Source organism: Pongo pygmaeus, chromosome 7 (genome assembly GCF_028885625.2).
Source record: "Pongo pygmaeus isolate AG05252 chromosome 7, NHGRI_mPonPyg2-v2.0_pri, whole genome shotgun sequence".
Classification (NCBI taxonomy): Eukaryota; Metazoa; Chordata; class Mammalia; order Primates; family Hominidae; genus Pongo; species Pongo pygmaeus.
In genome coordinates, this window is record NC_072380.2 from 26,868,867 (window position 1) to 27,013,045 (window position 144,179).

Below are 144,179 nucleotides of genomic sequence, written 5' to 3' on the forward strand. Positions count from 1 at the left end.
CAGGCTCAGCTCTAAGACACCTTTTGTCCTTTTGGGATGAGCTGCCTCCAGGGAGCAGCAATTTCTTTTAGTTTTTCCAGGCTGTGTCACCCTTGGGCAGACTCCTCCACACCCCACCTGGTATGGGTACCCTGGTTTTGCACTGCCTATAGGGCAACCCCTCACAAAGCTCATTTGTCCACAGTTATCAGCTGTGTCCTTCAACTTGACTCTTTACTGGGAATAAAACTGAGAGTCTAGTGTCTAGGGGGGGCATATTGTTTAAGAAATTGGTCTCTGGAGTTAAAGTACCTTGGTTCAAATCCAAGCTCTGCCACTCACTTGGAGTGAAAATTTTTTTGTGTGTGAAAATTTTGCAAACCCCTAAACCCCATTGACCCTCAGTTTTCCTTCTGTAAAAGGAGGGAAACAATAGAAACTACTTCATAGTTCTGTTGGGAGCATTACACGAGTAGTATACGTACAATATTTGGAACAATGCCTGCCCCTGGCAACTATAACTGAGTGTTGGCTAACTGTACATATCAGTGTATTCAGGGCTTGCCCAGGGAAGGTGGAGAAGAGCACCACTTAGGCACTTCAGAGACCCATTCCCAGGTCCTGTTCCTCTACTGGTACCCTCAAGGGTGGCTTCAGAGCCAGGGCCCTCCTGACCACACCCCAGCACCTGCCTTTGTCATGCTTCCCATGTAAGTCCACTTAATCCATGTGGGTTACTTCCCTAGGTTTCAAGTCGATTATTATCTCTGCTGGAGGAGTAGGGAGCAAAATGAAAATGGAGCATTTGTGTCCTCCTCTGTCATCAGTTACCATCACCCCATTCCCCCAGACCATGGGCTACCTCCTACTCATTCATGTTGTGAATTCAAAGAGTGCTAGGATGCCCCATCTGTTTTTTTCCCCAGCCTTCAAAAACTTCTGTTTGCTCTGGATTTCAACCTTTAGGAAATCATTCTTGCAGATACGAACCACTGTTTGGTAATGATCTTTGGTAGATCAAGACCAATGGGTCTTCCATTGCTCTTTAGTTGGTTCCTTTAAATGCTGAGCTCTTTTGAGAGCCCCTCACCTTCTACCCCTTCAACAGCGATTTACTACTTGATCCCCTTTCTCATTTGGAAAACCTTTATTAACCAATGGCTATGGGCTGGGTGTCTATGGGAAGGTAAGATAACTGCCACAGAAGAATGTGTAGTCCAGTGGTGCTTGAACTGTGCTCCATGGTGTCCTATGTGCCCTCTAGAGGCCCCTCACCAGTCACTGTGGAGAGAATGTGTGTGTGTGTTGGGGGGTGGTTCTGAGTGGTTGGGGTCTTACCCCACTCCCAACATCCGTCCAGCACTGCTATTTTTCTTTCTTTTGCATATTGATCTTCTGAGCAAGATTTCATCCACAGAAAGGATTGCGCTGTTAAAAAAGATTAAAAAAAAAAAAAAAGTTGGGCCGGGCATGGTGGCTCATGCCTGTAATCCCAGCACTTTGGGAGGCTGAGGCAGGTGGATCACGAGGTCGAGAGATCGAGATCATCTTGGCCAACATGGTGAAATGCCATCTCTACTAAAGATACAAAAATTAGCTGGGCCTGGTGGCGTTGGCCTGATGGTGCGTCCCTGTAGTCCCAGCTGCTTGGGAGGCTGAGGCAGGAGAATCTCTTGAACCTGGGAGGCGGAGGTTGCAGTGAGCCAAGATCGCACCACTGCACTCCAGCCTGGTGACAGAGGGAGACTCCATCTAAAAAAAAAAAAAAAAGTTGAAAAAGCATTGACCTAATTTTTTCCACTGAATTTATTCAGCATGGCTTTTTATAGTGGTTTCACCCTCCCAGCTTGCATTTGGCCAACAGGATGACCTGGCCAATGTCTTGGCACCAGTCACCTATGGACTCAACCAGAGAGGACCTCTGAAGCTGTCCCCTCAGCAGGTGAGGCTCACCTTTTGTATTGGAGAAAGATGTTTTGTGGTCAAGGTTAGTATTATTTGCAATAATAAGTAAATAAGGAATTTGTTGGGGGAGGTACCACACATAAATTGACTCTGAAGGCAATCTCAAAACAGTTTCAAAAATGTTTTAGGCAGTGATAACACTATTGAAATACACTCATGGCCCCTAAAAATACTAGAAGCTCTAAAATAAGCTCTCAAAGTTGTTTTGTAGGACTCATAATATCAAACTATAACTTTCCAAAGGACAGGAGACTGGACTTTTTTTAACTTTCTGGTGTGTTTGTTATGGCAACAAACACAGGGATCTAAGATAATCAGGGGCTGATGGCTCAATCACTGATCTATAGAGATGCATCTAATATAACCAATCAATATCTGGCTCATTCTGTTTTTATAAAGATATTTATGCAATCCACATATTTGCATGTTCATAGAGCATTTCTGGAAGATGTTCTAGCCTGTTAGCTTCATAGAGTAAGCCTTATGTTTTTCTGTTTTGTTCACTAATGTGGTCAAAGATGATGCCTGGCTTGTAATAAATTTTTAATAGCTGTGCATTGAATGAGTAAACTCACAATAAAATGGTAAGGGTGGTTACCTCTAGGGATTAGGACTAGAGATTGGTGAAACTATTACTTTTCAATTTATATCCACATATGACATTTATATGAAGAGGGCAGGAAGACTGTCTGCTTTTCTCTTTGTATTTGCTCTTTTACCCATAGAGAGGAAGAAATTTCTGCCTTTGCTTTCACTGCTGTCTTTTGGCCTTATGGCTCCTCCATGGCCAGCCCAAACCAAAAAGGAATACACAATCTGGCTGGTTGTTCTTGGACCATGTATTCTTAGCGGGCAAGATTCCACTCTTCCTCACTCATTTCCTATCTCCATTGCTTTATGATCAGGACCTCCCTTCCAGAAGAAGTCCTGGTCATGATTCTACTCTCAATTTCAGCTTTTCCATTAGTGTTTGGTTCATTGGGCTAGAGGCACATGAGCATTGAAATTTGTCTTGTCTTAGTTCATTTGGGCTGCTGTAACAAAATAAATATGTGGCTTATACACAACAAAAATTTATTTCTCTCAGCTCTGGAGGCTGGGAAGTTCAAAAGCAAGGCATTGGCAGATTTGGTATCTGGTAAAGGCTTGTTTTCTGGTTCATAGGTTGCCATCTCCTCACTGGAACCTCAGATAGCAGAAGGGACAAGGAAGCTATCTGGGCTGGGGTCTCTTCTTTTTCTTTTTTTTTGAGACAGAATCTTGCTCTGTTGCCTAGGCTGGAGTGCAGTGGCATGATCTCGGCTCACTGCAACCTCTGCTTCCTGGGTTCAAGTGATTCCCCTGCCTCAGTCTCCCAAGTAGCTGGGACTACAGACGTGTGCCACCATGCCCAACTAATTTTTGTATTTTTAGTAGAGACAGGGTTTCACCATGTTGCCCAGGCTGGTCTCGAACTCCTGAGCTCAAGTGATCCACTGGCCTTGGCCTCTGAATGTGCTGGGATTACAGGCATGAGCCACCACACCCAGCTGGGTCTCTTCCTGTAAGGACAAAAATCTCATTCATGAAGGCTTTGCCCTCATGACCTAATTACTTCCCAAAGGCCCCACCTCCAAATAGTTTTACAATAGGAAAGATATTTTAACATATGGATTTTGGAGGAGCACAAACATTCCTTCTGTGGCATTCCTCAAACCTGGACATTTTAGATGCAAGCAAGTTGGGTATAGGAAACCCTGAGTGAGACAGAGCAGCTCAGCAGAGATGCTTTAATTTTGGGAACACAGCTCTCCTGGTGATTCATAAAAATTCTAAGTTGTAGGCTGGGCGCAGTGGCTCACGCCTGTAGCCCCAGCACTTTGGTAGGCCAAGGTGGGCAGATCACCTGAGGTCGGGAGTTCGAGACCAGCCTGACCAACATGGAGAAACCCCGTCTTTACTAAAAATACAAAACTAGCCAGGTGTGGTGGTGCATGCCTGTAATCCCAGCTACTCAGGAGGATGAGACAGGAGAATCACTTGAACCTATGAGGTGGAGGTTGTGGAGAGCCGAGATTGCGCTATTGCACTCCAGCCTGGGCAACAAGAGCAGAACTCTGTCTCAAAAAAAAAAAAAAAAAAAAAAAAATTGTAAGTTGTTTCCCATTTGGCTCTTGTCCTTCTAGGTACAGTTTCTGCAAATGAGGCCTGCAGTGTGGTACGTGATAGGATTCAGAAACCCAGAGCCCGTCCCAACCTCATGATACTGCAGTGCTTTTACTTGTTTAGTTTACCACGTGCAGATATAATTTTGAAATGAGTATATGGATCAGAACATAATAACATGTGAGGAGTGAGTACGAACAAAGTATTTTTTCCTCCACCTACACAACAGAATAAAAGAGTTGTTTTTCATAAATTCTGTTGAAGGCAGTTTGTATTTATAAACAGGAGAATTAATAATAATAATAGGCTGGCAGGATGATTTGGCATTAAGAGGCCTTTTGTCTAAGAAAACTAGTTCATACAATCATTAAATACTTTGCTTAAAATTGAAAAGTAAAGGAACAGAGTTAACACCAAAACTTTGGAGTCTGAAGCAGAGACTTAACAAATTCAGTATGGGTGAGTGTAAGGAGTAAGTGCTATGTAATGACCAAAAAAAGGATTGTAATACTGCCACACATATCTCAGAAAAGTTGATCTACTAGGGAATATGAGTGGATGGACACTTTTGCTGTTCTGAGATGTCTGTGATCTATGCCAGTAGGCATCGTATTGTGTTAACAATAACAGCAATTGCAACAACAACAGCTAAGACTCATTGAATGTTTATTATGAACTACACAGACATTCTTTACGTGTATCGGTCCAATAAGGAAGCTTCTACTATTATCTCATTTTACAGATATGGAAATAAACACTCAGGTAGGCTTAGGTCACATGCTACTAAGGGGCATGGGTGGGATCAATGGAGTGTTGAAGTTGGCTTGTACAGGCTCTTGAGAGCTGACTGTGCACACCTCTTCCCAATAGTGTGTTCAACAACATCATGTCGCTACCTTGAATTTGACCATTGTGGGATAATTTACACCACAAAAATTGACAAAATGCCACACATCATGCGGCAATTTTGTTTTTTTTTTATAGAGAGCTCACTGGAAAACATTCTAACAAATCGCTAGATAGGATTCAAACCCAGGCGGTTTGACTGGAGAGCATTTTGGCAAAGATGCATGTTTTCAGGTCAAAGTATTGATAATGGTATTAACAATTTTCTTATTGCGTGAGCCACTTTTATTTGGTTGGTTTCATAGATGAGCTTGAGGAGGCAGTGTCTCATTTACATGGGGCATAGTGGATTCGTTGGACCAGGTGTGCCATTTACATAGTGCCAGAGGAGGCTGGCCATCCCACCCTCATTTTTTATTATGCAAATGAGGTCTTTACCTGGCCTGTGCCATGTTACCTGCACATGTAGCAACAAAGGAAAGGGAAGGGAAAACCTCCATTTTGAATATAACTGGCTTCCAGGTATCCCTTTTTTATTGGTACAGCTGCCGGCATTTACCTATGCAAGCTTCAAGCTTGCTTATCTATGCCTGCAGCTTGATTTTTCAGGCTGCTTTTTGTTAGAAAAGAAATTATTTTGGGGCTGCTTTTTATTAAAAGGAAATTCCACTGAGAGTTCTTTTACCCTAACTGCCTAAATAATTTCTTTTTAGCTCCTGTATTACTATCATTTGACTTAGATGCCAAGAACTTTGGGTAGAAAATAATGATCCCTCTTCACCGGGAAGTAGATGCTCACCTTTGTGGATAGTCAAAATGACAGCCACAAAAACCCCCTAGCAAGATCACTGAGAAAAAGAACAACCTGTAATTGCTGAGTGCTAACTATATGTCAGGCATTTCCTTAAATCTTTACCTTCATGGTTTTATTTCATTAGCCGAGAAGCCCTCTAATGATGCACAGTAGTCATTGTTCTCATTTTTGAGAAGAGGAAATGAAGATTTGGAGATGTTGAAATATTGGCTTGAGATCTTCTAAGTGGTGAGTGGTTGAGGGAATTTGGAGCCTGTAGCAGCTGCCAGACAATCTGGAATTTGGAGCCTGTAGCAGCTGCCAGACAATCTGCCTCCAGAGTTCATGTCCCCAAGGAGGAAGACACACTGCTGAGGAGTCCCACTGAGGGAGTGGGGCTGAAAGGGTAGCCCTGAGGCTTCCAGGTTCTGAGCCCATGGCCAGAGAAGAACCTCCATCAAAGAACTCCATCAAAACACAGCTGTGTTGTCTGTGATCTTGTCTGACCTCAGCCCTCGTAACCTATTGCCTTGGCTATGGGTAACTTAATATGTCCTGTCTTGAACACATCCAACATTACCATGTGCCTGACTTCTAATACCACCTTCTCCTGCTACCTGCGCCTAAACCTGATGATCCAGGTGTATTCTGGTCCTTGCCCATATCTTGAATGCGGCCCCTTTACACCCTATGCCCAATCTACCCTATTTATTGTTATTTTTTTTTTGCAGTATACTTTCTATTTTATTTTTTTTAAGTGAGGATATAAAAATGAGATTCTTGAAGAAAAATAATAAAGTGTTATCTTTGGAAGGTAAACTTTAAGGCACCTTATATTTTGCTCTTCCTATACTTATTTACTTATTTCCTACATTTTCTATAATGAATGAGTTATTTCTATAACAAAAAAATGCTACTTACAAACGGATACATGAAGACAAATCTTAAAATAAATCTTAATACCTATTCATCCAAAAAGCAAAAGACACTTTGCAAACTATTACAATCTACCTTATTTAGCTGGCTGAAGACACCAACTTTCTTTGTCTGCACCACCCACTCCATTTCTCAAGAGACATTCACAACACACCATGATTGAAAAACTAGGGTGTTATGTGTTTAAAGAAAGAGGTTTAAAATATTTTATTAGAGAACACATATCAATATTGAACAACACTTAAATAGATGGCATTCATATTAATAAGGACAATATAAATTCTTATAATTTGAACAGTCAGTTTTTTCAACAAATAAATTCATTTTTATCAGTGGGCATGATCCATGAAGTATATTTTTTCAATAATTTATTCATCTGCTTAGTACTATATACATTCATTTTCTTTGAAAAGAAACATAAAATCAACGTGATTGTTTATCACATCACATCATAAACAGATGGACCTATAAAAATGGCATGTAGAAAATTCAGAAACACTTTAACAGCACATTCCAAGGATACTGAGTCCATTTAAGAGAAATTAAACTCTTTGAAGCCATTGTAGTCAGCCTGGGTGTCATATATATGCATCGATACAAAATGTTGCCACAAATTCAAGTATAATGATTCACACACATAAATACATTATTCTGACACAGGAGAGAATGCTCCCTTGAATAGTATAGCGTGCATACCAAACTCTCAGCATGATTCAGATTAACTTGTTTTTTTTTTTAAATGGAAGGAAAGGCAATGACATCGTCAACTTAGTCGACCAAATACCAAACCTGGAGAAGGTGGATGTGGTTCACAAACACTGCACAGTTAGAAATTGCACCTTACATGGAATCTTATTTGTCACAACAATTGTTAAAGGTTACAGAAAAACCATAGCAGCTAAAACCAGCCAGTCAGCCCACATTTGCTTCTCTGGCAATGTGGAAATACTGTGTTTGTATTTTGAACAAATGTAACAAGGAGACAAGCAGAAACGCTGCAGCAAGCCAGGAAATGTCACGGGGTTCATAGTTAAATGGCGTCAGCTTTATTTACTAAAGTATAATTTTAATTTCACAGGCAAAATGAACCTCCAGATTTGTTTTCCTTAGCCCCAGCAAGTCAAGTCCTTCCTAACTGTTAGTTGATTGCAAAAGTGCAGCTTCAAGTCTGTCCCTTTTGCTTTCATTTCCCCCCTGCCGCACCTCTGCTCCATCAGGTTTGTAACACAAGCAGACACTCTTTCATACGCTTCAATGTAGTGTGAGATGTGACCCTTGGATGGTGTGAAAGCCAGCCTTTAGGGATATTATAGTGATTCAGTTATTTTCTGTTTTTTTTTTTATTGTTGTTGTTGGAAAAACTTGTTTTTTAAAAACATGCTGCATAACATCTTGCTAAAAACAATTTCTCAAATAGTAGGAACACTGAATTGCTTTGTATATGATTTGCTTGTTAAGACATCCAAAGCATTTGGTTATTCTTAAGAATTAGGCACTTCCATTCTTGAGCAAATATTTATTTGTATGAAGAGAAAGAGATAGACCTCCTTTTTTTTTCTTTTCTGTTTAGCCATCCCACTGTAATGCTGCATTAAGCCTTGAGAATAAAGAGAATCAGACAACTGGGAAACCAAGGATTTGTGATTTTCAGCCAAGCCAGACATGGTCACTCTGTCAGGAAAGCCTTGGACTCATCCCTGACTGGCTGTTTCAGTGAGTCCTTTCTTGGCTTAAAAAAAAGAGTGAGAAGGAGAGCAGTTGTGTGGTTTGCCTGTGGGGACTTGGGCAACGGGGGTTTATAGAGCCAAGTGGCCACCATGATAAGCGAGACTGACTTCCCTGTGCCCTGACATTTGGGAGGAGGCAGCACCCCCAGCACATGCCCGAGGTTTAGCAGCCCCTGGGCCTTGGCACAGATTCCTCCCTTCTTTGCCTGGAACAACTGTTTCTGTTCCCCACCCCATTGTGTCCTCCAGGATTCAGCGTAGAGATCACCACTTTTGAGAAGCCTAACTCTGCAGCCGGCTGAAGCCCTTCACCAAGCTCCCATGGCACTGTATTACCATCACGGGTGCTTGGAGGGCAAGGACTATGTCTCTGCCATTGTTATTCTCCACCCCCTGGACTTGGCGCTGGAGCACAGTCAGCCTACACTGAATATTATAGAGTGAATAAAGAAATGAGAGAGCAGAGAGTGTAACAGCAGGTCTCTTTGAACGAAGGGGATTTTGTTTTGCAGCATGATTTTCATGTCTATGAATGTTCTAGAATTTGAGGGACACTAATTTTACAAGTTAAATGTGCCTTTTTTCTTTTAAAATATTTTATTCTGAAAAATTTCAAACATGCACAAACATGGAAGAATGGCGTGTGGCCTTGCCTGCCATTCTTATTTCATCTATCACACTTGCTTCCCCACTTTTGGCAATGAAACTTTAAAGCAAATTGTAAACATACTTCGATATGAACTTACCAGTTAAGGACAATGCCGTTATCACATCCAAGAAAATTTAAAGTAACGATCTAATTATCTGACGTCTAATAGGACCCAGCCTATGCTTAATTTTCTCCAATTACTTCAAAAATGTCTTTTTACACTTTGTTTCAATAAAGATCTAAATGAACAAGGCTTGTACAGTATACTTGATGAATACATCTCTTAAGAATATTTTAACCCATAGAAGTTCCCCTTTTTAAAATGCCATTTACTTATTGAAGAAAATGAGGTGCCTTATGGAATTCCTCACACCCTACACGTGGCTGATGATTCTCAATGAACTTTTAAGAATGAAATGGGGGAGGGAGGTTGTACGAAACTGATTTACAAAAAATCGAGCTATTTGTCCCTGAAGGCTCTTTTCCTCTTTCCCTTTGCATTCATGATCATTCCCCTGCATCAGTAACAGTAATATGTTGGATTTGTGCCTTAGTCAGATGGATGCTTGATAAAGAAGTAAATCCATGTGTCAGGCAAGGCTCCTGGGCTCCTGGGGCGGATTCCAAAGACAGTGGGTCGCAGGACCAGTGGTGGGTTTCATGCTCCCCTTCCTTGGTCAGTAAGGACAACAGTCGTGGATGGGAAGCTGGCTTCATGTCATGGGTGTGTGTCCCTTTAAAACACAAGGTAGACTAACATTTAATTAATCATGCATTTTTAATATCCTAGGCATCATGCATCAATGTGATCACAATCTTATCCTTTTGTAGAGTAAGAGTTCTTACTCCAAACCCAGTGTGTCCATTTTTCCAAGTTCAGACTTCAGTAGAGCGGGTTCTCAAATTGAGGATCCCTCTAATTTCCTCATTAGCCAGGCTGGTCACATTCTGCTCCCTGTGAGATGATGCTTTTGGTCTTCTTTCTCCAAACACTGAAAGAACTGAACACTCTTCTTTTCAATTTGGGCCAACACCAATCCGTTCATCCTTGCAGCTGCTTCTCAAAATCCAGAAGACTGAAATAGCCATAGACTGTGTTTATATAAAGCAGAGTTGGGCCAAGAACCTCATCCCCGAAAGTGACTTTTTTCCTCTCTTTAAAACAAGTTTGAGATTCTGAGTCATGAGAGACCATTTGACAGGGAGATGGCAGCAAGTCCCTGCCAAATTCAGCCTCTGAGCATGGCTGACTACCCCGTCAGCCTGAGTTGCGGTGAGCTGAGCTTGCAGTGTGGACTTCCCTGTGAAGCCACCTGCCTAGAAGGCTGCTGGAGACCACTTAAAGGGTGCCCCAGAAATGTCTAGACTTGACTGGCAGAACTTGAAATAGGAACTAAGATTGTGACCTGGAGCTTCCATGAGAGTCTGGAAGTACAGCGTCAAGTCTGTCCCTTTTGCTTCCATTTCCCCCACCCCCCACCTCTGCTCCATCAGGTTTGTAACACAAGCAGACACTCTTTCATATACTTCAATGTAGCATGAGATGTGACCCTTGGATGATGTGAAAGCCAACCTTTGGGGGTATTATAGTGATCTTCAATTTGCAGTGAAGTCAAAACAACCTCTGTTCATGATTGGGAATTTGTGGTTTTGGCTTGTAAACATTTACTTCCAATAGCTGCCCAAGCCAAGAGGTGTTCATCCCGTATTTCCTTAGATGATGTTATGTCTTAGTTTTGCATCAAATGCTGTACTGTCTTCCAGTGGTCAAAACTGCTTCTCTTTCCCATAACATCATTTATATAAGCACACGCATGCACACACACACAGGCAGACACTCACACCTTTTCTGTAATGACTGCATTTTATGTAGCATCTTTCATAGGACAACTATGATAACTTAAAATACTTTCTATTGCTAAGCAAGTAGCCAATGTGAGGAAGATGACAAACACCAGCCTTGGATACTGTTGTTCTGGGCTGTCTACAATTCAGAGAGCTTGGTGGAAATCTTCAAAGTAATGTAGTTTGCCTGATTTTTAAAAGCTAAGACAAATTTTCCAGGTGGGCATATTTCCAACCCAAAGAAAATAGCGTGGTGTGGGGAATAACTGAGAGTTGGGATTTGGTGCCTAGCACCTTGAATGTAGGAATGACAGGACCCGAGCCGTGGTGCAGCAGGTGCTTTGTGACCTGCTTTCTAATTACAGAGAAATGAATGTCTTCAGGTGGGGATGACCAGCTCCTGGAAATGTAAACCTGAAGTGAGATAAAGAGCAAAGGAAAGTGAAGGACTTATTTTCTCTCTTCCCGCACATGGCACTTTCAGTGCTTGAAGATACTTTAAAGGTGATCTAATTTATAGTTGCATCTTATTTAGATAGCATTTGAGAGGGGAAATGAAGATGGGAAAAGAGTGCTGGCATTTATAGGGGGCCTACTATGATTTTATAGCTTTATCAGTTCATAAGGCATTTCATGTACACAATTGTGTTTGCTAATCCCATTTCACAGGTGAGGAAAATGGCTCAAGAGAGGTCACGTGATTTGTTTAGGGCCACTTAAATAGGTACAGAGATGGGAACTGCAATGAAGCCCAGGCCTGTGGCTGCCAGTCCACCATCGGTCTTCTCTCAACACCATTTTCCAGGTCCTTCCAGTGCCTTTCCTAGCATGGGCCTTGGGGTGGAGTTGGGAAGGTCACGTTTAGCAAGCTAAGAGGTGAGCACAGGAGAACACCAGGAGAACATACAAGAGAGCACAGCTCTTTCCAGTATTTCTCTTTTTCAAAACTCCCTGCAGACTTGACTTACTTTCCTCTTCTCATACCCATAATGTTGTATTTATTCTCTGGGAAATTTTTTTTTGTAATGTGACTATGAAATCTCGTACCTTACCATATCATGTGCAAAAAGCTTGGCATGTAGTGGATACTCTGAAAATGCAATTTTTACTATTTAAACTTTATCTTTGTATAAATCATCATGGATGCATTATAGGCAGCAAAATGATTTTGTTGTCAGGAATATTGGGTTAAGTTTCTGTGTTAATACTGGAGAGGGAATTGCTTGTGACTTGTTATACCCAGAGATAAAAATAGTTTGTTTTCCCTCACATCTGATGAAGAAAGCATGTGTTTTTGATTCAGCTTTAAATACTGAGGCAGAATTTCTGTTGCACAAACGTCAGCTCTCACTTGTTGAAGTTTTGGTATCAGGGTTGCATATGGTATTCAGAAGAGGAAGATGGGGCCAGACAAGCTGCTGGGAATGGAGATGAGAGCAAGCAAGGGACCTCAGTTTTTATTCAATTACTTCCCAATAAAAGTATGACTCTTTTTTTTTTAAAGTATGTAGAAAACTAGCAATGGATTGTTATTTAAATATTTGTAATGCTTGCTTTGATCTTCAAAATACTTCACAGAAGTACTTTTTAATAGCCTTCCTACTTGTCGGATTGAATTTGGGCATCCTTATTTGCAGACTCAAGCTGTCATTCAGCACCGCATTCATCAAGGTCTCCTCCTTCTCTGCTCTTTACAACCACTATCACCTCTGTTATGACTCCAGGACTGACTCGAGGAGGCACTGTGGGGCACAAAGTACTCTGCCCGATGCTCAGCTTTTGGTAAATGGGCCACAGCCCTCCCATCCCTTGAGACTTCAATTAGCCGAACTCTTTTCATTAAGAAAGATAAGGCTGCATTTAGCAACAGGAATGAAGACAAGGGGGGGAAGAAATGCAATTTTTATAGATAAATCAATAAGCCATTGCTACACTTATTCGAACTTGGTTTTGGATGGCTTTTGGGCTTGAATAGACCGAATACTTTTGTAGGCTTTGCCTTTTGATGTGATTTTCCCCCTGTCATTTCTAGATTGGACTGAAGCTGGTGCATCACGTGACTCTAGACAGCAAGGGTGTTCTGATGTGATTGGTATTGTGGAACCAGATATACTTGCAACCTGACAGTCCCCAGGGAGGAAGGAGGAGGATAGGAGGCCACAGCGGCATGGTGTCTTGCCCAGAAAACACAACAGTAGGTGCTATGCAGTTAGGACAGTCCTGATTCTTCCAAATGAGGAAAAATGCTCCTCGCTTCTCAGCAGGAACCAGGACAGAAGAGAATATATCACTCTGTGTCTGTCAGGGAACACTGTGAGGCAATACAAGGGTCTTGGGTTGGGTGATTAAGTGGAAATGGCATGGGATTTTTCAAGAGGCACAAGGTGTGCAGGCCAGGATGCCCTGAGACCAGGCAGAGTGGGCAGCAGGGCAGCAGGACGGTCTCATTGCGCTCATGAAGGCTTAGGCTTTAAGAGTGGGAGGTGGTCTTCAGAAGGTCGAAATTAAGGAGCTTTTAGCAGGGCCTGGCTGTCTACATCCTCATATCAAATCCAAACAGTGCAGCTTCCTTTCCTCTTTTCTGTCTTTCTTAGGCTATGAGAAGGTAGAGGAAAACTACATGAGGCTCCTTGGCACCCATTTTTCAAGCCAGTCATGATACAGGGCAGACAGCACTGACATACCCTGAACCCACCTATCACAGGCACGGGCACCCCAGGGTGATCACAGGGCTCTCATGTGGTCCTCAATGCCCCAGTTCCCAAGATTTGGCTCTGCTGTTCGTTCTTATCCCACCTTGTTTTGCCTCACCCTCCTCTCGGAGTCTAGGGTCTGTCCTATTTAATGATGGGGTTCTGCTTCCTCAGGTGCAGATGTCGCTGGGTAAGCATATGCCCACCTGACTCGAGATGGCTGTGATTCCCCACTACTGACCTGGGGTTCTCCACTGCTGTGCTCTGCACCCCTAACTGGGATTTTACTGTCCCTTAGAATCCCAGGGTCATCAACTTGAGCCTTTCTGGGTGGATCTTCTGATGTTTCCAGGTCCCTGGGGACTGGCCTCCCAGCTGCTATCTGTAACTAGTGGTTGGGTCTTATTACTTGTTCTGCTGTGCACCTCTCTCTCCATGCCTGCTTAGGGGCTGGAGTACTGTCATGGGCATGCTAAGTGACAGACCATTGCTGCCATCCAGGAGTTCTCCTCTAGTTGAGAAGACAGAACTTATATAAGTACAGTATATACAAGGTACCCTTTAAAATACTTTAAATAGATATAGACTTAAAAACAACAGAAAGATTACAATAGAGTACAGAATTAATTGCCAAATACATTCTACAGACAATTGCTGTAAGAACTTGGAGAGAAATTGGGATGATCAGAAAGGGCCGAATTTAAACTTCTGATCTGGGAAAAGAATTGTGGATAACATTTTGTATGGGCAGAAATGAGAGAGTGAGGAGGGAGTCCTTGTGGGCTCAAATGAGTCTCCAATAGATTCCTATGTTGAAGTCCCCAGGACCTCAGAATGTGACTGTATTCGGTGATAGTGCCTTTTAAGGCATGGTGTGGTTAAATAAGGTGATGAGGGTGGACCCTAATCCAATAAAACAGGTGTCCTTATAAGAAGAAGAAATTGGGACAGAGAAATGCACAGAGGAAAGACCATGTGAAGACACAGGGAGAAGATATCTATCTACAAGTCAAGGAGAGATGCCTCACAGGAAACAACCAGCCAACGCCTTAATCTCGGACTTTCCAACCTCCAGAATGGTGAGGCAATGCATTTCTGTTGTTGAAGCCACCCCATTTGTTATGATTGGCTAGGACACTAATATTGTGGGGCTACAAATGCATGGAGCTGTGCTGTATCTGCAAATGCAGGAGCATACTGGTTGGTAGAAGATCCTTTACTTAAAGCAGAAAAGTTCCTGGAACAAGAATATGATAAGTTGGCAGAAGGACTCTGTGAACAAGTTCCAGTAGCAGATGGGCTGCTGGGGACAGGGACAAAGAGCAGAGCACCAGAAGAGAAAGAACACCCTTTGCTTGGTTGACAGTTTTGCTTAGGGTATACATTCCGATGGGTTAAGCATTGCTCAATGCTAACATAAAGCCAGTTTTACTTTATGGGATTAATCAAGGCCTTGAAGGCCCTCAGGCACTCCTAAGGGGGAAAGTCAACAAGAAAGGAACAATAAAGGAAAGAGACAGAAGATGCAGAAGAAGAGAAAGAGAAGGTTACTTCGCTGGGCTCAGTAGAGACTTTTGAACCATCAGAGAGTGGTAAGAGGTGCACACCAGGGAGGCTCATAGAAATACTGCAGCCACCCACTCTGATCACCAAGCTCTTTTCTAAAATGTGGGTGTACGTTGTTTGTACCTTTCACTTGGAAGTAATTGTGTAAGAACAGGAAGGCAGCACTGCAAGCAGAGGGTAAGTGTCCTTGGGGGCCTTCAGAATGTCCTCATCCTCCTGGCACTGTCTCCTTCCCTGGGCTGTCTGGAAGCTATGGGTCTGGAGCTCACAGAATCAGGCTGACCTGGGAAGAGGATGGAGTTGCTGAGGGAAGCCCCATCTCGTCACCCAGAGCCATGCATGGAGCATGGATTCCATGGGAAATGGCACCCTCTGGAGAAAGGGCACCCACCCCAGCTTCTTTCACTGCTTGTAAGTTTAGCAAGAAGGGGAGAGTGGAATAATGGAGAGGATGGGATCAGGAAAGGAGATGGGAAAGATGAAAGGCACAGGACCAAGACCAAACAGGGGACGAAGAAGGGAAGGGAGGGAAAGCTGCCACGAAGCATCAGCCAAAGGTGGCAGATTACTTAGTGGCCTCAGTATTTCCAGGTTCTTCCATATCAGTTCTGCACCCACCACCATCCATGCCCCATCTCAGAGCTCTGCTGTGGAGCCTCCTCTCTCAACACTGTGAACACTGTGCCCTCAGCTGCAGGAACTGCACCTTATTTCTGATCGGGAGAGTCTTTCTCTTCCTCGTTGCCCATCAGGACTGGAGAGAGGAAGGAACAAGAGGTCCCTCCAACAAGTATGTCAGCTCAGGGAAACATGAATCTAGTATTCCCAGGGGAGGGCTAAATATGCTTCCCTGTAGTAATATCATTTCTATTCCAGTTAGTCAAAGGAAAAGGAAAAATAAGAAAAGAAGGAAGAAGTAGAGGAGGAGAAGAAGGAGGAAGAGGAGGAAGAGAAAAAGGAGGAGAGAAATTCTGCATCCTATCTGTCGTTTGGAAATGCTCCTCATACCCAGCATGTTTTCTGAACCCCATGGCTCTTCTTGGTGAGCTCCAGGCCGGCCCTTAAATGCCCTGGTGTGCGGTGCCATGTCCAGGAGGCCTTCCCAAGGAGCCAAGTGTGGCCCTGAAATTCTCTAGGGGTCCTCTGGGGACTTCCACTTGGGCAGGTCCCAAGGGTCTGGGAGAAATTTCAGGTTGGCCTTGGTCAGGAGGTGTGTATTTATTGTTGCTACTCTTAGGGTCAGCCAGATTGTGCTGTGGGGGTTTCCCTGATGAGGTGAGGAGCTGAATGATGTTGAGGCTTCCTGGGCCCCAGTGGACCTTTCTGCTCTACAGACGACAGCAGTTGGGGTGGCAGACGATCACCTCTTATCCTGATACCTGCTTGGAAGGTCACAACAATTCATGGAGTGGGGCCACTCTGAATATGGACTTGTCACTTTATCCAACGACTCATGCAGGTTGAGAACATGAATTTAGCCAAGTGGAGTTGTGTCAATGGCATATGAAAAAATATTTGTATGTTGAACACCGAAACCCATTGTTTAGCATTATCTGTGCTACACTGTTAGCTAGTAACGGCATAGATCATGATGACAAATTACGGCCCATGAGCTCACTCCGGCCTGCAGCCTGTTTTTTTTGTTTGTTTTGTTTTGTTTGAGAGAAGAAGGGTTTTTACATTTTAGGGGGTTGTCCCCCTTCCTGCAAAAAGTCAAAACAAATAAGAATGTGTGATAGGGACTGTATAACCCCACAATGCCTAAAATATTTACTATCTAGTCACATGCAGAAAAGGTTTGCAAACTCCTAATGTACATTAAATAGATTTTTATTTTTTGGTTAATCTGGGAACATCCTCCCCCTCCCCCATTTATAACAACGCCTCTTGGAAAAATGCATTCTTGACTTTGAAACCGATGAACCTGAACTCCATCCAGCTTGTAAGCTGGGGACTCTCTGTGCCTCTCTGTGTTTTTCATGCCAAGTGCAGGGCGGGGTGCAGGAGAGGTTGTTTGCTGCTGCTGATGACCAGTGGGTATGCAATGACCGGGAAAAGAATTATTCCTCAAACTCCCTTTGGGACCTCTACGTTCCTGAGGACATTAAGGTGACAATCACTGCCTTACATGTCACCCTGTGGAGCAAACCAAGAGCCTCCTGCCCTGCCTATTTCCTTGGCTCTGCTGCTGCCATCTAGGGAGAAAGAACAGAATCACATGTGCTTGTCTGTCAGTCAATGACAGAAGCATAGACAAATATGCCCTCGGCCCCTAGAACAGTGGCATGCTGCCCAGCCATGGCAGAGATAAGGCGGGAGAGAAAGTGCCAATAGAGCTGGAATTATAGGTCGGGGCAAATGAGTGAGACATGAACGTCAGAGTGTCGAGAAACACAGTGGACCTGGGAAACATTGAGGTGTCATGGAAAAAGGAGTTGGAGGCTAGATTTGGGGATATTCAAAGAAACCCTTAAATCTCCCACCTCCTCTTTTCTTTATATGCTAAAGTGCAGGTAATAATCTCTTCCTTCTCCTTCTACTGCACAGGCATGACTTAAGATAGGCACAATTACTTTGACAAATATAAAGTGCTATATAAACGGACAGAAATATTAAACTCAAGTTGGGATTTTCTGTCTTAGCTTTCTCTCCACTGCATTTGAATGCACCTACAGGATCCAGGCTTTTGAAGGAGCCAATGCCGTTATTTTTTTCTCAAAATACAGTGTACATTTGCTCTTAGATTTTCTGCCTAATTAAGTCTGTAGTTTTTATAGTTTAGTAATAATCATTTCCAGCTTATAACGTGGCTCCACTGAATATGAAACAGAGAAAAAGTAAAGTAATAACTCTCGAGCCACACGAAAAGGAAAGGCAATTATTTTGTCTTTTGAAATGAATAAGCCATAATCTTTAGGGCAGTTCCTTGCTTATCAGTTGCAGCAAGGCATGACTCAACCATCCTGCTTTGAGTGATGTCTATGGTAAATCTTCCTGCTCCTAAACCCCTCCAACCCCAAACCCCACAACCTTCCTTTTAGGTGGGAGAACCAGTAATTCAACTTGCAGCAGCAAAGCAGAATGACAATTTCCTGCATAGAGCAGATAAGGCCCATTATCAACCTCTCCTCCACATTTGGGTCTGGGGAGCATGAATGAGCTAATGCTGATGGGAGCAGGGCTGGTGTCCTCCACTGAAATCCTAACTTGCTTTTGTCAGCCCAGCCCCACAATGATCATCTCCACTCATTCTGCTCCCAGGGGTTCTGGAGGGCCAGGAGGCCACAGCTGCCATTGCTTTCTGAAGATGGTTGGCACCACAGCAGCCTGGCTCAGCCCAGCTCCCCAGCACAGTCTGCAGATACGGAGCAGGTGCAAACAGTGTTCCAACTGGGCTCCACTGGAGCTGTGCGCAGGTGGTTTCATGGTTAAAAGTCCTAGTAGTGTAAAAAAAATCAGAGTAACTGGTAAGCATACCTCTGATGTCTCCATATTTGCCTCCTCTGCTTTCTTTTCACTTGGTTTTTCCTTGGAGAGTTTACCTCCCTTCTGCTTCAGTGCCCTTTGCTGATGAGCAGAGCTCTTTCTTTAAGTCAACAAGTATTCATACACAGAGGCAGCATCTTTTTTGGCCAAAGGACCTGAGCAGACCAGCCCCAGAAGCAATTAAGAAAGTTTGTCAAGCTCTGATTAAGTAGCTGTGATCAGAGTGAACAATTACCTGCCCAAGCAAATAGTTCCTAAAATGTTCTCACTCCCAGGTCTTAACCATGAAACCTACTGGGCCAGAAGGTCGGGATATCCAGTTTTCACTTGTGAAAAGAAATTTGGAACAAGCGATGTCACATAATACATAGCCATAGCTTCCAGCTGACTCCTCATTTGCAGACTGCCTAGGTCTCCAGTTACCTGGAGATCAGCATTCTGAACCCTTTCTCCACGGTGGCATCATAAAATTCACATGCTTGATATGCTCTCTGCAATTCTTGGTGAACTATCTACAATCCATTCCCCTCTGTCCAACCAAAAAAAAGTTGGAATGCAGGTGAGTGAGAGTGAGTTATGTTGTATTTGTTTTCATTTATTTTTAAAAGGGATGTACTTCCAAAAAGTATTTCTATGAACTGTGGTTGGTCATCAATAACTTCAATACAACACCCAATATGTGTCCTGTCTGCAACTGCATTTTACTGTTCTTGGCCGATGTGGCCCCTTCTGCATTCTCTTGTATGCCCATCTTCCCCCAGCGTGCCATAGTATGTCCTCCTTGCAAGGCCTTAATCGCATTCCAGGCCATTAACTCCGAAAAAGGTGATGCAGTCTGATAGTTAGAAGTGCAGACACCAAACCCTTCCACAGATGCCCTGCTCTTGGGTTTGACTGGGCTGGAGATTTGGCAGCATGTTTGCCATGGTTAATTTGGAGGCAAATCCCAAGGAAACAGAACATTAAAAAGTTTGGATATGGCTTGGCATCCTCAGCACACCCAATCCAAATGGGAAAACGTTTACCCCCATTCTCTTGAGCAAGGGGGGCTATGGAAAATATGCAGGTTGAGAATAGGGAGACCCAGGTTTAAATCATGGTTCCCCCTTGGCCTTGGGCAAGTCCTTAACCTCTTACAATGATCAGATTTTTATCTGTAAAATAGGGGTAGCAGAGTTTCCAGGGAGTTTAGAGGCAATGGGTGCAAAATTCCCTCCAGATGCCTGGCACACAGTAGGACCTAACAAAAATCTTAAAAGAATATTTGTTTACTCAAACACTACTGTCTACCATGGAATATTTATTTTTGAATATTTTGGAGAGTGTTAGATATGCTATGTGACTACAAGCAGAAACCCTCTTGGATAAGACATGAGAGAGGCAAAGGAAAGAAAACTGACGAGTTAAATGCTTTTCTGAAGTCCTTGACATAGTCTGGAGAAATTTTTGAATAATGAGATTCAAGGTCTCTCTTAATGCATGCAGTTTGAGTTGCAGACTAAACTCAAATTTTCCCTATCCCATAATGTCACGTTGATTTTTGTGATGTTTAGACAATCCCAAAGCAACTACTTTTTATAACACGTTAGAGAAGACATCGTTACTCTGGGTAAATTCCTCAAACTCCAAATAGAAGCAGTAAACATGTGAGTATAAATATGACAATCATTTGCTAAACTGCGATAATTTTAGATATTTTTTGGCATGCTTAAAGGTACAGAGATTTAGGGGGAATGAGCGAAAAGTAATTCAACTCATATATTGTTTACCCCACTTTGACTAAGTTTTGGGTGACGTTATCAATTTCTTGTAAATTTGGTGTATCATGCTATGGGAAAGGAAAAAAATGTTAAAAGTTTACCTCCCCGGAGAGAGGGGGCTGGAGAAGAGTGTAGCAGACAATTATTTACGGATAGTTTTACATGGATACAATTGTCATGGTTTTAATCTGTTGACTGAAAGATTCTCTAGTTGTTTATTTTGATTAGATGTGGCATTAGTGCCAGATTTCCTGTGTTTCTAAGCTTTCCCGTATCTAAAATTTAAATGTGTCTGTAAAGGTGTTTAAAGGATCATCTCAAACATGGAACCATAATTTGTTGAAGAAAAACGATAATCATTCTTCCTGTTGGGACGCCCTTCCTGTAAGGGGGAGTGGGGCAAGTGATTTTCTTATTCAGATCCTGGACCAAGCTCTTGTCAACAATGAAACTGATCTTTCCTATCAAGGCCAAAGAGAAGCGAGGGTTTGCATATTTAAGTTCTTCCTAGATGCCTGCCTCTATAATAGGACATCCACATCTGGCAGAGCTCTTATGGGACACAGAGAAAGAACAGAAGAGTCTAAAAATCCGGCCAACATCTCAGTGCCAGAATCCAAGTTCTGAACACAAGGCTGAATATGTATCTGGCCAGTAAGAAGACACTCTTCAGAAAAAGGCTGAAAAAACAGTCACACTCCAGGTCTAAATACAACCTATAACAAAACCCAAATCCACATGCAAACATACCCTCCGTTGCAATGTGGAAAGAGCTTTGGTTTTAAGAAGGATTTAAGGAAATTATCATTTTGCTTCAAGAGAAGAAGAAAAAGATGTTGAGGCCACTACTCTTGCTGTGAAGGTTACAGCTGCTTTGAATTTTTTAGGGGAAATTACCCTAATAGAGGGAAGAGGCCAGGCAAATGGTCTTTAGTTTTAGACCACTGATTGTTGTCGAGAATTATTCCAAAAACTTAGATTCTATTTTAAATCCTTATTGTGAAAGGACAGCCATATTTTAATTTTTACATATAGTTACCATCTTCATCCTTAGTAATCTATAGCTTGAGCAGCCCTAATCCGAAAATCTGAAATCCAAAATGCTCTAAGATCCAAGATTGTTTGAGCACCGACATGACGCCACAGGTGGGGAATTCCACACCTGACCTCATGTCTATGGGTTGTAGTCAAAAACAGTCAATTAAAAATATTGTATAAAATTACCCTCAGGCTATGCATATGAGGTGTATATGAAACATAAATGAATTTTGTGTTTAGACTTGGGTCCCATCCCAGAGATATTTGATTGTGTATATGCAAGTATTTCAAAATTTGAAAAAATCTGTAATCTGAAACACTTCTGGTTCCAGGCATTTCAGAAAAGAGATATGCAAGTTCTGTACTGAGTTATTATGGTTTACCAAAATTTGGTATACATAAAGCAAAATATAGCATGTTCCCCAAGTTCTTGCAGAAAAGTAGGAATAGATGAAGTTGAGTTGACTACTGGATCTTTTTCCAGAACAAATGGGCATCTATCAAAAAATGTTTGCAAACTCCTGCTTTAGACAGTTCTTTGGTGATCCATCAGTATTGTCTGAAGCTAAGCATTAGTATTTTTCAAAGTTCGGGAATAATGTACTTGGATCATAAGGCTCATTCCAACATGCCACAGGTGAAACTCATTCATTATGCAATAGTGAAGCAGATAAGAAGTAATGGGAGACAATCTTTTGCCTTTCAAAATATTATAAGCTCTGGATTTTCATAACAGAGTTCTGGAACAGGTAAGTGATTTGTCAAGAAAAGCTTTTGTAAGCCATATTGAAATGGCTGTGCAGTAAGTGAACAGCCTCTATCTTTGCAAGAAATTAACAGCCACACCAACCTCTTGATCTTTAAAGATATTAGAGAGAAAGCCTATCATCATCTGATCTTGGAACTGTTTAATGGATTTTCTCTCTAGTAGTTAAATTGAAAGAATGATGCTCAGGTCTACTGTCTTCTCTTGGGAAAAGCCATACCGCCCTGGTTGGTTCTTTCAACCATCTCCTGACCCAAGGATAGAGAACACTACATTCCGAGACATCATGAGTGCCCCTCAGTCTCATCTTTGGGAAATGAGGAGCAGCATCCATTCAAAGTGCAGTCAAAGGTAAACCTCACTGTCAAGTTTCCCTCAAGCTGAGAAATTGGATGTATCAGAAAGGGTGGAGTTTCAGAACTTGCTCTAAAAATAATGTGTCTGGATCTCGGCCACCATCTTAATGCTCTTCCTCTCTAGGCCCTCTCCCCATAAATGTCAAATGTGGCTGTCAGTATGTTGAGCCTGAAAATAAAATCTCCTCACTTCCATCAAGAAATAGCTCCAAACTTAGAGCGTGTGCTCAAAATATTCATGATGAAATCATAATCCTATATTTATAGTCTTTTGGATTGTGCATGAAATTCTGTTTCCCATGGTGGTTTTCGTTGAAGCAGGCACAGAGTGACCAAGAAAGCATTAGCTGCAGGGAAATGCTGTTCCGTATCGTTCTGAATTGGTTGGTTGTGAGACAACCTCCCTCTTCCCTGTGCCCTACCCGCTGCCTGATGAGTTGGGTCTACCCCCCACCCCATTCCCAGCAGGCCCCCTCTTTGATTGGTCCTGTCTTGTCCTCCAAGAAGAGCTGGCCTTCCGAGAAGGAAGTGGGGTGGGTACCTAAGATTATTCCCCTTTCCTCTGCATCTTTCCTGTCCTAGACTTCCTCCCCGTTTTCACTGAGGGAGATGGTGTGGACCTTAATGGTTGGAACTTGATGGTTCTTGTCAAGGCTGGGGGTTGAGGGCCCTACACAGCAGCAGACCTGCAAAAAGCTTTTACTTCTCACCCGGGCTGTGGTACAGGAGGACTGGTCTTTGGACACTGTAATCCTGGCAGATCCACGGGGCACAGAAGAGAAAAATTTCCATTCACAAACGCCATCCGTCTTGGAGATCCTGTAGAAGGTCTCTCTTGATCCCACAGGGATGCGCACCATGTCCTTGTGCTGCCCTTCCACGGCCTGGCTGGGCGGGTGCAGAGTGTAGCCCAGGGCATGTTTGGAAGACTGCTTTCTGCGGAGACACTGGATTCTCAAGACATTCTGAAAGGCCTTTTTGAACTCTTGGCTGGAGCATGGGTATATGATGGGGTTGATGCAGCTGTTTAGATATCCGAGCCAAAATACTATTTTAAAAACTGTTTCAGAGGGCTTGAAATCAGGGAAGAAAGACCCTGGAAGAAAACACACAGATTTATACATATTATTTGCAAGCCAGCAAGCCAATTGGCTAGGAAAACAATCAAACAAACATCTTTCTGTATTTTTAAAATGGTTAAAATGATCCCAAACACATATGAGCTTCTCATATTTGACTGACTAGCTCCTATGACTGTCACCCTTTTGCAATATCTTCAAAGACCATTCCTACTTGGTCCATGTGTGTCATTAATTACAGGAGCAGGCCCAGTGGATAGGGTTGCCCTGGCTCTCAGTGACCAACAGCTGCTGTGAAGTTTTACCAAATGAAAACGTGAAATTCAGACTGAGTCCACATATGTAAATTGTTTTTCCTAAATTGAAAAGTAAGTTGGAATGAATGCAAATAATCCATATTAAAATTCAGTTATCTGAACATGCCCTTTATTCTCTGATGCAGTGTTATGCAACAGACACAGCCTCAGTGTTTATGAATTCCTCCCCTCCCGAATGTTAGAATTATGGATTTTGATGAGAATCTCAACTTTACACAATATTGGCCTTGCCAACGCTGGGCCAGTGATTCTCAATCACTCTTCCTAGAGGATGTCTTTTGGTGTCACCGTGAGCTCCCTTTGTCAATATCCCTCGATATCTCCCAAATATGTGTCTTTGCTTCACATTTGGAGTCCTCCACAGCCCCTGGTCTAACCAGCTTTCTAATATGATTGGTTGTTATTTTTTCTCTAGCCAGACTCACTAAACTTTTTCTCCAGGTCATTGATCATTATTTTTTGTCCTCCCAAGTTGGGCCAATGTGTCCTTGATGGCCTTTTCCACTTTCTCTAACTACCCAAACCCTACCCGTTGATGTGCACGGCAGGAACCAGGCCTCAGGACCCATCACATCCTGCACAGAGACTGCCACAGGGCATTTAGCAGCAGAAGAACAAAACTGTGAAGTCTTAAAACGGAACAACCTTAAGGATTCTCTCCTCCAATTACTCAATTTACAAATTTAAAAAATGCTTATTTAGCCTTTTCCCAGCTGCCGCCAAGATGCTCTGCCCTTCTAAGCTGAGGCCGCGTTGGGGTCAGGCCCTCACTGCATCCAGCACTAGCACTACTCCCGGCAGCCCAGCCTTGCACTTGTCCACACCACGGACTCCATCTCAGAGCTCGCCTGCACCGACTCAGCCCTCGTTCTGCATAACGCTGAGGGGATCATCACATAGGATAAGGTCAATGTCCTTTCTAAAGCAGCTAGGGTAAATGATGACGGCTTTTGGCCTGGCTTGTCTGCCAAGGCCCTGGCCATTGTCAACTTCGGGAGCCTCCTCTGCAGTGGAGGGGCAGGGTGGGACGACCTGCTCCAGCAGCTGGTGGTGTACCTGCAGGAGGTCCTGCCCCTCTGTCACTGTGGCCCAGGCCGAGGAGAAGAAGGTGGAAGCAAAGAAATAAGAATCTGGAGTCTGATGATAATATGGGCTTTTTTTTTTTTTTTCAGTAAACCTATTTTATAACATGTTCAATAAAAAGCTGAACTCTTAAAAATGTTTATTAAAGAGGTTGTCACAAACCTCATAGCTACAATACTGTTTAGAGTGATGGATAAAAGGTATGGGACTCCCAGTCCAATGTTCTTTATTCTCTGATTCTCAGACTTCCACAGGCTTTTACTAACGGAGCTTTATGAATTATGAAATCCCAAACATCCCTCTTCGCTCCTTTCAGAGAAATTGCAAAGTAACATTTTGACTTTCCTTCCACCTCCTTTCTTTTCTTTCTTCGCTCCCAAGCTCCTTTTCCTTCTCCATGGGCTTTTAGTCACAGCTTTGTGTACAGTTGGTAGAATGGCTTTGGGAAACTCCTATGATCCCTTTGGGCGTCCAGTTTTCTTATCTGAAAAAGGAGTATGTTGAATGGATGATTCCTAATGGCCCTGAACAATTTTTTTGTTGCTGTTGTTTCAAACCTAAGCTGAAGTTGATTTTAAGACATAAGTTGATTTTATGTCTTTCTTTTCCTCTCTGCTCTGTGGACCTATCAGAGCCATGACAAATTGCTGGTGCTCTTAAAATCTACTCTGGCAAACAGTGCTCTGAAATTAAGTCAAAAAGCTCATCAATATAAACAAAGAGTAAACTTAAATACTGAAGAACCCAAAGAAGACACAATAGTGTGGTTGTTGATGGGAGCATTTATTACCTCTGAAGCACACTCCCTGCTAAGTTCCATGTGTCTCAAATTCACACACACAATGTGTGTTTATTTGGAAAATATGTAAAGTGAGAAAGTTTTATTCTTTAGCTCTAAAGCTTTTCATGTTGTCCTATAATTATAATAAAGTTTACAGTCTTTGAATGCCTGATTTGAAACAGGCAAGGCACTGTGCTGAACACTTTCCATATGATTTAATCATCATTAGTAACGTGAAGAGTTATGTGGCTCTTCCCTATTTTACAAATGAAGAAACTGTGGCTTAATGAGTTTGAGTAGCTCAACCGAGGTCACTCACATAGTTACTGGTAGGTTTGAAATTAGACAGTGTGATTTCAGGCCCCATGCTCCTTTATGGAATCTCCAAATATATTGGAATAATACATCTCTTAGGAGGATGGCTGATGGGGAGTGATAAAGTGTGCAGCTGGGGGAAGCTGAATTGGAAAAATGCTTTTTCGAACCTCATCTGTGATGGAAAAAATGGCTAATGCCAACATGACTGATGGTTTTGTGCAAATGCGGTCAGTTCCAGAAAAAAATTTGTCTTACATTATGATACCTATATATTGTCCAATATTTCCTCCTAATAGTGACAGTGATGTGATTAAGGAAACCCATTTCACAAAGACGTGCCTGGGCCTGTGCCTAATGACTACAAGAATGTCTGAGCTGAGCACACTGAAATCCACCTTGTCTGGGAATGTCACTACTCTGTAAATCAGCGAGGGAGGGGAGGGTCTTTTCCTTATTTGAAGAATTTCAATTTTTAAAAAAGAAAAAAAAATATGCACTATGAATGTGAATGCTAATAAATATGATTTGAGAGTCTTGGAACTTCCCATAATTCCTTCAATTACACTCATTCTGCTTACAGATCCCAGTTTTGCACTCATAAATCTCAACATTTCCTTTTAGTCACTTCCTTTCCATCCCTTCTTTCCTTGCGTGGCCCTGCTCTTAATTCCAGGTATGGCTGACCCAGAGCCAAGCTCTTGGGCCCTCTCTCTAGTCTCTTGCTGTGTTCCATTCTTCACAGGTGAATCCTGGCCTCACCCTCTCTGTACCCCACTCAAAACACTCATTTCTTCAACATGGCTTAGGTATAGGTATAGGGGGAGAAAGAGAGTTGATTAAAACTAATTTACACTAAGATCTGAATGTCAGATAATCTCTAGACCTAACCCCAGGAATATTTTCTTTTTAATCCAAGCAAATCTCTAGATTTTGGCTTATGCTTCCAGGCCAGAAACCTTCCTATAAACGACAACGTTTGGTTTATCCCATTAAGTGTGTGACAGCAGCCAGATGTGTGTAAGCCTAGCACGGATTTGCATGCTCCCAAACTGATAGTTCCACCAGGGGCAGGTTGCAGGATCCATTCTCATGCTTGGAGTATTCTTCCCTTGTGATGGGGAGCAGGTGCTGGGAGCCACGTGATTTTCTTTGAGCAGCTGCTGTCTGGCTGGGGTTAGATGAGAGACTCATAGCTGTGCTTCCTTCAGGAACTTTCCAAAGAGTGAGAAAAGACAGCAAAAGGGCTAGGCATGGTGGCTCATGCCTGTAATCCCTGCACTTTGGGAGGCCGAGGTGGGCAGATCACTTGAGAGCAGGAGTTTGAGACCAGCCCGGGCAACATGGTTAAACCCCATCTCTACTAAAAATACAGAAATTAGCTGGGTATTGTGGCATGTGCCTGTAGTTCCAGTTACTCAGGAGGCTGAGGCAGGAGGATTGCTTGAGCCCGGGAGGTAGAGGTTGTAGTGAGCCAATGCGCACCACTGCAGTCCAGCCTGGGCAACGGGAGTGAACCCCTGTCTTAAAAAAAAAAAAAAAAAAAGGACAGCAAAAGGGCTGCTCCTCTCCTTATTGACATTATTCCCATCTACGTATCTCTTCCTTCATTTTTCCTCTCCTAGAAAGGAGAGATGGGGCTGGAATTGTGCTTGGAAAGCAGCTGCTTGGTCCCAACCAGGGTTCCCTCCTCCTGCTCTCTCGTTCTCTGCCCAAACCTTCCCCATCAGGTGCCATTTTCTCTGAACTCTGCATTAGTTCTATCCCCAGCCTCCATTCTTCCCAAATCTCTTTCTTCCTGAGGACTGGCAATGTTTTTAGGGTGGGAAGACGGCTGGAGAATGGTTGTTCCTGGCCTCCACCCATCAGGACCTAGAGGTTCAGGGCTGAACCAGCCTGGTTCAGGGGTGGGTGCCTCTGACCCAGTCACTGTGTGGGAAAGTCCATTCGAGCAGCCATCCGGCCAGCTTTGCTCACTCACGGAGCTCCAGAATCCAGTATAATGCTAGAGTCTTGAAGGCATTCTCCGTGTTTTTGCTGCATGAATGGCCGACCTTCTGACAGACGGATGGACTGACTGACTGAATGAATGAATGGCTGTGTCTCTGTGTTCTTGCCATGGTTCTTCTTCACAGTGTGGCTTGGTTTTCTTCTCTGCTTGATGGCTGTAGCCTCATATTATCTCCCAACCCTGCCTTCCTTCCGCTGTCTCATTCTCCTTTTTTTTGCCTACCATTTCTGTTCAGTCATTTGGTTTTTTTGTAATGTTATTTTACTACCATTTTTTCCTTGGTCTATCATCTGGCATCAGACCCTCTAGTTTTTCTCATTATGCTTCATAGGAAGAGCCAGACTTCCAAATCACCCACATGAGAATAGGGGCTCCTATTTCTTTGGTCACCGTAGCTATGGTTTTCTCCTCAACAATCTCTGCTTCAAGAAGAGCCAGCAGCTCCTGACTTAATCCCCTGAACACCTTGCCCTGCAGCTCAAGCCATCCTTTGCATGTGAATTTGCCTGGTTTAATTCTTGGGCTTCGGAAAATCCCCACACCCTAAGGATTCTTCCTTTTACTGAGTTTCTTTCCACCATTTGGTCTGCTGCAGAATTTCTGCCTCTTTCCTGACCCTCCAGACACCCTGACCAACTTATACAGGTCAGACTGAGGGGGATAGAACAGGTGTTTATGGCCAAACACCATCAACATTCTCATTCATGGAGATTCAGAATCCTCACTTCCACTGTAAAGGACTCTAGATGCCAAGAAGAAATTGAAACTAGTAGTTTAAAACGTTGCCTCTATGTCTTTCCACTGAATGCTATATCCATTGGGAACATCTGACTTCATTTTTGAACTGGGGCTCATCTAATAGGCTTATGAGGGGGCACTAGGAGTCATCCAAGAAAGGCTTGGCCACTAGAGTCACCTTTTATAGTTATAAAATTACAGCAATGTTTGCCTCAGTGGCTCTAATACAAGATAAAACCATTTTTTCCTGCCCATGCTGGTCTCCTCCATGAATTTGATACACCAGTGAGTGCTATGGTTAGCTTCAAAAGTTGGTGAGAGTAGGAACTGAGTTCGCGAATTCCCATTCAGCACTGGTCATTAGGGGGTTCCTCCTTAGTTCAACTGTTTCTCTCAGAATGAGGGTGACTTGATATGGAAGCTGAAAGCTGTGAGTCGGTCTTCTTGGTTCCAGCCTCCAGCTTCTGTGCTTCATTTTACCCACTGGAAAACTTGACATCTTAATGACAACTTTGAGAAACACTGGGCTATGGTAAACCCTACTTAGCTGGAGTTGCATAAGGCTAAAATGTGAAGACTGGCAGGCACTTAGAGGTCAGCGCTGTGAACCTGTCCTTTACATGTGAAGACAGCAAGGCTGAAGATGGGAGTAGTTCCCCAAAATCACACAGCTGGACCCAAACACAGCTCCACCTCACCCATTTCCACTCCTGATCTTTGTGTGCCATTTAGCAATCCTACGATGACATGGAAGTGTTAATGGCAGTATGTCCAGCTTTCACTGAATGACAACAGGTTTTGCAGAGATAAGGAGAAAGAAGAGAGGGGAGTAGTATCCTCAATAATTGCATTATTTTAAAAGTCAGAGTGTGCTGTTCAGAAGGGTTTGTCGGCAGGGCATTACATTCTGAGAAATGGAGTTTGAATGATCTCAATTTAAAAAAATTTGGACTCCAAAGAAGAAGCTAATGTTACATGACCATGGGAGAAAATTATCCTTAATTGTTTCTCCTTGTCCAGCGAGTTGTCTCTCCGATGTGCCTGGTACACATCCAATGAGCAGAGGAGAGAGACAGGCTGCCACATCAACAGGCCAAGGAGCTCCAGTGCCAGTAACATTCAGGCCAGACCCAATGGCGCCTTCTTACCAGGAAGAAAACTGCCCTATCAAATTAAACCCCAGAGACAAGCTGTAGAGTCAAAGTTTAAGAGCAGACCAGAGTCTACCAGATGCCTTTGTGCTGAACTACTTTGGCCTGAGCCCTCCTGGGGTTTATGTGGGGCCACTTGGGCAGCTCTCAGTCAGCAAGAAGTTTTTAGATTATCTAACTTAGATGGTGACCAGGGCTCTCCAAGAAGGTGGTCAGAATAACCATGGACTGTAACCTTAGGCTTGCAACCTCAGGTTCACAAACAGACTTCCCATGACTGACATTAAATGTGTATGTCCAGAGATACATTTTCCTGGGAAGACCCCTTAGCTTGTATTAGCTTCTCGCAGTGGTCTCTGGTGATGGTAAAGATAGTTCAGCCTGGATCCCAGGTAGAGAGGACAAGCTGTACCCTGGCTGGGGAACCTCACTTAGCCCATATGTCCTAATGATAGACTTAAGCTTACCAACAGAGCAAGCAGATGTGATTTCGGTGCCTCTTTGGAAGGACTTTGCTAGTCTTTTTTTCGCCTATTTAACTGGGGCCTGAAATTTTACAGTTCTCCATTCATGTGTCTGAGTAAAGTCATGTGCATGCTCACTTGAGAGTGTTGGCATGTGGAGTCTTTTCTGAACTTTCTGGCAGAAAGCTTGAGTGGTTGGTAAAGTGAGGAAGGTGGCACTGAGCAGAAATGGTATCAGCTCTCCTCCTGCATGGAGCAAAGCATGGGAGGGTGCAGTGAGTAAGGGGAACAGGGCACAGTGTGCTGGGCACACAGCCCCAAAGGAGACAGGCTCGGGGCACCCTGGGGGCCTGCCCAGCGTGGGATGGAAGTGCTACCCACTTTTCCAGGGACTGAGGCACGTTGGTCTATGGTTACTGTGAAAAACCATTGCTCCTTCCAATCCAGGCAAGGAAAGAGGTCACCTGGGGAGATGTCCTCTCATCCCTCAAACCTCTGCAAGTGGCAGCTAAAGCTCTCTCGACAGGATCTGTCTGGCTGGCCAAGGAGAGCTCTGCAGAATCAGGAATTTCATCCTGGATGAATCTGAGCTGCTCGAATTAAAACTTGTCAAATGGTTCGTCTCACCAGTTAACAAAGCCTAAGCAGCATTTCTCCTTTTAGGAAAAAGGAGCAGGTCCACCCGAATGCATGATTTGGACTCCAATGCCCGTAAGAATGCTGGAAAGAGTAATAGGGGACCCCGCATGTGAGCATTTCTCCCTAGAAGACCTCCTTGTGTCAAATAAATAATTTGATTGGAAACACTCTCAAAAGATAGCAAGATTCTCTACCCCACCCCCTTTATTTAAAAGATTATTTGTTCAGGAAAAAGCTAGCAATAAGGAAGTTGTCATGTGCTTTTATGGGCTGCTTCCTTAAAAGTAGATCTCCTTTCATAAGCCAGTGTATTTTCCAAGCGTTGTCAATTTTACTAAGGTCACCATTGTTTCACGAGTCTTCCATTTAAAACATTTTTATAATATAATAACCAACCCAAATGTCCAACAATGATAGACTGGGTTAAGAAAATGTGGCACATATACACCATGGAATACTATGCAGCTATAAAAAAGGATGAGTTCCATGTCCTTTGTAGGGACATGGATGAAGCTGGAAACCATCATTCTCAGCAAACTGTTGCAGGGACAAAAAACCAAACACCGCATGTTCTCACTCATAGGTGGGAATTGAACAATGAGTACACTTGGACACAGGAAGGGGAACATCACACACTGGGGCCTGTTGTGGGGTGGAGGGAGGGGGGAAAGATAGCATTAGGAGATATACCTAATGTAAATGACGAGTTAATGGGTGCAGCACACCAACATGGCACATGTATACATATGTAACAAACCTGCATGTTCTGCACATGTACCCTAGAACTTAAAGTATAATAAAAAAAATATATATATATATATAAATTTTTAATTGTCTCTGCACAAAAGCTCTCCCTGGGACCACCCAGTCTGAAGAAGAGTAATCTTCAAACTCACACCTGCTGAATGGCTTATTTATTTCACAGTACATATCACAGTTTTTAAATTTTCTTATTTACTTGTTTTCTTTGATTGTCTCATCCTCCAGAGCACAGATGATATGCTTTCCAATGATAGGAGACCAGGTTATCTCTCTCACTGTAGTGCAAGGTGGGGGCAGGAACCCAATTAACAGTTCCTGCCAGAAGAATATGTATCCAGTTCCTTCTCCCCTTTTTTTGCCTCTTACATTCCAACTGGTCACCAAACCCCACTGGTGTCTTTCCTTGAAACACTTTCCAAATTTTCCTTCTCCATCATCTCCATCCCCAGCACTGCTGCATGGTGAACTGGTTGTTTAAAGCTGGGTGAGTCATTTTTCCCTCTTGGGCCTCAGTTTCCTCATCTGTAAAATTAAAGACTTAGAACAGTAATTGATACTACCCCTTCCTATCTGTAAGAGCAGATGCTTCTAGGCAAATGGAAACAGTCAAAAAGGGAAAACAGGCCCATGACAAGCAGGATGATGAAGGAACGTGGTGGAGAGACAGCCAGAAGGGAAGAGGGCAGGCTTTGGAAGGCAGAGGGGAATCTGAGGTTTTGGGGAAGGCTTTGGGAGGACACCCTGATGTCTATCCTAGAGGTTTACTTTGAGATCACGGAAAGGAGGGGTGGGAGGAGAATCCAAAGGCTGCTGTCATGCAGTGCACCTGCATAGGGGCCCAGGCAACTCTGATTGCACGAAGCGGGAATGGAATTAGCTCTATTCCTGCTTGGAGCACAGCACGGTTTGGGCTGCTGGTTGCGTCAGAACTTGTGTGCTCCTTAATAATACACGGGCCACACACCTCCACATCTGAGGCCTGGGAGGCTAAGGCTGTGCTCATCTGGTCCTTTCCAAGGAGATGGGATGGAAAGAGAAGAAACCATGGGGGAAAATTCCCCAAAATAACTAAAGGGAGAGGAGGCTTATCAAGGGGCTCAGTATTATAGCTAAGGGAAGCTCATAATGGGGTATCTGCCAAGATATGTGTTATGCATTATCTTTTTGTTGCTGATAAGATCAAGTTCAAGCTCCTCACTCTGTCATTCAAGGCCCTTCATCATTTGGTTCCACCAGCCCTACACAACCTTCTCCATTCCTCATTCACTTAACACATAATTTACTTAGCACCTGCTCAGGCCAGGCACTTCCATAGATACTGGAGGTAGAATGGTCAGGAATATGCAAAGGTGTTTACCTTCTATGAGTATCTCCAACAAATGCCTATGTTGGGGCATTTGTTGCTCCAACAGATGAATTATGAGTTTCCAACACCAAGGCTTTCTTCCTGCCGCAGTAGAGTTTTCACTCTAACTTTGTTAGTTCGCGAGGGGATTGTGACCTCAGCTCCTGTGGTTGTTCTCTGCTGCACTCTTCTGCTCTTCACTCAGTGACCTGTCTCTCTCCCCGTATCTACTCAAACTTGAATTTCTCCAGTTCTCTCTGTCTTCAAGGCTGTGTTCAAAATCCCACTCATCCATGAGCCCTTCTTTGTTACAGTATAACTTGCTTTCTTGCCATTTCCCCTATGGATTTAGCACCAGTTTCTTTTCTCTACAGCAGGGGAACCCCCCGGGCCACAGACTAGTACCAGTCTGTGGCCTGTTAGAAACCAGGCTGTATGGCAGGAGGTGTGTGGTGGGCCAGCAAAGCTTCATCTGTATTTACAATTTACAGCCTCTCCCCATTGCTCACATTACCTGTCAGATCAGCAGTGATATTAGATTCTAATAGGAGCACCAACCCTCTCGTGAACTGCCCATGCCAGGGATCTAGGTTCTGTGCTCCTTATGAGAATCTAATGCCTGATGATCTGTTGCTGTCTCCATCACCCCCAGATGGGACTGCCTAGTTGCAGGAAAACAAGCTCAGGGCTCCCCCTGATTCTACATTATGGTGAGTTGTATAATTATCTCATTATATATTACAATGTAATAAGAATAGAAATAAAGTGCACAATAAATGTAATGCGCTTGAATCATCCTGAAACCATCCTCCCATCTCCAGATCCATGAAAAAGTTGTCTGCCATGAAACCAGTCCCTTGTGCCAAAAAGATTGGGGACCACTGTTCTATAGCCCTTGTCACCATTTTCTGTGCTTTACTTATTTATATTTTTGGTTGCTTTTCTTGACTATAAACTCCCTTGAAGGAAGAGCTTCCTGTCTTTTTAATTTACTGCTGTAACCTCAACACCCATAATGGTGTACAGCATTTAGTAGGCTCCCAACAATATCGCTGAATGAGTGACACATTCAATCCTCATAGTTTTAGTCTCCTTAAAGATGCACCCTCCTTCTTATCCTTCATTCGTGTCTAAGTGATCAACATGATTCTCAATGAATGCTTATTGAGCCAATAGATGACATTGGTTGATGGAAGAAAATAACATTTTGAATACAGCTCCTGCTTCAATTACTCACAGCTGGAGATAGATTCTCAAATGCAGAAACAGAGCCTGTCTTAACTCACATTCCAAGGAGATCTTTCAGATCTTCAAGACACTCACATTTACGTGAAAACAAGACCATTCTCCAAGTAATTTTATACAGCTAAGTTGCAGGCACTTCATAAAATGATTACTTCCAGTACTTATAAAAACATTTTATAGGGTCCTGGAGGAAGGGTTGAAGCCTATAATTCAGATGTGATAGTCATCATCTCCTCTCATTTTTGTGGGATTCAAGTCCAAGGCCAAACACCACACATCTGAAGCAGTGACACAAACAACCAAAACTGATCTCCCAAGGAGGAAGTGTGAGGCTTTTTCAGGACTGTGTCCCTTCATATTCAGCTTAAAGGCTAAAGCAGGTTCGGGTCCTGATCCTTGCCAGAAAGGACACAGGTGAGTTGGCTGATGCTTGAATAGTCACAGGTGAACAGGGGAGCAGAAAAATGGGTTTTTGGTTCCGGACTGCTGCAAAGTTGCTTAATCTGAGTGCTCTGGACAGTTCCAGGTCCCCTCCCAGGCCACTGGCTCACCCAGAGGCATGGCCCTTGCATCTTCCAACAGCATCTTCTAGCTTTGTGCAAAGCAGGAATATGAATAAACCCTTGCTCTTCACTCCCAGCTCCTGCGCAGCTCCCTCCCTTGCCTGGATTAAGCTAGGGATGAAGATTGGCTATAGTTCTCTGCTCTTTCTCCCCAGCCACTTGGGTAAACAGTCCTAGGCTCCATCTGGACTAGAACACCTGACCAGGGCCTGACCTCTATCAATCATGGGTCCTGTATTCAAACAGACATAATACATATATATATAGGAATTTTAATAGCTCATTTAAAACATGGAAGATGTCTTTTTGGAAGCTATAATATGGCTTCTAAGTATAGCTGGGCAGACCAATTTTAACATGCAGAAAGGGATTGGGGCAATTTCCTCTTTAATTTTAAAAGGCAATAGAGTATGGTACTGTTTTGATTATAGACATTTTTGAAAATAGGAATTGGCCATGCCTTCCTCTTTCATATAAATGCCACATTTAGAAAGCTCAGCTTTGCTTGCAAGAGACATCCTTGCTCTTTTCAAACTTAATGAAGCCTTCTGCATTCTCATCTGAGAACTGGCTGGTACTTTCAGGGGGAAGATCAAGGTCAGGGCAGCTTATTCATTTCATACCTTTAGTTTCTTTCTTTTCCCTATGACTTGCAAATCTCTATGCCTAGACCATCTCTGCCACCTGAGCTCCGTCCTGCACACACAACTATTACCAGACATCCCTCCTGATGTTTCCAAACTATCTCATCCTTAACATCATCAAACTGAATTCACCATCTCCCACAAAATCGACTCTTGCTCCTCTGCTTCACTTTGGGCAGCCTTCCTCTCACTTGTCCAAGCCAGAAACCCACTGTCATCCTCAACCTTCCACTCTCCAACCTCTTCCACAACATCCAATCACCCAACCCTGACTACGAAACCTGTATTCACTTGTTATTGTCCATTCCAGTTCTGGCCACCACCACATCTAGCTAGAACCTCATATCAGTTTTCTAACTGGGCTTCCTGCTTCTGGTCTTATCTGCTTCCAATCCATTTCTCACACTCTTGCCAGAGAGATTCTGAGAAAGCAAACATGACACTATCCCTCCCTTGAGTAAGTCATTTCAATGATTCTTCACTGAATTAAAGATTAAGTATGAGTTCTATATGAAAATTTATTAGGCCTGGGAGACTGAAAATTCACTTGGCTAGATAAGTAGGTAGTAGAGCACGGTAATCCAAGTGCCCACCCAGAAACTCTAGTCCGTGTCATAGAAGAGCAGAGAATTACATCTGCCAGGATGTGATCATTTGCGTGACTGTTAACTCAGCTGAGCGATGTGGCATCTTTTGTTCACTAGGATGTAGTTTATAGTGGTTGAAATATCAGAATTTAATTTTAAGAAATAAATATACATCTTCTATAAGGCAGTGTGTCCACTAAAAAACTCTTTCCAAGGCCAAAGAATATTCAGAATGAATTTCCAACTGTTCCAGAGATAGTGGTGACAATGATTCAGAAAGTTTTGTAAAACCTGGAAGACCCAAGACAGGCATAAAAATACCTGAAGGATCAACATGGGAAGTGGTAAAAATACCATTTGACATAGCAATCCCATTACTGGGTGTATATCCAAAGGAATATAAATCATTCTATTTTAAAGATACATGCATGTGTATGTTCATTGCAGCACTATTCACAATGTCAAAGACATGGAATCAACCCAAATGCCTATCAATGATAGACTGGATAAAGAAAATGTGGTAAATATATACCATGGAATACTATGCAGCCATAAAAAGGAATGAGATCATGTCCTTTGCAGGGACATGGATGGATTTGGAACCTGTTATCATCAGCAAACTAACGCAGGAACAGAAAACCAGACACCACATGTTCTCACTTATAAGTGGGAGCTGAATGAACACATGGACACATGGGGGAAACAACATACACTGGGCCCTGTATGGGGGGTGTGGTGAATGAGAGCATCAAGAAGAATAGCTAATGGATGCTGGGCTCAATACTTAAGTGATGGGTTGATCTGTGCAGCAAACCACCATGGCACAAGTTTACCTATGTAACAAATCTGCACATCCTGCAACATGTACCCTGGAACTTAAAATAAAAGTTGAAGAAAAATAATCAAACACAGAAATAAGTGCATTTGAGGCTGTCTCAGAAGGACTAATCCCTGGTACCCGTTGTGATTTTCTGTGACCCCAAACCAGCCATGTTTCTAAGAAAAGGTCGTTTCCCACTGTCGGGATTCCCCTCTGAAATGCTCACCCAATATCTGCTCCAATTAGGTGATTAATTCAGAACATTATCAGATCACCACCAATAATAGTTTCTGGATGTGCTGTTAGAGAACAATAGTGTTGGTCAGCAATCTCAGCACAGATGTACTAATTCCCCAGGTGGGTGTGGAAGCAGTAAAACTTTTACCCAACTGTAGTTATCAATTTCTCTCTCTCTCACTCACAGAAAAATGTTCATGAGAAGAAAAGAAAGCTGGCATAGTTCATCAAAATGAAAATAATGAGACTCACTATTGTTGATTCAGATTTGATTTTGGAGAGTTAGGAGAGTTTCTATCTCAAGATAGGAATTGGTGTTAGCAAGTGACTACCTTCAGAATGTGTTAGAACCTGGGGATCTGGCATAATTCTATTTTCCTAAGTTTTTCATAAGGCTTATACTATCTAAGAATAAAGAAGAAGACCGCTAGGGAGACCAACCAGGAGGCTAGCACATTGGTTTGGGGTCAGAGCTCTAACCAATGGCTGAAAGCTATAGGAAGACTGATTTGGGCTGGCCTGGAACTTGGCTTTACCATCAATCATACATAAAAAGTATCTCAGAATAGGCGGGATACACACTCACTGAGGCCGAAGACTGGGGAGTTAAGTACCACACAGCATCCTATTAAAATACTCTTTAGGGGACATTTAAATCCTGAAATTTTAGAACTTACTGAGAAAGCAAAAATTATTGGTGGAGAGAAAGTTGATTGTTTTTTGAATGTTGAATGAATGAATGTTGAATGAATGAAAAAATTGAATGTCTTGCTTCCCTTTTAATATTGCAATAAAGTGTACATTAGAAGCTTTTTAAGGGGCATATATATATAAGAATATGGATATATTATTGGACATGACAACTTATTTAGCATGATTTATCTGTTTCTGAGAATGAGACTAGTCTATATGTATTTCAATAATTCCTAAATTTTCTCCATTTAGCATTCATTACAAACATTTTGATCTAATTTGTTGTTGAAGTCATCCTTTCTATAGTCATATATATATATAAACACTTAAGGCACCAAGAGCTGAGCTGACATCTGGACTACAAATAGGCAAGGATGTCAACATTCAGAAAAGATCAGGAACTTGCTCAGGGTTACACAGCCAGTGAGCAAAAGGACTAGGTTAAAAACTCTGTTCTTCAGATTTCCAGTTTAGAAATCTTTCTTTTAATTGATACATTGATTTTTTTCAATTGCAATAGTAGAAATATCCTCCAGTTATTTGGGGGCTCTCAGAAACCCTACTCTAAAAAAACATGAATACGTTCAAGCTGAGTATCTGCAGCTAGCATTCAGCCATCAAGCGAGTGGCTTCAGTCCTTGCTTATTTTTTCAGCTCATGATTCATACATGCCTCTTCATGTAAATGTCTCACAGAAACCTCAGGGTTAATGTGTTCAAAATGACACATGCTAGTCTGCTTGATTCTAGCATTTCCCATCTTTATAAATTATATTTCGTATTCACTCACTGTTATAAAAACATGACAATCAGTCCTGATGTCTTCTTGACGTCTTCAGTAGATCAGAACTCCTAGTATTGCCCCAGTCTTTCCACGTCTCTCCATCTCCATTGTCAGGTCCTACTCAGCCACAACACCTGTCACCTGTAAGAGCCTTCTTGTTGATCTCCTGCATGCCTGGGTCACTTTCCCTTTTCCCTAGGATAACCTTTATGGAATACAACTCTAATTCGGTGACATTTCCACTTAAAGGCCTCAAACACTTTCCAGTACTCTTAGATGAAGCCCAATGTCCGTAGCATGGGCCATAGGGCCATATGATCTGCTCTTGCCTTCCTCTCCTGGCCTACCTTTCACTCTCTTCCCTATCCCCTGCTCTGGCCATCCTGATCTCTTTTTTATTTTTATTTTTAAATTTTTTCTTGAGATAAGGTCTCACTCTCTCACCCAGACTGGAGTGTAGTGGTGCAATCTTGGCTCACTGCAACCTCCGCCTCCCAGGCTCAAGCGATTCTCCTGCCTCAGCCTCCCGAGTAGCTGGGATTACAGGTGCACACTACTACAGCCCGGTTAATTTTTGTATTTTTAGTAGAGACAGGGTTTCACCATGTTGAATAATGAGACTCACTATTGCAAGAGATGTACTCCATTGAGTACATCTCCTGATCTCAAATGATCCACCTGCCTCAGCCTCAGCCTCCCAAAGTGCTGGGATTACACAACCTGACCTCTTGATCTATGGAATACTTGTCTGCACCAGGCCCTTCACTTCTGCTCGTCTCCTTGCATGGAGTGTCCTCTCAACCTCTGTCCCCTCCACTCACCATTTATATCTTAGCTTAAATCCCCCTTCCTCAGGGGAAAGATCTTTGATCCCCTTCCACCCATCCACATACCTCAGACTCCATGCTGGGTTGGGGGGTCTCTTATTAAATGTTATCAAAGCATCCTAAACCTTTTCTTCATAGCTCAAGCAATTGTTCTTATTTGATTATGTGGGTGATGATTTGTTCAACATATCTCCTTATGTAAATTTCATAAAGATAGGATTTGTGCCTGGTACATTGTAGTTGTTAAATAAGTATTTGTTCATGAATAAAATATTTATAGAGCACTCATTATGTGCCAGACATCATGCAAAATATTACACAAACATCCCATTTAATTCTCCCAAGAACATGATGTGACTGTATTACCAACCTCATCTTACAGATGAGGAAACTGAGGCTTAAGGAGTTTAATTTGCAACTAAAGAAAATAGCTGAGCTCAGATTCAAATCCAGGCTTGATGCCCAAACTCATGTTTTAAATTTCTAGACGATGCTATCTGCGAGTCTGTCACTGCTTTGCTGGCTTTATAGTGAAAATAGTGCACAGAGTCATAGTACTTGAAGTTCAAAACAAAGACAATCATCAGAATAGCCAAGAAAATTAATCACACATTCCATGTCCTATTTTTTCAGAAAGCAGAGACATGTGTAATTCAAATTATTAACACAAAAATAAAATTCTCACATGTTAATAATTAGGTTTGTTCAGAATAGACATGTTTGGACATGGAAAAAAAAACCCACACATACTATATTCTGTCCAAAAAGCCTTTGACAAAATGCAACTAATAAAGTATGCCTAAAAAACAATCAGGTAAGATTGGTCAGAAAGTATGATCTGTTATGTATGACAAAATCTGAGTGAAAGTGTAGGAATAAAAGGAGAACTGTCATCTGTAGTTCTTGGATATGGAGAGAAGGGAAAAGTGAAGGAGAGATGATAACAGAAATAGTTACCATCTAGTGTGCTGTATAAAAATATCAATGCCTGACACAGACTTCTTAGTTCTTAGTACTTGTTCCCCAGGGAGGAAATCCTGACAGCTCACTTGGTAGTTCAGGGATGAGGGCAAGATTGTTTCCTTTTCTGTGCCTCAGTTTCCTGGCACACATAAGTGCAGTGTCTGGCTGTAAGCATTTGCTCATTTGCTATCCCAGAACTATGATCAGTTTCCATCCTCTGCATGTAGCAGCTCTGCATCTACTTTCAGGGTATCTTCTCAGTCATTAGTGCTCATCTTGTCTGTTTTTTTTTTAACATTTGGGGATAATTTCCAAGGTCAGAAACTGGACATTGTGTACATCTTCCTGCAGAGATGCCCCTGGATGTGTGGTTCTGATTTACACAATGCTTACCCAGATGCCACACCTGTCAGCTGCTCTGAGAATCCCCAAGTATTTAAAGAGAATTTCTCTTATTCAGAGTGTTGGGGAAAAGACATATTCACAGAGAAATGTGCTCACATTTCTTGCATAGCCTGTTGTCCAATACTACCTAATTGTGGCTACAGAAAGATAAGGTATAATTTTATTTATTTGGGATTTTTTTCAAGACTAAGTTGAATCTAATTAGGTAAATAATAGGTGTGTTTCTACAAGTTGTGCTAAGTCTACTCTAGAGCTAAGGCCACATGTTTATTACATTGGATTTCTTGCTGGAATTTCTTCCATGGACACCTGGGCTTTCTATCACATCTGGCACTTTGTTTCTTCTTTTTATCACTTTTAGAGAAAAAGCCACCTAGAAATTAGACATAATTTTTAAAAGAGTTTGAAAAGTTTTTAAGTTTCATGATCTCATAATGCATGTGGAGAGTTCTTCCTAGCACCATGAGGGTGATGATAGTAGCACTAGTAATAGTAACTATAACAGTAGATGTAATTTATTAGTAATTTCAACTGCCCAGCAATGTGCTAAGTACTTTTCATGCACCACCTCATCTCCTCATATCATCCCTGTAAGGTTGACATTGTTTATCCCCATTTTACAAATGAGGATAATGAGACTTGGGGAGTTTAATAATTTGCCAAAAAACAATCAGCCAGTAAGAGTGAAGCTGGGTTCAAACCCATGCTTGCCTGGCTCCAGACCCTGTCCTGTACCTGCTAACACCAAATGTGCTACAACCCACTGCCTGGTTTCTCTACTGCTGTACAGTGCTGTGTGCTTATTGCCAAATTTTCACTGGCAAAATCAGATCCTGATTTAGACAACAAAACAAAGCAATTTGAATCAGTTATTAAGAAATTTTTTTGATGGTTAAAAATATATATTTTTTAAATTTTACTTTAAATTCTGGGATACATGTGCGGAACGTGCTCATTTGTTACATAGACATACATGTGCCATGGTGGCCTGCCACATGCACCAACATGTCATCCAGGTTCCAAGCCCCACATGCATTAGACCTATGTCTTAATGCCCCCTTTCCCCTTTTCCCCCACTCCTGACAGACCCCCAGGTGTGATCTTCCCCTAAATTGTTTTTGAAAAGGGTAAAATTCATATGGAACGGCAAAAGACCCCAAATAGCCAAAGCAATCCTGAGCAAAAGGAACAAAGCTAGAGGCACCACACTACATGCCTTCAAAATATGTTGTGAAGCTACAGTAATCAAAACAGCATGGTACTGATGTAAGAATAGACACATAGACCAATGGAATAGAATAGAGAATCCAGAAATCAATCCATGCATTTGCAGCTAACTGATTTTCAACAAAGGTGCCAAGAACATACAGTGGGGCAAGGATAGTCTTTTTGATAAATGGTGATGGGAAAATTGGATATCCATATGCAGAAGAATGAAACTAAACTCCTATCTCTCACCTTATATAAAAATTCACCAAAGCAGTTTAAAAACTTAAATGTAAGACCCAAAACTATAAATATACTAGAAGAAAATATAAGGGAAATGCTTCAGGACATTGGTCTGGGAAAAATTTAATAAACAAGACCTCAAAAGCATAGGCAACAAAAGCAAAAATAGACAAATGGGATTATATCAAACTAAAAACCTTCTGCACAGCAAAGGAAACAAGCTATGCATCTGACAAGAGATTAATATCCAGAGTATAAACGGAACTTAAACTATTAAACAGTGAAAAATGTGATAATCCAATTAAAAAGGGCAAATAATCTGAACAGATATTTCACAAAAGAAGACATACAAATGGTTAACAAATATATAAAAATATCACGAATCATCAGGTATCTGCAAATCCAAACCACAATGAGATGTCTTCTTACCAGCATGGCACATGTATACATATGTAACTTACCTGCACATTGCGCACATGTACCATAAAATCTAAAGTATAATAATAATAATAATAATAATAATAATAAAAGAAAAAAAAAAGAAAATAATAAAAAAAAATAAAAAAAAAAAAAAGAAAAAACATAACAAATGCTGGTGAGGATGTGAAGAAAAGGGAACTATTATACACTGTTGGTGGGAATGTAAACTAGTACAGCCATTATAAAGAACAGTATGGTGGTTCCTCAAAAAACCAAATACAAGTAGAACTACCATGATCCAGCAATCCAGCTACTGGGTATATAGCCAAAGGAAAGGAAATCAGTATCTTTAAAGGATCTCTGCACTTCTGTGTTTATTGCAATGCTATTCACGATTCCCAAGATATGGAATCAACCTAAGTATTTATCAAAAGATGAATGGATAACAGAAATGTGGTATATATACACAATAGAATACTACTCAGCCCTAAAAAAGAATGAAATTCTGTCATTTGTGGCAACATGGATAAGCCTGGAGGACACTGTGTTAGGTGAAATAAGCCAGGAACAGAAAGATAAATACCACATGTTCTCACTCATATGCAGAAGCTAAAAAAATTGGTCTCGTAGAATCAGAGATTAGAATAGTGGTCACTGAAGGCTGGGAAGAATCGTGGGGAGGGGGATAGGGAGAGATTGGGTAAAGGATACAAAATTACAGCTAGATAGGAGGAATAAGTTCTAATAAGTTCTAGTGTTCTATAGCACTATAAGATGACTATAGTTAAAAAGTTATGATATATTGTTTGATGGATAGAAGAGAAGAGTTTGAATGTTTCCAACACAAAGAAATGATCTTATAAATGTTTGAAGTGATGGATATGTTAATCACTCTAATTTGACCACTATACATTATATATATCAAAACATCACTATGTGCCCCATAAATATAATATGTATGGTTATTTTGTGTCAATTAAAGAAATAAAAGTAAATTGTTAAAAACTTCCTAACATAGAAATTATAGTGACTTTCTCTTTGGAATAAGTTTGATCTATATTCAGGCACCAAAACAGTTTGAAGAAGGTCATAGCAACTATGTTTAAACATTATTGTGTCTTTTAAGATACAAAATTAACATATGTTAAACTTTTACAATCTGTGATATCCACAATTGGTATGCCTCCCATGCACATATAGGTGCATGTGTACACACACATACACACACTCACACACACACACACACACAATACAAAAATCAACCATGATGCTACAATCTAGAAATAAGAACAGATTTTAAACAACTATGATTGTATTTAGAGCACATGCTTTTGACCAGCCTTTATGTAATATGTCATGAACATTTTGCTATTTTATTTTTATTATGGAACACAATTTTTCATGGCATCTTAGTATTTCATTGCATGAATATAACAAAATTTATCTACTTCTGCTAATTTAAATATTTTGGTTATTTCCAGTTTCCTCTATTATAAATAACTATGAAATAAATATTTGTGTGGATAGATTTGGAGTATTTTCTTAAGTTACATTTCTAGAGAAAGAATTCTGGGTCACATAATATAAATATCGTAAGGTTTTTGATCCATATTGCCAAATTGCTCTCTGGAGAGGATATACCTACTTATATTTATCCAGCAGTGAAAAGTACTGACAGTATGGTGATGATGATGGCAGTAAATTATGAGTGCCCACTGGGTGCTAAACTCCTAGAGCTTCACATGCAGCAGCTGATCTAATTTTCCCATGTGTTCAGTGAGGTTGGGTGCCACGAAGCCTGTTTTATATAGGCAGGTTTTATCTGCATAGGAGATAAGAAAGACATTCTTGCCAAAGACTGCAAGGGTCTGCCTGACCTGACCTCTGCCATTTGGTAAGAAAACATTTAACAGCCATGCCAAAGTGCTTTTTACTTCCTAAACTGCCCAGATTTTCCTAACAAAGCTTTTGTATTCATTCATGTTCCCTCTTCCTGAAGTGTTCTTCCCTTGGGTTTGCAAGTCTATACCTTTCTCTCTTATGTCTCAGCTCAGAGCTGTTCAGTGAGGCTGGGTGCCACAGAGATGCATTTTCTAAACGTGTAATCTAAAGGATACTTCTGTCCCTACTTCCCAATATCCCTAACACCAGCCTCCCTGTCACATCAGCCCGCTGTATTTCTTTAATGGTTCTTGTTCTTTTCTGAAACATTTAAAAATTGTCTGTATGACTTATGAAATGTAATTTCCCTAAGGACAAGGAGCACTAGAATGGAGCCTGGTAAACAGTAGGAATACAATACATGCTTGCTGGCTGATGAATAAATGCCCATATGAAAGGACAGCTAAAAAGCAGCCATGAGACATGAAGTCCTTGCCCAAGCAATGGCAACAAACGCCAAAATTGACAAATGGGATCTAATTAAACTAAAGAGCTTCTGCACAGCAAAAGAAACTACCATCAGAGTGAACAGGCAACCTACAAAATGGGAGAAAATTTTCGCAACCTACTCATCTGACAAAGGGCTAATATCCAGAATCTACAATGAACTCAAACAAATTTACAAGAAAAAAACAAACAGCCCCATCAAAAAGTGGGCAAAGGACATGAACAGACACTTCTCAAAAGAAGACATATATGCAGCCAAAAGACACATGAAAAAATGCTCATCATCACTGGCCATCAGAGAAATGCAAATCAAAACCACAGTGAGATACCATCTCACACCAGTTAGAATGGCAATCATTAAAAAGTCAGGAAACAACAGGTGCTGGAGAGGATGTGGAGAAATAGGAACACTTTTACACTGTTGGTGGGACTGTAAACTAGTTCAGCCCTTGTGGAAATCAGTGTGGCGATTCCTCAGGGATCTAGAACTAGAAATACCATTTGACTCCGCCATCCCATTACTGGGTATATACCCAAAGGACTATAAATTACGCTGCTATAAAGACACATGCACACGTATGTTTATTGTGGTACTATTCACAATAGCAAAGACTTGGAACCAACCCAAATGTCCAACAATGATAGACTGGATTAAGAAAATGTGGCACATATACACCATGGAATACTATGCAGCCATAAAAAATGATGAGTTCATGTCCTTTGTAGGGACATGGATGAAATTGGAAATCATCATTCTCAGTAAACTATCGCAAGGACAAAAAACCAAACACCACATGTTCTCACTCATAGATGGGAATTGAACAATGAGAACACATGGACACAGGAAGGGGAACATCACACTCTGGGGACTGTTGTGGGGTGGGGGGAGTGGGGAGGGATAGCATTAGGAGATATACCTAATGCTAAATGGCGAGTTAATGTGTGCAGCACACCAGCATGGCACATGTATACATATGTAACTAACCTGCACATTGTGCACATGTACCCTAAAACTTAAAGTATAATAATAATAAAAAAAAGAAGAAGAAGAAAGAAAAACAACCAGAAAAAAAAAAAAAAAAAGCAGCCATCAGGATTGGAACCCAAGTGCGCTTTTGAGTCTTGCTTTAATCATTGCAATCTACAGAGGATGTCTCCTATCCCACTCTCAGCAGCAGAATGTATTTATTTGCTCTTTGCCAATTTGATAGGTAAAATATGATATATTTTAATATTTTATTAGTTATTTGTATTTCTGCTTTTGTTAATTACCTCTGCCCATTTTTTCCATTGGTTAGTCATCTTTTCTCATTTTTTGTATCTATCAATGTTTGTATTAGACCTCTAGATATATCCTTGCCAGGTAAGAAAACAGGTACAAAAGGAGAATACATGATTAATTTGGTAGATGTAGAAAGACATTAAGTAGAATTCATCACCAATTCTGGATAAAATCATTTTAATGCGTATAGACTGGAAGGACGTTCTCTTAGTAGCACAAAGAAGACCTGTAAGTTCCATCACAATATTTCACAAAGAACTACTAAAAACATAGACATTTAACTCAGCACTTTCTCACTCACGCTTTGCCTTAGGTTCTTTATGTAGTAAATGTTTACTTTGTAAGCATCAAATGAAATAATGTAGACAGGAATATATAGATCAGTGTCTGGCACATAGTAAGGTCATATACGTTGGTGATTATTGTTATTACCACTATATAACATAAACAAGTAAAATAATGAGTTTGTAACCATTCATTAATTCTTGCTTATATTTTTAGTACATCCATGCTCACCCTTTCATGAGTAAAATTAAGTATGAACATGTTCAAATATGTGAATTACAAAAATAAATGTAAATGGATTAAAGCGCTGTGTTAAAAAATAACGCCTCTCACTCTGAATTAAGAACAAAATTGAATATAGACTGTTTATGAAAGACATAAAAGACATGGTTACAAAAATAATATGGTTTGGAAATATATACTAAGCGTCAGTAAAAAAAATAAACTGAGACAGTAATATTAGCATTAAACAAAGCAGACTCCATGACATAAAGCATTTCATGGAATAGACAGGATTATTTTAGGTTGATAAAAGTCATGCTTACCAATAGAGCCATATTTATTAAATTTTATGTACCAAGAGATAGCAAATATGTAGGTACATGTATGTATATTTTTAAAATGCTTAAAAATTGATAAAATTTTACTTGAAGTGGATGACTAAGACACAGACAACAAAATATGTATCAAGTTTTCAGTTCAAGAGTAAATCAAAACTGCAATGACAACTTAGAAAATACTGAAAATGAGAGCTTCATGAAAGAAGCCAAAGTTATTCTCCTCTGTGAAGTCTTAGATGGTTATATTTAAACAAGAAAGACACAAATAGCTTAATTTGGGCATTAGAGTAAATAAGTTGGAAAAGAACTACAAATTAAAACAAAGGAAGCAAAAATTAATGAATTAAAAAACAGAAAATCCTTAGAATTAATTAGTACATTTAAGCTGATTCATTGAAAAGACTTTAAACTGGACATGCCTCTGACAAGCCTGACCAGAAAGTAAGAGGAAAAGTATAATTGTCCATAAGTAATGAGAAATAATATATTTTCAGATGCTGAAAAAAGTGAAAGCAATTTGAAGTAAAAAACCGTATGCAGATAACATGAAGAATTTTGATAAATTTGAAGATATTTGTCAAATTTTATTCAAGGAGAGATAATATATGAAAACTATAATGATTATAGAAGACACAAAAATTGACAAAATTTATCCTTAGAAATTGTTGGATCCAAATAATTTATATTCATGCTCTATAAGTATTTTCAGAGTCTTTAAATATGTAAAAATGCTTCCTAATTCACTTTCAAAGCTAGCATAATCTTGATCTCAAAACTGAGAAATAGAGCCAAATCAAAAGAAAACAAATAAAAAATAAATATGAACAACCCACTGTCACCACAAAACAAACAATCCCACAGACTTGTATCATTTAGAAATGAAGTTGAAATACAATAAAAGTTGTCAACTATATCTACCAGTCTATTAAGTAAAAACAAACCATGATCAAGTGGGGCAGGAACTGGCAAACTTTTGGAGTTTTATTATTAAAAACATTAGGGAATAATGGAATAATTAACAGGAAGGGAACACTTTCATTTCAAGGATTAAAGTTGTTACCTGAGTTGGCTCTTTTTGTACTCAGTGATACACCATTAGATTCTGCATCATTTTCATGCCACTTTATCTGTCTCTTCATTGTTGTCAGAATAAATTAAGAGAAAAAGTGAAATTTAGGAGGAAAGAAGCCTGCTATCTCTGGTAATAGATAGTCTGTGTAGTTCTTCGGGCCTCAGAATTGTGGTTCATGAATCTTGCATGAATTTTGGGATACAGGGCCAGATAGTAAATATTTTAAGCGTTGCTAGCTGTATGGTCTGTGTTTCTATTATTCAGCTCTGCCACTGTAGCTTGAATGCAACCATAGTCGTTAGGTAAATGAATGTGTGTGACTGTGTTTTAACAAAACTTTATTTGTGAACACTAAAATTTGAATTTCATATAATTTTCCTGTGTCACAAAATAAATTATTTGTTTGATTGTTAAAAATTATTTAAAAATGAAAAAATTGTATTTAATTCATGTGGCCATACCAAAAAAAGGAGGCAGGTTGGATTTGACCTATGAGCTCTAGTTAGCTAACATCTAAGGTAGGATTTATCCCTCACTTTAAAGGGAATTAAGAACAAAAGTGTTTCTTCTGTCCTTTGATTATTAAGCATATTATTATGAACAAGAAACAGATGTCTAAAATTACAATTAATGAACAATGTTCTAGAAGATTAAGTCAATTTAATGAGAGAAGAAAAGAAAGCAGATATAAATAATGGAAAAGGCAACTTATTAAGATTTGTATCCTGTGTACTATAATAATTTGTTACCTGGAAAACAAACAGTGTATTTTTTAAAAAACCTTTTTTCCTAACTTTGAATTCTGAAAAAACTAAGAAGCAATGATCAGTGCAGTTGCAATGAATATTCCATTAGATTGTGTCCTTCAAACACCATCTCCTACTGAAAAGGACCAAGACTTCCTGGAGAAATGGCTGATTCCAGGTCTGGGCAGGAAACATACAAGAACAGACTTATTGCTACTGGTCAGGTGGCCACAAGAGACTGCAGTATCGTGTCAAAAGAACTCAGGAACTAACTTAAATGAACAACCATTGGCCAATGATGAGACAATGTGAGACTCGATAAGCATTCACAAAGGATTAAAAATCGCTGCAAGGATTAATAATGAGTTTCAATTAGTAAGATCTCAGTGATGCTGGGGAAAAATAAACCTTCATTTATTGCCTTTGAAGGAAACTAATAACTGTCTTATTATTTTGAAAATTGATAAGTAAAGAACCAGGCATATATCCCACCTTTCTTGTAAAATCTACACCTCAGTTAATCAAATGGTTGATGAGCGGAAGTTGCTCCATCTATGTGTTTACAAACTAATAAATGAAGGTGGAATGATAGAATATCACCACTTTGCAACCCTAATAAATAAAATAAATTAATAAATTTAGGCAATTACTATAATTAGCAATATTTTGAAAAAACAATAAAACATTATGTACCTCCTGATGGAAGTATATACCGTCTAAGCATTAGTTTTACCACAAACAAACAGACAAAGTGATACATCCTTCTAAGTCTAATAACCAACTTCCAGGAACCATAAGGAGAATATATTAAATGACACCACTGTGATGAAGTCAGCAAAATTCAGACTATGGAAAATTGTTTATTCAAAGGAAAATTGAATAGAAATTCCAAGAAAAAGAAAACATAAGGGAGAACTTGTACAGGAAACAAACTTAGACTTATAAACCATTCATACTATATGGACCCGATTTGGATCTCAATTCAAATAAAAAAGTTCTAAAAGTGTCCTAAGAAAATTGAAGATATTTGATAATATAAAATTATTGTTAGCTTTTGTTTAGATATAATAGTATTATTGTTATACATTTCAAAAAAAGAGTAATGTTTAGAAGTAAATAGTAAAATATTTACAGATGAAATGACATGCTCTCTAGAATTTGCTTCCAAAGAACCTGAGTGGAGTGAGAAATCTGAATAAAATAAAACTGCCTATGAATTAGTTTACAATTATTAAAATTGGATGATAGGTACATCAGCTTCATTACATGATTTTCTCTACTTTTGTATGCATTTGATAATATCCATAATAAATACTTAAAATATTAAAAAAGAATAAAAGCACATAACTAAAAAATAACTCACTGATTACCTACAACATTTCATTACCTTCATCTGCATTTCCAAGTTTTTTTAATAGCTTTCTTAAATAAGTTTGCTTTTTAATTCATCCTGCTTGAAAGCCAAATGCATTCAGGGCTGTGAAGGACACAAAGAGGTGGGATTTTGTTCCCAGCCTCCTGGATTCATTATGAACAAAGACTGGTAGAAATCCTACGGTAATTCACAGCCTACAATACTGCGAAGACAGAGGAAAGATTCGAGGACAAATGTATGCTACACGTGGCCGCAGAGAACAGACACCATGGGGACATATGAGACAGTGGAGTGGAGGGTATTTTAAATGAAGGAGAATGATGCTAAAGGAGGGTCAGTGTGAAAGTGGATAGAGAGATGATTAATTTTGAAAGGGGGTACAAGATGAAGGGATACCCCTGAAATCGGGCACAGGCACATAGATTTGATACCATGATTATCAGGCAACCTCTGTAATGTGTGATCACAGGAAGCTTTTGCATATGGCTTTGTTTTAAAGGCAGATATGTTCGGGATATATTGGAGAGGTTTATTCCCTCACTGAGCAAATTTTTATAGAGATGAGACTAGAATCAAGAGTGAAATGAAGGGAGTTGTATTAGAGCATCAGTTCTCTCAATGTTCTCCTCCAAAGGGTCTGCAACGTGAACAATATGTTCACAATGATAGTAAGGCAGTATTTGCCTTTGCCACTATCATTCTGTTGTGAGAGTAGAGTGAAATATTTCAGAGATGAAATAATCTGTGTTATTGTAACAGATTAAATGAAGAGCAGATATGAGGATTTAGCTATCATTTATAGCCAGACGTCAAAGACACTTGCAAAAATGTAGAACAATATCACCCCTTCACCGTTTTAAATTTGGAAAATACAGTTTGTTTTCACAAAAGTATGTTATTTATGTTAATATGTAATGGGTTTATTATTTTAATTTAATTTTATTTTATTTTATTTTATTTTATTTTATTTTATTTATATTTGAAACAGGATCTCACTCTGTTGCCCAGGCTGGAATGCAGTGGTGCGATCACAGTCCATGGCAGCCTTCAACTCCTGGGCTCAAGCAATCCTCCTGACTTAGCCTCCTGAATAGCTGGGACTACAGGCATGAGCCACCATGCCTGGCTAATTTTTTGATTTTTTTATGAAGATGGAGTCTCATTATGTTGCCTAGGCTGGGCACAAACTCCTGAGCTCAAGTGATCCTCCAGCGTTGGCGTCCCAAAGTGCTGAGATTACAGGTGTGAGCCATCATGCCTGACCTATTATTGTTATTTTAAAGAAATTAATAAATATTTTTTAAATTTCTCAGTTTTAATTTTGAATATTGTAAATATCAACAGAGTCTACATACACAAAAACTCTTTAATGTCCTGCATAATTTTAAGAGTGTAGAGGGGTCCTAAGACTAACAGGTCTGGGAATTCCTACATTTGAGTGTTTATTGAGGCTATGGAGAAGGGGGATTCAAAAGGAATTTCAAAGGAAAAGTGATCATGACATGGTGTTTACGTCAATACATAATCGTTAAGCACTCATAACGTCCAAGGTCTTAAACATGAAGTAGAAGGACACAAGGTGTCTTCAGGTGGTCAAGGTGGAGGTCTGTTTGATTCAGATACAAATTGTCATCTGCATCGACAAGTGAGTTAGTTTTTTTTTTTTTTTGAGATGGAATCTCACTTGTCACCCAGGCTGGAGTTCAGTGGCACCATCTCTGCTCGCCGCAACCTCTGCCTCCCAGGCTCAAGTGATTCTCCTGCCTCAGCCTCCTGAGTAGCTGGGATTACAGGTGCTTGCCACCACACCTGTCTACTTTTGGTATTTTTAGTAGAGACAGGGTATCACCATGTTGGCAAGGCTGGTCTTGAACTCCTGACCTCAAGTGATCCTCCCACCTCAGCCTGCCAAAGTGCTGGGATTACAAGTGTGAGCCACTGTACCTGGCTAGTCTTGAGTAACTTCTAGTGATGTTCCAAGTGATTTGCTCTTTCAGGGAATTAGATGGGCGAGGTTCTAAATCTCACTCAGAAAAGCATGGCTTTTTTAACCCACAAAGAAAAAATGCTGTCTCAAAAGGACTCAATATGTTAAGCAGATCCGAATATACTTATCCCTTTGCTTACACAAGTCATAAACTCTGTCAGCTCTCACCTACCTCCTGCTTATTCTCATTTACTTTTGTTCAAAGGACATTTTTTTATTCCCAAATTATTTCCCCAGACAGAGATCATAATTCAGTATCTTGATGTTCATTTAATGCATGTGCATGGGAAGCCAAGTCATTTGACTATCAGGAGTCTAATGAAAAATAGAACTAGAATGGTATCTGCCTGTGAAAAAGACACAAAGTTTAGAGAATATACTAAAGGTTACAAAAAGAGGATTTTGGGGGTTATGTAAGTTACCATTATTAAATACCCAAATAAGATTATTTCTATAAGAAACAGTTTAAAACACCACTCACCTACCACCACCCGCACGCCAAAATTAAACACTCTCCTTGTGCTCCCACGAGTACTACAATTTTCCTCCTATAGTATTACCAACATCTCTGGTATATGACAGTTTGTTACATTTCTTTCTTTTTTCTCTCTCTGCCCAGGGAGATCTTGCAGAGCAGGTATTTTGCTTTATTCCCATTTGATTTCCAACAATCCCTTACATGGTACATTCTATCTAGCAAGTTTCAATAATGGATGTTGAATTTAATGAGCTAAAAAATCCCGGATGTTGTCAAGATTGCATTTGTTTATTTAATGTATATAGTTTACAAAAGTTCATTAGTGGGGTCCAGCTATGACACAGTAATAGGTATGATATACTCTTCTGCTGTAAAAAAAGAGATGTAATTGATTACAATATACGAAGTCCTTGTTTTTAAGCATTTAGGATTTTGATCCTCTGGAGAAGTAAACACATGAGATGAGCTCAATATTTCTCTTTCTCCTTCAGGGCATTTTCTAAATTGTGGCACAGAGAAGTTGTGCCCTAATGAAACTGATCTCTGGGTGGAGAAAACAGAGGTTGTCACCCAGGGAAACTGAGATGGGTGAAATTTGCAAGGCAAGGTGCCACAGAGGAGAGAGCTGTGCAGTGACTTCCAGTGAATCTATGTGCTGGTTCTCAGTTAAACTACAGCCAAATATTTGAATCTATGGTCAAATATACCCAGTGCAAGCACAGGGTAATTGCCTGCAAGAATACCAGTAGGTGGGTTCGTTTGATTCTTTGAGGCATGGCCTTAAGCTTTGCCATTACTTTTAAGGCTAGAGCAATGCCGATCTAAGATATACTTTTCTGGGGTCTCAGCTGAGCCCAGATTATGGAACAAGCTCTCTACTGTAGCTTGTTTCACCTTCAATGTGTCATGTATGACATCTGGAGTCTCTGTTGAGTTTGTAGCTCTCTGGGACAATAAGTGAATATTTTAGACTGTATGCCAGTAAATTAAACAAACTAAATGAATTGAACAAATTTCTTGAGGTACACAAATTTTCAAAAGTGATTTAAGAAGAAAGAACATTTGAATAAATCAATTTACATGGAAATGCACATAATCTAGAATTGCCAATTCAATGTGGAAAAAAATAAAGTTGGAGGAGTTATGTTACTTGACTTCATGATGTATTAAAAAGATTATAATCTGCTGGGCATGGTAGCTTATGCCTGTAATCCCAGCACTGTGGGAGGCCGAGGAGTGTGGATCACTTGAGGTCAGGAGTTCGAGACCAGCCTGGTCATCATGGTGAAACCTGTCTCTACTAAAAATACAAAAATTAGCCGGGCATGGTGGTGCATGCCTGTAATTCCAGCTACTTGGGAGGCTGAGGCAAGAGAATTGCTTGAACCTAGGAGGCAGAGATTGCAGTGAGCTGAGATCGTGCCACTGCACCCCAGCCTGGATTACAGAGTGAGACTCGGTCTCAAAAAAAAAGAGAAAAATGATCATCATCAAAACAATATTACATTAGCGTTAAGGACAGACTAATAGATGAATAAAAGAGAACAGAAACTCTAGGAACAGGCCAAGACGTGAAAAATGATTTTTCAAAAACAGTATAAAAGTAATTCAACGGAGGAAAGTAGCTCAATAGGGGAAAGTCTTTTCAACAAATGGTGTAAGAGTAATTGAATACCTATATGCCAAAATGACCATCCTTGAACCTAGAAGAAATGGATATATTCCCAGACACATACAACCTACCAAGACTAAATCAATAAGCAATCAAAAATCTGAATAGACCAATAACAAGTAATAATATCAAAGCCATAATAAAAAGTTTCCTAGCAAAGAAAATCCTGGAACCCAATCAATGGTTTTATTGCTGAATTCTACCAAATATTCAAAGAAGAACTAATACCAATCCTACTCAAACTATTTCAAAAAATAGAAGAAGAGGCAATGCTTCCAAATACTCATTATATGGGGCCAGTATTACCTTGCTACCAAACCCGTGAAAAATCATCAAAAAGAGACATAAAAAACCCCAAAAGAAAATTACAGGATAATATCTCTGATGATCATTGATGCAAAAACCCTCAACAAAGCACCTGTAAACCAAATTCAACAACATATTAAAAAGATTATTCATCATGACCAACTGAGATTCATTCTAGGGATGCAAGGATGGTTCAACATATTCATATCAATCAGTGTGATACAGCGTATCAATAGAATGAAGGACAAAAACTGTATGATTATTTCAATTGTTGCTGAAAAAGCATTTGATAAAATTCAACATCCCTTCATGATAAAAAGCCTCAAAAAATTGGGTATAGAAAGAACATATTCCAACACAATAAAAGCCATATATGACAGACCCACAGCTAGTATTATATTGAATTGGAAAAAGTGAAAGCCTTTCCTCTAAGTTCTAGAACAAGACAAAGATGTTCACTTTCACTGCCATTATTTAACATGGTACTGGGAGTCCTAACTAGATCAGTCAGACAAGAGAAAGAAAGTAAAGGCATCCAAATTGGAAAGGAAGAAGTCAAATTATCCTTGTTTGCAGATGATATAATCTTATGTTTGAAAAAATCTAAAGACCACACTGAAAAGCTTAGTACTGATTTAAAAATTCAGTAAAATTGCAGGATACAAAAATCAGCAGCATTTCTATATGCCAACAGCAAATAGTTTGAAAAAGATATTTAAAAAGTAATTCTATTTACAACAGCTACAAATAAAATAAAATACCTAGGAATAAACTTAACCAAAGAAGTGAAAGATTTCTACAATGAAAACTGTAAAACACTGATGAAAGAAATTGAAGAAGACACACAAAAAGTGGAGATATTCTATGTTCATGGATTGGAAGAATCAATACTATTAAAATGTTCATACAACACAAAGCAATCTACAGATTCAGTGCAATCCCTATCAAAATACCAATGAAATAAAATAAATAATCTTAAAATTTATATGGAACCACAAAAAAAACAGAATAGCCAAAGGTATCCAGAGCAAAAAGATCAAAACTGGAGGAATCACACTACCTGACTTCAAATTATACTACAGAGCTATGGTAACCATAACAACATGGTACTGGCATAAAAACAGACATACAGACAAACAAAACTGAATAAAGAACCCAGAAATAAATTCATACATCTACAGTGAACTCATTTTTTACAAAGGTGCCACAAATATACACTGGGGAATGAACACTCTTGTCAATAAATGGTGCTGGGGAAACCAGATATCCATATGCAGAAAAATCAAACCAGACCCTTATCTCTTGCAATATACAAAAATCAAATCAAAGTTGATTAAAGACTTAAATCTAAGACCTGAAACTATGAAACTACTAAAACAAAACATCAGAGAAACTCTTCAGGACGTTGGGCTGGCATACATTTATTGAGTAATATCCCAAAGCACAGGCAACCAAAGCAAAAACGGACAAATGGGATCACATCAAGTTAACAAGCTTTTGCACAGCAAAGGAAACAATCTACAAAGTGAAGACACAATCCACAGAATGTGAGAAAATATTTGCAAACTATCCATCTAAAAAGAAACTAATAACCAAAATTTATAAGGAGCTCAAACAACTCAATAAGAAAACATACAATAATCTGATTATAAATGGGTGAAAGATATGAACAGATATTTCTCAAAAGAAGACATACAAATGGCAAACAGGCATATGAAAATGTGCTCAACATTATTTGTCATCAGAGAAATGCAAATCAAAACTACAATGAGTTATCTCACCCCAGTAAAAATGGCTTTTATTCAAAAGACAGGCGATGGCAAATGCTGGAGAGGATGTGGAGAAAAGAGGTCCCTCACACACTGTTGGTGGGAGTGTGAATTACTACAGCCACTATGGAGAACAGAATGGGGGCTCCTCAAAAAACTAAAAATAGAGCTACCATATGATCCAGCAATCCTACTGCTAGGTATATACCTAAAAGAAAGGAAATCAATATATTGAGGAGACATCCGCATTCCCATGTTTTTGGCAACACTATTCACAATAGCCAAGATTTGAAAGCAACCTAAGTATCCATCAACAGCTCAATGAATAATACAAATGTGGTACATATACACAATAGAGTACTATTCAGCCGTAAGAAAGAATGAGGTCCTGTCATTTGCAACAACATGGATGGAACTGGAGGACATTTTGTTAAGTGAAATAAGCCAGGCAAGGAAAGACAAACTTCTCATGTTGTTATCTATTTTGGGGAGCTCAAAATTAAAACAATCTGACTCATGGAGACAGAGAGTAGAATGATGGTTACCAGTGACTGGGAAGGGTAGTGGGAGGGCGAAGGTGGGAAATAGGGATGGTTAATCTAAAAATATAGTTAGATATGAAGAATAATATCTAGTATTTGATAGCATAACAGAGTGACTACAGTCAGCAATAATTTGTTGTATATTGTAGAATAACTGAGGGAGTACAATTGGAATGTTTGTAAAACAAGAAATGATGAATGCTTGAGGTGATGAAAACCTAATTTATTCTGATATGATTATTACACAGTATATGACTGTATCAAAATATGTCATGTACTCCATAAATGTATCCTACTATGTATCCATAAAAATTAAAAATGAAAAAAGATGACTCTCGAACTATACTTATACTGTGCACAAAAATTAATTTGCATGGAGTCTGAACATAAACATAAAAGCTAAACCTATAAAGCTTTAAGAAGAAAACATCGAAAAATACCTTTGTGATCCTACAGTAGTGAAATATTTCCTGGATAAGACTTGGAAAGTGATAAATGTAAAAGTAGATAAATAAGCTTGATCAAAATGCAAACTTGTGCTCATCAAAAGATAGCATTAACAAAATAGACAAAACACAGCCTATGAGACAATACAGACAATATAAATTTTTAACAAAGTACTTGCATCCAGAATATATGCAGAAATGCTACAACTCAATAATTTTAAAAGTCCAATTAAAAACGGATAAAAGACTAGAATAGACACTTGACATAGGAAGATATACAAATAGCTGATGAGCACAGGAAAAGATGCTCAGCATCGCCAGTCATCAGGGACATGCAAATTAAAAGCATAATGAGATACTACCACATACCTACTACAATCACTCTGCAAAAGAATATTTTGGAAGTTTCCTTTTTTTTTTTTTTTTTTTTGAGATGATTTCACTCTGTTGCTTAGGCCGGAGTGCAGTGGCAAGATCATAGCTCACTGCAACCTTGAACTCCTGGGCTCAAGAGATCCTTCCACCACAGCATCCCAAGTAGCTGAGACTACAGGTGTGTGCCACCACACTTGGTTAATTTTTAAATTTTTTGTAGAGTCGGGGTCTTGCTATGTTGTCCAGGCTGGTCTCAAACTCAAGGGTCAAGTGATCCTCCTGCCTTGGCCTCCCAAAGTGCTGGGGTTACAGGAATAAGCTGTGAATTTCTTGAGAAGTTAAATGTGTACCTATCTTAGGACCAATTACTCTCCTTAATGCTTACCCAGGAGACATGAAAACACATCCACATGCAGGCTTGTCTATGAGTGTTCAAAGAGGCTTTATTTGTAATAGCCCCAAAGTGGAAACAGTCCAAATTTCATCGATACGTGAAAGTATAAAAAATATACCTATTACTCTAGAATAAAAAAGAATAGACTATTGATACATGTGACATGCATCTCAAAATCATTATCATGAATGAAAGAAAAGAGGCCAAAAAGATTCATACTGCATGATTTTCTTCATGTAGGAATCTAGAAATTGCAAGGTAATCTACAGTGATGGTAAACAGATCAGTATTTGCCTGGGGACAGAATCCGTAACTCCATGGATTCCATGGGTGTCGGAGTTGTGCTCTGACTTATCTGACATATATCACTATTTGATGAACAAATGATCACATAAAGTGAAAAATCAACCTCTAAACTAAGAGTTTGGGGTCTAACTCCAGAATAACACCAGTAACCTCTATGTGTCTCATTGGAAGAACATATGATGCTTCGAGGATGGTTATGTCAGAGAGCAAATGAGATGGTGTGTGAAAAATAATAGTAATTATAAGATCTGATAGAAATTTATTCTTATTGTTTGTTATTAATAGCTAGAGATAAGCCTGAAATTATAATTTCATAGCTCATCAGTGAGGGCAATGAAGGATTTGCATCAAAATAAGCTTCGGAGTCAGTCTCTCTCTCTCTCACATGCATACACACATACACACATGCTCGTATGCATGCACACACACAAACATACACCACTCAGGTTTCATAGACATTATTTCTGGAGATAAAGGGTATGGCTCTGAATTTTGTTTCTAATGCTGTTAGTTGTTTGCATGCTAATTCTAGGCTAGGAATCGAATCCTAAAACATCAGTTATATTGTGTCCCACTGTGACCACCAAAAATGGGGCTCTCACCTCTGCCTACCTGGCTCTTCACTTGAAGTTGCCTTCCTCATTTGTCCACTCTCAATTTACACCTATTGCCTCAGTATGGTTATTAATTGTGCTTTCTTATATTTTGAGTGTTATGAGCTAGACAGTAAATTAACATTGAATTAATATTTCTGGTTTGGATCTACAAGGTGGGAATTATTCCCACTTTAAAGACGAGGCAAATTGCTTGTCTACTATGCTACTACATTGTCTTAGAGAAGGGAGACCAAGACTCTGGGTAATACAAGACTGAATACTTACTGCGTGTCCACTCTATGCCCAGTACTTTTGAAATGCTTTCCATATATTAGCTCATTTAATTTTCCAAAAATGCTAGGAGGATACCAAGACATTAGTGTTATTACAGATTACGAAACAGGCATGAGAGGCTAAGTAACTTGCCCAAGGCCATGGAACAAGTGAGAGATGGAACTGGATTTGAACTCTAGTATCCCAGCTCCAGAGCTGGTAGGTAATAATTACTTGCTATGAAAAGTATTACAAGGCTTTCTTTTTTGTGTTGCTTCTACCTGGTACAAGAATCTTGATGAGCCAAGAGTTACTGGAGCTTCAGTAAGCTCATTACCTGAACACATTTATTTTTAACCATTTCCCCCCCAACATAGGTTTGGCATTATTAACAGAGCCAAAGCCAAGTGACGTTGGCCCTTGGTAAAGACACAGCTTATCACAGCCTGGGTCCCCCTCCCGCTAGGCATCTTCTCTCACTGTTGCAGGTGCAGGCCCCCTCCACACTCACTCTGGAAAGCTGAGGGTGGTGGCTGGTTCTCCTTTTCTGGGACGTTCCCTGAGGCCACTTCTGGCAGTGGCCAATGTGCTTGTTCTTCCTATTTTACCCTTCCAGGCATGTGGCAGATTTACCTAATGACTGAACTCCCGAACTCCCGAATGTTCCCACTCTGTCTTGCCCCTCTTTTCCCCTTACTCCAAGAATGACCCATTATGGGGAATTAGCACTACCCTGTTTTTAACTGGGTTGCAATTCATGCAGCCTCCTAACTGCAAAATCACTTCCCTGCAGCCTTCCTTCAGCCAAAGTGGAACTGGCCTCAGAAGCTGGGTGTTTACACCAAAGTTTTTTTTTTTTTTTTTTGAAAGCCGCCTTCTGTTTTGCTCTTCTCTTACTGTATAACAGATAGCAGGGTGCAAAAAGCCCTTTATCCTGTTAATAGTGGCCTTAGGTAAGAAAAAAAAAGAGAGCATGATTCAAGTTTTCTGTGGCCTCTGGCTCAGTTGAAATGGAATGTAAGTGCAATGCCAGAACCTGGTAAAAATAGAAACTCCAGTGTCCAGACTCCTCTCCAGATGGTGTGGGAATCCAGATAGCAACTCATCACTAAGGAGGGCCACCATTAACTAGTGGGGAGATGTCATGCCTCACACTGGGGAGTAAATGAAATGGCCTATAGCTTAGAATGGAACCTCTCATATCACCAGAGAGTCCCAGGTTGCTCCCTAAGTCTCTTTACTCTGGCTTAACCGAGAGTTTGGTCATTACATAAAGCTGCCACATGCCTGGAAGGAGGAAATAGGAAGAGCAAGTGCAGTGGCCGCTGCTAGAAGTGGCCTCATGGAACATCCTAGAAAAGGAGAACCAGCCACAACCCTCAGCTTCCCAGAGTGGGTGGGGAGGGGGCTGGCATCTGTGACAATGAGAAAAGATGCCTAGAGGGAGCTGGGCCCAAACTCTGATAAGCTGTGTCTTTACCAAGGGCCAACGTAGCTTGGCTTTGGCTCTGTCAATAATGTCAAACTTATGTCGGGGGTAAAGTGCTATAAAAATAAACGTGTTCACTGAACGAGCTTACTAAAATTCCAGTAACTCTTGGCTTATCAAATTTCTTGTATCAGGTAGAAACAACACAAAAAGAAGCTTTGTAATACTTTTCACAGCAAGTAATTATTACCCTTCATAAGAATCACAAATCTAACCCCTTTCCATTAAGCATAGCCTCCTAAAAGGAATTAGCTTTGGGCCCTGGGCAAGCCACTGAGCTCTGCTAGTCTCCCCTTCTTTATTAATGTCATGAGGGTGATCATACTGATTTTCACAGGGCTGCTTCTTTTGACAATTAAATAATAAGAAGGTACAAGAATCAAGAAGGGTGACAAGCACATGGGTGGCTAAAAATATTAACTGAAGAAATCAAAGCAATACAAATGTTTGGCACCACTAAGTTAGAAAGAGTGTATGAGAACTGGAGGGAACCCCTCCACTGGTCAATTTTTATTATTTGGAGTAAATGTCATCTCTCAGAGAAGCTGTTCTCAAAGTTCATGTTGCATTATTAATTTCAGTATCTATCTCTCTTAATAGACAGTGAACCTTCAAAGTGGGGAGGACCATGGCGTGTTCAGGTCTCATTATAGCACGTAGTGCATAAAGGTGCTTGGATGTTTATTGAATAAAAGAATGAGTGAAGATTTGGAATAATGGAAAACATTGGGAAGGGTGTTTCTTTTGGTGGGAATGTAGCATGATGAAAACTAGGAAGTTACTTAGAATGTCCAGGAAAAGACAGGAGAGGGCGGTGTGGGTGGAAAACAGGAATTGAGGAGTACTGAGCAAGAGACACACCAAAGAGGCCAGGACCCATCCACCTTATTTCCTCACCTATAAATTCTGCTCCCTTCCTCCTTTGCAAGGTCCAAGCCTCACAATATGGCTCCCTCTCTCCACCATCACCTCCTGCTCCTCTTTGGAAAAGGAACCACAGTTCCCAAGCTCTTTATACTAGGCACAAGGCTATGCATTCTGCACTTGTTTTTTCTAAGATCATACTTTGAATAAGTAATACATTTACTTGGCTCAAAAATTAGAACAATATAACAAATTATACTCTAAGGTGTTATACCCTTGACTTTATTTCTCCTATCACCCTTCAATCCCTAGACATAATCCTTTTAATTAGTTTCTTTTTTATTCTTCCAGTGTTTTATGCCAATATAAGAAGTATGTCTGTATATTATTTACTTACGTTTCCTACACAAAAAATTGAATACTACATGTACTTCTACATATTGCTTTTTCCGCTTAATACACCCTGGTCCTCTTTTCCCTATCAATGTGTAAAGATCTTCATCCTTTTTTTATAGCTGTGTAGTATTCCATTGTAAGTATTTAGCATAGTTTATTCAACTAATCTTCTAGTGCTGGATTTTTTTTCCCATTATATACACCGTGGAAATGAATAACTAATAATTTTGAACAGTTTTTGAACTTAGCCTTTTACCTGATTGTTGATGCCTTTTCTTCTTTGGTGATCTTGGCGATTCTTAGGATTCCATAGATCACTTCTATGCTGATGACAAAGCCCCCTTGCGGTGTGCATCCCCTCTCTTTCTTCTAGCAGCCGTCCTGATCTATTACAATGTGTTATCTCACAAACATCTCAACAGCAACTCTAAACTTGACCTCATTTTCTCCTCCCACCCTCCTCCACTTAGGAGATTTTCCTAATGAAAAGTATACACTGAGATGTCACATTCTTTCTCCTACTCACTAAGATAAGAAACTTCAGTTGCCTGTGATTTCTTCCCTGCCTTGAACTCTGCATTCATTGGGTGCAACAAACACATTGTTTTCTTGCATAACATTTTGGACATATGTCCTTTCTTTTTATTCTTATTGTCAAAAATAACTGATTTTTCCACTTCTGTCTTACATGTACTCTGCAACAATCTAGACAGCTTTGGTAGGAAACGTCTCACAACTTTGGTGGGATCATTTTTCTGCCATTAGAGGTATCCCAGTGCCTAATGAAGAAAGTGTACATTGCTGTTTGTAATGAGAAACTTGCTTTCTCTTTATTGATGGGTGAGCTTTTTAGGAGTAGACACCTGCCTTATTTACTACAATACCCTTACCACCTGCCATGATGCTGGGCAGAAGGTATGTGTTCAGTAAATAATTGTTGAATTTGTCTCTGCAATATAATTTCAATGGGCGTTTCCAATCTTACCTCCCATTATTCCCCAAATGAACTTTATTGCCAAATCTAATTTGAACTACTGTCCAGATATGCTATTTAACTTTCATGACTTGGATTATGCCATTCTCTCTGCCTAGAATATTCTTCCCTCTGTCTCTATGTGCTACTCTGTTCAGGTACTGAAAAGCCAACAGTTTCCAAGGCCCAGCACCTCTGAGAAGTTCTATCTGATTACCCTGAAAACACCAAGGCCCAAAAGAAAGCAACTTCCCCAGTAGAGGAAATGGAACCAGAACTCTGGTTTCTCAGCTCTCATGAGCCTAGAAAGAGTAGAAACTCTAAGATCCAGCACTACACTTTCTATTTCCCAGTGAGTCATGACATCCTGCCTTGGAGGCTAGAATGATACTTGTCTTACAACTTTATTGGATAGTAGGGAGGATCCCATGGAATGATGGAATTAGCAATCATTTATAAAAGCACAAAATCTTATAAACTGTAGTGAAGTATATAGTGCATTTCTATTCAATTAAATAAACATGTATTGAGCTCCTACCTCTACTATACACTGAGCAATGTGCTACAAATGGAATGGTTTAGTCCCACAAAGTGCTGAGAAAGAGAAAGCTGTGGCCTTATTGAATCTATTGATTTAGCCTCAATAAATGCAGAAGGATGTCATCTACTCACACGAAGATAAAAGAGTTACAATCATGGACATGCCCTTACCTCTCTAAATAGCTCGCTATGTAATTTTGGCAAAGTTCCTTGAACAATTTGGTCCTTAGACTTCCTAGGTTGTTCATGGAAACTTCTTCTTAGATTATTATACCCTGTTCTGTGTCTCAGTTTGCAATTTTTATCCCAGCAGAGGGACTCTAGTTCTAAGAGGGAGATCTGCCCTTGAAAACTGGCTGCCCTTATTACTTCCTGCCTTTCTTTTAACTGAGCTCCACTGGCTCAGACACATAATTTTTGTTAACCGTGAATGCTTTAATAAGCTCAGAGGTTGAATCAATAAAGCCAAGATTTTTGACCAATTGTGGTCAACACAAGTACCAAAGTAAATTTTTACAAAGGGTCACCATTCGGTTTCTAGTAATTCAGGGCAAATTCCACGTTGGGTTAATTTCATGCTGCGTTTCTGAATTCCCAAAGCAGTTTCTACAGAATGTCATCATGATTATGGGTTTTTTCCCTTGATCCATCCTAAGACTTGGTGACAGGCAACAAGCCTAAAACAGCCATTCTGTTTCACTGGGGAGAGAGATTGCATGTGTACCCTGAATGAAACCATCTTCTAGACTCTTCCAGCAGTGTGATAATGGAGAATGAAATGGAGAATTGTTCAAGGATCTCAGTTGAAGGTAACAGTATTTACGGGATGACCTAAAACAATTCAAATAAGAAAGCCAGCTTTAAGTAACAATATCCCACTGCCGTGTCACACTAGTGAGGCAGCTCTGGCATGGTCCAGCTTAAAATATGGCCAGTGATTTGATTGTAAAATATTAGCTAGTTCACTGGAGAGCTGGCACAGGACTTTAGAGGAGACCTGGACTCATTTTTTCAGGTCTCACTTTTCAGCCTCAGCATGCCCACTCCCATAGAATCATATATGACCAACACAACTTTGTTCCTTGGATGGCACGTTTGCAGTTACTCTTAATGAGCATGCTTCCTACTCAACTGACCTGAAATAGTTTGTAAGTAAAATAAAAAGAATTGCCCTAATTTCAACTATGATTCATCAGTTGGTTGAAAAATCAATTACCTGAAAAAAAATCCAAGATTCACTTGGCATGACCTTTTAGTCTTTCATCATTTCCCACATTTGTGCTCCTGTGTTCAACCAGCTTTGGAAGTAAATTAATAGAAAAAGATGAAGGAACTGCTTTGAATCCATACAAGACATGGTTTATCAAACAGTTCACTAGCAAACATAGATGAACTTTGAGTGCATTTCTTCATCATCATTTTGTGTGAGGCTGTAGGGTGAGAAATAGAAATGAAGGCTGGATTCTATCCATTTCGGTCTCACTGTCTAGCTTTCTAAAGACAAACTGGTATTTACACCAATCTCTCCTTGTCACTGCCACTAAACTCCAGTCTGCTAGAGCCCACTCATAAAACCTTTCTCAACTGATGGGAGCTTAAAATTTGAGATTTTGCGATCACTCTCAAATTTCTTCTATTTTTTAGATGGATATAACTTAAGATTTGTAAAGTTACAAATCTTCAGATATAGAACATTTCCAGCATCTCAGAAGGCTCCCTCATGCTCCCTCCCTATAAAGGTAACAACTATTCCAATCTCTAACACTACAGCTTCGTTTGATCTGCTTTTGAACTTGACATAAATGAGGTCACGTGGAACGTACTATTTGTGCCTGACTTTGTTTACTCAACATTACCTCTGCGTGATTCATTCACATTGTTATATGTATCAGTGCTTTGTTCCTTTTTATTGTATAGTAGGAATATAACACAATTTATTTACGTATTCCACAGGTGATGGGCACTGGAATAGGTAAATATTACAAATAAATCAGCCAAAAACATTCTTACAAATATCTTTGGGCTGATATGTCTTTTCTAAAGAAATCAAAATTTCTAATTTAATAAATTACATGTTTTCTAGCTTCGAAGATGAAGACAATGAGATCTAATGAAATGAGAGGCTGAGAAAACTGGACCTGATTAGATGCATCTGGAGGTAACCTGTGCAAAAACCGTGTTTTTTCCATCTTTGACATTCTCATGCCTGCTTCTTCCTCCTCCTGTGCTCCCACTCTTAGCAGTGGCAACTCCTGCTGACCCATTTTTCTTCTGAGGCTTTTCTCATACTATCTCCATATTCTGTGAACTCATAACCACTCAGAAAATTTATAATAAAATAACTGATACTTAGGTTAAAATAATGGTTACACTACTCTCCTGAATAATCAAATAACTAATAGGTTTAAATAATAATGACACTACTTTCTTAATGATACATGCTTATTTACAGGAAACAGGGATCTATCTCTGTGGAGAAATTTTAGAAGTCAGTAAAGTTCAGGAGATAGTTTTTGAGTGAGTAAAACTGATTTTCAGTACCAGAAAATCATAAAATGAACATCTTTCTTGTGAAGCCAGTTCTTAATACATCCAAAAAAGGGAGTTGCCTTTTTATAATACGTTTAATTTTTTTAAAATGCTGATAAAGACCTCTAGTTTGATCTATAATTCTCAGAGTTGCGCTATCGTCTAACTACAATTTTCCACTGTTAATTTTAGTCATACCCTTCCTGTCAACTGAAAGCTAAGGGACAGGTAATAAAAGACTACACTTGCATTAATAGTAAAACATACTAGGGAAAAGTTTTTCAGTTACAGTTTCAGAAAGTTGTTCAGTTGCTATGAAAGAGTGGAAACTAAATATTTGCTTCTTTCTATTATAAACACAGCAGACCAACCTAACCTAAGTCACCAAAGGAGCAGTTAAAATTATTTTCAGTGACGTCGTGGGGCGAGGGTTTTTAAAGCAGGATTGAGAAGAAGGCAAAACAACTATAAGGTATCCTTTTGTTTTTTCTTTCCTAACCCACTCATCTAACTTTCTGCCTCACTGCGCATCCTTCTTACAAATAAGTGAATTAATTAAGACCCTACTTGCAAGAAAACCTGTGGTTAAAAGGGATCTTAATTCCTCTTGCATCCGTCCATCCATCCATCCATCCATTCATCCATCCATGCATCCATCCACCTATTAATCCAGTCAACCATCCCTCAGATGCTTGGCTTGGATCCCAGGCTGGTAGGTTACACTGTGGACATCCATCCTATGCTTGAGTGTTTCCAGTGATATGGAATTCATACAAGCCAAACAGCCAGCTCAGTTCTGACAAGGTAACAAAGTTGCCTAATTAGAAGGTAATCAATAGGTAGTTTTGATAAGATGGCACTTTTTTCTCATTATTTTATTTCCATTTTTTTAACTTTTTTTTCCAAACACTGGGAAAATAGGATATTAAAAACAAAAAGCAATTTCATATGTAAATGTCTTTTTAGACTAGGCTCAAAAACCTGGACACAGTGAAGGATGATGTTGACAGCTAACATTTTTCTATCTGACTTGGAGCAGGTGAAAGATTTCTCTACAAGTGACATGGACCTGCCAAGCCAAACCAGCGATCCCCAGGTCAGGCCAAGCTTTGTAACTTGGGGCCCACAGATGTGGTTTGTTTGGCTAGCGCAATATTTTTTTTTTTGATTTTGATTTTTTATTGTTCCACTTTATTTTATTTTATTTTATTATTATTATACTTTAAGTTTTAGGGTACATGTGCACAATGTGCAGGTTTGTTATGTATGTATACATATGCCATGTTGGTGTGCTGCACCCATTAACTCATCATTTAGCATTAGGTATATCTCCTAATGCTATCCCTGCCCCCTCCCCCTACCCCACAACAGTCCCCAGTGTGTGATGTTCCCCTTCCTGTGTCCATGTGTTCTCATTGTTCAATTCCCACCTATGAGTGAGAACATGCAGTGTTTGGTTTTTTGTCGTTGCGATAGTTTGCTGAGAATGATGGTTTCCAATTTCATCCATGTCCCTACAAAGGACATGAACTCATCGTTTTTTATGGCTGCATAGTATTCCATGGTGTATATGTGCTAGCACAATATTTTTAAAATAATGAGTTAGTTGCCAAGTTTTAAAATTAGACTGTTTCACATAAAATTTGAGTCTGGCTGATCCTAACAAAAATAGGGTGCTTATTTATTTTTATAAAGTTTTTTTCTTAGCTTTAAAGGAGTGGTTTTAGTGATTACCATCTCCTATGGTTAAAAAAACAAAAACAAACAAAAAACAAAACAAAAAAAAACCACGCTTCCTAGAATTAAATGATTTCTTTTTAAAATTTTTTATTTATTTATGTTTTTAGAGACAGGGTCTTGCTCTGTTGCCCAGGCTGGAGTGCAATGATGTGATCATAGATTACTCCAGCTTGAAACTCCTGGGTTTAAGCAATCTTCCCACCTCAGTCTCCTGAGTAGTTGGGACTGCAGAATAGCTGAGACTTCAGGTGTGAGCCACCACACCTGCCTAATTTAAAAAATTATTTGTAGAGATGGGGTCTTGCTATGTTGCCCAGGCTGGTCTTAAACTCCTGGCCTCAAGGATCCTCTCACCTTGGCCTCCCAAAGGCCAAGGATTACAGCTATGTGCCACTGTGCCTGGCCAAGTGATTCCTTTCATTTAGCTTTAATTTTACTTCTGTTAAATAATTTAAATTTAACACTTCTTTAAAATAAAGAAATATATATCATCTATTTTATAATTTTCTTTCTCTCCATCTATTTACTCATCCATCTACTCTTCCATCTAGAGAGATGTCTAGATTTGTGTTGGCCAAATGATAATGGTGGTTACTTTAGGATGGTGGAATTTTAGATGACCTTTAACTTTCTATTTTGTATTTTGCTGTGCTGAATTTTTAGTACTTAACATATTTCATTTTTATATAACATTAGTCCTTGTCATTTAAGACGTCCTTTAAAATTAAAATGTCTCTCTTCTTTTATCTCTTGAACTGAACCTTTAATGGATGTGATTAAGTGAAATCTAAATTAATGGTGAATGCCATTTTTCAGGTAACAAGAAAAATTTGAAAATATGAGTTTCCTTATTAGACAGCCTTCTCCCCTGATACAAATCCTTATGTACTTAACTCACTTTAGTAATTTAGAAAAACATGTTTTATTTCTTTTATTGGTCAATATAATTTAGATGCATGGGCTGAAGTATCAAAAATTTCCACTACCAAATCCTCACCAAGACATACTGGGTTAAATCTTGTGGTAAAATATAATAAGATAACACTCTTAAATAGATACTTGAAATTGCATGCAGATTTCCTTTTCTGGAAATAGGGCATTCTAGAATACTGAAAAATATTTTGCCAGAGAACACCTAGACAGAGTGGAAAAATTTGCTAAGCTTTCTTTTACATGCATGGTTAGGTTTGCAAGATAGTAAAATTTTTCCAAGGCAGCAAAAAATTATCCAAAGCACTAAAACAAGAGGTAGCGAAAACCTAAGTATTAATGTAACACTGATTTCAAGCTATCTTATAGGATTTGTTGGTCTTGACAATCAAGTGATGTGGGTTGCATAAACCACATCAGGACAGAAGATGAGGCCTTAGGCTTACGTAAAATTGGAAGGAATACAAACTGAGATCCCTACATGCAAGCTTGAACCCTCACAGGGCTAGGCCTTTAGTGAAAGGTAGGTGACTAGGAACCTGATCAGTCTCAGCCTGGATACTGTTTGTGGGAGAGAAAGGTCTCTGTTGAGTACTGAACAAGAATAAAAATAAAGCATACCAAAACTTCTAGAATGCAGCCAAAGCAATAATTGGAAATGTGCAGCCTCAAATATTTCTATTACAGAAGAAGAAGGCTGAAAATTAATGAGCAAAGTAGCTGTCTGTGTTCCCTATAAAACAAAGAGTAAGGCAGTGAGTGATTAAGTGCTAATGATTCACTGGAGAGATTCCAGGGCAGAAGGAATGAGAGAAAAGGGAAATGAGACAGGGCAGGATAAGAAGTGAGGGAGGGGGTATGTCCAGGTGCTGCTGGTTGCTTTATCATGAGCCTTGAAAAGTCACTGGTTCCGTGGCAGCTGTACCCATTTGGTCACTCTTTGGGATCTCCAGAAAGGCAAGACACAGAAACAGTGCTTCACAGCAGCATCCCGAGGAGGTGTCCCTCTTAGTGTAGGCCTGAGGGGGTGGGGAGGAGCAGCCCTGCAGGATAGGTGTAAAATCCCACCTGGATCTCTTTCCTATATTTCCTTTGGAACAAAAGCCTTAAATTGGTGTGGGAAGGACACAAACCCTGTCACCTTCAAGGAATTGGAGAAAATCCACTGAAAATGGGGAAGGACATGAGAAAAACCTTATTCCATGAAGGTGGGGTAAACTTGCTGGTTTCAGACCTATTGATTGGGATCAAGGCAGATCACTGAGGGACTCCTCTCCTGAGACCCAAGGATGCAGTGCCTGCCAAGGACAGAGACTTAACCAGAGCATCAGAGCACACCCATGTGCTGCCCCTGGAACCAGTGTAGCATACATTGAGTAACAAGTAACAGTGGTCTACGGCTGGAAGAAGGGCAAAAACAACAAGAGAGGTGCTCATGGTGTGTGTGTGTGTGTGTGTGCGCATCCACATTGTGTGCACACACTCATGTGCACACACCTAACACACTGAGGCAGCCTGCATGGCACCCAGACCAGAGCCCCTGTGCGGTCACACAAACACTCGAGTGGATACTGGCTCACTCACGCCTCCATGTGGCACCTCAGTGCCCACCAGCTGCTCAGCACCTTGTCCACACACACTTCTTGTAGCACAATGTGAAGACCTAAAGCGGAAGATGGAGAAGACCCTATGAAAGCCCCTGGCATGCCAGCCCCCATCCTACAGGAGTTTGAACCTCCCTCTCACTCTTTGCAACAAACTAACTAAAACATATCATAGACTCAAATGTAAAACTCCAAACTGTAAAACATCTAGAAGAAAACATAGTAGAAAAATCTTTGTTATCTGGAGTTAGTCAAGGATTCTGGGGTTAAAAATTTCTTAACTACAACTCCAAAAGCATGATCCATAAAAGAAAGAAGATAAATTGGGCTTCATCAAAATGAAAAACTGTTATTTAAGAAGTCTGTACTGAAAGAATGAAAGGCAAGCCATATACTAGGGTAAAAATCTTTACAAATCATATATCTGATAAATGACTTGTATTCAGAATATACAAAACCATCAAACGAAGTAATAAGAAAACAGACAATTCTATAAAAATAGAAGTGAAATATTGGGACACATACTTCACCAAAAAGATAAGCAAATGAAAAGATGCTCAACATCATTAGTCTTTAGGAAAATGAAAACTAAAGCAACAATGAGATACCATTTTACATGTATTAGAATGGCTAAAACCAAAACGAAAACAAGAACATCCTGACAATTTTGTGCACTGGATTGTTCATATGTTGCTTAAAAGAATGCAAAATGATATAACCACTTTGGAAAACAGCTTGGTGGTTTCTTACAAAGTTAAACATACGAGCCGGGCACGGTGGCCCATGCCTGTAATCCCAGCACTTTGGGAGGCCAAGGCAGGTGGATCCTTTGAGTTCAGGAGTTTGAGACCAGCCTGGGAAACACGCAAAACGCTGCCTCTACAAAAAATACAAAAATTAGCTGGGCATGGTGGCCGATGCCTGTAGACCCAACCACTAGGGAGGCTGACATTGGAGGATTGATTGAGCCTGGGAGGTTGAGGCTGCAGTGAGCTGTGATTGTGTCCCTGCACTCCAGCCTGGGTGACACAGCGAGACCTCATCTCAGGTAAACGAAAACAAAAACAAAATAGGCTTATCCTACCACCCAGAAATTCATCTGCTGATGTTAACCCAAGTTAAATGAAAACTTGTTCATTTAAAATCTGTATGTGAATGTTTACAGTGGCTTTAGTTATAAGAGCCAAAATCTGGAATCAACACAAACATACATCCCTCAGCTGGGGATTGATGAATACACTGTGGTGTATCCACATAGTGGAATGCTACTCAGCAACAGGAAAGAACATCCCAACAACACATGGATGAATCTCAAACACATTACGCTGAGTAAAAATGCCTGACTCCAAAGGCTACAAACTGTATGACTCCATTTATATGACATTTTTACAAAGACAACACTGTAGAGAAAGAAAACTCAGTGGTTGCCAAGGATGGGGGTGGACAGACAGTTTGACTATAAACAGACATGAGAAAATTTCTGTGGGTAATAGAACTTTTCTGTCTTTTTTATGGTCATGGCATGTGACTGCAGAAATTTGACTCACAGAACTGGACACTACAAAGATAAATTTTAGTCTATATAAATTAAATCTTAATGTTAAAAATGAAATAATATTAAGTCAAAAAAGAATTCCATGGTATCTCACTATCCAAAGACAACCTTAATAACATTTTTTGTTTTTAAAATTTTCTGAAATCATTTTTAAAAAACTGCACTTGCTGCTTCCTACACACGAACAATAGACCCAGAGAACTTTACAGATAAGTTTTACCAAACATTCAAGGAATTGATGGCTTAACTATCTCAAAGTATAATATATAGGAAAAGGGGCAAAATTTTCCTAGTTCATTTTATATGACTATAAATAAAAAGAACCAAAGAGAAATTCTGGAGCTGAATAATACATTAAAAAAGAACCAAAGGGAGATTCTGGAGCTGGATAATACAATAACACCTCTGGAAATGAGGTAGAGAGCATCAACAGCAGACTTGATCAAGGAGAAGAAAGAATCTGTGAATAAAAAGGCCAGTAATTTGAAGTTATCCAGAGAAGAAAAAGTAAAAAAATTAAAATAAAAAAAGTGAAGAAAGACTCCAGGATTTATGAAATGTTATCAAGTAAAATAATACATGTATAGTGAAGAATTTAAGAGGAAAAGAGAGAGAGAGAGAAAGGGGCATAAAGCTTGTTTAAAGAAAGAACGGTTGAAAACTTTCCAAAACTTAGAAAGGATGTGGACATCCAGACTTTTGATGTTCAGACTTCCACCAAAAGATTAACTCAAAGATGATTACACAGGGACACATTACAATCAAATTATTAAAAGTCAAAGACAAAGAGAGGATTCCAAAAGCAGCAAGAGAAAAGCAGGAAAATTCCATGAGGCTATCAGTGGATTTCGCAGGAGAAACCTTGCTGGCCAGGAGGGGAGTGATATATTAAAAATGCTGAAGGAAAAAGACTGCCAACCATGAATATCATACTTGGCAAAGCTGTCCTCCAGAATTGAAGGAGAGAGAAAGACTTTCCCAGAGAAACAAAAGCTGTGGGAATTCATCACCATGAAACTGCCTTATAAGAAATGATAAAGGGAGTTATTCAAGTTGAAATAAAGGGACACTAATAAGTAATTTAAAATCATATGAAAATATAAAACTCACTTTTACTCTAGTATAAAAGTTAAAATACAAAAGTATTAAAATATAGCCACAAAAATTTACTAATAAATAAACAATACAAAAAGATGTAAATTGTGATATCAATAAATCAAATGTGTGTTGGGGGAGAGAAATTAGAGGGTAAGTTTTTGTATGCAATTGAATTTAAATTGCTATCAGCTTAAAATAGATTGTTACAACTATAAGATGTTTGATGTAAGCTTCATGGTAATCACAAAGCAAAAACCTTTAGTAGATACACAGAAGATAAAGAAAGGAATCAAAGCATGCTACTACAAAATATCATAAAGAAAGATTGTAATATAGGAAAAAAGGAACTACACAACAGTCATAAAAATTAATAAATTGGCAATAGTAAGTCGCTATCTATCAATAATTACTTTAAATATAAATGGATTAAATTCTTCAATAAAAAGACACAGAGCACCTGAATGGGTTTAAAAACCAAGATCCAAAAACATGCTGCCTACAAAAGACTAACTTTAGATTTAAAGACACATCTGAAAGGGAAGTGGTGGAAAAAAGATATTGCATGTAAGTGGTAACCAAAAGACAGCAGGGGTAGCTATACTTACACCAGACAAAACAGACTTGAAGTAAAAATCTGTCACAACAGACAAAAAAGGTCATTATATAATGATAGAGGGGTCAATTAACCATGAAGATATAACTGTAAGTGCACTCAACACTAGAGCACCCAAATATATGCAGCAAATATTACCAAAACTGAAAAGAGAAATAGACAGCAATACAATAATAGTAGTGAACTTCAGTACCCCGCTGTCAAGAATGGATAGATCATACAGATGAAAAATCAATAAAGAAATACCAGACTTGAATTATACTACATACCAAATGCTAACAGACATACAGAATATTTCATCCAACAGCAGCATAATATATGTTTTTCTCAATTGTAGGTGGAACATTCTCCAGGATAGATCATATATTGGACCACAAACAAATCTTAACGAATTTAAGAAAATTGAAATCATATCAAGTCATTTTTGGACCACAATTATTGTCAATTATTACCTCTATAGTGCTGGAAAAAAGTGTACATCTAAATCTCAGCCCCAGGGATACTTTCTTGACTAAACATCATTGATCACCACAGGTTTACTTTGTTTCTCTTTGGCTGGATAGTACAGCCATTCTCTTCTCAGTGTAGACTTTTCACCATCTTCCCCATGGCATAGACTGAGCATTTTCTGGCTCTTTGCACCTTACACTTTCTCACCTTACAAATCCATGCATTTGTGGGCACGTGCACCATATGCCCATATGCCTATGACAATATGCGAGCATTGTTAGACAGAATCGGCTTGATGACACTGAGATTCTGGGAAAATGCAGCTTCTATAGGTAATGAGCATATATATCTAGTCACGTTTAAAAAAATAGAATTTTGAGTTAATTGTAGATTCATATATGGTTGTAGGAAATAATACAGACAGATTTAGTGTAACCTTTACCAGATGCATGAGGCCATTTTTTGTTGTTGTTGTTGTTGAGACAGAGTCTCGCTCTGTCGCCCAGGCTGGAGTGCAGTGGCACCATCTTAGCTCACTGCAACTTCCACCTCCTGGGTTCAAGCAATTCTCCTGCCTCAGCCTCCTAGAGTAGCTGGGATTACAGGCAGGTGCCACCACGCCTGGCTAATTTTTGTATTTTTAGTAGAGATGGGGTTTTGCCATGTTAGCCAGGCTGGTCTCGAATTCCTGACCTCAGGTGATCCACCCACCTTGGCCTCCCAAAATGCTGGGATTACAGGGATGAGCCACCACACCTGGCCACATTAGGCCATTTTAGTGTTGCTATGAAGAAATACCTGAGGCTCGATGAGTTATAAAGAAAGAGGTTTAATTTGCTCATGTTGCTGCAGGCTGTACAAACATGGCTCTAGCATTTGCTTCTGGTGAGGGCCTCAGGAAGCATACAGTCATGGTGGAAGGCTAAGGGAGAGCAGGCAATATCACATGGTGAGAGTGGGAGCAAGAGAGAGCAAGGGAGCGGGGAGGCCTCAGACTTTTAAACAAGCAGACCTTGAGTGAACTGAGAACTCACTTTTCACCACGGAGATGGTGTTAAACCATTCATGTGGAAGTCAACCCCCTGATCCAATCACCTCCCACCAGGCCCCACCTCCAACATTGGGAATCACATTTCAACATGAGATTTGGAGGGGGCAAACATTCAAACCACATTACCAGGTTTCATCCAATGGCAACATCTTGCAAAACTACAGTACAATATCACAACCAGGATATTGACAACGATACAGTCAAGATACAGAATAGTTCCATCCTGGCAAGGAGCTCTCAAATAGCCCTTTTATAGCCATACCCACTTCCCTTCTGCCCCACCCCAATCTTCACTCCTGGAAATCACTAATCTGTTCTCTATTTCTATAATTTTGTCATTTCAAGAATGTTATGTAAATAGAGTCATACAGTATGCAATCATTTTGGGATTGGCTTTTTCCACTTAGCATTATTCTCTGGTACTTCATCTAGAGAATGTTGCATGTATCAATAACTTGCTCTTTTTTATTGCTAAATAGGGGTGTATTACCATTTGCTTAACCCTTCATTCACTGATGAATATCTGAATTGTTTCCAGTTTGGGGCTATTACAAATAAAACTGCTGTAAAAATTCCTGTACAAGTTTTTTGTGTGACCATAAATTTTCATCTCTCTAGAATATGTGGCCAGGAGAACAACTACTGGGTTGAATGGTAATTGCATGTTCATATTTTTAAGAACTTGTGAAAGTCTTTCCAAAGTATGGTATCGCGGTTGAGAGAGAAAACTGTGGAGCCAAACCAAGCGATATCCACCGCTTTTGAGTTGTATGTCTTGATATGAGAGCAAATCTCTCCAAGATCCAAGACTCAGCTTCTTTGTCTATAAAGCTATGCCTACTTCATAAAATGTTTTGTTAAATTGTCTGAGGGTTAAAAGGGATTATACAAACAAGTTCTTAGCATGCAACTACTCAGAACTTGAAATGTGGCCAGGATCATTGAGGAAGTGAAGCTTTTCATTTACTCAATTTTAAATCACTTAAATTAAAATAGCTGTATGTGGCTAGTGGCTACTATATCAGACAGCACAGATTTACATTGTTACAAAATGAAGATTATAATAATCCTCACAAGGTTGATGCAGAATGAAAAAAAATGCAAAAGAAAACTGCATGAAAAACGTAGTATGCAACCTAAGGTGCTATTTATAGACAATAACTAACTCAAGGATGGCTTAGATACAGGCTGTATTAGTCTGTTCTCGCATTGCTATAAAGGAATGCCTGAGACTGGGTAATTTATAAAGAAAAGAAGTTTAATTGGCTCATGGTTCTGCAGGCTATGCAGGAAGCATGGTGACTTCTGCTTCTGGGGAGATCTCAGGAAACTTACAATCATGGTGGAAGGTGAAGGGGAAGGAGGCACATAGCTGGAGCAGAAGCTAGAAAGTGGTGGAAGGAGGTGCCACACACTTTTAATAAACAAATCTCATGAGAACTCACTATCATGATGACAGCACCAAGGGAAGATGGTGGTAAACTACGAGAAACCACCCTTTGAGTCAGTCACCTCCCACCAGGCCCCACTTCCAGCATTAGGGATTACAATTTGACATGAGATTTGGGTGGGGACACAGATCCAAACCATATCACAGGCCAAGAAAGTTTTTCTCTCCTTTCCAACTGTGAACTCTTATTTTTTGTTATAGGCATTAACAGAAGAACAAACGCCAGAAAGAAATTGAACAAAAAATGGGGGAGGGCAGTGTCATGAAGCAAAATATGTGGCTAGCCTTTCTGCAAAGTGTGCTGTTGTCTGTGACACATGCTCCTATGGCCACATGGTATAGTGTCTGCCTTCCACACTCTGTCAAGTGCTGGGGGCTGGGCATGGGAGGTGACTTCCATCTGTTTCCTCATGGAGCACAGCCTCACAGAATTCATCATCGAGATAGGTCATGAATGGGAATGCACACCAGTGTAATATCTTTGTCCCTGGTGATACCTTCTAAAACGTTAGCTAGAGAAAGTGGAGGTGTTTCATTGACAGGTAATTATTGTTCTCTCATAAAAACTGTGAATTCTATGAAGAACAAAACCTTTCTTCCATCTTGGAAGTTGAGACAAATGCACTGGTTCAGGGAGCACTGGGCTAGGGATCAGGCTGCTTGGGCTATCAACATATTTGTGTCACCACCTATCTAAGTGGCACCAGGAAGCCCACCTCCCTTTTTCCTATAAGACAGAGGATCAGGACTAGTTGGCCTAGGACCCCTACCAGGACCATCATTTCATCACTTATACTTGACACCTCATATTTTTGCAACTTCAAGGGCACAACCACTCTCTGATGTGTGTTATAATTATAGTTGTCAAGGTGAGGAACCAGAGGTACCATAAGACTATGGCTTGGTCAAAACCCCACAATATAATAAGACGGCGGCAGAACTGGAAATGAAATCTTCATACTCCAAGCCTTTCTTTGGGTCTTTGTCCCATACTATATTACTCTGGGCTCATTTAGAAGAAAGTATTGCCTGGGCTAGAAAATGGAGTGCCCAATGAATAGAGCTGCTTCTTTCTCCTCCCCCTGCCTCTTCTTGCTCAGCCCCCACACCTGCTATACTGGCCATTGTCTGGTTGTAGTAGGAGAGAGAAGAAAAGCAGAACAAAATAGGTAGGGGGCAAGGAAAGAGAAAGGTATTAGAAAGGTAATAGGATGTATAGTAGTTATCCATCTGTTGAGAAAGAAAGGCACTTAGAGCTTCAGAAGAGCCAGCATTTTTACAGAATCACGAACAGTTAAAGCAAGCAAGGACAGAGAGGTGAAGTGACTCATCCTGGGTAACAGGGGTCTGTTTAGTAAGTAAAAACTAATAAAGGATGGCAAAGCGTAGGAATTAAGGCCAACTAGAGTCTCCGTGTCAACCCTGTTGCATGCCCGCCGGGAAGCCACGGTCAAGGCAGCCTCCTTCAAACTTTGTTTTTCTCATCTCTGAAAGGAGGCCATGATACCAACATTGTAATGTTATTGTGAGGATCAAAAAAGGTAATGCCTGTAACACAGCTGACCAAAATTTAAGAGCTTAATAGAAGAGAAAATTGATGAGTTTGGGCTAGAACCCAGATATTCCTGTTCAATCGAGTGCTCTTCCCAGTATAACACGCTGCCCCTCCCCCTTCCTCCCTTTTTGATCAATGCCAGCATGCTCCCTTAAGCTCTCTAATTAGCTAAATAAAGAGTGCAGACAGGGCCTATGTTAAAAAATGCTTTCTGAGCCAAGTGAAATCCCTAGGGAAGTGAAAAGAAAAGAAAAAAACACACACATGGCCAATTACCATAGCATCATTTCATTTCCTCAGAGTGACTAATACCCGGAGACAGTCACTTAAACACTAATTGCAGGAGAACAGGTAGAAATCATGTTAAATGAGCCCATCTTTATTCCTGGAAGAAAAGACAGCAAGGCTCTCCGATGCATGAGTATGTCTGCCTCTTAATCATATGCAGAAAGAGAAGGCAGCTTCCTTCTCTGATTGAACATTGGATTTTGATGGCATCGTAGTTCTTCTTAAACTAGCCGGCAGATCTGCAGTGTGGAATTGAGTTACCAGTGGAGCAACATGCCAGCTTCCTTCTGACAGCGTTTGGTTGTTCAGAATTCAAGAGTGGCATAAAACAATGCCTGCATGCTCCAGAGAGACCGCCAGCACCCACATGTCCCACCCTGAGCTTGCCAGGCTTTCCAGGGCCTCGGTCCCCACATCTGTGTTGGGAGAGAGGAGACAGACAGCTCCTTCTTTAGGGAATGGGGGTCATAGAGATGTCTTCACTCTGTAGCTTGTTTTCTTCTTTCTGGCTGTAGCTCCTTTTCTTTTCTTCTCTCTTCTTCCTGCCTTTAACCATTCTTCCATGAAACACTCAAGTGGGAGAGTTTGGTTGTTTGACAAAAAATGGGGAGGGTGGGTAGGGAAGAAGATGGAGTTTCTTTGTTTTCTAATTCCGCCCTACTTCATTTCCTGTAAGGGGACCATGAACACTTTTCACTGGTCATCCTGGGGCTTCTCATCCCCTAAAGGCCATATTACCCCAACTTCTAGTTGTCCGCTATCCTTGTCAAAATTTCCTGATTTTGATACTTATATCCCACTTATTCACTAATCCCAGGTCAAGCTTCACTTCCTCTGAAAAGTCTTTTTCAACTATGTCAGCCTTCACAGAGCAACTGTCATTCTCTAGGAAAAATCAAAATTTAGCTTGTAATGATATATAAATTGCACATGCACACTAATTTATACTCTCCCTCCTGATTTAACAATCCTTAAGGAACAGTCTCTCTTGTATCCTACGGGCATTTTGGTTCCATACTAGGCACAGGGTTGATTGCCTGTTTGATACCTGCTTAAAACAGAAAATCCACTTCCAAGTTCTGCACACTGGTGTTTGCATGAGGACATGAGCCCCGTTCCTTGAATTCCTACAATGTCCCAAGTGCTGAGCTGGGCACTGGCCATGCCAAAAACACGTTCTGTCCAGAGAGTACTTACCTCTTCTTCCTGAGAAGATGGCCAGCTCACTTACACACTGAGTTCATTTTCATCATGGAGATCATGAACAGAGGGTGCATTCCAGCTGAGCTAGTACTTCCTGCCCCTCAAAGCTCAGCTCAAAGTGAGTTTCCTTCTGTGGCCTTCCTCAGGCCATGGAACCTTAAGTTTCTTCATTTTTTTCCCTAAGACAATGAAAGGAAGAATGCTACAGTAATTAATGAAAGTCTCATGAGTGATCTCTTGCATCTATTTCCAGTGGGTGGCTGGGTGTTTCTGACTGGCAAGCAGTTCTCCTGCAGACCAAATTCAGGGACCCAGGCTCCTTCCACTTGTGGCTCTGCCACCTGCAAAGGCCTTGGAGTGACCTGCATCCAGAGGGCAATGGCAGGGTCACATTATGACTTTTATGGCTCCAGTGACTCTTGCCTTCATGGGCTACTTCTTCCATGCAAAGAATTAAAAATTATATTTTATAACTCTATTGGTATAAAGATGAGTATATTGTATATAAATATTTTTTTTGGCCAAAAAGTCTATTTTGTTATCTTGATTTTATAGAAATAGAAACGTTTCCATGAGGCCTTAAAAGTCTTGCGGACCTGTGCTCATCTTTGTCTGTGCTTACCTCCCAGTCTGACCCCTGTGGTGCTCATCGATCCTATGCCCTTGGATCCAGCATGTGCCACCTTGCTTTGCCTTCTTAGTATGTTCCTGTCAGCCTCCCCAGACAGACAGCAAGATCTTGGGTCTTTTGCTAGCTCCCTAGCACATTACACCAAGCCTTGCCTAGGGCGAGGGTCTCCCAGTCTGATCCCTGAATATGACCAGTAGGAGAGCTATCTGCCAACCAGAAACACCCAGTTCCCAACTGGAAATAGATTCAAGAGATCATCTCATAAGACCTCAGTCAATTACTATAGCATTCTTCATTTCACTATCTTAGGAAAAATGAAAAAACTTATGGTTACACAGTCTGAGGGAGGACAGAGCTATGTATGATTGTGCCCGTTCTGCAAATCACTAACTCTCAGTTTCCTCATCTGTAAAATGGAAGGCAAGAACTGAATCTCCCTCATGGTACTGCATGAGGAAGAAATTAGATGATTCATGCAATGTGCTTAAAATAGCATCTGGCACGTTGTAAGCACTAAATAAAGGTTAACCTTTTTATTATTGCGACTTAATACAACAATGATTCATATTTATGAATTACTTGCGTTTTTCTAAAAACTGCCACAGGATGATAACATAGCTATAATCATAATATCTCATTGCAGCCAAAACTTGTTTATGGGAAATGTTGAGATTGAATGGAAATGTTAAAGACAGATGTGGATTTAAATCTCAGCTTCGCCATTTGCCAGCTTGGTGACATGTGATACTTACTTAATTTCTCTGAGTGTCTTAGTCTGTTTGGGCTGCTATAACAAGATGCCCTAAACTAGCTGGCATATACAAAACAGAAACATATTTCTTATAGTTCTAGATGCCAGGAAGTCCAAGATCCAGGTGCCAGCAGTTGCGGTGTCTGGTGAGGTCCACTTTCTGGTTCATAGAAGGCTCCTTCTATCCGTGTCCTCACAAGGTGGAAGGGACAAGGCAGCTCTCTGGGGTTTTTCTTTCTTTTCTTTCTTTTTTTTTTTTTTTAGCAACAAGAATGCTCAATTTATTTATTTTTTCTTAGCAACAGGAATGCCCAGTCTTGGGCTTTTTCCATAAGGACACGAATCCCAAACATCAGTGCTCTGTGCTCGTGACCTACTCACTTCCCAAAGGTCTCACTTCCTAATACTATTACATTGGTGATTAGGTTTCAACATACAAATTTGGGGAGGGACGGACACAAACATTCAGATCGTAGCACTGAGACTCTGTCTTCTTACTTGTTTTTATTTTACTTTATTTTATTATTATTTTTTTGAGACAGGGTCTCACTCTTTCACCCAGGCTGGGGTGCAGTGGCGTGATCATGGCTCACCGCCCCCTCAACTTCCTGGGCTCCAGCAACCCTCCCACCTCAACCTCCTGAGTAGCTGGGACCACAGGCATGTACCACCATGCCCGGATAATTTTTATATTTTTGGAAGAGACAGGGTTTCACCATGCTGCTCAGGCTGGTCTCAAACTCCTGAGCTCAAGTGATCTACCTACCTAGGCCTCCCAGGGTGCTAAGATTACAGGTATGAGCCACTGCACCTGGCCTTTCTGATTTGTAAAATCAGATAATAATACCACTTACTTCACAAGTATTAAGAAACTGTTCTTGGAGTGCTTGACACCAGGCTGCCTTTTCATTTTTTTCTTTTGTCGATAATAAAGAAGACTGTCTAAACAAATACCTCCTACTCATCCATGGTTACTAAAGCTTCAAGTCCTCATTAGAGACAAGCTTTAGTGTTAGGCTCAAGAATGCTAGCTCTCTTCCCTTTTCCCTATCCCTGTTAAAATAAAAAACACTACACACCTAGAAGGATAACACACGAGTCCTTCCTCAGTCATTAACACCTTAACCTAAATGTGCTTCTTGTCTCCAGAGAGCAAGCTCTATCAGCTGGGGAAAGAAGGGAGGGTTTAAGAATGCAGGGCCAGGGGTGCAGGTCTGTGATGCTGAGGACTGATTTTGTTTCTGTTAATTTCATTTTTCTGTGATACTGGCATTCGCATAATATGACAACACTTTCTGGATTTTAGAGGATGAACATTTTCTGGATTTTAGAGGATCACATTCTCTGTTGAACTCTTCTTGATTAAATGAAGTCACAGGGTGAATATTTCAATTATTTCAAGCCTTTGTGGTCAGTAATCTAGTATTCAATTGACCTGAACACTGAAAACAATAATGATGCCTATGGCTATTTGCTAGGGACACGTGATAACCACATGCAGGAACTCTGGGTAGGAGCCCAGGACCTCATTCCAACCCTGCCTTTCCCAAATACATGCTCTGTGAGACAAATCACTTAATCTTAGGATTCTTTTGTTTCTTCTTTAAAATTTTAAAAAGAACAGTACCTGCTTTATAAGGTTTTATGCATGAGATGCTGCCCATCAAGTGTATAGTGGCTGGTGTGTGATAATTTTGTAAAAGCGTCACATCCCATTACAACAGAGTCACATGACATACATGACTGCTGGGAGCTGGGAAACACACTAGGAGCCGTGGTGCCTTCCAGTTATCACCGGAGCAGGCACTGAACCACCACTCACAATGCTTGGGAGACTCACCTAATGCCAAAGCCAGGGTCTAGATAAATCCTTCTTGATACAAGACCATACAAAGAGAGAGAGAAATATAGGCTGACAAAAAGTGGCTACAAAGCAAGGCAAATTCAAGTGGCTACTGGTGGCATGTATACAACAGAACTGCCCTGGGAAAGGAACAACCAAAAAACAAGATGGTGCCTGGGGAACTTTCTCAAAAGTGAGGAAACAATGAGCTGTGTGTGCTCCTTAAAGCAAAGATATGGCAAAGATCCCAATCCATCTCATATTTTTAATAAATATGTCATTCTAATAGAATTTTCCTTGGTACTTAAAATTACATTATAAATTTTACCCCTAGGAAAAAATATAGTTAGGAAAAAGAAGGATGATTGAATGAATGACGAAAGGAAAAATAACAAGTGAACAGTCAGTAATATGATAATATGATAACATGCTTAATCACCTCTCAAAGAAATACAGCTACAAATTACATAATCCTGGATTCCACATCTGGAAACAAGGAGCACTCCCTGTATTTGGAGTTTATTATAAATATAGGCAGAAAGGCTGCAATGGAATTCAGAAGGACAACTCAGTAGAAAATTGAAACCTGGAAAAAAAATCAGCAATTCCATAATACATCACTTATAGACAGCCCCACGCTCCCCCTGGTAAGTTTTTGCAGAAGAACATGAAAATCCTTAGCTAAGGTACAAACAAGCCAAGTAGAGGTCAACGCATTTGGGAAATAGTGGCTCCACCCTCCTAAATGTCAAGGGTGTGTGTCTGGGGGGTGGGGGTGGGTGGGGAAGGATTGTGGTGTTTCAGGGAGAAGGAATGTCGGATGTTTGAAGACAGCACTAAGTGTATATTCGAGTGACCACTGTCCTGGGCCTCTAGTGGACTCCATTCTGAGATCTGTGTCAGAACTGTCAATAACCCAGCCTAGCCCAAAAGAGTTAATTTATCACCTCCCACCCGAGCTGACTCTGCTTCTCAGATTGCTTCCAGGCAGGTCCCCTGCAGAGAAAGCCGAAGGATGGGTAGACACACAGGACTGGTATTAGAAGAGATGCTTCATGGTTTATTTCTTCTGCACCTGCCCTCAAGGCTTGAAGGCAGCTCTTGAAACCCTTATTTCCAAGAAACGGGAGGAACTTGGCTGTGATATTATGATGCTCCCTAAGATCTTGCAGTCTAAAAGCTGGCTTGGAGCCTTGTTTTCTTCTGCCATCTCCAGAACACCAAATGTACTAATCAAGACTCCTTTGTTCGTGCTAGGATAACACATGACTGGACCACAGGGAAATAAATGGCCATGAAAAGATGACACCCTGAAGCCAGACAATATTCTCCTAACAAAGAAAGGGGAAGAGTTAACAGAGGGTTAAATCAAAGACGGTTTGGCTAGAGAGACAGCATAGTTGAACCTTCTCATCAGTTGTGGCTGTAACAAGAATTTGCAAAGATGAAGGTTTATTTAAGGAATTAACCAAGAAATAAGCTGTCCTGCCCACAGTCATCACAGCTGCCAAAACTCAAATTATTTTCTTACCCTGAGATGATCCTAGGGGAAAGCATGATCCAAGTTCTACCAGAGTGTCAACTACTCCCTCTGGACTTATGTTAACTCCCTTGGAATATTAAAATCATTTCTGTAGCCTGCCAGAACAAAGCTGGGTTGTTGCAGTAGCCTCCCAGATGAGGTTAGGGTCATTGCAGGCGGGAGGGAGTCTTTCTCACCTTTTTTCTTTTTATCTTATATACACAAAGTTAAATGACTGGATGAAAGTCCCAGATACTGGTCTGTAGAAGTGTCTTTGTTCTCATGGATGCACTGTTACTTCCTGGACTTTGGGGGACTGATGTCTTTTATCGTTAAAGAAATATACTCAGGAGATTGGCCTGGTTGGGGCTCTGCCATCACAGTCTCTGGAGCTGTAACCTAATCACATATCCTTGGCAGCAAAGGCAAGATCCCCTGCTGACTTGTCAAACTCTCATATGGATGTTAAGAAGATTAAGATAATAGCATGCCTAACATAGCTAATAAGAGAGATTTAAAACAATTGGCAGAAACAGATTGAGTTATGAAATGCTTATTATGGGTAATGATTCTGTGTCACAAAACAGCATATAGGGTCAGCTTAATTTCACACACAAGTAAGGGGAGAGGAGATGCCAATGATGACGAGGCAGAGAGAGAGAGAGAGTGCTATGCCATGCCCAGTGCTCAAGTGGGCAGGCTGATACTGAGCTCTGCTGGGATTGCCCAGTACCAACCACCTGCCCACACCCCACCACTGATCATGGACAGTTTGGAAAGGGTGTAGAGGTCACGGAAGTGTCAGGTCACACCCAATGTCCTAGACGCTGGAGGAGGTACATCTGTGTCCAAATATTCTAAACAGATTTTCCTAAATTTAAGAATAGTCACTTCAGTCTTTCTTCTTTCCAGCCTGGGTAGATCAGCCACATGCCAATTGTCTTCTTGTTTTCTCTCCAGGACAAGAAGAACACAGTTTCACTTGCAGGGAATGAAGGACCCTTTTGGGCCTTGGGGAGAACACGCTGCATGCAGCTTCCTTTCCATCCTTGCATCTTCTTTGCTGTCTAGTGCTCCTTGTCATGGTCTCTGCGGCTGTCAGCAGCCACTGCCCCTGCGCTGTGGGCTCCCTGCCCTGTGGAGTCCTGTGCTCCAGGCTGGCTCCCACCTCTCCCTAAGAGACACCTGGGCCTGGCCGTGTGGTTTGTAGGCTGGAGTGGGGAAAGAGGCCTGCTGGTCTCACTCCACATTTCTCATCCATTTAGAGGAAGGAGCCACCTGAGAATCCACGGACGCTCCTCTGGCCCACCAGCCTTCTCTTCCCCCTCCCAATCTCCCCTTCCTTTCACAAGGGAAGGGAGGAGATTCAGTTTGCAGTGAGAAATGTTGAAGTTGTGAACGAAGTCTTTGGAGTGGATTAGCCCTTGATCTTCAGGTGGGATCTCCAGGTGGGATGCTCATGGTGAGAACAAGCAGCAGGCTGCTCTCCTGCCTTGCTGGTGAAACCATGTCCCAGACCCTTGAGAAAGTGACCTGGCAACGTCGTTAAAATTGCAAGCACGCATTCCCTTTAAACCAGAAATCCCCCTCTTAGGAATCTCTCCCATAGAAGTAAAAGCATCTAGGTAAAAAGGGACCTCTGTAAACAATGTGCACTCTTTGCGGAGGCAAAAGTCTGGGAACTAGATGACTATCCTTGATAGAGGAAAGGAGGAATACAATAGACTACAGACACCATTCAGAGAAAACTTAATGAAAACACTGGCAGACACAAATCAGGTTGTGGACATGTGTTTTCTTGGGAGAAATTAAGGAAGCTGAAGTTGGTGTATGGCACAAGAGGTGAAGAGGGGTTAGTCGCTCCCAACAAACAAACAAGAAAAAAAACCGAGAAAAATGATGACACTTTAACAATTCAAGCAGATTGTCTAGGGCAAGGAAGTAGACTGAGAAACAGGCTCTGGGAAGTAGACTCTGAGATGGAGGTTTGCCTGCAGGAGGATGTGCCCTCCATGTCACACCTGTGGGGGAGGGAGGCAAACAGGATGGGGTGGAGGGAGAAGCCGAGCTGCCATGCAGTCAGGACAAAAGCCTCAGCCCATCCCAGGGAAGCCAGCATTGCTCTGGACAGCTGCCCAGTCATTGGATGTTGGCTGCCCCCAGGAAGAAGGAGACTATCATTTGCAGTGGGCAGCCACCAGGAGTGAGACACAGTTGGGAGCTGCCAGGCACTGGCCCTCCCAGCACCATAGGGAAGGGACACAGAAGGCACACTGCAGTGTCCATTGCACGGGTGCACGATCACATGTATGTATATTAGTAAAGTTATACGTGTGTGTGGAAATCAATAAAGGATGAGAGTAGGCAGAAGAAAAGAGGGCCTCTGATTCTCAGAGTATAAAATTTATTTCTAACACTGATGAGTCTGAAGCCTCACTGGACCCCATTCCAATGGGAAACAGACAAGACTCTCAGCCTGGGCAGTTACAGCAGTGACACTGGCCGGATGATTTCCCTTGACCTTGCCACATGGAAGCCAGGCAACCCAGCCCCCCATTGTCTTAGTTCCTGAGAACTCTGACTGCCTTCTATTTTTGAATGGGTTGGGAATAGAACCAAGGGATCAATTTTGTCTCCCTTTTGCTTGTCAGGGTTGGGTGCCTTGAATATGGGTTCAAATTGGAACCAAAAATAAAATTCAAAGTAAACACCTCAGAAGGACACCCAGCTATCTCCATGGCAGAACTTTGCATAGGGTGCTGGAAAATTCAGGCAACTGCTCTGACCCAGCCCAAACTAAGAAGCCCAGCAATGACTCAGTCACTCCTCTTGAGAGCAATTAAGATGCTATAAAACATGCAGGAACCTGATAAGTAGATATACAATCAGTCCCTAAATCCCACCTTCTCCTAGCACCATATTGCTAAGGCAAAGCAGAGACAATTCATTCGGCTTGCATATTTTCCTCAAGATTGTCCTTCATACTTCTCTGAATGAGATTTTGTTTCTATCAGCAAGTGTTTGAGAAACTATGGAGAGGAAGAGGAGGCTGGCACATGGCTTGAAAATAACATTTCTGTTAATATGAAAAGAAAGCCTGTTATATTTCAATAGGATATCTTCATGTATTCAGCACTGTTCTGGAAATAAGAGCTAATGCAATAAGCCAAGGAAAAGGTGAGTTATATGTATTGAGAAGGAGGAGGAGCAGAGTTAGTAAATACTGATAATTTTTGTATGTCTGGATAACTCAAAAGTTATTAGCTGGAAAAAGTTATTAGTAGTATGTAATAAGAAAGCAGGAAGATAGTTGGGTAAAGGTTAAATATATTAAAATGTATAGCTTTCTTATATGCCAGCATTAATTGTAATTAGAATGTAAATATTCTACTCACAGTAGCAACAAAACCATAAAATACAAAGGAATACATTTAATAAGCAATGTATACAATAAACAATAGAGAAAGCTACAAAAATGAACTGACTTGAAAGAAGTAATACATTCTGGGATCGAAGTCTTTGGGTTGTCAAGATATCAGTTTTATCCATTCTGATTTATAAATTAACAGCATTTCAACCAAGAGTTTACTTAGAACTAGACAAAATGATTCTAAATTTTACTTGGAAGAATAATTATAGGTGAAAAACTAAAATGAGATGGGTGGAAGGGGGGAGCTTTTCCTATTTGATATTAGGATGTGTTTTTAAGTTGCATTCATCTACAGATAGGAAGACCAAAATACAAATCAGGCCGTCTGCTGATTATTCAGCCATTTCTGATGTTTCCAGACATGGAAATTAACATTCTCTCTTTCCTCAGTTGACCATAGATTCTTATGAGTGTTATTTAGCTTTGTAGAGCACAGCAATCTCCACCTAGATCCCACCAGCCCAGAAGAGCCATCAGCCACTGCAGTCGGATAGTTCTTCACTTTGGACCTGTATTCCTCTGACAATACTGAGTGCATCTCCAAGGGCAGAGTATCAAAGCGTGTCCTCTGGCTGGGTCTACAGGACACCAACGTCTGGCAGAGAACTGACACATCCAGTTGGAATTCTGGACTTTTTCCATTTTCACCTTCTGCTGGATAGGTAAAACATGCAGACTTCTATTTTAATTCTTCACTTGTTTCCTGGGATTTTTGATGCCACATATACCAAGCTCTCAAATCATCTGTGTAAAGGGCCAGTTTTTCTCAAATCCATTGTGCACCATGATGTTTTTTAAGTGTATGAAAAATAAATCATAAACAATGAAATTAAAAAGAAAGCCAATGTCAAGCAAATACAAGCTCCTATTTTCATTACTACCTTTCATAGAAATCAATTTACTCTGTCATGTTGCCGTATATGTCCTTAAACACTGATTTTCTTTGGTGGCCTGACCCTTATCAACTGACTGCACCGTTATATAACTTATCACAAGAGAACTGGCTACTGCTTTAGCTAGCAATTCTTTATGACTTGTGATCTATGTAATAAGACAATCTTACATTTTTATAACACTTAACTTTTTGTAGTATGCAAATTCTTTTCCTCTCCAACAACACTATTCTGAGGTAATTGGGGCAGCTTTTTACAAACCCAATTTCTCAGATAGTGTATTAGTTTGTTCTCAAACTGCTAGAAGGACATACCCAAGACTGGGGAATTTATAAAGGAAAGAGGTTTAATTGACTTATAGTTCTGCAGAGCTGGGGAGGCCTCAGGAAACTTACAGTTATGCTGAAAGGGGAAGCAAACACATCCTTCTTCACAGGGCAGCAGGAGAGAAAAGAATGAGGGCCAAGCGAAGGGAGAAGCCCCTTATAAAACCATCAGATCTTGTGAGAACTTACTATCATGAGAATAGCTTGGGGGAACCTGCCCCCATAATTCAATTACCTTCCACTAGTCCCTCCCATGACACATGGGAATTATGGGAACTACAATTCAAGGTGAGATTTGGGTGGGGATATACTCAAACTATGTCAGGTAGGAAATGCAATTCCTCATAGAGATATTCAGTGACGTGGTCAAAGGGGTTACTGACAAAGCTGGAATGCACGATGGAATACCCTCCCTGATTCATTATTTTTTGTTATTTCCACTCCTTCCCCCCTGCTTTTCCAATGCATTTTTATTCATAGTTAAGTCATGATTCAGGGCTCCAGGTGAGGATCACCATGTACCCAGGTTTCCCTTTGCCTGGGAAAAGGATGAAGGACGTAGGAGGGGTAAGATGCAGCCAGTTCAGATCTTTCCAGGAAATGTGCCCTTAGCCCAGCTGTCATCCTAGGCTGAAACCCAGGAGCAGGGCAGAAGAACTTGTGCACACACTGGTATCATTCACACATAGAGACATCACCCCCATCAGCGGTTGTTGCCTTCTCACAGAGGTGGAAGTCCAGGAAGTTCTGCCAGCAGTTCCTAGTCTGGTTGGGGAAGCATCTGTCAAAAGGGGCAGTCTTGTAGTTCTTGATTTTGGTCTTCCATGTCTTTTGCCAAGTGCTGACTTCTAAAGATGCTCATGATGCAGCTGGTAGCTCAGTATGACCCTCAGCAAAGACATCAATGTTGGACCTCATTCCACTCTTTAATGAATCTGTTTATGTCTCAGTTAATGGAGCTACTGATGACTGACTCAGTGAGTCTAATCCCAAGACCCTGACTGACAAAGCATTGTAAATGCTAATCCTGCAAAAGTCCCTTCTACCGTTATCTACACCTTGAAGAGAAAACCCACCAAACTGAACAATGATGATGTTCTTACACAGCATTGCTGCATTAGGAAGAAAATTTCAAATAATCCATCACCTAGCATGAATATTTCCACAAAACATAGCAAATTTCACTAAAAACTCTCATTAAACACTTTAAGAAGAGAAGTGTAGCGAGTTATTTAGGCTACATAAACCAAAACCAAAGTGATATTGTTGGTCTGGTAGCTCTTTCTTAAAACTGCAGGTAACACATATAAGAGCAAATAAGTAGCGTCTTATAGGCCAAGTTTGCAAAAATAAACTACAAAGAGATGTGAGAAATTTTAAACAAAATTTCTGCTCATTGTTCAGAAGGAGATTCTCTTCTCTGTGCTCTTCAGGAGGGGCCAGCAGTGGTATTTGGGCTGGGTGGCAAGTGAAGGGGAGTGCTTAAGTCCCTTCAGACTGTGTGCCAGTGAATGTAGTTCCAAAGAGCTGAGAGAAGGGCAAACGACCAGCCCAGGAAGGCAGCATGGTACAGGGGAAAGCCCTTGATTCCAGAATCCAAGAGTTTTGGTTTGAATCTCAGCTTTGCCACTTCCTAACTGGGTAATGGGCCCTCACCTCACTGTGCCTAATAGAACTGTGATTACTAAACAAAGGTAGATATACAATGGCTAGTATATAAGTGCTGAGAGATATTTGTCTTTGTCAATAGAAAAAAAAAAAGCATATAGAATTCACCTTCCTCTACCAGGCATGTGCCTGGACCTCTTCAGGCTTTTTAAAAAAGCTTTTTAAATTTATTTTTGTCTGACATTGATTATGTGGAATAAAATATCTCCAGGTGCGGTGCAGAATCTATATGAAGAAGCACAGATAAGAAGAGAAGTAGTCACATTAAAGTCAAATTAAGAGTCCTATTAAAGTCTACAATAGCCAGGCTGGGCATGGCAGCTCATACCTGTAATCCCAGCACTTTGGGAGGCTGAGGAGGGCAGATCACTTGAGGCCAGGAGTTTGAGACCAGCCTAGCCAACATGGTGAAACCCCATCTCTATTAAAAACACAAAAATTAGCTAGGTATGGTGGTGCATGCCTATAATCCTAGCTACTTGGGAGGCTGAGGCACAAGAATCGCTTGAGCCTGGGAAGTGGAAGTTGCAGTGAGCCGAGATGGCACCACTGCACTCCAGCCTGGGCGACAGAGAGAGACTTTGTCTCAAAAAAAAAAAAAAAAAAAAAAAAAAAAAAAAGGGTACAGTAGCCATTGGGCTAGATAGCCTGAGGCCTAACCAGTACCCACAGTGGGGATGTGTTATAGCACAGGGAAAAAAGCTTTGCTTTATGAGACAATTTTGCAAGGGCTATTCTGACACACACCTGAGTGAGCTGACATGTTTGGAGAAGGCTCAATGAGTAGAAGCTCAGTACCTCCCATGTATGCTCAGAATGTTCCCACTTTTACTGCCTTTGATTCCTATCTCAATTCATTACTTTAGTCTCTACCAAAGTAATACAGAAGACAGAATTAGAATTGTCTTCCAGTGCTTGTATGCAGTGCAATGTACAACCAGGACAATTCTGTTGTTTTTCCGGCTTGAGTTGCTCCAGTTGGCTGTCTATACCAATCACAAGACTTGTATTTCTCAGGACTGTGCAAAGTTAAGCCAAGTAGTTGAGTACAAACCGGGACAGGCGTTTAATGATACAGATGTTCTACACCGTGTTTTCTTTTTTCAGGCACCAGAAAGCTACGTGGTTACTTTCTTTAGTTTATAAGACCACATGTAAGTACTTTGGACAATTGATGTATTTGTCCTTTTTACATTCAGATATTCAACAAAGCAAGGCACAGGTGTAGGCTTTGTATGAATCTATATCTGAAGAAGCCAAGTTGGAGCAGCTTACAAGCAGATCCAAGTCACTGATGCCACCTTCGGAGGCTTAGTGATGGGTAGAAAATCCAGACCCTTCACCCCGCTGCTCATCTGAAATAGAGGACAATAACTGGAATCTCTATGCTCTCCAATAGTGTAGGACTTGACTTTGAGTCTCTTCAATTTAATTGAATAAATATTTATTCAGGACTTACTACTGTGCTTAGGCCCTGAGGATTCCAAGCTGATAAAGACTGATTCAGGTTAGGCCTATGGAATACAATTTAGAGCTTACAAGATGATCACCTAAGCCACTTCCATCATTCAGCTGGTGAAGAACTGAGGCCTGGAGAGAAGGAAGCATCCCAAGGGCACAAAGCAAGGGAGAACCAGGGTCATTCAAGAATTTGAAATGGTAAAAATGTAGATGCCATTACTATCAAAGAAGTGGTAGAAGATAAAGGTACTGTGTGCAAGTCCCTATTCTGTAGCTTTGGGCTTAGATGTGGATCCATTCCTCACCTGGACACAGAGGAAAGGCCTCCCTCCTTAATGTCTGCATAGGGCCACCCCCTCAGGTAAACCACGTGTGTCCTCTAATGTGTCCCCTCAGCTCTGAAACCAGACTTAAGGCCACCTGACCCTCACCATGTGACCAGCTCTAACCTGGACAAGTCAGATATTAAACCCGGTATAATGAAAACCAGGTCTTTACATTAGAGATTTTTGTTATTTCAATAGATATCAAGATAGACTTGCATGCAAATTTGTGTATTTAAAGCATATGATATAATGATGGACTATGCATGCTAATTATATTAGAAAGTAATAAGGGTGCTAGTTAAGTGGTGCTTCACTTCTCTATGAAGAATTTTTTTTTTTTGAGATGGAGCCTCGCTCTGTGCCCAGGCTGGAGTGCAGTGGCGCAATCTTGGCTCACTGCAACCTCCGCCTCCCAGGTTCAAGTGATTCTCCTGCCTCAGCCTCCTAAGTACCTGGGACTACAGGCTCCTGCCACCATGCCCAGCTCATTTTTTGTGTTTTTAGTAGAGACAGGGTTTCACTGTGTTAGCCAGGATGGTCTCGATCTCCTGACCTTGTGATCCACCTGCCTCGGCCCCCCAAAGTGCTGGGATTACAGGCATGAGCCACCATGCCTGGCCTGAAGAAGGTTTTTGACTTCCTGAACTTCAAACTGGAAAACCAGCCTCCTCTGACTGTACCTGTACAATGATTTTGGTCCTTTATTGGGCCTAATTACATGCTAGTCTCCACCTTGAAGTCAGGGTCTGTTCCTGTCTGGCGCCTAGTAGACTCTCAATGTTTCTTGAATAAAGTAAATAAGAGATATTTTGAGATCTTAGTCCACTCTGGGGTGGCTTCCCAGAAGAGAAAAGCTGGGATTTATTTTAAGAAATAGAAGTAATTTGGCGGAAGGAGGCATATTTCTTCCTTAGTGCTCTCATCAAGCCTAGAAAATAGGAGCAGGTCTTGGGGTGGAGTGGTGGGAAGGGTATGGGGGGAGGAAAGGCACAAACTATGTGATTCCCTTATGGCTAGAGAGAAGCTCTCGGAGGCAAACTAACTCTGCCAAGGTCAAGGAGCAAACAGGAATGGAAGCCTTGACCCTCGGTCCAGCCTCACACCACATGTTCTCTGTAGGAGACACCTTTGTACGGAGCTTTGCACTGACCTTGAGAAGTAATTTCCATCTGGAATTCTGGGTGAATCACAGGAAGGCAATCTGCAATTTCTCAAGTTTGCACTTGGCTGGGGTTGTCGAACCTATGTTCTAACCGTTATGAAACACTATTGCTCAAGAACATTCGAATGGATGCAACATTTGTAAATTAAAAGCCTGCTGCTTTAATTCCCTTCCAATGGACACAGTTAGACATATAGAGAAGTCACAACTGGATGCAGCTGAAGGTTTGACTTTGAGAGGATGGGAGACTGGAAATCCCTGGGCATTTGGTCAGCACAGTAGCAGAGTGCTAGGGTTTGGGAAAGTAGTGGTTGGGTAAGACAGGGTGTTGCATGCAATATTTTTCTTTCTGGTATTTGTCCCGGGAGATCCATATTGACACCTGAACTTTGTGACACAGCCGAGCCCTGCTCCACTGGCTTCTATACAAACAACATGATGCAAACCAGCTGGGGTCAAAGCAGTTACCATGGAAACCCTAGACTTTGGTTTGGAAAGTAAAAGTAAAAGACATTTATGATGACCACAGCAATGGTTTGTACCAATGCACTTCTTGGGAAGTTTCTTTTTTATCCTGAACTTTAGCGTTCTATTTTTTTTTCTTGCCCTGTGGAATTTGGCAAAAGAAAAATTTAAAATCAGATTGGAAATATTACCTTCCCCGTTAAATAGCTAAAACAGGAAGTCTTGATTTATTCAAACCATATTTGCTAAAGACAAATTTAACTCTAAATGGAGAAACTGCTTAAAGGTCAAGTTTTGTCTTGGATACTTTGAAAGAGTTGCTAAGCATTTTTGTCCCCTATGGAGGCTGGGTTGACACCAGGAGGTGTTATTTGTGTTATTTCCCCTCAACCGTTTTTCCACCTCTCAGTAATGACAGGAGAATTATGGCTATAGAGAGCAAACACAGCCTTATGTGGGCATGATCAGAGTTGTAGCAAGCCAGTCACGATAGCAGGAATAGGCTGGTTGCATGAGTGCACTGGGTGAAGAATACAGAGGACATTAAGGGCACCAGAGAGAACAGGTTCAGTTTCTACTCTGTCACTTACTTGCTGCATGATCCTGGGCCAGTTACTTAACCACCCTCTACCACAGTTTCCTCGGGTTGGAAATGAGAATCAAAATGCCCAACTTCCCCCAAATGTTCACATGGATTCAATGAAATAAAGCACATAAAGCACAAACCGAAATCCAAATGGAAAGCAATCACAAAAAGAATCCAGTGGAAGGGAAGTGGGAAGTAGCAGGCAGATCAGGCTGACAGGTTGGCTTCAAGCAACTGTTCCAGTCTCAGAGGACCACAGTCTCAAGGCCACCTACAGTTCCCTTTACCCCCCACTGTCTGAGCCACCAAAGCCTACCCCACTCTTGCACCTCCTTTCTTACTCCCTTCCAACTGTGAAGACATCGGGCTTTCCCAGATATCCTTTGCATTCAAATCCTCTCAACCACCGCCTGCAGATTCCCCTTCTTCTGTACTCATTTTTCTTTTCTTGGAAAAAAACAAAAACAAAATTGGACCCTTGGTGGAGCCCTTGATGGTGGCACAATCTTTCATCCCTTTGCTTTGTCCTCTCAGGTCCTGGCTCTGTTCTTCACCTCCACTTTCATTTCCACATCCTCCATGACAAGCCTCCCGTCCCTAACATTCAGCTGAAACTGTTCCTAGATCCCAAACTCCTACCCTAGCACAAGAGAAAGCTGGTGGCATTCCTATTTAGTGACATCTCTTCCCGACTCTGCATCAGCTTTGATAGGTCACAAATGACCTCAGATTACTAAACACTATTTTTTTTCTCATTTTCTTTCCCCTTGACTTCTCTGCTGCATTTGACATTGGCGCCACTTTCTCCTCACTAAAATTCTCTCTTCTTTTTGTTGCCAGGATTTTATGCTGTGGTGAGTCTCCCACTTTTCCAAAACGTCGTGCAATTTCTGCTTGTTTTTCTTCTGCCTACTCATGCCAACATATTCTAACATTCAGCCCTCCTTAGGAGATGACCCATTCCCTTAGCTTTGCTATTTTCTATTCCCATGACTCTCATCTCAAGAGCTCTCCACCAAATGCCAATTATTTCTGCTGATCTCTAGGTCAACCCTGTCCAACAGAACATTCTGAGAGGATGGAAATGCTCTATGCCTGGGCTGTTGAATGCAGTGGACATTAGCCATATGAAGCTATGGACTACTTGAAATGCAGTTAGCCTGACTGCAAAACTGAATTTTTAATTTTATCTAATTTCAATTTCAATTTAATTTATTACATGTGGCTAGAGGCTACCATATTGGACAGCATAGTTCCAGATAGTTTCACTTAAACATCATCATTTCAGGCAAAATATGATCAATACTAAAGGTTTTCTGGAACCAACTTCTCTCCCAGCATCTCTGTCTATGGACAACTACTCCCTACTGCATGCAAAGCTCAAAAGCCTCTTTTATTAATTCCACTCTGATTCCTCAGACGCAGTCTCTGATTCCCATTGACCTGCCGTGAAACATCCCTACTCTCTCCTCGACCTTCTGTATTTTACTGCCACACCCCTGGGCAGGTCCTCATTCAAACCTAAACAGCCAGCCTGAATCTCTCACTTCAACACACCTTGCCATCACTGCAGACCGGATCTTATTCTAACCCTGCTCTGCAATGTTGCTTCCCTGCCTCAAACCCCCAGTGGCTCCCCACTTCCTCTGATTTCATGGCCAAAACCTTTGGTTTTCAAAAAGACACCCAGAATAATATTGTCCCACCAAGTCTGGTCAATGTTGTTTTCCATGACTCTCTCTCTCCCTCTCTGTCTCTACAAACACACACAGACACACACACACACACATACCACTCGAGGATTATCTCACAAGCTCATGAATGTGGTGTGTTCACTCCTGTCTTGGAGCTTCTATTGGCTTTTCAAATCCTCTATTGGCTTTTCAAATTCTACCTTTCAAGACCCAGTTGAAGACTCCTTCCCTCTATGGAAACTTCTCTAATTAAGACCTGCCTGGCATATCTCCCCTCTGGATTCCTAGACCATTTGTAATGAGTGTTATCTTGTCCTGATGACTATTGTTTCACGTGTGTTATCCTTTTCCCCAGATTAGACTTGAAGAAAGTGGCTCTTCTTCTTCCTGACCTCCATAAGACTTAGCTCAGAACTAAGCCCACAGCAGATGCTCAGTACTTTGTGAACATGTCTTGATTAATCAGCAAGTGCAGGATAAGAACTGGATGTGACAACATCTGAGAGCTCAGTGAACATTAGACTCGCCTCGTTAATAATTTACTCCCTTTGTCCCCTAGTTTCCTGCTCATCCCTCTATTTCTCCTGGCCCTTTCCAGCTTCAATTCCTCTCATTTGTCCACTTCTTCCCTTTGTCCAGTAAACCACATGAGCTAATCAGGGTTGGAGTAGAGAGTGTAGGATTGTCTATTTTCTCTTGGAACTGATGGCCATGGTCAACACCTTGTTTGCCATATGATCAACATGGCTCTATGAGGCAGTTAAAACTATATAGACAAAATTTTTTTTGTCAGATAAAATGAGGATAAAAATACCTCCTCATCATCATTTAGAGGAACTATGGAATTAAATGAATAATGAGTAATGGGCTAAGAATATAGGATTGGATGTACCAGAATCACAGTGCAATCGCCTCATGGAAAAGCTGGGCATTTTCTTCTTAAAGGATGATCCAGAAGGGCAAAGTTTAAAACAAAGGAACTGATTCAAGTGCAATATTTTACATTGTGTAAATATCTGAAGGAATTCACAAACGGACCACAATGGCTGCAGAGACACACTGGTAAAGTGCTTAATAAACTGGTGAACATGTGTTGTGCCATAAATGTTAGGTGCATAAAGCAAATTATGATTATTTGTTTCCTTTTGTGTTTTTCTAATCAAAGATTTAAAAATTATGGGAGTTTTGAGCATCATGAGATAACCAGTGTTGTGATACAGGTCCACCATTCCTTTTCCAAAACCTTTGGTATTAGATGTGTTTTGGAAATCAGGATTTTTCAGATTTTATAAAGGTCATCTTGATCATATGTTGTGTATTGTATACTACTACCAGTAGGGTATGGGTCAGCACCCTACAATCAAACACACAAATATTTCTGCAACGCAACCTGTAAAATATAAAATCTACAAATGGACTCACCTGAGTTCAGATTGAGTTCACTGCCAAATGAGTTCTGATAAGGTCAGATTTTGGCCCCAAATTATTAATGGAGAACTTTCGATTTTCAGAGCTTTTGAACTTAGGAATAGAAACGTTGTGTACCTGTACTATTCTACATCATTTTCTTTAAAAAGAGGTAGTCTTTTTGAAAGTTTCTATTAAACCTTTAGAGATGTAAAAAATCGTGGGTAGTAATTACAGAACTTACTACAAAGCTACAGTAATCAAAACAGTGTGGTACTGTCATAAGAATAAAGGACATATGAAATGTGGAATACAATTCCTTTTGATGGAATAGAATTTAGACTCCAGAAATGAACTCATTTATCTATGGTCAGTTGAATTTCGACAAGGGTGCCAAGACCACTCAGTGGGAGAAAGAATAGTTTCTTCAATAGATGATGCTTGGACAACTGAATTTCTACATGCAAAACAATGAAATTGGAAGCTTACCTCCTATCATGTATAAAAATTAACTCAAAATGGATCAAGGACCTAAGTGTAACTATAACTCTTAGGAGAAAGTATAACTCTTAGGAGAAAACATAAGGATATATTTTTGCAACTTTGCCAGGGGTGTCCAATCTTTTGGCTTCCCTGGACCACAGTGGAAGAAGAAGGGTTGTCTTGGGACACATATAAAATACACTAAAACTAACAATAGCTGATGAGCTAAAAAAAATTGGAAAAAATCATAATGTTTTAAGAAAGTTTATGAATTTTTTTTGGGCTGCATTCAAAGCCGTCCTGGCCATGGGTTGGACAAGCTTGAATTAGACAATGATTCGTTAGATATATGACACCAAGAACACAGGCAACAAAAGAAAAAGTAGATAAATTGGATGTCATAAAAATTAAAGACAGCTGTCCACCAACGAATACTATCAAGAATGTGAAAGGGCAACCCACGAATGAAAATATTTGCAAATCAAATATCTGACCAGCATCTGGCATCCAGAATATATTAATAACTTCTGCAACTCAACAATAAAAAGACAAATAACCCAATTAAAAAATGGGCAAAGGATGTGAATAGATATAACTCCAAAGAAGTTATATGAATGGACAAACATGCACATGAAAAGACACTTAGCATTATTAGTCATTAGGGAAATGCAAAGCAATATCACTAGAGATGCTATTTCACACCCGCTAGGATTGGACATCATTTTAAAAAATGACAAGTAGTGGTGAGAATGTAGAGAAACTAGAGCCCTCAGACATTTCTGGTGGGTATGTAAACTGGGGAATTTGCTGTGAAAAACAATTTGGCAGTTCCTTAATTAGCTAAATGTAGAAGTTCCATATGACCGAGCAATTCAACTCCTAGGGGTATACCTGAAAGAACTGAAAACTGGTACTCAAAAAAAAGCTTGTACATGGATGTTCATAGCAATGCTATTCATAGTGGTCACAAGGCAGAAATAACTTAAATGTCCCTCAATGGAGCAATGGATAAATAAAATATGGTATATTCATACAAATAAATAGTATTCAGTCATACAAAAGGAATGAAGTCCTGAAACATACCATAACATGGATGAAGCTTGATAACATTATGCAAAATGAAGAGGTATACACAAAAGGTCACATATATGATCCCATTCATATGCAGTATCAGGAATCAGCACATCCATACAGATTGATGGCTGCCAGGGACTTGGGGAGTGGGGAATGCAGAGTGATTGCTAATGGGACCCAGATTTTATTCTGGGGTCATGAAGTGCTTTGGAACTAGATAGTGGTGATAGTTGGATAACATTGTCAATGTATTAAATGCCACTGAATTTTACAATTTAAGATGGTTAAAATTGTGAATTTTGTGTTATGTGAATTTAATTACAATAAAAAAAAGTGAGTAGACAACTATTGCCTCTTTGGGGACCTCAAGGCATCTGGAGACCTCAGGGTTTGTTTGGTTCATGTGTTTTGTTTTGTTTTGAATCACTAGCTAAGATGTTGGCAACACAGTAAACAAAATCTGAACAATAATGATAATTGATGTCTGCTTTAAATGTGCTGTTTCTAATGTATTTTTGTAAATTTCAGGAATTCCTGTAGCACAAACCAGAGTTTGTTAATCTCGGCACTATTGCCATTTTGGGCTGGTTAATTCTCTGTTGTGGGGGCTGTCCTGTGGTTGTGGAACATTCGGCAGCACCCCGGTCTAACCCACACAATGCCAGCAGCATCTCCCACCCCAGTTGTGACACTATGACAAAAAGAGGTCTTGGGCCAGGCGCAGTGGCTCATGCCTGTAATCCTAGCACTTTGGGAGGCCGAGGTGGGTGGATCACTTGAGGTCAGGAGTTCAAGACCAGCCTGGCCATCATGGAGAAACCCCGTCTCTACTATAAACATACAAAAACTTAGCCAGGCGTGGTGGCAGGCGCCTGTAATCCCACCCACTCAGGAGGCTGAGGCAGGACAATCGCTTGAACCCAGGAGGCGGAGGTTGCAGTGAGCCGAGATCGCACCATTGCACTCCAGCCTGGGCAACAGTGAGACATCGTCTCAAAAAACGAAACAAAGCAAAACAAAAACACTAACAAAAACAAAAACAAAAACAAACAAAAAGAAAAACGTCTCCAGACCTTGCCAAGTGCCTCCTGGAGGTCAAAATCAACCCCGATTGAGAACTACTAATGTGACCTCTTTAGGAAAAGTTTATTATCCTGGGATTTTATCCTCTCCTAAAGTTTCTTTTTAAAAACCTCTCTAACCCACCATCTTGGAAAAAAAGACGAACAAAAATAAAAAAAATAAAAAAAAAAAGTAAAAATAAAAACCCATTTCTGAGATTGTTCTTTAGTAATTTCCAAATGACAGCAAACTCATGAAACAAAACAACATAAAAATTCCAGGTAAATGTCAAAAACCTTTTTCATTAAGAGGAACTAAACTACGCAGTCCACTTGTAGACAGTAGGTTTCTCACTGGCAACGAATGCCCTGGCAATAAGCTAAATGTGGATAGCACATAAAAAAAGTGAATGTGCAATGTTCGCTTTTCAAACCCTTTTTGGGCAAAGACGACTGCTCTGCCAGCATTCCAGTATAATGACAGCTCGTGCGCCCTTTGTCAACCTTGCCTCCTTCTCCTTTGAAAATACAGACCACACTTCTTCCCAAACTTCTTCTGATACCATTTAATGAGTCTGGGATCAGACACTGTTAGCAGAGAGAGCAACCTGTGCTCCAGATCCCCCTCAGCAGTTGCTGCCAGCAGGAAGGGAGGGCTGAGTGTTCAGGACGCAGGGTTCCCTGGCTGCTTCACCAGCACAATGCTGCCTTTATCCATTTTATGTCTTGGATTTCTGAGTGGGATTTATTTTGCACAAAGAGTTCTGAAGCTAAGAAGTTTGAAAGCCACTGGCTCAACCAAGCCCCTCTCCTCCAGATGAGGACACCAGAGTGCAGAGCGAAGGCCAGGACCAGGTGTGATTCCAGGGCTTTTAACTGTAGCCAGGCCCCTTTCCTCTGTTCCAGGGAAGGCAGCCAGGCAGCTCCTGCAAGATGTCACTAATCCTGTGTGTGCCTCAGTTTCCTTATCTCTACATGAGCATAGCAACCTCCATCTTCCTGGCTACTTTTGGGACTTAAACTAGATGCGGTAAGTGCCATGCAAGTACCACTAATATGGATGGAAAGTTTGTGTCCTCCCCAAATCCACATGTTGAAACCCTAACCACCAGTTTGATGGTGTTAGGAGGTGGGGCCTTTGGGACGTGATTAGGATGAGATGATGTCATGAGGGTGAATCCTCATAATGAGATTCATGCCCTTATACAAAGAGCAAGGTACCAGAGAACTCGCTCTCTCTCTCTGTCTGTCTTCATCAAGTGAGGATGCAGGGAGAAGGCAACCATCTGTGACCCAGGAGGAGAACCCTCACCAAGAGCCTGACAATGCTAGAACCCTGATCTCAGACTTCCAGCTTCCAGAGCTCTGAGAAATCAATGTCAGCTGCCCAAGCTGCCCAGTCTATACCCGCCCAGGTATTCCATTATGGCAGCCTGAGCTGATAAGGCTACCGCTTGACATCACATACATCCTCAGGTGTGTCAATGGTTTCACTTCTTTTTTCCTAGGAAAAGAGTCATTAAACTCTACATGTTTCACACAATCCTCTTGTGATCACAGCCACAAGGGAAAGCTCGGCTTACTGAACTGTGTAGGGATTCTGTTACTGTCTGACCCCACAGCTGTCTTCCTCTAACCGTTGAGAATCAAAGGCTGTAGGAGGATGGGTCTGCTTTGTCTTGAACCACAAACTTCTGAAGGACTGAAGGAGAGAATCGCACTGCAGGTGACTCACTTCTGCTTCAGACTCTGACATCCCCATGAAAAGGAGCCTGCACACAGGCAGTGAATTCCAGACAGAGCTGAACTCTCAGGTCCTCTTTCTAAATTTTCAATCTATCTAAAACAATACACATACAGGTGAAATTTTACCTCCCTGCTAAAAACCTTAGGGAAAGCCAATATTCATAAGCCAGAATCTCTGAGAAATTTCTTGAAACTATAGTTTTGTTAGGACCAGCGTGAATAAAAAACTGATGAATCCTCGGTTCACATCAACGAAAGATGGGAAAGATGGAATGGCTCCAGTTGCTTCTCAGGAATAGCCCTGAGGGCTTGAGAGAACAGAAACTGTGACACACACACAGGATCAGGGCCAGCTTCTCAAAGGCAAATCTCAATGCTCACATCCAGGCAGGATGGGAAGGACCCTGAGCTTTCCCAGGCAAGGTCAGCAGACGAAGGAGGTTCTCTACAACAGGTGCCCAAGCGGTCAGTCATGCCACCCGGAGAAGAGGGCACTACACACCCTGCACCAAACAGACAAGAGAAAGAGCCTTTGCTGTGCAAAATCAAAACGTGTTACTTCCATCTCCTGAAGGATAAAGAGATCTGTACTCTGACAGATTCGAATCACAACAAAGACAATCCATTTCCTTCTCCCCTTAATCTGGATCTGAAAGATTTGAAGAGGAACCTACCCAGTTTCAAACAAAGCCCATTTCAAATTTTAATACCAGGTCACCCTCTATGAGGTTGAACAAAAAGAGAAAAAGTACCATTCCTATGAAAAGCTTCAGCTATTCAATAGAGGAGATTGATCTGAGGAATCAGAGCAAGTGTACACCTTTAAAATGGTGATGTGGAAGACGATCTCTAAATTGTATTCAAACAAGACTTAAGCAGCTGTTAGGCTCACAAAACAAGTGTAGGAGGAGATGAAGGTGGACAGTGTGCCCACCATATGGAGTGGGATGGAGGGAATATGGAGATTGTGTATTACAAAAACCAAATAAGTGGAACATGAATTTGAGATATTCAAATGGAAAGTTAAAAAAAATAGTAAAAAAGTGACTAATGAGAGAGAAATTAAAAAAAAAAAAAACAACGAAAAACAGGGCAGGTATAGGAATTGAAATTCCAAGAGGAAGATCAGAGCAGAGGACATCATGATTAAAGGAGGCTGCCTTTGGATTCAGAGCAAAAGGTGCACTGGATCTCAGGCAATAGCAATGAAAAGTTACCCCAAACAGAAGTCCCCAGGATATATTCTTTTTAATTTAATAGAGAAAAAAATTTTATAAACATCTTAGTTGAAAAATAAATACATAAAGAGAGTACTTGACAAAAAAACAATAATCAAGGGGACCTCATGTCATTTATGAAGCATTAAATGCCAAGAAACAAAGAAGCAACAAGAGTATTTTGAAATGCAAAAAAACAAAAACAAAAAAGCAAAAAAAAAAAAAAAACTCACTTGAATTCTATGTCACATAATTTGTCTTTCATGTGTTAAGGCTCAGGCCTGGAAGGGCTGAGAAAATGTTGTTTTGCTTATATCTTTTTTGTTGTTGTTGTCAGAGACAAAGTGTTGCTCTGTTGCTCAGGATGCAGTCCAGTGTGGAAATCTCGGCTCACTGCAACATCTGCCTCCTGAGTTCAAGTGATTCTTGTGCCTCAGGCTCCTGAATAACTAGAATTACAGGTGTGTGCCACCACGCCTAATTTTTGTACTTTTAATAGAGACGGGGTTTCGCCTTGTTGGCTAGGCTTGTCTCAAACTCCTGGCCTCAAGTGATCCACCCACCTCGGCCTCCAAAATTGCTGGGATTACAGGCGTGAGTCACTGCACATGGCCCTTGCTTATATGCTTATTGGTAAAATTTTGTTTGGTGCTATAGTCTTCTCCAATATAATAATAAATATCTTAAACTTTGTGGGCCATACAGTCTCTGTAGCATCTACCCAAGTCCACCACTGACACATGGGGCACCACAGACAATATGTCAATTACAGGGCATGGCCAACCCAGCTGGTAGAACTTTACTCACAAAAGCAGGCCATGATTTCCTGACCTCTGTTCCATCTGGGAGATTAAGAAAAATCCAGAGCACAGGAGTGAGTAAGTCATAATATATAATAGGAGGACAATCAGTAAACTAAATTATAGAGAGATACAAAAGACAGGAGAGGAAATACAAAATTTAATGAAAATAATCTAGATTTAAAATGCACTATTTTATTAACTAAAAGACAGAGGTTTTAAGGAGAAGGGAAAAGAAGAGTGTGCTAAACTTCTCACCTTCCATGGGCAAAGGTGGGTGGTGGAGTAATAGAGAGAACTGAAGGTTTAAACATGCTTTTGAAAAACTCAGAAGTTATGTCTAGTAAAATTCAAAACAGGAGACAAGCTTTCCAAATCACCACAGAATTAAAAAGCAAAGAAAAAAATTACCCGTTTTATGAAAGACTGAAAATAATGAAAACAAAGGAAGCATAGAGCCAGAAAGCATATGATAAGTTGACAAAAATCACACCAAATAATCTGTCACAATAAATGAAAATTAGTTAAATCCTTATTAAGGACAAATACCCAGATTAGAAACATGGATTATGAGAAATCCATTTGATGTGAAATACACAAGCTGCTATATAAAATGATGAACAAATGTGAACAAAAATAGATTAGAGATTGAAATATTATTTTTTTTAAATATGCATATCCAGGAAAAATAATTAAATAGAACAAAAAGTCTAACTTTAAATGAAGATATTATTGATTTGATCTTTTATGCATGAAGCAAAAGCATAAACATATATAAAGCATAACTTGTTAAAAATGTAAGAAATAATGGGAAGAAACCCGGTAGCAAAGGGAAACTTTATCATACCTCTCTCAATATTTGGCAAGTAAAGTATATAATAGATAATGGTAAGATAAATAAAGATGAATGGATAAAGAGGATCTGGAAAACACTATTAATGTTTAGTTAATGTATACACTAAAGATTAAATCTATTAAGTGTGTTAATTATTGATTACATATTAAGTCATTAAGAAAATCTCAATAAGTCCCATAAGCTAAAAATTATTGAGCTCACACTCTCTGACCACAATGCATTAAATTAGAAATTACATTTGAGAAAGTGGGAGATAAAATTACCAATTATTTTCAAATGAACAAACAACAACAACAACAACACAATGAATCCTTTCCTGTCTACACAGGACAAGGGAAATATTAAAAGCAGGAAGACAGACTGATTGGATGAGAGCACTGCCTACCCGAACATAAGGGAAGAAACTAAACTTTGCTTAGAAGCAAATGTACAGCTTGGATTGTTTTTAATCTTAGACAAGAAAGAATTAAAATACATGAACTAAACATTCTGGGTAAGCTAATATTGAAAAGCAAAATATAACCAGAAAATAAAAGAGAGAAATCTCTAGAGATTACATTAATGCACTGGAAAAGAGATTAAAATAACTAATAAATTCAGGACTTAGATTCTTTGAAAAAAACTAATAAAATATACAGGCTTTCAGAAAGTTTGATTGAAGACAAAAAGAAAGAAGAAAGATAGCAAAGAAATAAAAAGTTACAGAATTTAATGTAGAAGTCTATGCTAAAAACTTGAACCTCAATGAGAAGGCAAATGGAAAATATGAAAATAAAGATTATCAAATCTGACAATCAGAACAGACCACTATCCATGGAAGAAATAGAAAGCAGTCTCAAAGAATTGCATCCATAAAAGGAGCTGGGCCCGAATGTTTTATAGGCAAGTTTTTCAAACCTTCAAGGAACACATAATTCTTACGCTATTTAAGCTGTTACAGTTCATAGAGAAAAAATGAAAAGTGTCACAATTTGCTTTATGAAATTAACATAAACCTGTTACCAAAATGTAACAAAGACAGTGCATTAAAGTAAAACAATAGACTCATTTCACACAGAAATATAGATGCAAATGAGACGTGAAATATTTCCTGTGATACAGCAACATGAATAAGGGTGATGTCACCTGAATGAGTATAATTTAATCCAAGAATACATGGATAGGTTAATAATATGAAATAAAACTTTATCAAATCAGTGTCAATGAAAAAAGATTATATTGAGGGATATCAATAAAGCAAATGTTTAATTTAACAAAATTAAAAATTCATTTTTGATTGAATTATATTAAAAATGCAAACAAATTAAAATACATTTTAAATCTAGATCTGTATAGTTTTGTAAACTCTAGAAAGATATTTCTTTGATATGATGGAGTATATCAATCTAAAACCAATGGACAGTGTCATATCTGTCAAAATATCAAAGCAGCATTTCCCAACTTCATTGTTATAATCAATTTTCCAGGAGATGTTAGCAGATGTGCTTAAAAGTAAAGTGTAAACAACAGTTCAAAAGTAGTTTGGGAAGTAAATGGAGTGACAAAATGAATCCAGAGTTTTCTTGGCAGAAAGAATATACAAGAATAGACAAAATAATTTTGAAAAAGAATATTCATCCAGGCCTTAAACTAGAAAATATTAAAATGTATTAGGCAACCACAGCCATTAAAGTAATGTGACAGCAATACTAGAGCAGAGCAGAGAGACAGATAAATGGAAGAGAGTGTGTTCCAGAATAGATCCAAAATTCTTTTTAATATAACAAATGTGGTTTTCCAAATAAGAAAGGAAATGATGGATTATTTGATAAGTCTTTTGAGACTATCTGGCTAACCATTTCAAATAAATATAGTGAGGCATAATCTACCAAAATACAAACACGAATTCCAGGTGGATTACAAATGATGCTCTAAAAGAATGAGGAGGAAACAGACTTATGTTGTGGAAGGTCTCTCTGAACATCCCTGAGAAGGCACATTCCATGAAAAAACATGAAAATATTTGACTATATAAATATTTTAAATGTCCAAACATTTGTAAAAACCATAAAACAACAAAATGCAAATAACCAAGTGGAAAAGATAGTTTTAAATATGTATAAGGATTATAATATTTTAAAATATTCCTCATCTTTATTCTTTTCTTAGTAAACCTCTCTCTCTCTCTGTGTCTGCTGTCCGCTTGGCTTTGCTATTCCATAGAAGGTGGATGCCCCTCTGGAAAGAAGGAGGAGTGTCCCCTTTAGCCAGAACAAGGAAGAGGAAAGACTTCCCTGTCTTCCCCGAGGGACTGTGAGAAAGGTGGGGAAGAAGGTAGTGGAAAGAGGCAGTTGGCATTTGTTCTGAGACATCTCTCTCAACAAGAGTGGTAGGAATGCCTGAAGATTGGCTGGGCACGGTGGTGCATGTCTGTAGTTCCAACTACTCAGGAGGCCGAGAAGAGAGGATCACTTGAACCCAGGGTTCTAGGCTGCAGTGAGCCATGATTGTGCCACTGCACTCCAGACTGGGTGACATAGCAAGACTCTGTAACAAAAAAATGCCTGAAGTTAAAGGTGGGGGCAGAGGTGCTTTCTCCCATTCTCCATTCTGGGTGTAGTCAGTCCTTTCCATGAGAGCCACCATACCTGTTAATGTGGCAGCCAGTGTGGTGGGGCAGAGAGTGTAGTGTGGAAGGAACCCACAGGGCTCTCTGTGCCCTGAGACTGGGATGGAAACATTGTTGAGAATTTGGTGCAGGAGGTTGTCAAAGTTGTTCACAGGGCTGCAGGGACAAAGTGACTCCCTGGCCAACAGCAGCAGAGCCAGTGTCACCAGAGCCAGGAATCAATGGAGTCATAGTCAAACCCTCTCTGACTACTATGAGATTCGTAAGCCCCTAGGCGTGGTCAGTATCTTAGAGGGCAGATCTGAAAGGCCCTGTGCTGTGGTCTGAATGTTTGTGCCCCACCCCCGAAATTCCTATGTTGGAATCCTGGTCGCCAATGTGACGATATTAGGAGATGGGGCCTTTGGGAGGTGATGTAGAAAGATGACCCAGGGAGCTGCCTCACTCCTTCCACCAAGTGAGCACACAGCCAGAAGGTATCATCCATAAAGAAGAAGGTAGGTCCTCTTCAGACACTAAATCTGTTGGTACCTTGAGCTCAGACCTCCAGCCTCGAGGATTGTGAAAAATAAATTCCTGTTGCTTATAAGCCACCCAGTCTATGGCATTTTATTGTAGCAGTCTGAATGGACTAAGACACCAAGCCATCCAAAAGAGACTGAATATGCAAAGATGATGCATAAATTATTGGATTTGAATGAGTTTATTAAATTTAACTAAAAGTGTGTGTGCATGCATGTGTGTGTGTTTGTGTGCATGTGAGTGCATGCATATGTGTATTTCCATGGAAGTTTGTAGAAAAGATCACATCCATTTTTGGAAAATAGGCTACATTTTCTTGGCACATTTGCATATAGTGTGAGAAGACTGGCAACCCAGGATTTGTGATAAACAAGTAATTATTTATCTTCAATGTATAAAATGAGCTTACCAATAAAAAAAAAAAGACAGAAAAACTGCTGTATAAAAAGTGGCCAAAAAGCACAGTTAGGAAATTTCACAAAAGGAGAAATATAAGTGATGGATAAAAATACAAAAAGAAATGTTCAAATGAGAACACATGACACGGGGAGGAGAATATCACACACCGGAGCCTGTTGGGGGTTGGGGGACAAGGGGAGGGAGAGCATTAGGACAAATACCTAATGCATGCCCGGCTTAAAACCTAGATAATGGGTTGATAGGTACAGCAAACCACAATGGCACATGTACACCTATGTAACAAACCTGCACATTCTGCACTTGTATCCCAGAACTTAAAGAAAAAACTAAAAGAAAAGAAGAAAAGAAAAGAAACGTTCAAATAGCAAAGAAATAGAAAACGTAAAAATGAAAAGCCACTAGGCAAGTGTCAAACTGGCAAACCAAATAGCAGGGCTAAAATACAGTAAACTTGTTAGACAAAGAAAATGCCTTAGAAAACTGTCCTCACATCCACCATGAAATCATGAGGTGACAGAACACAGCAATGACTTTGTTACTAAGTGACTAAGGATTATTACTCCATCCAAGTAATAACTCACCTGTCTATAGCCTGACTTGAAAGAGTCAGCTATTGTTCAAAGCATTGTTAGAACTCATTGTTGACATCTTCTGAGCCTGCAGCACGTTCTTTTGAAAATGATGGTAAATCTTCATTGACAGATTTGTCTTGTGGAAAGAGCCAAAATTAATTTAAAGTCAAGTCTGGTTATACTATTTCTAATCACGAGAAAGGTTTTCTCATAAATCTAAGCTCTGAAGGCAGTGACAAAAGAGGCATTCCAGAACGATGTGGCAGCTCACGGAAATAAGTTTTTTAAATGGCACGGTAGAAGGATTGCACTTGGCAGGATACAGCTCCCCTTGTCCTGCATAAAGGTCTCCCAACTGGTCTATCCACAATCTTGTTTTCACTAAGCCTTTGATATCTTGAAATGCTGTATAAACTCTATCATGTCATTCCTGCTCATCTTTGGATAAAAACACAAACTTGTATAATGGCTATAAAGCCTTGTTTAGTCTGGTTCTTCTCTTTCCAGCTTCACTGGACACCAGTTATCTCTTGGCCTCTTGTTTCTGGCCACAGCGGCCTTCTAGAAAGTCATTATGGACATTAAGCCAGCCCCACTAGAGTCTTCACACATTCTCTTCCCTCCCTCCCCATTTTTGCCATTAAACACCTACTCATTCAATAGATCTGGACTTAATAGTCAAGCCCTCCTTCCCAGAAAGACCTTTCTACCCTCCCAGTCCAGGACCACCCTTAGTCACAGGACGTATTTTCAAGGCACCATTTATGTTCCCTTCATTGCTCTGTACACAGTTTTTGATAACTTAGTGTGGCTGTCTGATTAATGTCTATCTCCTTCTGGAGATTAGAAGCCTGCAGGGAGGCAAAGACCCCAGTTGGTTTTACTCAGTGCATTGCATGAAGCCTGGCATATGGGAAGTTCTCAATATAACTGATGGATTAAAGAGAAATGTAATTTGGCACACTTGTGAGGTTGGTGATCTGCAAGAGGACTACAATGATCTGCCCCTCCGTGTATACACCTGCTGCTCTCCCATTAAGAGATGAGTCTGTCTCTCTTCCCCTTGAACCTAGGCTGGTCTCCTGACTTGCTGTGACTGCAGAATGAAACAGCAGTGATGCTGGACCAGGTGTGAGCCTAGCTCTTCAAAGGCCTCACAGTTTCTGCCTTGGCTTTTTTGGGGGAGAACTGCCATGCTATAAGAAGGTGGTTTAGAAGGGAACAGAGGCCGCCAAGACTCAGCCAGCTTCAACTGCCAGGCAAGCTGGGTGCTGACGTACTTCTGCCCATAGAATCATGAGACATAGATGGCTGTTGCCTTAAGCCACTACCTTTTGGGATGGTCTCTGGTGTAGTAAGAGTACCTGAAACACTGGCTTCTTATCTTAAAATAAATTCTAGCCAGGTGTGGTGACTCATGCCTATAATCTCAATGTTTTGGGAGGCTAAGGAAAAAGGATTGCTTGAGCTCAGGAGCTCAAGACCAGCCTGGACAACACAGCAAGATCCCATTTCTATAAAAATAAAATATAAAAATTAGCCAAGGCATGGTGGTGCATGCCTGTAGTCCCAGCTACTCAGAAGGCTGAGGTGGGAGAATCACTTGAGTTCGAGGCCGCAGTGAGCTATGATTACCACTGAACTCCAGTCTGGGTGAAAGAATGAGATTCTGTCATTAAATAAATAAATAAAAAAATCTTAATGGCACTAGTTTCTCTTCACACCATTATCTCTAAGAGGTGAACCTTTTCCATGAGAACCAGAGAACTGCTCCCTTTGTACCTGCAGTGAAGTAACTTTCAACCCCTGGTTATCTTGGGCATCCGCAGAGGATTTGGGATTATCATATATCATTGTATGTGCTTGTCCTTTTTCCTTGTCATTTTTCATATACCTTTGCTAGGTATCTAATTGTTCAGATGTTCTGCTCCATTAAGGCAGGGATTTATTTGTCTTTATCTCCAGTGATTCTATAGCTTCCTGGCAAACAGTAGATGTTCAATGAAACTCTGCTGAATGAATGAATGAATCATTCTCTGCCTCACTGCCTCTACCTGATAAATCCCCTGCCAGCTGTACCCTCCTCAAACATCCAATCTTAAAACACATTCTCCTGCTCTATCAATGTGCTGCCTTCTGTTCTTTTATAAACATAATCCTCAAATATTCCATGTCTATGTAAGCCGCATCTCAGCCCAACACTGCCTCCTTTGATTCAGTGGCAATAGCAATCAATGGCTTAGGTCCTATAATAATGCTGGGTTTTGTGTTTAAATCAGATAACATATCCAGAATTCAGACATGTAACTATGTTTTCAGTGAATGTTGCCTTTTCATCTTCTTTCCAATGCTTTCTATTTCTCAGAATGCCAAGGACATCCACCCCTCATGGCAACATCCACATGTTGACATACATCAGTAATGGTCTGTGAATCATTTGAATTCTGGTAAGATGAACATATATTACCATTTACTCTGTGTTAAGCACTATGCTGGGCAGCTGACCTAGATAACATCCCCTGTCATATGAAAAAGAAAGCCTAGGTTTAAATCTCAGGCCAACAGTTTCTCCACTCAGCAGCACACTGCCTCTGGAACTAGTGGGCTCTAGACAATGAGATGAAATCAACAAAGATGATTCACAGGCTTTAGATGCTGGAGCTTCCTGAGAAGCAGAGTCCTTATCCTTCCTTCTCTTTTGTAGGTTGAAGGCTAACACCGTCATAGTCTCTCTACTCATCTCCATGACCAAAATTTGCTTTTTGAAAGCATTTGCTCCAAAGTATAAATGACTGTTAAGGACTTCACATGGCACCCCCCTCCCTTGAAGGCGTTCTGAATTTCAACCAAACATTTAGGATGCAAAAACGGAACAAGATTAGCAAGATTTAGACTTGGAAGCAGGCAAGTCAGATTCCTCCCAACAGTCATGCTATTCAGTGCAGCAAGCAACCTAGCCTTAGTGGGGAGAAGCTTGGGAAAAGGGAACGTGAGACTTCTCACAATATACAGGAAGGACCTTTGCAGTCAAATAGCCTACTCATCTAATTTTCCTGGGTCAGTTTCTATTAAACATGGGTGTTTCACTTCTCAGCTGTGGATAGCACACTCATCCCTGCCCTGGTTTCAGTTTTTAATCTCTTTTCTCTCCCGTAGCCTAGTGCAGACCGACAGCCCTTTTTTCCAAAACAGCACATGTCGTATTTAAGAATGTATGTCCCTTGAATATAATAATATGATAATATATTTATTCTTCTGCTCACATTTTGCATGAAAAACATACTTAAGACAGTTAATAAAAAAACATATAACATCTAGTTGACGACCCAGCAGAAGTAGTTCCATCTTCTTTAAGTCTCTGCTCTGTCAATGGTCATGCATGTAGAAGCTTCTCAGTGACCTCCGGACACAATTAACTGCTATATTTCTTAGCACTGTGTAATAATATCACTCTGAGCACCATCCTGCGCACCATGTGATAATATCATTCTGAGCACCTATCTCACAGACTTGCAATAATTGTTGACAATTTGTCTCCGTACCTAGACTGTGAGGCCCTTAAGGGTATTGTGTTTTATTCATCTTTTTTATTCTGTGTAGCTGAGAACCTAGTGCTTATCACACAGCCAGTACATTCTTGGAGGATATCATCTCTTACTCAATTGGTGTCAGGAAGAAATTGGGGGCCATAGACTGGCAGGTTCAGGAATCCTTTGCGCTACTGAGCAGCTACTCAGACCCTGTGAACTGTATGTTCCCTACTTCCCTTCTGTCATATCACTTTTTTTTTTTTTAGGCAGAATCTCGCTCTGTCACCCAGGCTGGAGTGCAGTGGTGTGACTCAGCTCACTGCAACCTCTTGTCTCCTGGGTTCAAGCGATTCTCCAGCCTCTGCCTACCAGGTAGGTGGGATTACAGGCGTGTACCATCATGCCCAGCTAATTTTTGTGTTTTTAGTAGAGACAGGGTTTCACCATGTTGGCCAGGCTGGTCTCGAACTCCTGACCTCAAGTGATCCGCCCGCTCAGCCTCCCAAAGTGCTGGCATTAGAGGCATGGGCCACCGCGCCTGGCACCTTACTAGGATTTAAAAGAAGCCCACTGATTCCGAGGGTTCCTGTCTACCACCACTTCTCTCCACCACATATTCTCCTCCACACTGCTGACTCCCTGGGAGAGCAAATCCAAGAGTGGGCTATGATTAGACAGAGCGTCCACCTCCCCTAGACGACTCCAGGACCCAGGCCGTTGTTTCTCATCTCTATGCATAGCTCAGCCACCACTGCAAGCTCCAAACTCTCAGGCCACCCATCGTCACCCGGGCTTCTTCTACCGCCTGGCTGTGGATGCTCCCTAACCTGACCGAGTCTGTGTCTCTTCACAGACACACTCTCTGGGACTCACAGTCGGTCCTCAGCATTGTCTCCTGTATCCCTCAGCTGCTTAGCTCTTAGAGAAGAACACACAACCCTCCTTCCTGCTCCACTGTAATGTTATGACCGTAAATCTCAAATAGGCCTTCAGGACTTCCCAGTGACTCTACTAAACTTCCATAAAATGTTTACTGTCCCGCTCTCAAAGATGAATCTTTCACACCTTCTCTGCTGCTCAAACTGTCATCATTCCCCATTCCTGACTCACTCTTAGCTGATGATCTTGCTTCATATTTCACTGAGGACATAAACATATCCTAAAGAGATCACTATCTCTCTCCCTCTGTCTCTACTTGCCTCAGGGCTCACACACTTTGCTCTCCTTGTCACTTCCCAAGGCGCCCCTTGGGCACCGAATCCCGTTGCCTCTTTTGCCTATCCCATCGGTGCCTCTCTCTATGCCATCGTTCCCATCAGAATATAAATATCACTTCATATCCCCACGTCCCACTATTGAAAGCTCTCTCTATACCCCTCCAGCTACACTGCATCTCCTAGCTCCACTGTATAGCAAAACCTTTCACAAGAGTTGTCTATTTTCCCTGTTCCCACTTTTTTCATCCTTTGTTCTTTCTAGAAAGTACACAATCAAGCTTTTGGTTCCATCACTCCCCTGGACCTGTGAGTCTCACGTGCCTTCCTCCTATCACTAAAATCCTCCCTACTGCCAAATCCAGTGTTGGCTCCCAGTCCTCCTCTAACCTGACCTCTCAGCTGCATGTGACACAGCTGATTACTCCTGCCTTCTTGAAACATTTTCTCTAGGCTTCCAGGACATCACATTCTCCTGATTTTTCTTCTCCCTGGCTACTCCTTTGCAATCTTTTTTGCTGGCTGTTTCTCCTGCTTTTCCTGACCCGACCCCCAGAGGCTCTGGTTGTTTTTTGTGTGTGTGTGGTTTTTTTTTGTTTTTTTTTTTTTTAGATGGAGCCTCACTCTGCGCCCAGGCTGGAGTGAAGTGGCATGATCTTGGCTCACTGCAACCTCCGCCTCCCAGGTTCAAGCGATTCTCCTGCCTCAGCCTCCCAAGTAGCTGGGACTAAAGGTGCAGAGGCACTATTCTTATCTCTCTTCTCTCTCTTTATCTTTTGTCAACCTCTCCATTCCTGTAGCTTTAAAGATGTTGATATATCCCAAGTTTATGTCTGTAGCCTGCCTCCTCTCTAAACTCCAAATCTATGTACAGTATCTAACTCCCTACTTGCCATCTCTACTTCCATGTCTAAGGAATGTTTCTCAACACAGTGTATACAAAAGGAAGGCTCATACTTCTCACTCCCTGCAGCCCCTTGCAACCATGTAACTCTTTGGTTTTGCCAGTCTTAGTAAAGTGCATTACTATTTACTCAGCTGTTCAGGCCCTAAACCTCCCTTTTTCTCACACCCTTGTCCACACTCATTAACTTTACCTTTAAAATAAGTGCTGAATGTGATCACATCTTACCACCTCTACCTGTCTCACTTGAGTCCAAGATGTCATGACCTCTATCTCCTCGACTTCTAATAGCCTTTTAACTAGTCTCTGCTTCTGCTCTTGCCCCCAAACAGCCAATTTTCTCCCCAACAACCAGAATGATCCTTCAAAAATATAAATGAGACTGGCCAGTCACCTGCTAAACACCCTTGAATGACTTCCCACCACAATTAGAATAATATGCAAACTTCACTTTGGCCTAAAAGACCCCACATGACTTTGGTGTTGTCTATCTCTCCAATTTCTTCTTGAACTTGACTGCCCCCTCCCTGTCTGTAGTTGAGCCATACTGGCCTCTGTGATCTTCATTGAACAGGTCAGTCTCTTTCCCATCTCTGTACTCGCTGCTCCCTCTGCCCAGGAAGCTCTTCTTCCCAGATCTTGCAAGCTTTGCTCTTCAGTTCAGTCAGGACTCTGCTCAAATATCGCCTCTTTAGACAGAATTTTCCCCACTACCCACTAAAGCAGGCCCTCGTTGTCTTTGTCACTTTCTAGCCTCTCATCCTGTTGATTTTTTGATAGTGCATGTTAATCTTGACGTTTTAGGATACAATCATTTGCTTATGTCTACCCTTTCCAAATGCAAACGTCTCATTGGCAAGGACTTTTCTGCCCTGTTCATCCAAAGTGCCTAGAACAGATGGTCCATAAATACTTGTTGAGCGAGCAGACGCATGAATAAATGTGCAAAGGGGCTCAAGTAAAGAGTGTAATTTCTATAATTTCAAAGCTGTGATGTACTTCCAGGAGCAGAGTAAGTAATAATGATGGGCAGGCACAATGGAAGGCCAGGTATTGGATTAAGGAGGGCCTCTCTGGCAGCCCTACAGGACAGACATTTCTGCAATGATAGAAATGACCTATATCTCTGCTGTCTAAGACAGTAGTCACTGGCCACGTGTGACTATTGAGCACTTGAGATGTGTTCAGTGGGACTGAGGAATTGAGGAACTGAAAGAATTTTATTTAATTTCAATTAACATTTAAATAGCTATCCATGGCTGGTGGCTATGGTATTAGAACCTGAAGAATCCCTTCCCATGGCTTGTGATTGCAGGATAATTGTGTATAACTCACTGAGTTGTCAAGGGGACTAATGAAATAAAAAACTTAGGAAAATGTCTGGAACATAAATGGCACAAAAAAAAATAGTTGCTATTATTCCACAGAGTTGCAAATTAAAGTACTTTAAGTACATGCCATTTAAATTAGGCTGTAAAGCACTTGAAATGGACTTTTATTAATGCTAACCATAATGTTTTGTTTTTTAGAGTTGGTGGATAATCGATGTTTGGGTCTGTATTTGAGCTTACAAACTAAAAATAGCACACAACCATTTTGGGATCTCATTGAAGGAGATAGACGACTATTCCAAGTGGATCAGCTTGCTGATACTTATAACAAGCTAATTAATTTTGACAACAGCTAATTTAGCATCTGCAAAAATTGGATTCATAACATTATGTGTACTGTATTATTTTCAAACAGTGTCATCTGCAACTTCCAAGATGATTTTGGATAAGAGAAGTGTTTGTTTTAATACTTATTATTAAAATAAAAAATAAGTATTTACTTACTGGAAATACTATGATTAATTATTTAAGGCTTAAATTGGTTTGGACATAAAATCATTTCTTTTTCTTAGTGGCTCACCATAATTCCTTCCATACTGAATCCAGAAAATAAAATTAGCACAGATATAGAACATAAACAGACCATTATAACAAACCCTTATGAATAACCTAATGCAGTAATAAAATCACACATTTGTCCAGAATAAGCATGGTACTTATTTTCAGGCCAAGAGAATTTGCATTCTGTAGCAGAGTGAAAATGGCATTCCACAGTCAGCCTAAGCACTTGGTGGAGACTCTGAGACTAGAGAGAGCAGATGCATTTACATTAAACACGTGCTTATAGGCATTAAGAAAAGTTGACATTCTTATTAAAGAGACCAATTAATCTGCATCAATTGGAAGCCACTTTACAGTCGAAAAAGTGCTCTAGGACCTAATATAAATGAGACTGGAGTAGAAAGAGAATGAAAATTCACTTTTCTACAAGGGAGCCTTTTCTAATTGCCCTAGAGCTGTGCTGTTTGAAATGCTAATACTTCCTCTCCCATCCCGGACTGGGAGTCTGGGGTAACAGAAGCCGAGGAGGGTGAAGACCCCCAAATGCTAAAGTGAGGGGTGGTCAAGACTTACCAATGGGCATCACTAAGAAAAAAGGCAGCCAGCAGAGAACGAAGCAGCCGACCACGATGCCCAGCGTTTTGGCCGCTTTCTTCTCCCGGGAGAACTTGAGGAGCCTCACCGAGAAGTGCGTCTTGGTCTTGGCGCTGGCCACCCCGCTGCCTCCTGCCGGGGCGTTTTTCCGATGGATGCGGAGCGTCACTTGCTCCGAGTCCGACTTGTCGGTCTTGAGGCCGGACTTGAGGCCCCGGCTCTCCCTCTTGGCCACCACGTAGACGCGGCAGTACATGACCAGGATGATGGCCAGCGGCAGGTAGAAGGAGCCCAGCGCTGAGAAGAGCACGTAGCCCGGCTCCTCGGTGATCTGGCAGATGGTCTCGTCCTCGGGGGCCGGCTGCCTCCAGCCGAACAGGGGTCCGATGGAGATGACCAGGGAGAGTGCCCAGACGCAGAGCAGAGCCATGAGACCCCTCCTCTGGGTGACGATGGTTGGGTAGCGCAGCGGGTAGCTCACGCCGATGTAGCGGTCGATGGAGATGATGCAGAGGCTCATGATGGACGCGGTGCAGCACAGCACATCCACTGCGGCCCAGATGTTGCAGAAGACCCTGCCGAAGGCCCAGTAGCCTAACACCTCGAAGATGGCGGAGAAGGGCAGCACCGTGGAGGTGAGCAGGAGGTCGGCCACCGCCAGGTTGACGATGTAGTAGTGCGTGACTGAGTGCAGGTGTCGGTGACAGGCTACGGAGAGGATCACTAGGATGTTCCCCAGCACTCCGAAAAGAATGAGGCCCCCCAAGATCACCCCGAGCAGAATTGCCTTGGAAATGTTCACCGGTGCCGGCGGTTGGGTGCAGTTGGAGCTGTCGGAAGCATTTCCAGAGAGAAACACCATGGTCCCAGCCGGGGCCGGGCGAGGTCCGGCTCTCCAGGGCCACCCCCCGGGCTGGCGCGGAGGCGGGAGCGCGGGAGCCGGGAATCAAAAGGTCTCGGCTGGAGGAAGCCCTGCCAGCTGGGTTTGGCTGGGGGTGAGAGCGCGCGCGCGGGTGGGAAACAACCCTGGCCAACTCTGGGAACCCTCAGAAGGCCACACGAAGGGGCAGGGCATTAAAGGAGACATGGCCAGGGGCGCACGGGGCTGCCCGGGACCCTCTCCACATGCTGGGCTGGCCTAGCCCGGGACCCCGACTCCCTCCCTACCCGAGGCTGGGCGCGAAGATCCAGGAGACTCCTTGCAACATGCAATTCCAGAATTAGGAGAGTCTGCTTTTCCGCGCTGTCTGATTCGTCCTGGCTGGGGGAAGATTCAGCATTTTGCACATGATTCGGAATTCAAAACTCCAGCGCCAGTCTCCCCCTCAAACCAAAGGATCAGCCGTCGACGCTCAAAGGCAGGGACTGATGGCATCTGGGCGCTGCTCCTGGCCCGCAGTTACCTACATTTTGAGCTGCCCCACCGAAGGCTGCTGCTCTCGCCAGCTTCTAGGAGCACAGGCCAGGGAACGTGGGTGTGAAATATGTGCTGAGACCCAGGCGGCTGCGGTGCATCGTTTGACCGCGTCCACCTGAAAGATCGCAAAGAGAAAGGCGGGCTTTGAGCTAGGCGCCCCAGGGAGAGAGGCTGTGCTGACTCGACGGGCTGGGGGACGCCAGCTGGGAGCCGGGCTAGTTCTGCGGTCCAGAAGCTGCTTCGCCCTGCTGCGGCGGAGGCGACTGCCGAGAGCACCTCGCGCCCCCACCACTGGGAACCTGCCTCGCTCGCTCTACTGAGTCACCTCTGCCCGAGTTCAGGATCCGAAGCGAAAAACAAACAAACAAAAAACAAATCCCCAAAATCGCAGGCTACAGCGCTCGAAGGCTGGATTTCGAGCGCCAGTACCGCGAAATTAAAATCCTCGAAGCCCCAGAGGGGCGACTGCGGCTGGCGAGTATGTCGCACCGATCCTAGCCAGGGAATTCTGGAGGATGTACTCGGTTTCCATTAGAACAGGTTGCCTCGCAGTCACCTGGAGGGGGCGGCCTGGGAGAGGGAACAGCTGCGACCCAGGACCTCAGGGCCAGGACCAGGCGCACGCTCACGCCGGTGGAATTCGCACTCGGGTGTGCAGAGCGCGCCAGTCTGTCCACCAGCCAAGCTGGCTTGAGAGCCAGGTCCCGAGCGAAGCCGGGAGGGACCCGAGGGCTGAAAGCTACCCAGGTCTGTCCACGACGCCTTTCCAAGCCTCACTGTTGGCCACCCGAGGGGCTCCAGCTGCCAGACGTAGCCGGACTACCGGGGGACGGGGTGGGGAGGACGTCCCTCTGCAGAGGGAGCTTTGCAAGTGACAGTCACTGCGGATTTTGCAGGCGTAAACATTAAGCCGGCATGCCAGCGGGCAGGGGCCGCCTTCGATTTTCTGGGCTTGGGGCCACCATCTGCGTAAGAAACCTGGGTTTCCACAACTGCGAACTGACCGCAGGGACTCGGCAGGACCGCGGGGCGTGAGGAAGTGCCCACCTTGCCTTCTGGGGTTGGGCCCTGAGGTGGGACCTCGGGCAAAGACTCTTGTTAAAATCGCAAGTTTAAGACCTCACAGGTGGTATTAAAAACGTGCCACTGCGGAAACCCTTTTCCTCCCACCTCGAGGGTGATAAACACAGGGTTAAAAAGACACTTGTTAAGTAGAAGGCAACTTCGCAGAAGACGTAAGGGAATCGGGGGTGGGGTAGAGGGGCCGGTATAAAACCTGGTGGAAAAAGCGTGAGGCGCTGGGAAAAGTGGGGGTTCGGTCTCACCAGACGGAGGGGGAGGTTTGCCCTTACCCACTCGGCCCTGCGGGACGCCGGCCCCGGCGCACTCACCTGAAGCGCAGCTGCTGAGCCACCAGCTCGCGCGCGGGGGAGGCGGACCCAGCTTCGGTCCCGGGAGCTGCCTGCCTGCTCTTCTCTGGAGGCGGAGAGGGGACCGTCTCTCCGAGGAACCAAATCCTTGTCCTTTTGCACCCGCTGACTCACCCCTCCACCACTAATGTCTTTAGGCTCCTGGCCCGCTGTCACTTTACCTGCATTTTTTAAAAAGAGTCAAAATAAGAAAAGAAAAAAAATGCAGATAACCGGTAACTCCACAATCACCCTTTTAATATTCAGCTCCCCGACACCAGAAAAGAATAGCAAGGAACTTTGCAGCTCTCGCTGACGTAACACAGGCAGTAGCCCAACTAGTACCGTAATCTCCTGCTGCTACCGTATTTACTCTACGGCAACAGGCACAAGTGAGTGTACAGCTGTAATGTTTTCCTCTGGCCTAGAGGGGGTTGGGTTCTAGCGTTTCTTTAAAAAGGTGTGTGTGTGTGTGTGTGTGTGTAGAGTCATTTGTAGTAAATAACTTCTTTAAATGGTCTGATTTTAAAAATAAAGAAAAATTGACACCCTTGCTAGATATTGCTGTGTATGGTGTGTTCATAGCAATGTGCTATAAAGTAACTTTGAACAGCTTGACTTGATTAATATTTGGCCTAGGTTTTGTTAAAATCAAGAAGTATATTAAGGATATTGTAATTCCAAATAAGCAAGTAAATTATAAGGTATTTTAAATAGCAAGTAAAATCAGATAAAATTTGATAAATCTGATTGTAATGAAATTATATTTTCGGGAAGATAAAGTGGACACATCTAAACCTTATTTAATATGATTCACTTCTAATTTCTTTAGACAGATGAATTTTAAGAGCATTATGGCCACAGAGTTTGGTATTTTTTAATGCCACACATTCTTTTCCAGTTTTTAGAAAATGGTATCCTTTCATGAGTGTTACTCTCTTTAATTCGTTAATAGCTGGAGTATGAAAACCTAGCACCACCAGTCTTATTACTTTTTTCTGGTAAATTACAAACTCCGTTTAGCTTATGATTGAATGAAGTCATATGTGTTTCAGAATATTGGGAACATAGATTCCTACCTCCTAAGTCATCTTCTTTCATCTTTATTGATGCAGACAAAGTGGAATGTTCTTATTCACTAGGTCCCCTTAAACCTAGGAACGAAGAGTTAACTTTAAGCAGTGGTGTGCACTTAAATTCTCTCCTGTGAACAAAATCATATTAATATGATTACCTTTTCTAAGTGAGATAATGTTTGGGAAGCTCTTTTATGGCAATAAATCTCAAAATGCCTCAGAGGAATGCCCATGAGAGGGTCAGTGAATCCTATGTCATAGAAGACCTAATATTTATATTTATTTCTCTATTCTATACAAAGTCCTCCACCTCTGCCTCACACCTGTTAGGGCTAGAACTCACACCTAACACATTTTATTTGAATTTAACATATTTTTAAAACTGAATTTTGTGCCATAGGAGGAGCATCCTGGTTGAACAGACAGCTCCCCTTCTCATTACTAAGTCACCTGCTCTCTTTGGGATTCAGTCCCCTTAGGAGGAAGCTTGACCTCAATTCCCTGCACTTCTAGTACTTTATCATCAAATATGTGTATAAGGTCTGTGCTTCCGAAATCCCATCCATCAGAGGGATATACACTGTTTAGTTTCATATTCATTAACCTGATGCTGTGAATGCAAATTCTTCATTAAGATGTGTTCCACGGTAGATAACAGAAGCAGTGTTATCAGCAAGTAAAGCAACTGAAAATTGCTCAGCTCTGCAAGGTCGAAAATTACAAAGGTCTTTGTAACTCCCAATCCCCACTCTACAACAATTAAGAATACACATAATCCACCCCTGCACCCACCTCCAATAATTAACTAGTTAATGCCAAGATAAGAAAGAGCAGCTCTTCATGCCGCTAGCAGGTAGGTCTTTCAAATCTGTTTCTCAGCCTGTGACCATCAGTCCTTGCAAAACGACCTCTTAGAACCAATTTTTCAGTCACCTACCATTGATTCACAAACAGAAAACTATCCATCTGTTGGTTACTCTTTAAAGAATAGTTGACATGGACATCCCAGAAGGTGTCTGAGTTGGACACATGCGTAGGTGGAGAGGAGAGGAGTATGCTCTGGGGTCATAAAGATGCTATTCTGACCCTTCTATGCGACCACGGCAAAGCCTTGGTTTCCTAATTTTTAAAGGGTGACAATGAACTCCCACAAGGTTGTTATTAAAGTTGAAAGAAATAATGTTTCTCAAAAACTCAGCTCATAATATTCACTAACTCTATTATTAATCTTATTAACTCCCTTTCTGCTCATTTTGTATGTTACTTTATAGCGAAATATATTTCTAACCCAGGTAGTCTATGAACACTGGTAAATTCAGCTGGAGAATGTGCTAAGTGTCTTGAGCACTACACTTGAGCTAAGTGGTTTAATCAGAATGACCCAACATGGCTGAGTTGTGAGAGCTGGCCCTGATCACTGGCTACTTCTTTTCTTCTCACTTTCCCCCTTGTTCTTTGTCTTGAGGGGCAATGCAAATGTGTGTGAACACCTCAGCCCCTACAGCCAGAAAGCTGCCTTCTTGGCCTCAGGCCTTGGGGTGCACATATTTGTGATGTTGTCTGCCCAGAGAGAATGGACCTGAAAGTGATTGTGTGGCCATCTAGAGCAAGGGATTCTGAGTCCCAGGGCATGGTCTAGAAGGGAGGGCACAGGCTCCAGGTGGGCATATCACATTAGTCCTATGGCCAAAAGGAGTCAGATCTGGACTCTCTAAAGACTGAAACCCTAGCCAGGGGTCCTTCTTGCCTGGCTCTGAGGGTGATACCCTAAAGACTTCCGGTGTGACGGAAACTGAAGAATCCCCTGAATGGGTGGTTGTGGAAAGACTCATAAAATGACACTGCTTGATGTAGGATTTGTGGAATCAGCAGGATTGAGATTTGTAGACAAAAGTGAGGAAGGTGAACCATCAGCAGACACATTTTAGAGTGGTGTGTCAGGGATGCTGGGGGAATGAGTCTGATTGGAGAAGAGCTGAGCAATGGACATAAACCCATGCGTTGATTGGCAGGACTTTCTTAGTGACTAGTGAGGAACTCAGCAAGTGTGGTAGGCTTAGGGGTTTAAAAAATAAAGAATCTATCATTCCCTTAGAAAACAATACACAATGGAATTAGGAGCTGTGTTCTGGAATTTATGATTGCAAATGACAGAGTAGAAGATTTAATGTTAGTATCTACCCCAAAGACTTGGCTTTTCAACTAATTCTCCTAAGGCTTAAGAAGTTAAAGAGGCAAGAAAATGAAAAACATTTCTCAGAAAGGTATTGATGCAGTATCAAGTCACAGCTCTCCAAAGAAGCATTGTGTTCTAATCCTTTATCGAACTAAGAACACTGCACAGCCCACAGACACTGCTGAGGGATGTCTTTGATGAGATAATAATTCTGTCTTTGCCATCATTTGTCCAAATCTTCATTGCCCTGAGAAAATAACATACTCCAAGTCTTGGGAGTCATACCACCCCATCCCTACACTGTGGGACTATCATGGTAGGAATATGAGGTCAAGTCAGCCTATAGCTGATCAGCAAATAATTCCTTTAAAACAATAAGATTTTACTCTCGCAAAGCAAATCTAAGCTGAGGCATATCAATCAAATTTTTTCAATATCTTTGTCAATATCATCTGGAAATGGAAGTAAAAGAAAGTCAATATGTGTACCAAGTGCAGACACATTTTTATCTCATCTCTTCACTTGCTGATGGGCTGTTATAGGCACATTAAAATGCTTATTGACTTGTATTTAATTATAAAATTTATGCTCATAATAGCACCTTTGGAAAAGTCAGACAGAAATGTATGAAAATAAAAATTATCTGTAATCCTGCCACTGGAGAAATAGCTACTGTTAAATATTTGTCATATTTTCTCATTTTTTGCTAATGTGTGTAAATTATATACATGGAAAAATATATATACACATGTACATATCAGGAAATATTTTATGTACATGTATTTATTATGTTTACATATATATTTCACATATTATACATTGTATACATTATATAAAATAGTGTAATCATACTGTACCTATAATTATATATCTTACTTTTTCACTTATATTATTTCATGAACTCATTCTATTATTACATTTATACCAAAACATGATTTATAAGAGCTCCACAGTGATTCTATACTATGTATATGCTATTGTCTGAATGTGTTCTCCCCAAAATTCATATGTTATAGCCTAAATTCCGAGGTGATGGTATTAAGAGGTGGGGTCTTTGTAAGATGATTAGGTCATGAGGGTTCCATCCTCAGGAATGGACTTAGTGCCTTTATAAAAGAGGGAGCTTCTTTGCCCTTCTGCCATGTGAGAACACACAGAAGGCGACATCTATGAGGAATGGGCCTTTGCCTAGCATCAAATCTTCTGGCACCTTGATCTTGGACTTTGCAACCTCCAGAGGAATATATTTCTTTTGTTTATAAATTATCCAGTCTAGGGTATTTTGTTATAGCAGCCTGAACAGACTAAGACACTGTATGTCATGATAAATTAGATATTTAAATATTCAGGCTTAAAAAAAATTCTGATCTATAACTTGAACTGTGGTAAATCCTCTTATTTATTTGTTATTTTACTTTAAGTTCTGGGATACATGTGCAGAATGTGCAGGTTTGTTATATAGGTGTACATGTGCCATGGTGGTTTGCTGCATGTATCAACCCCATCATCTAGGTTTTAAGCCCCACATGCATTAGGTATTTGTCCTAATGCTTTCCCTCCCCTTGCCCCCCGTCCCCTGACAGGCCCCAGTGTGTGATGTTCCCCTCCCTGTGTCCATGTGTTCTCATTGTTCAACTCCCACTTATGAGTGAGAACATGCGGTGTTTGATTTTCTGTTCCTATGTTAGTTTGCTGAGCATGATGGCTTCCAGCTTCATCCACATCCCTGCAAAGGACATGAACTCAATTCTTTTTTATGTCTGCATCGTATTCCACGGTGTATATGTGCCACATTGATAAATACTCTTACATATAACATTGTACTCCAAATTTTCCTTAAGATTAGTTTCTGTAACTAAAATTAGAATAACAAAGGTTATGAACATTTAAGAGGTTATAACAGATATTGACCTCTAGAAAGGTTTTACAAATGCAGATGTAAAATATAAACTCCCAGTAGGAGTGCATAACAGAACCTGTTTTTTGTTTTTTTACTTATTTATTTTTTGTCTCTTGCCAACTTTGACTGTTTATAATAAACTAGACAAGTACATAAATGTATGTAAATAAAATAAACCTTAGGCAATTTTATAAGTAAAAAATAATATCTCATTTTTTAAAATTTGTATGCTTTAGTTATGATTTTATTTCTTTACATTTATTTGGCATTTCTATGTATTCGTTTGTGATTTGCTTGTCCATATTTCTGCTAGCCAGGTGATATGGTTTGGCTCTGTGTCCCCACACAAATCTCATCTCAAATTCTAATCTCCATGTGTCAGGGGTGAGATCTGGTGGGAGGTGATTGGATCAGGAGGGTGGGTTCCCCCATGCTGTTCTTATGATAGCGAGGGAGTTCTCATGGTATCCGATAGCTTTAAAAATGACAGTTTCTCCTGCACTCCTTCTCTTTCCTGCTGCTCTGTGAAGAAGGTGCCTTGCTTTCCCTTCAACTTCCACCTTATTGTAAGTTTCCTGAGGCCTCTCCAGCCATGCAGAATTGTGAGTCAATTAAACGTCTTTTGTTTATAAATTACCCAGTCTCAGTGTGAAAACAAACGAATACACCAGGATTTGGTCAGAAACTGCTGTAGTTGTTTCACCTAGGAAGGATTTAATACAGGGAATCAGAGGCTTATAATATTGCTGGGAAATATTGGGAAACAGATTAGAGAAAACTACTGTTAACTTCTGGGAATTCTGAAGTGCAGTTGTATCAGGAAACCATGCTGGTGATTTCAGCCGCCTAAAGCACCAGTGATGTGCAGGTCACCCAGGAGATCCTGGCAGAACCTCACCTCTACTGTTGGCTGAAGTCTTCATCCTTGCACAACACTGTTACGGGGTGAGAAATGGCTTCCGCTTCTCTTCCACTTTCCAAAATCTCACAAAATTCCTCTCATTGGTGAATTGTGACCCAGAATCCTGATGACACGGATTATTCTAGCCTTTGCAATGCAGAGACAAGCATAGAAAGAAAAAAAAAATGACCCTGAGTGGACAACAGATAATTTGGTATAATGTCCATTACCGATTTTGATATTCGTATTTTCCTCTTTTATCTTATTGATTTGTAAGAACTTCTTATGTATTATGGTGGCCTTGAAAACATGCCATTTGATCTAGAGCAAGGAGCATAATTGACTTAGATTCTCTTAGACTTTGTTCTTCTGGATCCATTCCTGTATTCATGCCACACTTTCTATAGGCTGTTCTCAACCAATGGCAAAGCAGAGCAAAGGTTCTAATGCAGGCTCATTACTGTAATATATGGGATTTCTTGAATTGGTGAATTTGTCTCAGGTCAGCTAAAACTTCCTTATAACTGTGCAACAATCTGACACTTTTCCTTCCCTTCTTCTTCAGAAGATGTCAACTTGGACCATAGTCTGGAGGCTCTCCTTACCTTCTGATTTTGTCTGTTCTCATGCTGCTAATAAAGACATACTTGAGATTAGGTAATTTATAAAGGAAAGAGGTTTATTCAACTCACAGTTCCACATGGCTGGGGAGGCCTCACAATCATGGTTGAAGGCAAATAAGAAGCAAGGTCAACATCTTACATGGTGGTAAGCAAGAGAGCTTGTGTAGAGGAACTCCTCTTTATAAACCATCAGATCTCATGAGTCTCATTCACCATCATGAGAACAGCATGGGAAGGACCCTCCCCCATGATTCAATTATCTCCCAGTGGGTCCCTTCCACGACATGTGGGAATTATCAGAGATACAATTCAAGATGAGATTTGGGTGGGGACATAGCCAAACCATATAATTTTCCCAGCTCCCTCCCTCCTTGCCTTTACAAGCACTTCCTAGTGCTTGCATGATGAAATCTTATCTTGGTGTATGCTTTTTGGAGGGCCAAAGGTAACACATATATTAAAGATATTAGAACTTTGTGATATTCATTGCCATTTCTTGTTATCATAGACATTTAAAAAGAAAAACTTCATGAATTTATATAAAGAGAGAGGCTCTTCCCACATAAATTCTTCCATAATCAGTATATAAAGTATCATATTATTTATACCTGGGTAACCTGTAAGCTTCATATATTTTGTGCAGATTTTACAGAATTTTACTTATTAGTGATTTTTCTCTATGATCAGGATGGTTGACCTCATGAAAGAACCCACAGGGGCTTCCTTAACTTCTCTCTACTCAGGGAATTTTCCTAAAATTAACCTACATGACGAAGATAAGAATTTGTACCAACTTTAAAGTTCTTTCCTTATGAAATGAAAAGAGTGAATATTGATAAGGAGGAGTCCCTCAATTTCTTCTGGCTGAAGAGCAGCAGATAATAACACTATTACTTTAAAAGCTTAAAATCATAGTGTTTTTTCTCTTTTATTGATTGATAAGCTTGAGTTCTGGATCAATATTCAGAGTTTCTCTAGTCTTGCTAATTTAATGGCCAGTTTATTTACTTTCTGAACAAAGATGTGGGACATGTATTGATAAAATGGTTTTGTTCCTCTGTCCAGCATCAAAAAAGCAAAACAGAATAATTTTTACAGTTCTTTTTTTTCTTACTTACTGAAACCACCTTTATTACCTTTTCTACTCCCTTGTAGCAGTCAAATGAATCTAATTACGAGGAATTAAGCCTACAAGAAAAGACACACATCAGAAGTCAGGCCAGTCTGATTTTATCAAAAGTACCAATTGTACCTGGAGAATCCTTGGAAAGAATGGTTGAATTATCAGCTGAGAAAATCTTGGGGAAAATAAACCTTGAAAGCCGAGGATCTAGATAATCTATTTTATATTTTCGATGACAAATGAGTTTATAAATATGAAGACAGAAAGTTGTTTAATGATATAAACACTAGTTTAAACTAACATAGGGAGATTCATCTCCATTAGCCAAATTTCCAAGTATTCCTGTTACTGATTTCTAGTTTTATACTACTATGATCAGAAAAGATACTTAATGTCATTTCAATCTTTTTACGTTTGTTCAGATTTGTTTTGTGATAACATATGCCTATTTTGAAGAATATTCTGTGTGCACTTGAAAAGAATGTGTATTCTATTGCTATTAGATAGAATATTCTACATATGTCTGTTAGATCCATTTAGTCTAAAGTGTAGTTCTAGTCCAATGTTTCATTATTTACTTTCTGTCTGAAAGGTCTGTCCTTTGTTGAAAATGGGCTATTGAAGTTACCTAGTATTACTGTATTACAATGTGTTTTTCCCTTCAGGTACTTTAATATTTGCTTTATATATTTAGTTGCCCCAAAGTCAGGTATGTATATATTTACAATTATTATATTCTCTTGTTAAGTTAATCCCTTTATCATTATATAATATCTTTCTTTGTTTATTTTTAAAATTTTTAACTTAAACTTTATTTTGTCTGAAGTAAAGTGTAATTATCAGATTACCCCTGTTCTCTTTTGGCTTCCATTTGCCTAGAATAATCTCTTCCATTTATTCACTTTCAGTCTATGTGTGTCCTTAAAAGTGAGGTGAATCTCTTGTATGCAACATATATTTGGGTCTTAAAAAAATCGATTTAGCCATTCTACATATTTTTATTGGAGAACTTAATCTATTTATGTTCAAAGTAATTACTGATAAGTAAAGACTTAGCCACTGTCATTTTGTAAATCGTTTTCTGTTTTGTATTTAATAGATATTTAGTTTCTTTCTTCTTCTTTTTCCGTCTTTGTGGTCTGATGGTTTTCTGTAGTGGGATGTTTTGAATCCTTTCCATTTATATTTTGTGCATCTACCATAGATTTTTCTTTTGTGGTTACCATGAAACTTACATAAAACATTTTAGACTTAAAACAGGCTATTTAAAGCTAATAACAACTTAACTTTGGTTGCATACAACAACTTTGCACTTTTACTTTCTCCTCCCCACATTGTATATTTTCAATGTCAAAATCAACATCACTTTGTAATTTGCTTCCCTTTACTGCTTATTTCTGCTACAGTTGTTTTTAATAGTTTTGCTTTTTAATCCTTGTACTACAAATAAAATTCCTTTAAAAACTACCACTACAATTCCAGAATATTCTGAATATGACTCTCTATTACTTATACCACTGAGTTTTGTGCTTTTGTATGTTTTATGTCGTTTATTAGCAGACTTTTGTTTTAGCTTAAAGAACTCCCTTTAGCGATACCGGTAAGGCAGGCCTAGTGGTCATGAACTCCCTTAGCTTTGTCTGGGAAAGTTGTTTTTTTTTCCTTATTTCTGAAGTACAGATTTTTCAGGTAAAACTATTCTTGGTTGTCAGGTTTTTGTTTTGTTTTGTTTCTGCTTTTTGTTTGTTTGTTTTTAACTTCAGCCCTGCATATATCATAGCACTCTCTTCTGGCCTGTAGGGTTTCTGTGGAGAAATCTACTGATAGCCATTTTAGGACTCCCTTATATGTGATATGTTTCTTATCTCTCACCACTCTTAGAATTTTTTCTTTGTCTTTGATTTTTGATAATTTGGTTGTTATGTGTCTTAGTGAACTCCTCTTTGGGTTGAATTTTACTGAAGACTATGCTTACTAAACTTGGATTTTTGCATTTTTCTAATATTTGGGAAGTTTTCAGCCATTATTTCTTCAGTTATGTTTACTGGTTTTTTATCTGTCTCTTATCCTTTTGAACTCCTGTTATGAAAATGTTAGTTCTAATGAGAATACATGGACACAGGGAGGGGAACATCACACAATGGGGCCTGTTGGGGAATGGGGGAAAAACGGGAGGGAGAGCATTAGGACAAATACCTAACGCATGTGGGGCTTAAAACCTAGATGACGGGTTGATAGGTGCCCCAAACCACCATGGCACATAGGTACCTATGTAACAAACCTGCACATTCAGCACATGTATCAAGTAAAAATAAATAAATAAATAAAATAAAATAAAACTTCCAAAAAAAAAAAACAAGAAAATGTTAGTTCTTTTAATGGTGTACAATAATCCCTTCAGACTTTCTTCATTATTTTTAATTCTTTTTATTTTGGCTTCTCTGACTGAATAATTTCAAATATTCTGCCTTCAAGCTCACTGATTCTTTTTTATCTTTCTTTCTTTTTTTTTTTTTTTAATGAGACAGGGTCTCACTTTGTCACCTAGGCTGGAGTGCAGTGGTGTGATCTTGGCTCACTGTAGCCTTGACTTTCTGGGCTAAAGCAATCCTCCCACCTCAGCCTCCCGAGTAGCTGGGACTACAGGCACGTGCAACCACACCCAGGTAATTTTTTTTTTTTTTTGTAGCGATGAGGTTTTGCCATGTTTCCCAGGTTGGTCTTGAACTCCTGAGCTCAAGCCTTGGCCTCCCAAAGTGCTAGAATTATAGGTGTGAGGCACCACACCTGGCCTGATTCTTTTTTTTTTTTGGCTTGATTGAATCAGCTATTGAAGCTTGTTATTGTAGCTTTCCACTGAAATTTTTAGTTCAGTCATTGTATTCATTTTTAGAATTTCTACTTTTTAAAACAATTTTGTTTCTATTTATTTGTCAAACTTTAAATTTGTTTGCACATATTTTCCAGATTTTATGTAATTTTCTATTAGTATATTCTTGTGATTCATTGAACTTCAAGAGGATTTTTCTAAATTATTTGTTTGCCATTTCTTAGATCTTCATTTATTTAGTGTTCATTGTTAGAGCTTTATTAGTTTCTTTTGGTGGTGTCACGATTCTCTGATTTTTTTGTAATTCTTTTGTCCTTGCATTGATGTCTACATATTTAAGGAGACAGCCACCTGCGCTGGCCTTTGCAGGTGTTATTGGCAGGGATAGAACTTCATTATTTAGTCTAGCTCTGATCCTGGATGGGCCAGCTTGTACCAACCCTGAGCAGGCAGAGACTCCTGTCAGGTTCTTTAGTAGGGTGGTCTGCTGTCTTTGCTCTGAGGTCTAAAGGGACTACTGGCTGAGCTCCACCATTTGGCAAGGCTATTGGCTGGTCTCCGCAAACAGGCCCAGCTGCTGGCTGGGCATTGCAATAGCACCATCCATTGGGCAGATTTGCATTGTGTATTCCCTGGCCAGGTTGAACTACTGTTTGCATTTTGCAGCTGGGTAGGGCTGAAGGCTGGGCTTTGAGGTCAGGTGGAGTTACAGCTTAGGACAAATGGGTCCAGAGGCTTTGCTCCACAAAACTGTCTTTCTTTGCTCCACAGAACTGTCTTTCTTTGCTCCATAGAACTGTCTTTCCTTGCTCCATAGAACTGTATTTCCTTGCTCCTTACAACTGCCTTTCTTTGTTCCATACGACTGTCTTTCTTTGTTCCATGGAACTGCCTTTCTTTGCTCCACGGAACTGTCTTTCTTTGCTCCACAGAAATGTCTGATTGAGACTTGTCTTTCAGCCTGGGTGGGGCTTTGGATTGAGTTCCGAAGCTTGCCTTACTTTTTTGGACTCCCAAGTGGAGAAAGACCAGCCCCTGTTCTCTGCTGAAATGTGCTGTGGCAGGTTTTTCCCTCCCTGAGTGGAGCCTTGGTTTAGACTCTGAGGCTGGGTGAACCTGCTGTTTGAAATATATGGTTTGCAAATAATTTCTCCAAGTTTTTACTTTGTCTTTTCATCCTGTTAACAAAGGCAAATGTTTTTAATATCAATGAGATCAGTTCATCAACTTTTTTATTTTATGGATCATGCTTTTGGTGTCGTCTAAGAATTCTGCCTAGCCTTAGATCTCATTTTTTTCCTATTTTCTCTAAAGTTCCATAGTTTTAACAATTAACTTTTTTAACATTGTTCCTTTTAGTTTCCATTAGTATTGGTTTTATTTCTTTAAACTAATATATATTTTAATTTTGATTTCAAATTTAATTGCATTGGGATCATAATGTGTTACTCTGCCTTCTCTTCCATTAACTTTTGCTGTTGTTAAATTAGTTTTCCCTTTTTAAAAAAACATTCTTTTTAATCTTATATGAACATATTTTTTGGGCACTTTAGACTTTAGCAGTTGAATGTTTTATAATTTATCTTTAAATTTTCTTTGCAAATCAAATGCAGTTATAGCAATAAAATAACTGAATTCCTACAGAAATAACGGAATTTCTACAGAAATTCAGAAATTAATTAATACCCCACAATGTTTGATTCTATATCTAGTGTTTTCACAGCCATTCAGTTCTAAATATTTCACACATTCCAATATGGTTTTCTTCTTTATCTAGGAATTAATTAGCAGTGCGATTTTCTTAGTTTCAAACTTTAAACTATTTTTTTAATGTTGATATGTAATTTAATTACATAGATACCTGGGAAAATAATCTATGTGATATGTACTCTATAAAATTCTTGAGACTCGTTTTGTAATCCAGCATGTGGCCAATTTTTGAAATGTTTCCTATATGCTTGGAAAACATGTATATTCTCTGTTTGTTGAGTGTGGGGATACCTGTACCACTATTAGATCAAACACATTAATTTTGTTATGAGGATTTTATTTGTTCTCTCAAATTTTAGGTCTGCTTGATCCACTAGTCTCTGATCAAAGTGACCTAATATATTTCAATGTGATGGAAGATTTACCATTTTCTCCTTATAATTCTTTTTTAATGTATGTTTTATTCCTGTAAGAATAGCAATCTTCAACAGTTATTTCACAGATGTTTTTTAAGTTTCATAAAATTTTCTTAATGTGTGTATATTTGAAAACATCCTTATTTCATGTTTTCTCTTGAAAGATAGTTTCACTGGTGATAAAATTCTAATATATTTCTCTTAACCATTTAAATGATTAATCATTTGTATGATGTTATTCATTTTTGCTGATGGTAACTTTGCTATTGCTGTAGTTATTATTTTTTGTAAAAATCTTTTATCTCTAGTAGCTCTTAGGGTCTTATTTTTATCTTTTATGTCCTAAAGTTTCATAAAATGTAAACTTGTTTCTATTCTGCTGGATACTACTTGTGTCATTTCAAAATGAAGATTCATGTAATTCTTTAATTCCTGAACATTCTCATTGATTATCTTTTGTTGAAACTTCTGAAATTGAAGCAAAATACACAGTGCACCAACTGTAAATGCACAACTTGATAGATTATCACAATTGCTCAAATATGAACCAGAACATTGCCAAAGCCCTAGAAGCCTCCTTCATAGCCAATCATCCTCTTCCCCATAGGTAAACACTATCTTGATGTCTAATTTTATACTCATGCCTATTTTTGAGCTTTATGTAAATCATACAGTATATATTTGATCATATTTAGCTTCTTTAATTCAAGATTATATTTGTGAGACTTAATCATGCTGTTTTACATGGATCATGCTGTTTCTTGTAAATTGTGTAGATCATTTACTGACACTGTTTATTCATTTATTTCTGTGTATGAATATACCAATTTTATGTATTCTTGATACTCTTAGTGGGCATTTAGATTATGTCCAGTGTTTAACTATTATGAATAATGTTGATATGAACATACTGTAAAAGTCTTTTGATGCATATGTACCTGAATTTTTATTTCTATGTCTATTTCTAGAAAATGAAATTGCTGGATCATAGGACAAGTATAAATTCTATATGTTCTTCTTTAGTAAATATTGGCATATGCTTTTCCAAAGCAGTAGTAGCAAGTACATCCCTATCAATAGTACAAGATTCTCTGTTATGAGTCTTCTTAGTTTTAGCCGTTTTGGTGTGTAGAAATAGCTCATTGTAGCTTTAGTTTGCATTTTCCTTATTACTAATGAGGTTGAGCAACTTTTCATATGTTTATTGGGTATTTGACTATCTTTTTGTGTGATTTGTCTGGTTAGTTCTTTTTCTGAAATTTCTACTGTATTCTTGCTACACATTCAGCAGACTTGCTCTCCCCTCCAGTATACTCACATCTAAATCATAAACACATTTCAAAACTCATCCAAAGGTCACATTTTCTGTGATACTTTCCCTAATACACCCAGCCAAAATAGATCTATTTATCTAGCAGACTTTCCAAAATGTTTATATAAGTGTTGGTAATTATCACTTTGTACTTAGGTTCATAGTTATTTGTATTTGTTTGGTCTCCTGCAATATAGCCAATGTGCCAGGGGACATGAACTGCTGGTATTATGTATGATTTCTAGCATAGTATTAGATTGATGCAAAAGTAATTGCAGCTCTCACCACCAAAACTAATGGCAATAACGGCAATTACTTTTGCACTAACTTAACACTTGGCTAAGATGACTGTATGTTCCATTTTCTCAGGACAGCCCAGGTTGATGCTACATCCTGCTGGTCCTGATGGCCTGTCTAGTTAGCACTTCTTTCTGCTCTCAACATTACCCTGGTTTATATGTGGTGTTACATGGTCACCCTATTTATATTAGAATCAAAAAAAAAAAAGAATTGACAGCAATGATAACTTAGCAATTAAATCGATGTTTAGTGAGGGGAAAAGAGATACTTCTAAGTGACTTAAAAATCATGGCACCATTGGTATAGTGAAGTCAGGAGAAGGAGATTTGTAATGCGGCTACTAAATGTGATAAGCGTGGTTTGGAGATATTGAGTTTGAGGTCACTGGTGAGAAATAGGGTAGAACACAGAGTTATGCACAGAGTGTTAGATAGACAGGGGTGACGGAAGCCCTGGGAATGATGCTGTGAGCCGGCTTTCCTATTCCTTACATAGGGATTTAGCAGGGAATGAGACAAAGTCCCTGCTCTCGCAGAGCTTATGAGAATTAGAATAGGCACATTAGATAACTATTTATGAGTGATTTTATCATCTGAGGGATGGAGCTGAGGAGAGAGTTTGGGAACAATAAAAACAAAAATCGGGAAATGCTCATGTTTTCAGGGGAGCATGAGGATGAGAGCCCAGAGAATAAAAGAGCTGGCAGAGTTAAATGTTAAGCATTTCAAGGTTTTTAAAAGAAAGATGTGGTCTGATATTGAATGCTGAAGATTAAAATAAACTGGAAAATTGGAGATAGTGTTTTATATTTTTGTATACTTTTCATATTTTTAATGTTTGCACAAACAAAATACAAACAAAATTTGTAATACATATTTTTGAAATAGGTATGCTTCATCATTGCATTGACCACAATTTGTTGAAGGTCTTATTTAACTTTTTTGGGAGACATACCTTAAGAGTCTATTGCCATACTGCCAGGAATATACCTGCTTTCACCCAAGAAATACCTTAAAAGTCTCTTGGAAAGAATAAAAAATTATTTTTTTGTCTTGACTGTTGACCAAGTTTGGTGACAATTAGTGGATGTTCAATTCCTAAATGTATTAAGCAAGAAAGCATTGTGGCCACAACCAGCCAATAGCATTTAGTGAAATGTGCATTTCCTCCTTACCAAAGTATATTATATTAATTTTTAGCAAAATGTCAATTTCTCTTTTTTCAAAGAAATGAGTCATCACTCATTTTAATTTTAAGAGGACAAAATCTTTGGCATTTGAAAATTGACCTCTACAAATATGTTTTATAAAAATATATTTTTTTCTTTTGTGGTTTTTAGCCTTGAATGTGGAAAGTTAGGAAACCACAACATTTTTTTCCTTAAAAGTAGTTTCCCACACAAACAAAATAATAGCTTCTAAGAAAAGTTAGAAGCTTTCTAATAATTCATAATTCAAACCAATTTTTTTGGGGATTTTCCCACACTCTATCTATCACTGGAACTGTATATATACAAACTAAAGCATAATGTCATCAGAGTAATTATGTTTCCTGAGAATTCAATAACATTAACAATAATAACAGCAAACATTTAAATAGAACTTATGGTTTACAAAGAACTTTCACATACATTATCTCATTGGATTCTTTGAGCAACCCTGTAAGACGCTTATCTATGACCCATGTTTTCACGATGAAGCAACTGAAGATTAGAGAAGACCAATGAGCAGGCCCAAGTCACACAGTGACTTGGAGGGAGAAAACTGGGTTTTCTGAACCTACATCATTAACTCTTCAATAAGAAAACCTTCCATAAAATGAACTTATATTGTGTTGGTAGTACCACCAAAGTAAAAGAATATTGCTAACCTTTCTCGTGGGTTGCTAAACTGGATCTTGTGGGCCAAATCCAGTTTTGCAGCCTAAATTTTTGTAGTAGAGTCCTCCAGCACAGAATGCTTTTGTAATGCTCCTAATGTTTGTAAAAAACAAACAAAAAGCAAGCAAGCAACAGAAAACCTAACACCGCATGTTTTCACTCATAGGTGAGAGTTGAATAATGAGAACACATGGACAAAGGGAGGGGAATATCACACACTGGGTCTTGTCAGGGGGTGGGGGTAGCTAGGGGAGGGATAGCATTAGGAGAAATACCTAATGTAGATGATGGGTTGATGGGTGCAGAAAACCACCATGGCACATGCATACCTATGTAACAAACCTGCATGTTCTGCACATGTATCTCAGAACTTAAAGTATTTAAAAAAAAAAAGCAAGCAAGCAAACAAAGAAAAATATGCAATTGACATGTAGGTAACACACAAAGTATTTTATACTTACAATTTGGTTCTCTACAGGCAAGTTTTGCTGAACCCTGTTTATAGCAGTGTAGGTATTGGGCACAGCAGGAGGCTTTGCTGTCAAATGCTCCCACAGGCTGAAGGCTTTAAGGGGAGGGTTGTCTAGGCTGTTTTCAGTGCACTCTTAAAAGTGGTATACATAGCAGAAAGAAACACCTCATAGAAAGTCTCTAGGAACTGACCTATGTAGTTTCTGAAGCTAGGGAGCTGAACTTGAGCAGAAAATGTTAATTGGTTTGAGTCCTGGCTTCCACTGGGCAGCTTCTGCATACAGGGTCAGGTTTGCTGTGCATTTAGTATTGTACACTTGATATTGGGCATCCTTCAGCATTGTGTGTAGGAGAACAATTATGGAGCCTGTCTGTATTTCAAAATTCTCCAAGAATTTTCTGGAATATTTGGTGTAGAACCCTATATCAAAGTAGCTTAAGGAGTATTTTTCAATAGTGAGCACAAAACCAGGTAGGTTTTCCCATTCTCACTTTCTAATTCACTGCAGTTGTGTGAGAGGAGGTAAAGGGCATTAGGGAGTTGAATAGGTTTCCTTCCGCTTGACATATGGCTTTAGTCTCTTATATTTATCATTTAAAAGATTTAATGTAGGATGATGATTGCTGAAGATGGCATTTTAACAGTCTTTTATTAAATACCTACTGTGTAAAGACATTGTGTCAAGTGCTAGGACCACGAAGATGAATGAGACACTCTACTTGTCCTGAAGGATTTCAAGGACTGACAAGGGAGGTGAGCATGTAAATAATTGCATGAACTCATTATAGTAAGTATTAAAGAGAAATGTAATGGGAGTATATGCATGTATTTTTGGCACTGAGTATGTCTGTGTCTTGAAGCACATAGCTCTTTTACTGCTAACGTGATTAGAGGTAGCTCTTTATCAATGACTGATCAGTAGAGGTCTAGTAAATTCTACAAATTCTATTTATTAGGAACAAAATATCTACCAGGCAGGCTTCTTCTCTTCCAGTTAAGAAGTTCTACAAATAAATGGCAAGTGGCACCAATACCAAAAACCATGTAAACCTCCAGTTAGATGTTGAACTAGGAATCCTACCACTGACTAGTGGCAACTCAGACAGGTACAACCAGAAATTACATCCGTTTGCTGTGTCTGCCTAAGAAAGTTACAAATAACCCAGCGACAGTTCAGCTCCAGCAATCAAAGCAGCTATGGGAAAGTGGGTGTAATAATTGTTGCAGGGAAGTCCCTGGGGCACTGCTGCATGGACAGGTATTGCTACACGACAGCTACTTGGGGTGGCTCTGTCCTCAGCATTTTGAATCACATGCAAATGTGACCTTCATTCACTGCCATCACGAGCTGCCTCTGCTTTTTTCACATGCCAGTATTCTCTACCCACTTTCAGATGTCACAGCTTCTACTTTACCCTGGAGTAAAATAAGCTTCCACACCAAAAACAAGTCTCCCTCCCAGCAACATATTTCCCTCTATACTCCAAGATTCCAAAAGGAGAATTTGCTACACTGGCCTCCAATCCCTGGGTATTGCTGCCTGGAGCTCACAGAATTACTCTCTCACGCTCTGGAGTTACTTTGGCTATCAGGACAGTTTGAGTTGTCCCAGGCTTCCAGATGAATTATGAGAAATTGGCAGTGGGAGAAGTGGTATCAAAACTAGAGAAAGCAAGAAGTGTTGATGCCAGGCCAAATTCAAATGGAAATAGTCATTCTCCTTTTAGGCCCATGAAAACTTAGGTTCATGCAAAGCATTCAGGGGAAGCCTTCTTTGACTGTGTCACCCAACAAGTATCTATTGGGTGTTTATCCTGGCTCATTGCAGCATATATCCACTAAGAATACCCTCCCCTGCAGAAAGACTACCTGGAGCTAACTCAGCTAGAAAAGTAAGAGGCATCTGTTTCAAAGGCAAAAGCAAAATTGATCTAAGACCCTTCAGAATTTTCATGTTTGTAGGAAGAAATGCAAATAGGTTCTAGTTCCAGTTTGTGAGGGAGCTTATCCCATGCTGTGTTGCAAACAGCATGTACTGCGGGGAGATACAGGGATGGCTGTTGACAGATGGACCATGACTTTAGGTGTGGGGGCATCTGGAATGGAATGTTCTCTGAAGCAGGAGAAATTCAGAGGTACCGAGTAAAAAAAATCTCCTTTACTTTTAGATTGTATCCAACTCCAGTCAATGTATTCCAATTCATTTTTATGGCAGGTTGTTAACAGAAGGCTGGGCTTACATTACATGCATTTGGGGTGAGTCTGGAGAAGGGAAGAACTGACCGCCAGAAACCATTGAGGAAAGCAGTCTGTATTCTGTATTTCTTCGGACTTATCTTTGTGGAGTTTGACAGGAACTATGGATGTCTTTCCTGGGGCTTTCAACTTCCTTGTGTCTGAGACACTCCACAGTTACCCAAAAGCAGAGGGATCTGAAGGTTAATCCAAAGAAGACAAGCTCCTCCATTGTCACTTTGTGTGAATTTGGGCAATTCACTCCGTAACTCTTCATCTTTGCAGGCACAGATGACACCATATTTCTTTATTTTTTTGGTTAGCACTTGCTCAAGCTCCCACCTGCCAGTCTTTATTCTCTAATCCAAATCTTCCCAAACCCAAGCTTTAGAAGTGGATGTTGATGTCTATTTAATGTCCTCACACTGTGCCCACCCAATGGAGAGTAGTGAATGAAAGCACAGACTCTGATCGGAGTTCCTGGGACTGAGTGCTGACTCCACTATTTACTACCTATCTGATCTTAAACAAGTTTCTTAATTTCTCTGTGCTTCATTTTTCTCAGTGATGTGGTATAGGTAATAAGAACAGGTCTTCATGATAATTAAACTAGTTTGTATACATGTCTTAGTCTGCTCTGGCCTCTATAACAAAATACTACAGGCTGGATGGCTTAAACAACATACATTTGTTTCTTAAAGTTCTGGAGGCTAGGAAGTCAAGATCAGGGTACCAGCAGATTCATTCCTGTTAAGGACCTTCTTTCTGGCTTGCAGACATCTTCCTTCTTACTAAGTTTTCACATAGCAGAAAGAGAGACCTCTTGTCTGATTAGTGTCTGACAAGGACACTAATCCCACACAAGGGGCTCTGACCTCATCTACATCTAATTATCTCCCAAGGGCTCCATCTTTTAATAGCATCACGTTGGAGGTTAGAATTTCAACATGCGAATTTGGTGGGAGGACACAAACATTCAGTCCACGAGAACATGTAAATTGATTAGATTAGTGTTTGCATAGAAAAATGTTCAATAAATAGTGTTTCTTATTGTTGCCATTCCCCTTACTTCTCCCAGCCACACAGTGTCATGATGTCACTGTTGAGGGTCTGTTCTCTGCAGTCAGAAGCTGCCGACCTCTCTGTAGTGAGACCTTATTGGTCCATCCCTGTGGTGGGAAGCCTCTAAGAAAGCCTACAAGGTTTCCTGCCTCCTAGCATTCATCCCCTTGTGTAGTCCCCTTTTCTTTAGTGTGGGATGGACCTAGTGACTCACTTCTAATAACCGGAATATGGTAAGTGATAGCATGACACTTCTGAGATTAGGTTACCAAATGATAGTGGCTTCCATGCTGTTGTGCCGTGGCAAGGCCCATGAAGCAAGGTACTGAGTAAGGCCTTCAGTCAACAGTCAACAAAGAATTGAGGCCTACTGAGATCCATGTGAATGAGCTTTGGAGTAGAGCTCCCTACCCCTCAATGGCAATTTAAGATGAGACCACAGCCCCAGCTGACATCTTGACTACAACCTCATCAGAGACTTTAGCCAGGAGTACCCAGCTGACCCACAAATACCAACAGATAACAAATGTCTCCAGACACTAATTTTGGGGGTAATTTGCTAACCAGCAATAAATCACTAATATATAGGTTGTCAAGGCTGTCTAAGGGCAGATGAGTGCCAAACTCAGCCAGAATGCTCCTGCATGGACTTTTTTCGGTTGATGCTCTCATGTTCAGCTACTTTCCAACGATACAAACAAGGTAGCAGGGGGTTTGGTCTGGAGGAGCTTCCAGCATCAGCATCATTGAAGAAACCAATCCTTTTATAAGAAACCTTAGGTCTTTATCTTGAATACTACTCCAGCTTGACTCCCACTTTTCTCAATGCGATTTATTTTAGGGACTTCAATGTACTTCCCTGTCTTTAGGTTTTGGTTGAAGGTACCTTGATCTAACAAATCAGGACAACCTAAGTTCAATTCTTGAGAAATTCTGAGTGGTTTTAGTTATTTCCCTCCCACAAGGGCCAGTAATTTCAGAGAATGGCAACCAAAACTTCGTCACAAAAAGTTCTGTTATACTGAAATTCCAGAGCTTAAAAGAGCTACTCAGGTCTATAATAGTTCAAAAGACAGTGAAGTCCAACTTCTATTAACAAAAATAAAACCCATCCTACACAAACACACAATAAATTGTACCTAATACATATGAGGGGAAATACTCCTCTTTAGTGGAAAATAAGGAATAATATTAAGAAAAGGCACAGCTGCTTTGGCCACATGGCCACAGTTCAGATCATGTGAGGTCCCCATGTGTGTGGTTGTGAGAATCACTGCTTTGTGGAAATCTAGAGGAGTTCTTGAAGGGACTCTGTTGCTCTTGTTTTGAACCAGTCTGAGAATCTTCAGCTTTGAGCTGAAATATTTTGTACACTTATGTTTAATGTACTTACTAGTGTAGATTTAAATTTCTTATCTTAGCATGTGCTACTGGTACTGTGTTTGTTTTTTGATTTTGCTTTCTTAAAATTTATTGAGAATTTTTTATGCCACTTATTTCCTCTGTTAGTTTGGAATTTATGCACTATTTTACTATTATTTTAGTAGTTACTTTAAAAATTCAACATATATACTTGACCTATCAAAGTTTCTGATAATTGATCCTTTTACTCTCCTATGAAACAACAAAAGGACCCTAGAACGTTTTGCCTTCCTTTAATTCTTTCTTGGATTTTATGTTATTATTGCCATTTATTTCAGTTGCATATATAACATCCAAATTAGATATTATTATTATTATTATTATTGTGATACCATCAATTCTTATTTGTTTATCCTTATATCTATTCCTTTTGTCATTTTTCTCTTCTTTCTATATCTCCAACCTTTATTTGAGATTACTTTATTTCTGCCCAAAGAACATCCTTCAGATTTCCTTTAGTGTAGGTTTGCTGGAAGCAAATACTCTCATTTTTGTGTATCTGAAAATGTTTTTAGTTCATCTTCATCCTCAAAGGATATTTTCAGCTGAGTATCAAATTTTACGTTGAGAGTTATTTTGTTTGAGTATTTTGAAGGTCATATTCTGCTGTGTTCTAATTTCTGATATTGCTGCTGAGAGGTAGGCTTTAGTCTGTCACTCCTTTGAACATAATCTGTCCTTTTACCTGTGGCTGCTTTTGAGATTTTTCTCTTTATCTTGAGTTTTCTGCAGTTATGCATTATGCACTATGATATACCTAGGTGTGAATTTCTTTTTTATTTATCCTACTTGGGATTTACTGGATTTCTTAAATCTATAGATTGATGTCTTTTATTGGTTTTGAAAAATTCTCAGTCATTACCTCTTCAATTATTGTCTGTATTATTTTCTCTTTTAACTTCTGGGATTTTAATCAACTATATGTTAGATCTTGCCACTGAATTTCTCACATCTCTTCTCTCTTCTTTGTTTTGTCACTCTATGCATTTTTCTTGATAAAATTTTCTGACCTATGTGCTAGTTCACTAATTTTCTCTTTAGCTGTGTTTACTCTGCTATTAAATATGTTAACATAAATGAGTAAATTTCTAGGATAACCACAAAATCCATAGTAAAACAGTGTGCACATTTTGAACTAATTAAATCTTAATTTTGATTATTATTTTTTTAGTTCTACAATTTTTGGGGGGAGGGGTTGGCAGTTATTTTCAATCATAAACTGTTATTTTATGTTGGAATACAAGAAGCAATGGAACAGTTATTTGGAAGGTTTAGGACTAGGAAAAGTCTGGGAGATGGGAGGGAGTTTGGAAGCTGTTGTAGTTCTGACAGCTGAGGAGTGAAGTCCCAGGAGGCAGCCAGAGCAGGAAAGTGCAGGAAGGTGAGGTTGAGATTCACCACTGCAGAGAGCAGAGCAGGATGCAGGAGCACTGTGGAGGAACTCTGAGTCTGGAGTGATCTACTCTTTCCTATATTCCCTGCTACCTGTTGGGCCTCACAGGTCTGGGATAGGCACTAAATAGAACTAAGAGTAGCAAAAATCCCATAGCTGAAATTAATTCCTAATCCCCCAGTAAGACAAGGAAGCTAAAATTCTTTGCCAGAAGACAACATAGACTGATGAAAGTTTTGTGGTAAAGCAAAATCATAATAAATAAAAGTAATATTTTAATGTTACTCTCTCTCTCTCTGCATTCAGTATTTTGTATAATCCTTCAACTGTTCTACCTTCAGCAACTCTCACTATAAAAGTATAATGGGGAGACGGAGGCCAATGACTACCGAGTTTCAGTTTTGCAGGATAGATAAGCCTATACCTCTAATATACAGCATGAGGACTAGAGTTTATAATATTTTATTGTACACAGGAAATGTTTATAGTTACCACACACAAAAAAAGTAACTATGAGAAATGATAGTTATGTTAATTTGCTTGACAGTAGTAATCATTTCAGTTTGTATATGTGTATCAAAACATCATGTTGCTCAATAAATACATAGAATGAATGAATAAAAAATACAATAGACGTATCTTCCTGGAATTAAATTTTAAAAAAGAAGAAAGGAAGATTATATTTAAACCTAGAATGATAAATGAGAATTAAATTCACAACTTTTAAGTTTTCTTTATCAATACGAACTGTGTAACCAATTTTGTTTTTGCAATTTTAGGCACTTTGTAATTTTATAACCTGCCTAAATGTTTG

The 144,179-nt window shown here is 40.3% G+C and overlaps 1 protein-coding gene and 1 pseudogene across 3 annotated transcripts; both read right to left on the bottom strand.

Moving 5' to 3' along the window:
* Nucleotides 1-1,131: 1,131 nt before the first annotated feature.
* ADRA1A (adrenoceptor alpha 1A) lies at nt 1,132-120,857 on the bottom strand. Of its 3 annotated transcripts, none has more exons than XM_054498546.2 (4): nt 120,518-120,777; nt 117,689-119,241; nt 23,261-23,646; nt 1,132-1,731 (listed from the first exon to the last, which is right to left on the bottom strand). In XM_054498546.2, the coding sequence occupies exons 2-4, from the start codon at nt 118,569-118,571 to the stop codon at nt 1,573-1,575; spliced, it is 1,428 nt and encodes a 475-aa protein (XP_054354521.1). In that variant the 5' UTR covers nt 118,572-119,241; nt 120,518-120,777; the 3' UTR covers nt 1,132-1,572. The 3 variants fall into 3 exon arrangements, with proteins under 3 accessions (XP_054354521.1, XP_054354524.1, XP_054354523.1); XM_054498549.2 differs by lacking the exon at nt 1,132-1,731 and adding an exon at nt 9,632-10,116; XM_054498548.2 differs by lacking the exon at nt 1,132-1,731 and having other exon boundaries at nt 21,418-23,646; nt 120,518-120,857.
* Nucleotides 90,031-90,557, bottom strand: LOC129042848 (cytochrome c oxidase subunit 6B1-like; annotated as a pseudogene).
* Nucleotides 120,858-144,179: the final 23,322 nt, after the last annotated feature.

Excerpts from the sequence above, each read along its gene's own strand:
- ADRA1A (XM_054498546.2), bottom strand. The coding sequence starts at position 118,571 with ATGGTGTTTCTCTCTGGAAATGCTTCCGACAGCTCCAACTGCACCCAA. Across the intron at positions 23,647-117,688 it reads TTTCTTAGTGATGCCCATTG|GGTCTTTCTTCCCTGATTTC; the intron begins GTAAGTCTTGAC and ends GTTTTCTTCCAG. Across the intron at positions 1,732-23,260 it reads CCTCCTGTACCACAGCCCGG|ATGGAGTCTCCCTCTGTCAC; the intron begins GTGAGAAGTAAA and ends TTTTTTTTTTAG.